The sequence below is a fragment of the Melozone crissalis genome, unplaced genomic scaffold, assembly GCF_028551555.1.
Source record: "Melozone crissalis strain CALT ecotype California unplaced genomic scaffold, PUWL_Pcris_2 ptg000006l_1, whole genome shotgun sequence".
Lineage (NCBI taxonomy): Eukaryota > Metazoa > Chordata > Aves > Passeriformes > Passerellidae > Melozone > Melozone crissalis.
Genome location: NW_026535784.1, coordinates 41892119 through 42031802, shown reverse-complemented (window position 1 = coordinate 42031802; position 139684 = coordinate 41892119). Strand labels below are relative to the sequence as shown.

Sequence of the window (139684 nt, the reverse complement as noted above, 5' to 3'; positions counted from 1 at the left end):
GCATAATTTCAAAACTCTGTGAAATATTCCTCACAGAGCTTTTTCTGAAGCGTGCAAACCACAGAACATCTCCTTCTCTGCAGGAAACTAATTCTGTTTTCAGACACAAACATGCACAAATATGCAAGCTGCCATTTGGCTATTCATTTCATGGCATGGGGGGGGACATTTTTCTCCACTCACACTCATAAGCTAAAATGAAATCATGTTTCTTGATCCTGATTCCTGATTCACTCCTGATTCTCCATAAATCAGAAAGCCCCACATTTTCAGTGATGCTGATTTGCAAACCCATCATTTTGAGGAAGGTCAGTCAGAAAGTTTTGTTCTAAAACAGATGTGTGGCTTGACTTTTGGGGCTCATCTGTAATATTTCAAAGCATCCACAGACTGAGTGAAGGATTTACAGCTCACACTGTCTCAAGGTGAGCCAAAGGCTAGTGGGAAGAGGAGATGAGTATTGCAGTGTGTACTGCAGGCAAGGCTGTGCTGTGGTGCTTCCATCACTGGAAGTATTGAAGAATGTATTGGGAAGATCCAATATGATAGCAGAATAAATATTTTTATAAAGGTAGTTGTTCTTACCCTGGAGCAGAAAGAATCAGGCAAGCTACTGGATTTCTTTTCAACCCTGTTCTGCTCTGATTTTTATTGCAACCCTCAATGAGTTTTCCTCAATTATTTTTCCAAGCAAAGTATTTGCTAAGAAATATAAAACTCACAATTACCAAGTGATATGGTCAGTAGTAAAGCTGTAAGAGTTCACTTTCTAAACAGGAACAGATGGGTTTTATTCCAGAGGATTATGTATGACCAAGACAGTGTACTTAACTTGCAGGAAAAGTCCTCAAGCAGGTACTAGGCAAAATGGTATAAAAAGCATAATCAATCTTTCTGTCATATACAGCAAATTATAGAAAAACTGTAACTCTCTAAAAATCAACTTGCATTTTTCCAGTGATCATCTTTGGCCAGTCATGGTGGCAGAATTTACATGGATTCTCAATAGCAAGGACTGGGGCTTAGTGGTCAAAAATGAGGCCATAAGCTTCACTTATTCACTGAGGCCCTGCTTGCCTTTGCATAAATAACCAATTTTTATTTTACGGGGCTTTAATTTTCCATGTGTAGGAATCTAACTTAACTATCAAACAAGACATGTCAGAGCCACAAATAGAGCTTTTGCTTTGCTATAGAGGGTCAATTCTAGGTGCTGCATGAATGTAATTCTAAAACATTTTGAGGTTTTATATAATTACTTTTTCCAAGATCGTATCACTGCTCCTACTTTTCATCAGTGTGAGCATATTTTATAGCGATTTTTGGAACATCCTATGACTGGGAAGGTGGAGAGTGACGACAGGGGAATATTTTGGTAACAGACATAAAAATACTACACCAGATGAGTGGTCCAGGCACAAATAAAAACGGGAAACGTCCCCTGCACGGCAAATCCAATGCAACAAGCCCACGGCTGTGTTTGCACAGGAGGTGCAGTAAGTGGGTGCTGCCCAGGCCGCTGCTGTTTCCCGCGGCAGGAGCGCCTCTGCTCGGTGTGAAAGCCCCCTCTGCTGGGCCAGCCCGACATGGGAGCACTGCAACACTGAACGCTGAACCTGCTGACCGTCCCACCTCCTCCCCAGAAATGGGCAAGTCAGCAAAGCAGCTCTCCATCAGCTGTCCCTCCTGCAGGGAGCCTGTCCAGGTTTAGAGCAAATTAGGGGAAGAATCCCCCAAAGGAGCTCCGGTGGGAAAAGCAGATCCAATCGGTCCCTCCCCCCAACTGGTCCGGGAGGGAAAAATTACCTCCCTGGAGAAAGGTGGGAAAAAACTGTTTATTAAACAATAAAACCAAAACAATATCAAACAATGAGACCCCTTGCCACTCTAAAAGAGATGACAAACTGAGAAAACCCCGGGTTGAAGCTCAGCTCACTCAGTCTCTGATCAGTCCCTCCGGTGCTGGAATTGTCGCAGGCCAGGCCCAGCCCGGTGGGCCACAGCTACAGCTGCCGGTGCTCCCCTGGGTGTTCAGTCCAGAGCAGTTTCAAGAAGTCCAAAGAAAAGGGGAAAAAAAAACAGTCCAGGGAACTTCTTTGCCTCAGCTAGCTAAAACTAACTAAAAAGCAAAAGAAGAGCTCTGTCCTGCTGTCTGCCCATCCACAAACAACACAGTCAGGAGCAGGAATGTGGAGGAGGAGTGCAGTGTCTGAAAACAAACTGCTGCTTCTTCTCTCCACCCCTTCACTCTCTGGAACACTCTTAAAGGTGCAAAACTTGTTATTCAACATAAACAGAATGAGACGATTGGGGATAAAAGCATCATATAGTCAACCGAGGACAGAGCCCTTTCCCTGACAGAGGATCCTCTTAATACTGAGGAACATCTAAACTGGAAGAGATGTCAGAAGGTTGAAGAGTGAAACAAAACCAAAGTGTCCCAGTGAGGTGAGCAGGCTACTCTGATACCTTGAAGTCACTCAGCATCAGAGAAGTCCTGGAGCAAAAGTAAAGATTGTTATTTTCCTGAACATGGTGTTAAAGAGTTATTTACTCTGGACAGAGAGAGCAACAAAGAAATGAATGTGTCGTACTCTGCTCTAATTTAGGTGACTGTTGTCTGTGTCCCCTTCACTCAAAAGGCACTGGAGACAAAGGAACTCCACAGCTACCTTTGATATATTCTCATTACTATCTGATTCTTTAGACAAGCACCATCACTATGAGCTGTCCATTTTCAGCTGGACCTTGACTCCAACAAAAGCTTCCCAACTGCCCCTTCTCCTTACTATTGCCACACCCAATATCTGAGCTGCGCCCAGAGACGACCCTGTCCAGGGTCAATAATGCATTAGGACATCAGTCAATATGGCTTTTGTCAGTGAGCTACTGCCTACAGCAGGCGTGCCTTTTAACATGCAGGAGGGTGGAGAGCTGTGGGTGATTGCTGGACAAAAGGCAGAGGACCAAAAGAGGCCTGAACTAACTTCACAGGTGTTGCAGAAGCAGGGAAAAAAAATCAAGGAGGAAGACACAACTTGGAGGGGAAGATATGAGGGACGTGGCATGGATACTGAAAAAAAAACCAGAAAGAAAAATCTTAAGTGATATGAAAGCCATCAAAAGGCATGGCATGCCATCAAGTGCAGGGACATGCACCAAAGCTTGCCCAAATTAATCCCCACTGAAGGCCAAAACAGAAAAGAAGGACTTAGGAACACTCTGGAATGGAGATACCACCAAGGGAAATAAAATTGAAGGAAAAAAATTAAAAATTTGGGAAATTTATTGACTACAAGAAAATGGACAGGGATTACATCAGGTATGGTGCAAAGGACCAAAAGAGGCCAAAACTAAGCTCACAGATGTTGCAAAAGCAGGGGAAAAATCAAGGAGGAAAACACAACTTGGACAATGCTGTTACCTCCTGACTTCATAATAAACCAAGTTATGCTGTTGTGTCAGTGTGAATTTTCCTGCCAGGCACTTCTGCTTAAGCAGTTAACAATGGCTCAGATCTGTGGGTTCAGCATCTAGCCTGGCTATAACAAAGTAATTTACACAACCCATGTGGGGTTCCTTCTGGCATCTGGCGACAGGGGTTTCAGGTTTCAGAACTAACAAAATGGATTATCTTTACCACGTGGTGTTTTATAACACATGCTGAAAATGACATTTAACACAAGCTTGTAAGTGAGAGGCAGTGATGCAGCCACTCACTCTGCCTTGATGAAGAGTAAACATGACAGCAACTCAAATAAACACGGGGACTATCATTAGTTTGCAATGAATCTCTCTCACACATGGCTTGCTGGAGCTGTGTGACAGCATCTCACAAAGACAAAAGTTAAACATCCCCAGTGAGCAGAGGGAGGACTGGAGGGGAAAGGTCCACAAACCACTGAGAGGTGAGAGTAAAAAGCAGCTGAAACACATGACTGAGGAGAAAGGAGCCCTGTAATTTTGTGAGGACTCAAGTGAAAAGCATGTGAGCCAAGATACTCAAGGAAAGGCTCACAATTAAATTTTTGCAAATGGAGTAATTAGTAGAGCAAAAAATGTAACCAACATTTTCAGTGCAGATAAAAATGGCAGGGAGGCATTAAGAGGTGGTACAAGAGAGACATAAGTGTGGAAGAGGTGGCATAGTTTCATGAAAGAGTATCACAGGGTTGGACAAGGAGCAGTCCATAAAGCTGTCCAAACTATTCGCTGTGAATCAGCACACCTGGAAAGCAATGAAAATAAATAATGCTCATTTCTTTTGGAAAATACATTTTAAATCAGTATATTAATCTGAGCCCCCAAATTACTTATTTTCGGGAATGTGTGTTCCATATGGGCAAACTGTGAGGTGATACCTTTCTGCCTCAAGCATGCTTCTGTCACAGCACATCCTCTTCCTCATTCCACCACCTGTAAAATGAGAATAGCATCACTATCCTGCTCTATCAGACCTTCTCAGAGATAAATACTCTGGTATTAAAAGGTACAGTGGTGTCCTGAGGAGATGAGCACAGAGCAGTCTCAGCCTTCTGCTCCAAACATGAATATCCTACCCCTCTGAGCCAAAATAAGGGGCAGTGTTTGCTGCTTTGCTGTTGTAGTTACAGTCTGTTCCTGATGGCCAATCTTAGAACTCATGTGGAAATCAAACAGATCAGTAAAACCCACTTCAAAGTTTACTTTTAAAGTTCACCAAATTTTTGACAAAAAAATCCCCACAAATCTTGGTCAGCAGGGTTAGCTAACACAATATTTCCAAAGTTTCCTCTTTCCATCTCTTGAAACAGGAGACAACAGAAATATCTGGCAGAAGAGGGTGTGACCAAAGCTTTCACAATGCATCTCCTTGACATCCAGAGGTTTTGCTAAGTTCTGAAACAGTGCAGTTAACTTTACCCTTTTGTCTTCTCCTTCTCTCTATGCACTCCACAAATTTCGCTCTTTCAAGCCCTCCAAGCAATTTCTTGCTTGGACCAAGGTCGTGTCAATGGGATCTCATCCCTAGTCATCATCTCAATGCAGCCATGTGGAAATGGCTCTTTTTCATTTCTGAGCTTCCACTTACTTGAAGATTAAGCCTCACAGTTACAGCTCTGTAACAGAGCTGTAATTTTTGATCAGTTTAAATTTTCTCTTTCACCCACAACTGGAGCTGGAATAACTGATTCTCAACAAATAATGCATCCCATGACATAAGACTCTCTTTCCATCTCCAGAATATCTGACAACAATTGTAATTTTCTCAAATGTATTTTGTTTTCTACAACTGCCAAAAGAATTATTTTGTTCTGTAAAACTCTAGTTGCAAACACCCTTCTGCAAACATCTGTGCAACTGTTTAATTTACCAATTACTTCAATAAGTAAATTCGTAATTATCTACTAAGTCAGAGTGCAAAGAAATACTTAATGTTCCAGGCTGAGGTTTGCTCAGCTGTTATTGGCCATGCTTGGGACTGCTTCCAGCCCTTGGCTGAGAGAGCAAAAATAACTGTGTAGCTTATATGTATTTCTGTTTCACTGGACACTTTTGAATTTAGAGTTTGAATGCAGCTCCTCTCAGATATTCCAGATAAAGTTTTGTACCAGAGAACAGACAAAACCAGACATAAAGTAGCTGCCAAAATTCACTCAAATGTTAATTCATAGCAAAAATATTTTTGCAATACTGACTTTCAAGCACACTCCTATACACCCTCGGTGAGCAACAAGGAGTCCCACAGATAGTGCTAAGTTCAAAAGCTTTCTGATTAACTTACAGTGTTTATAGCCCCCTCCTTCAGAGAGAATAGGAAAGCTTGTTAACAGGTTCATAAATGCAGGTGTAAAGATTAACCCAGTCATCCAGGCCTGTATGTCATTACTGAATGTATATGTCTTTGGAAGATGGTGAATAACAACATTAGTGTTTGCTGTTATGTGCTGAATGCAAATTGGAGTCATCTTTTCCCTTTATATTACAGGATATATAATAAATTCAGAAAAGCTATTAGCATTCTTCTACAGTGTGCTTCAAAAGAGCTTTTATTCTTCTGGGTCAGGTTGGACAGCTCCTGGATTCCTGATTATACTGAGTGGTGAGCAAAACTAACTCATGAGGAAACCAGCTCTCTGTGTTAGCTTGCTGCAGAACTTGCCTTCACACTTATCTGAAGTGGCAGCCCCTCTGGGTATGCACTCCTTACTGCCCTTCATTTAAATGCTGCAGCTTCTTTTTTTAAATGCACTTATTTTGAACAGAAGACTAAACAACTCTTATATCCTAATTTAATCCATGTAAAACCTCACATCTAAAAGGGTTGGACAATAAAATGAAGGAAGATGTTAACACTGAGTACAAATGCCCATAACCAGACTCCAGCACACAATTATCTTACAAATAAAAACTACATGACAAGCCTCCAATGGAGTTTAGAGCCTTTTTCCTGATTTTTCTGCAAGATATTCTGAAAACCAGAGACACTGAACCCCTTGGCAATGTAAAGCTTGTTTTATCAGAGTTGCAGTAAACTTCTGGTTATTCATGGGCAGATTACCCAGGTTGCAGCTCAGTAGGCTCCTGCTTAGCCAAAAAAGTTCTTTGGCGACCACACAGAGCCCAGCACAAATCTTCAATTTTTCCTGCAGGAAAAAGAACCTCTTTCTAAATCAAACTCTCCAAACCCCCTTTTTCTTTTCCAAGTTACACATTTCTGTACAGAAATTAAATTCCTTCTTTATCTCTTTACCTTCATGCCTGCCATATTAAAACAATGGTTCTCGTTTCTGTTCCTTAAATGCATATTTTGTGAACCTTCTTTGATTTATAGTCTGGGGAGAATATAAAGCAAAGCAATGTAAATATTTTCTTTCCCAAAAAGGAAAAAATGGCACAAATCCCCTAACATATTCAATGCCATTGCTATGCATTTTCTCTAATATATAGCCATTATTGACAAATTCTCTCAACGTATCCCCAGAAAGGTTTGATATGAGCTTTAGAAGAAACACCAAACAGATTTTTAAGTACATACAAATTAATTCACATCTTTGTTTAGTGGCGCTGTCAGGCAGCAATACAGGTTGGGCTTCTAATAACATCTTATTTTACAGCTCCAAAGGAAATGTAAGCTCCTTGGGTTGGCAACTTGCACTTGTGCATTTTGACACGATCATTGCCAATACCAGGAGCTGGGAAAGTGAAAAGTGAAAATGAAAATAAAGAACAAAACAATGTGCAGCCAGTGGGGAGCCCACCTGAGATGCCCCAGCTTTTATGATGCTCCATCCATCTGCTGCCTTGGCACAAAGTTTCTCATGCTCAAGCTCTCTACTAGGAGCTAGAAAATAAATAGACATCACCTCAATAAAAAATTATTTTCCCTCTGATTTTCCACATGGAAAACCACCTGCTGGAAGAGAGCCTGTACCATTCCCTTGCCCAACAATTCCCACAGGCTGTGATCCTGCCCCAGGCAGCTCCCTCGTATGCTTCCAAAAGTTGAAGAGAGTCAGAGACCAGGTGGGCTCCACTTGGTCTCAGGGAGCTGCTGCTGAACTCTGACTCTGCTCATGCTGTGGCACATGTGCCCCTGGCATGGTCCAGGATCATGTTGTCCTGGTGATTCATGCAGGGACCTAGTGGAGGCTGGCACAGGTCCTTTCTCTTCTGCGCATGGAGGTTTCCATCGCTTAGAAACCAGGCGTAGCAATGGGTGCAGGTGTCATTGAGTGATGGTGACACATTTGGCCAAGGCAAACAGGTGACCTAGGACCTGGGAATTGATCCCAGTTTAGACACGAATCCTGGTATCTTGCGTTATTTTTTTCCACCGTGTCAATTTGTGGAAGCTCCCGCACAACCAGAAAATACTGAAAGCAATGAAAAGTGCACCCAGAAGTCTGCAGAAGCAGCCAGACCTTTGAAAGTGTTTGGCATTTTAGCTTTAGGTGGAGGACACTGAGGACAAGGAGAGAAGGACAGAGGAGGACTGACGCTGGCACCATCCACGAGGGTGCTACTGAACCCACGTGTCAGAATCCACCCAGCTTTAGTAAATGCAGCTTTAGTAAATGCAGCCACAGACAAGAGCAGGTTGCACAGGTGGATGTAAGTGCCTTTCTGCACTCACAAAAATTACTCACTCTCCAAATGCCTCAGGTTTCCTGTTCAGAAATACAAATAATGTTTCTCTCCAGTCAGGATTCATTAAGATCAGTGAAACACTTAAGGGTTTGGATGGAAGATTTTTCTCAATAAATATGGCCAATGATATTACACACTGAGCTATTATTCCTCTAAAAAACACATCTAAAATACATTTAGTGTTGTAGAAAGTTGTCTGGGTGATCTGTATACTTTCAGGAACTTCAGAACGGCTCAGAGAGCAAAGGCTATGAGATGGCTCTGCTCCATGTAAGTAATGTAAGTCCTGCCCTTTAATTTTGGTCTTACTTTTGTTGGGAAATTTTATAATTTTTCCGTGACAGCACTGGACAACCCAAGATTTTACTTTCTGGATTTTAAAAATAACAGTCCCATTTGCCAGAAGCCCCTTTATTATTGCATAGTATAGAAAACAGCAACCAGTAAATTTAAAAGGGTTCTTTGACACCTCATAATAATAATTAGCTTTCTGCATCTCTTCTTATATTCAAAGCAACTGGCACAAGTTACCCAATTAATCCCAGCTCCTTGGGGGGATTCTCTTGCCCCACTGCCCTGGCCATCTCCATGCCTGCCTGCATGGCTCAGCAGCCCTGCCAGGAGGAGGATGGATGGTGCAGCCCTGGATGTGCTGCCCAGCTGCCTCCAGCCCCCCTGGCCACCCATGATGCTCCATCGACCACCTTTCCTAGCAGGCTTCTCCAAGCATGGCCACTTGCCAGGAGCTGTCCCTCTCTGGGCTGCAAAGCAGCTCTGCAGCAAAATTCAACAGCAGTCTGCAGAACCCAAAGAAATGGCAAATCCTTGTCCAAGCATCAAGTTCAGCAAATAGGGCAGGATGGGGTCATGGTGCCCTAACCCCAGATTACAGGTGAGGATGCCCCTGACAGCCAGCACTGAAGGTGCCTCCATGTGCTCAAAGCACTGGAGGAACTCTTGGATCCCTCCAAGCAGCACAGGACCCCACTGTGGGATGGACCTGCAGCAAGGCATGATTCAAAATTGGGACCCTCTGAGACCACCCACAGTCTACCCAAAGCTTTTGCCACTCTCACCTACCACTAAACACAAAGTTTCATTTCCCAATGCAAAATCCTGTGATAAAGAGATTAAGCCAAACAAAGCTCAAGTGTCCTTCCTGTCCTCTGTGGAGAGGGTACAAGTTTCTCCCTTCTTTCATCAAACAGACACCTTTGGACAGCTAAGGGGGTTAATGCACATGGCTGAACCACAGGACTGTCCACGTGGGGAAAGTGAAAGCAAAAGCCTTTAGCATAAACCTTAGCAAAGGAGGTTTTTTTCCTGCCAGTGAAAACTTTGAATGCATCCTAGTCTTTCCTCAGTCCCCCATTTCACTGCCAAATTAGCATCAGTTTGAAGCACTGCACAAAATACTGGTAAAAGTCACTGATCTCTGGTTGTATCTCTGCATTAAATACACACAAAGAGCTACAGAACTTTTTTAATACAAATTATTTCAATAACTGAATTGATAGCCCATTAAGGCCTAAATTATCTTTGATATTAACAGGATCATGGCTTCATGATATGATGATATGTGTTAATCTGTGATAAAGGTGCATGTTTTAATGAAAGAGATCAGCTAAAGTAGTAACAGCTTATCTCTGCTCTCTAAAGATTCCTTAAATATGGGTCCCCAGATCCTATTTTATGTGTTCTCACATAAAGAGCACTGTGCTATTTCACCTCCCTCTGCTTTAATCTTCTGACAGTCAGTGTAGTGTAGTACTGTGAGATTTTGGGGTGAAGGGGTTGTCAATGTTTGGGCTTTTAAATTAAATCTAAATAAACTTTTAATGTATTGCAATCTAGGAATGTCTAAAAAGTTATTTAAATATTCTTGTTCATAAACAACTCAAGCTGCACTAAATTCAGACCCTCACATTACATCCTGGAATATTCCAGGGAGAGTTTCAGTTCTGGCTCTGTGACCTGTCCTGCAGAGCAGATCCCAAACTCAGAGGTAGAGGTTCTGTGTGCCCCAGTACACCAGTGGGTAGCAGCACCCCAAAAACCCTGCAGACACTATTTCAGAGGTGAGCCAAATCCTAATTCAGGTTTGATGACATGGTGCCTCAATCACAGAAAGATTAAACTGCATCCCTTGGTCCAGCTCCAGAAGAAATGACCTTAGGTGCATTACACCAACTGCTCTTGAACAGACAGACTGAAGGTAAATGTGCACACATTATCTCTGGTCTCTAGTTGAAATATTTTAACCTGGTCTCTAGTTGAAATATTTTAACTAGTTTTTGCTCTTTTACTTACTAAAAATTTCTTTCTAAGTTAGTGCTTATGCAAACAGTTTTACATTCCCTGCTCTTTTATTTTTTCTCCAAACCAGCAGGAAAGAACTTGATTTGAAACACAATATTTCATTTTCTCTTGCTTATGGCAGACTTACATTGTTTTAGTCTCCTTCCAAGTCACTCTTCAAATTTCCATTTCTTGAGAGTGAATTTTCTGAAGGTACAAATATGTCTGTTTAGAGAAACAAAATCATAGAATCATAGAATGCACTGAGTTGGAATCAGTTGCCTTTCTCTCTCTTTTTCCCATTCTTTCTTCTCAACAGGCCAGCCCAAACCCCTCAGTTTAAGGCTCTGAACCTGCCTGCAGCACCAGCGAGGAGGCTGCTGGCAGCCCCCAGAGCTGAGCACCCACCTCTGCAAGGCTGAGCCCTCTGCAGCTCCTGGCCCTGGAGCGATGGATGGGGGCTGAGAACAGCACAGCCCCGTCACTCTCCTGGGGCTGAACCCTCTTTCAGCAGGATGCTCAGCACTGCTGTGCCCTGCCCCTTGGAGAGCTGTTGCTGCCAACTGAGCCAGGCTTGGTTTGTAACAGGGCCTCACGTGTAACCCTAGAAAGTGCTTGTCAGCCCTCTCCTCGCTCACAGCATTTCGTGCCTCACACCTTCCTTCAGGATGTTTCTTACTCCTTGTCACTGTGGGCGGTGCAGCTGCGTCACTTCAAGAGGCTGTTCGCCAGACACCACGGGACACACCAGAGGAAAATCATGAAAATTGATTTTTGTAGCTCAAGAGCAGGTCTGTCCAACTAAAGTCTGATGGTAAGAGAGGACAAGGACATGCAAATGTACGTGCAGTGTGACAGGGGGTTCATCTGTGGCTTTACTCCTGTACTCCTTTTAGCTGCCACGGATCTTTGCAAAACAGAAAGGAGATGGATCAGGCCTGAGGGTACCATCCTGGTGTAACAGGTCCAACTCTGGTTAACAGGAATTACCCCCTTACAGCAGGTCTACACCAGCACAAGGATATTCAACCTGCTTCTGGCTGTATTTCATATGATCTATAGATACACATTATATGCAGTTAATCGTGCTTACAAGAGCCTCATATTCATTACTCAGTGATATACAAAATACATTTCTTTATCTATTAAATCTTCCCTATTTGGAATTATTCCCCAGGATACAATAGATAGTGAGTCAGCAGGCAAAGATTTAATTATCAGTTTTTACTGTAAGATGATGATGTTTATTGATATCCCTATCAGACAGACACTGAAATGAAGCAGATGCTAATCTGAGGTTAAGCTCCAGGAGGCGCCTAGCAGTCTGACCAAAGGGACTGATGTTCATCAGATAATAAAAGAGGAGACCTCCCTCCTCCCTCCTGAAGCCTGCAGAGAGCTCACAGATGTACAGTCTCCTTCTGCAAATTCCAACCTCCTCTAACAAGCAGCTTGCCCCTTACTGCAAAGTTTTCAGCCAGATCTAGCAGGCAGTTTAACCCACTATCTTATTTCGCTTGCACAAGAACTCTGTGGTTGGATTTGGTTTATTTTTCCCCAGTATATTCTAAAGAGTGATGCCAGAGAAGTTGAAAACAGAAGTGAAGTGACAAAGCTGCTGTGACATCACAGTTGGAGCAGAGTCTGTCACGGATGCCCATCACACCAATGTCTGCCTTAAGTAAATCCATAGCAAGGTAAAACACAACTCCCAAGTTCAAATGGTACAATGTAATGGAAAAGTGGGGAAGGGCAGACTGTGGGGAAGGACAGGCTGACAAACAGCAGCTTTCCATGGGTCTCAGAATGCCATCATTTTCTAGTGTTGAGTGCAATAATGTGACAGCCTACAAACTAATGAAAAATATGCTGGCAGCTGACACTCCCCAAAATACATTAATTTTAATATTGGAACTTGCAAAATGACTGGTGAGCTGGTGCAAATGATCATTTTGTAGGTATTTCATTGGTACACTTCTTTCCTAGCAAGAACATATCTGTCAGTTTCAGTGAGAGATAACAAACCCCACATGATCTTTTTTCTACGCAGACATTCGTGCTGCATCCTGCAGCAACCCCATCATTTTTGTTCTTACCATTTGTGGATCAGCAAGGGAATTACTAGGCCATTCCCTGTTGCATTCAGATCCTTCTGTTCTGCTTTCAGCCCAGAAAAGGCATGGCCCAGCGTCATGCCCTGCCTGCCACAGCAGTTGGGTGATCTCCCTCTGGTCCTGGCTTTGGCTGACACGGACAAGTCCCTGGGCACAGGACTGCAGGGCATGGGCATGGCATGGGCAGGCTGTGCACCAGAGCTGATTATCTTGAGAGCTACAAACAAGAGACTCAGAGATAAAACACCTCATTGACCAGCATCAAAGAGCAGGTAAGTGGTGAACCTGGAACCAGAACAGAGAGTTGCTAGTTCACACTGATTCAGGCAGTCCCATCAGGTCATTTTTGCACTGTTAAGGTCAAAGTCAGAAAGAGTTTGACAGAATGTGAAGATACTCTCCTTGAGATCCTGCTCTTAACACCACCCCAGCTTGATACCTGGATGCAGGACCCTCAAAAGGTTGACAGTGGAATATGTTTAAGTTAATGTAAAAGGGTTGCTTTAAATTACTAGGAAGAGAGACTTAATATCCTAGAGACTAGCAGAGTTTGTGACATGGGGAAGCAATGATAATTTTTTTTCAATTAAAAAGATAAAAAAAAAGGAGAGAGGCCAACCTCTGGAATTTCAACATATGAGAAAAGATCATTTGCAAAAGAGTCACACTTAATCTTTGTGCCTAGCTGAAAGGAATTTGTGGTTTCATTTCAGGCCCTTTTGGACTGTTTTTCATGTCAAAATTACATGTTTGCTGTACTTCGTCGTTCTTCCAAGACTTACTAAAACAAAGGAAACATTTGAATGAGATTTGAGACAACTTCTTTCTCACCTGTCAGGAAGGTAATCCCCAGCCTTCAGATAAATGTGGGCATGTGGTTTCCAGTATTCTCACTCCATATGTCTTCACAAACACCAAATAGATCTAGAGTAAAAGGACAGGTTTTTCCCTCCACAGATCAAAAGGTTAAAGTGATGGACCTCGCCCAGGATGATCCAGACTTTCCTCCAAATAATGCCTTCATTTTCACTCCCTATAGAAATACAGAGTCCCTGGCACAGAAATTAGGGGAAAGATTGAAGGCACCAACCCATCCCAGCACTACTGACCTCAGCCATATCAGCAATTCCTGGAACAAAAGCATTATGCCCAATTTAGGAATTGGTCCGTACAGGTGAACCACTGCAACATTTTGACCACTGGAACTCTGAAATGAGGTAGACACTAAATTGTTGTTGCTTTGTCCTGACTCTCATCCCTAAAGAAAAATGGTGCTTAATGTTTTGTGTCAGCTCTCTTCGTCCAGCATTTTGGAGTAAGCACTATACACTAAACACTATAGCTCTAACATCTCCTGCTCACATGAAAGCTTGTGGGTTTGAAATCTGCCTTCATGTGCTCATGTTCCCACTGGAATTGGGGAAATATCCATGAAAGCAGAGGGACGGACTCCAGGAAAAAAGCAAAAAGAAAAGGTGGGCATAGAAAGCCATGCTTGCACCACACCACACCTCCATCCCCACTTAAAGGGAAGCTTAGTCTTCACTCCTGCAATTTTTGCTTGTAGAGCTGTTACCGTCACAAATCACATCTCTTGGCACTCTGACCACTGTTTATACAGTAGGTCCAGCCCTTGCCTTGCCCCAGAGGCCAAAATTTCCTGTGCTATAAAATATAACACAGGGTTAAAACTTAAAGCGACAAGCTCAGGCAGCCTGGATGCAACCAAAGCCTCCTTGTTTCCAGTGTTAGCTCTTGGGCCTGGCACTGGCGGGGACAGGCCAGGCAGGGAAAGCAGCAGCTGGATTGACAGCTGCCCAGCTGGCTCCACATTCACTGGCTGGGAGAGCATCCCTCAATACCTCTGCTTTTATTGCGACATGTCTGCACAGGTTGCCAGAACAAAAAAATAGTGGGAGAAAAATAAAGGGGAGGAAAAACTGCTTTACATGGGATTTTTTCATTGGAGAAAGATGTGGATGTGCAACTAGTTCTTTACAAGAAGGCAAACACTGAGCTGGACAAGACTTAATTTGAAACCTCATTAAAACAACACTGAACATGCAATATAGGAAAGGCTGTATGACACTCTGTGGTGTTTCTTTCTGACATGAATGGACAGAAGTTATACATAATGCAAATCCTTAAATGCTGACAGACATTTGCAAGAATGTTTACATTTATTTTTCATAGGCCAAAGAAATCAATCTCTAAGGATATCCCCCCATGAGAGAGTGCATTTGGCCCTGAAATACTGTCATGGGAGAGTGTATTTCTGTCCTCCATCTGACACATTTTACAGAGGGTATCAGCCTAGGGATTTGCACCTCAGCTGTGTCATGAGCAAAGAACTGCAATTGTTTCAATATGCTATGCTGGGACATTTAAACATTGATATTGTGCGGCACTACTTTACAATTCCCATTAGACTTGGTGTAAAGCACACATTTATGAAACAAAATATTTCTGTACTCACCCATAAAACTCTATGTTATAACAGTATTGAGCATCTGGTTTGAATCAGAAGTCAGGAAATTCACTGTTCTAGCTGGAGCTCCATCCTTTCTGAAACTCATTGTGTTCAACTTCTGCAATTCAGATGTGAACAGGTTCTTTAAAAGTCTCATTGCCCCTACTGAAAGATAAGCACTGCAGGCATAAGGGTTTGGAATTAAATGACATTATCAGGGACATTTCTGCTTTCTGGGTCTTTCTGAAGGAGCAGCTTGAACAGTGCTAGTAAAGCAGAACAAAAATACCACACAGAACATCATTGCTAACAGTCTACACGTGTTAATGTTGTGAAGCAGGAACATTGAAGTCAACTTTCAAATCGAAACTCTGTCTGAAAATGGTTTATTACTTTTAAAGATTCTGCTTAAATTAATTTAATGCTTCCTTTCTCTGAAATCTCATTAGGGAGTTTGCCAATAAAATACAATCAGGATTGAGAATCAAAATAATATTTTCTTTGTGCAAATGTATTCTAAATCATTTTGTTCATGAGTGAATCAAAAATCCATAGATGGAAAGGAAATAAATGAGTCCAATGCCCATAAATGAAGTGGTGGAAATAATGTTGGACAAAGAGTTTTGGCTGCACCATTTAATAGTTTTCAACTGATCAGCTTTTCTAGTGAATAAATGAATTTTCATTTATTTGTTTAAGTGTTGTGCAATATATCTGGTATTCTCTCATTCATTTCAGTCCTTGTTCTTGAGGTTTTCTCTTCTTCTACAGCTAAGTCATGCTGTCAGCTACAAGTTTGGTCAAAAATTGGGCCCCAAACCCTTCCCAAGAAAATAAATGGAGCATCTAAGTACAGTTGAACTTTCAAAGGTTCCTTTCAGCTGTAATGCTACACATTCACATAACTCTTCTCTGAAGCTTAACCAAACTCTTGTCATCTGCAAAGTTCTGCGAGAAAAAACTTTTCAGAAAAGCCTGAAGGGGCCAAAAAACCCCTACAAGACCCCCCTGAATATCTCAGATGCTGCAGGACTGGAGCTGTGACTGGGAATTTTGCAGAGAATTAGCCAGCCTCTCAATTTTTTTATTATAGATATTTATCAGGAGGGAGATGCTACCTCAAGCTCGCTATCACTTCTCAGTCCAGCAGCCAAGAACACAAATCGTACACTCACAATTATATTTACTTCTTGGAGTTTTAAAGAAATATGTATCATGCTGCTCAGAGCACTGGTAGTTGGATGCTGCTTTCACCTAACATCTGAAACTGAATCAGTTCACTGCTGTGTCGCTTTCACCTGATAGGACAGAAAATAGTAATTACACATTCAAACTAACTCACGGTGTGGTAAGGTAAAGATGGGAACACACAAACAAACAGAAGAGCCTCAAAACATTGTACTAGAAATGGTAGTTTCACACATGGAGATAACAGGAAAGACCTGTAAAGAAAAGTTTACGTTAAATTGTGCCACATGAGATATGATCTAGGTTTGCCTCAGGAAAGGCTGTTCTGATTAACCACTGCCTTTAACTACTGTTTCTTCATCCCCTCTGTCTCTTCGAGAGCATTTACAGAATAAAAAAACTCCTATTAATTTTTATGATGAGGAGATTCAAAACCTGCCAGCCATTGTCATTTGTTTCCAGTCCTTGTGGGCATTTGTTTGGCTTTCATGTTTTTGGAGAAGCAGACTGTGGACTCCTGTTATCTGTGCACAGCATGCAGGATAAATGCAAATACTTAGCGGTGTACCAAATATGACCCTTTGATTTTGCAGATGGGAAGCAGAGGAATACTGTCCAAGTTATTAAGCCATCTGAATGTAAGGCTGAATGACCTGTAACAGAACAATAGGTGGTGAAAAAAAAGTAACAAAAACCAAACCAGAAGAAAAAATACACATTAAACTGGAAAAAGGTGAAATGTGAAATCTATCCCTTTTCTATAAACACATGTGGAATGAATAACACCTAGTCTTTTTTATTCTTGGCTTCCCCCCGCTGCCTCCTTTACATTCCAAGAGAAGATCTGCCAACTTTTGGCCATATCCCTTTCTCTGCTGTTGTTTGCCAGTATTAGTGCACTCTAGCCCACATTCTTTTCTAAGACTTCGAACAGGAGCCATTTGTTAGGCCCAACTGTTTGAAGGACCCAGCCTCCCTTCCCTCCTGTGCCTGGAGCAGGCTGGGTGGTTGCAGGCAGGCACATCCCCCTTTCCCAGGGCTGGCAAGCCTGGGTTTGCCTGGGACCTCGCCTGAAAGGGCTCCTGGACCAGACTCCACAGAGTGTGCCCTGTGTCACGGGAGATCAGAAAACCTCTCCCCATCACATCCAAGTGCTCCTAATGCTCCCTTTGTCCCACAGGACACACTGAGGCAAGCATACCTGTGCTCTGCTTATTGAAGCTGCTCGTGCAGGTCTCCAGGAGCTCTGCTCTGTAAAGCATTTAGAAAATCTTAGACCTGGGTCTGCTTAGCATTACATATGTAAACAGAGGGTGAATTCACCTCTGCACTACGGTTTAGCACAGTTTTAGGATTTGAGTTGGACTCTAAGACTCTAAACAAAGGGCCGAGTTTTTACCAAGAGAGATTAATTAACAAAATTTAAAAACAAAATATTGAGTAGTTAGGGTGTACAGTACTCTCTCTTTGCACATAATAATGTGAGAAGGGGGTAAGATTCAAATCTCATGTAAAATTGTGCCAACACAACATTTCCAAAGCTGCATCCACTTCGAACAGGTTTTAGTGTGTCCCTGGAGAAGAAAGAAATATAAATCTCAATCAGCTTGATTCCAAGCACACTGATTTGAATGTTAGCTTTGTTTATAAGAGTAGCCCTTCTGTTGGAATTTCTTTAAAGGATAAAAAACCCAAAACAACTATCATACCAAGAGCTATTACAATATTGGCAACAATTCTTGAGTCCTGATTTCTCTCCCTCCTTCCCCCCATCCCTCCCCTCTCTTTCTTCCTCTCTTTCTCTCCCTCTCCTCTCATGATTTTTTTCCTTCCAGTGGAGAGGAAGCTTGCAAGGACCTGCTGAGTTGTTTGCCTGCTGTCAGCCCTTGAGCAGAGGAGTGAGGAACAGATCCAAGAGCTCCTGAGTGCCCACAGCCACTCTAAGGTAGCAGCATCCTCAGCCACACAGCCCTGGATTTGCATTTTGCGGGAACATTATATGGGATGCAGAAGAAGAGTAGTGAACCACTGGCTGGACGAAGTCTTTAGGTTTGATTTATTTTTACATTCAGCCACAATGCAAGATCCAAATCCAGATCCAGCTGCCTCAGCATTTGGCATTGTTCAGCTCTGGGGTCAAGGCTGCCTCTCCATTATGAAAGTGGGCTCAGAGTGTGTTTTGATGTACTTCCTACAAATCCTACAGATTATTAGGTATGAGAAAAGAGAAAAGAACTATTATGATTACAACATACAATAAGCAGTAGGGGGTGTTTTGTTATAGATCTCTGTCTGCTGAAGGTGGTGTTTAGCACATTTCTGCGTTTAGTCCAACAAAACTCTCTTAGAGGTAAAAAACCATTGTATAGTGATTAAAGACATTGACAACTCCCAAAAAAATGGACAGTTAATACTGTGTTTAGGCTCTCATTTAACAGATTTTGCAGAGAAGAGTGTTACTTAAAACTAACTGCTGTTGACCATTGGAGAAATGAGGAAAGATACTATAATCATATGCAATCCCAGTTTTGGTCTGTTCCCTTGACCTGGATTAACCTTTTTCCTTTTATCTGTATTTTAATTCCAAACACCTCACTTAAATGCAACTGTATCCAGGTCTCAGCTAAAAGCTTTAATGAGCAACACTAAGGTCAGCGGAAATGTTTGAACTTTATTATTATTTCATACAAATGCTGTAGGGATCCCTGAATCTCCCACAGTTATTAGTTATTTTGGTCTCCAGTGAAATGTTCAGCATCTGGCTGCATTAGTTTATTGATTTTTCTTTTTAAATGGTTGTCTTTCAAGAGCCATTTAAAATACATGTTTCTTCTTCTTAACATACTTACAGGCACACACAGTGAACAAAGGCTGCACGGAACTGGGTCCAACTTTCCTTTGTAAAGAAGAAATAAACATCAAAACGGTCTTTATAAACTTAGTGTAAATATTTCTATTTCTTTCTTTAGTGAAGAAATTATAAATTTAGACATAGCACACTTCCACTGCTTTTACTACATTATGGTTAGCTGCTGTTAATAGACTCATGAAATATCAACTGTGCATTCTTTAAATTTATTACATCACAATCAAATGTATTATTTTGTGCAATCAATATTAACAAAGATCATGTACATTTAAGTGTGCACACTGTTTTGTAGACTGAATGTAACACATATATCTGGTTGTCTTTAGTCAATAGAGATCCCAGAGCAGCTAATTGCTTTATAAATTATTAAGTATTCTTTTCATTTTCTGCATCCTATTAATACCTAGGGAACTTACTACTGGACCAGGACTCCAGCTGTTCTATTTCCAGTATCTGCTCACATAAAAGTGAGTAATTCCCTTACATGGTGTCTTTTGACTTTCTTTTATAACCAATCCAAACTGGTTTGGATAAAGACCACATGGGTGAGGTCAATATTGCAATGTGGATTGAAAACTGGCTGTCAGACAGGATCCCAAAACCCACAATGAGCACACAGTGGGGCTCAGGCTGGTGGGGACAGACTAGGGATTACAAGGACAAGACTATCTGTGAACTGAAGCTCCAGCAATGTGTGCGGTACAAAACTGGGCACTTGGAAAGGTAACAGTGTATGCAGCAGTGAGTGGGAGCAAAAACAGTTCTAGGACTCAGATGTTCTTAAAACTACTCTTGGAGATGATATCCCAACTTCTTACCTGGAAAACAGACAGCTGCCAGACTACAGGTCTTGATCTATGAAGTCTAGAGATTCCTTTCAGGCTTTGGGCTAGCTTCAGCTTGCACCTAAAATAATGGGAGAGCCACAACCATCCTCTCCAAAGAGAAAGTGGGCAAGGAGAAGATATTTTGGTTGTACCACCTACAAGTGTTAACCTTGAGGAGGAAGAGGTGACAGTGCCCACAGACCCACTACAAAAGGATCCACTACTTCTGCATCTTTATACATGATTATTGCAGCAGTTGCCTCAAAAGCCAAGTTCCAAAGTCCTGGAGTTGCAGGGTATAAAGGATGCCTAGGTCTGGTTAGAAGGGACTAAGGCTTTCCATGGGTCTGAACCCAGTCCACCTCGGTACTGAGGAGTGTCTGAAAGTTAATCCCATGATGAATGGTCTTCACAAAGTTAGCTGGTTCTGGTCCACATCAAAACTGGCATTAAACAGCAGTCTCAATAAAAGATCAGAGAAACATAAGCCAAATTAGGCTATCATCCCTGCAGATTGTGTTTGGGGTGCATTCCTGGCCTCTGGGGGAGGCTTCTAATGCCACTAACTTCTTTCCTTTTCACATGCACAGAGATAAAGATGGTCAGTTATCAGAGAGTGAAGCAATAACACCAAGTGTGTCCTGAAGACTAATGGAACGCTGTAGGCATCACCCTGAAGTAACATGAGATAAAATTACTCTCAATATGACAAAAACACGATATGTATTGAGAAGGAATAGGCTTCCCCTAATTAATCCCATTCTGAATAACTTTTCACTTTTTCCATAGTTTTTTTTTTTTTTTTGATGGGGGGTGGTGGGGAGTGGTGTGGGGAGGTTTTCATTCTGGAAGAGATCAGTAGGATGAAAAAATTTTGCCTGAACAGATAAACCTGTGCAAAGCTGCAAGGAACTGAAAAGGGGATGTAAAAGTAGATGTGTCATGCAGTTCTATGACTAGAAACCATTGCGTCCTCTGTGTCCCTTATGAATGAGCATGAATCATTCCTCACTTGCTTACAGTGAAAATATAGCTTTAGAGGATTGAAATGCTAATTTCAACAAAGTCAAAATCTACTGAACTAAACAGAGTCACTTTACTCTTTAAAGTGACCCATGGTTTTCTCACTTTGGACTTGTCAAGCTTTTCACCCAATGTGTTTATGAATTCCTCTTTTACAGCTTAATATAACACAGGGTAATTTCATTTTAAAAAGTCAGAGTACACCAGTAGGATTTAAGATCAATACTAAATTTGTTACTTACAGAGAAATTCTAATGATTTTTAAAAGCATTTTTGATGAAGGCAGTTTAATCAAAAAAACTGAGCAACCTCCAGGATTCAACTATTTTACTTCAACCAACAAGCATGTAAAGCCTGAACAGAACATCTTGGCAACCAATTCAAAAACATATTCTGAAGCCATGGATAATATTTCCAGATGAACAAGTAGCAGCATTCCTAAGAGTCATTTAGACAAAATGTGAACAAAAAGGATTACATGGATTTTATTGGTTTATGGGAAGATATAAATAAAAGATAAATGAAAACTTACCATATTCAAGGTGGGATCAAGGTGTGATCTGCAGCAGATAATCCTCATTAGCATAGATTCTCTGGCTGGAGAACAAGAAACCACAATACCTGCACGTGCTGCACCAGCACATTATAGGCTGTGGCTGTATGAAACCAGAGGAGCCTTCAGCTTACCTGATGGCAGTCAGCTGAAACCAGAATTTTGTACACTCATCTCTTAAAACAAGAGGGACACCAAGGATTTTTGTCTGGTATTTTTTTAAATTTTATTTTATAAATCAATAACTTTATAAACATACAAATAAACCAAATATATTATATTTGTATTGAAATATCCTTTCAAGTTTTTACACTAAAGATTATTTTGAGTTTAGAGCTGAGTTTAGGAAATGTTTAAAACTCCAAACACTCTAATTACAAAAACATATCAGCTTGGTTTCCCTATCTTATTCTGTAAAGAATACTATCAAATTTAAAGTTAGATCATTAGGAGGAAAGCAAAGTAAACAAAAAAAACCCAAGATAGAATAGCAAACTAATTTTTAACAAGTCTGAAACAATTTTATTCAGGCAAGATTCAAAGTTACAAATCTTTATTTCTTTTGACTGGGGAAACTTCCAATGAAATGTTGACTGTCACTCGACACAACACGTTCATTTTAAGCACACAAACATACTTCACCAGAGAAACTCAACGTGCAGGGACCAAAGTCTTTTTACTGGGAAGCTCTCATGGGAACAAAATGCTTTTTTGGACTGGGGACTTTAGACCTGGACTCTCCTCACATTAAAATACAAAAGATCAGTAACTGAAAGACCAGGGAATCCAAACTAGATGCTTTGAACAATGTTAGTGAAATTAAACAATACCAAACTTAAAATCAAATCTATCAAATCCTAATGATTCTATACAGTTGTTGCCTGCTCCTGAACACGGTTTAGTATGCCAACACCTCTCAACTGTTTCTCTTTCTGTGGAAGTACCCTTGATACCATTCACACAAGAGAATGAGTCTTCACTGCTAGTAGTTCCAACTAAGCTTTGGAAATGAGTATTTTACAAGCTTGTTCTGAATCCAGAGTTGATGTGGTTAGAAAACAGATTCAACAGTTCAAAATCCCTTTAGAAGTTAAATAAGTGACAACCCTGTACAAAACCAGGACTCAGTGTCATTACTGTTTCAATAACATAAAACAAAACTGACTTGACAAAGTTACTTACTCCAGTGTGTAACTATTTTGGATAAGAGGTAAGAGCCTTTCATTACTCTTTCCCTTATTGGCCTAAAGAGCTGGTAAAAAAAAAAAAAAATTACAACATTCCCTGCCTTTCTGTCAGGATTCAAAAAGAACCCAGAAAAGCAGAATAGTAAACACAGAAATTAGTAATATTTGCCACTATTATCCATCTTATGAATTACAAGGAGCATTAGTGGTGGACATCATAGCAGAGTTTAAAGGTTACAACAGCAGGCTTCAAAAATGGAGGACAGAGAGATCCCCCACAAATAATAAAATCAGTATTAGTAATTCAGCTGATGTTCAGGCATCTTCCAAAACGTTCTGAAAACAGCCTTAGGAAGTCAAGACAAATTGGTGAAAATCACTTGATATCACAGAATGCTCTGAGTTGGAAGGGACCCACAGGGATCATTGAGTCCAACGCTGAAGTGAAAGGCCCATACAGGGGTTGAACCCCAACCTTGGTGCTACCAGCACCAGGCCCTCACCTACTGACCTCATCCCTGTGTACTACAGAGCTTTGCAAGAGAGTAAATAACCTGATAGGTGTTAGAAATCCAGTTACAAGAAAAAATGGTTCAGTTTTCCAATTGTTCCCTCAGATTCCACAGGCAGCACAAATCAGTTGAGTGGAAGTCAGTCCAAACTGAGGTGGCTTTTTTGTGTTTTTGTCCCACTCCTCCTGGTCTTTTGGAACAGCAATTGGCTGGACTTCTGTCCTCACACTGAGTCCCATATAACGGACCAGGTTTTGGTGCCAGGCACACCTTGTAAGACAAGAACAGCTCCAGCACATGCCTCTCTGCAGGGCTGAAGGCAGACACAAACCCACTTCCTCGGCCCAGAAATAATCCTGTTATGCCCTGAAGGACCAGTGTAGGCTGGGGAAAAAAATGGAGGAATCACCTTTCCCCCTCAAATGCTGCCCATGCTTAATAATATGTGCATGCAAACCATCCTCCAGTACACAAAACCTGAGAAATTCAAGATCCTATTTGGTGTTTGCTATACACAAGAACATCTCAGGTGGAATCCAAGAAGTTGCACTGGTCTTTCAGCAGCACTGGGGAGAGGCATATAGAGTCCATAAAAATCTTTTAATAGTAAGATCATTTTGAACTAATTTTTCTGCTTTCTCCTCCATTCCTGTTTCTCTGCAGCTTTCCTTGGGTTCCATTTTCTCAGCAGTTTCTAAACTGTGTGTGTAAAGATCACTACTTGCAACAAGCTCCCTTAGAGAATACTTATCACTGATAAATCACCCACTTGACTCTCTTCCTCCCAGTGACCTTTCAGCAGGCAGGTAATGAAGTTAGCAGCAGTGAGACTTATAGAGTACTCACTGCCAACACGTTCCTCACAGTAATTCCTCCAAGCAGAGATGACAGGGAAGGAGTGGCAAAAACTCTGTTTTGTTCTGAATAATGGTGGGTTTTTTATAAAGAAGGTTTTAAGGAAAAAAAGAGCGTTGCTTCAGTGTTTGTGAGTTCCCATCCTTTGCTGACTTCCTTCTTTTCCCATTCAAACACAGACTGCTTCTAGTCTGGCTGCATCAGCAGGCTGGCTGGGGCAAGGTTGCAAGGCTCCCTTTCTGGCAGGGGACTGGGATGGATGCTCCAGGGGGCCTGGGGAGAGCTCTTCACTGCTGCCGTGGAGTGGCGTGATTTCTCACCAATGGGACCCTCTTCTCCGTGGTCTTGTTCTCTCTCCTCTTCTGCCAAAGTCTCTGCTGGTTTGTCATGTGTTACAGGCTTCTCTTCCTCTGGAGAAAACAGATATGTGTTACTGAAAGCCATGTGAAAAGATTCACAGCTGCTAAGCTGAAAGAAATGTAGTGGCAACTTTGAGAGAAGAAAGCTGTGAAAGAATGCACAGAATCAGGTTCGATACCTGACAGAAGAACAAAAAAAACAGGCAAAGTCAAGAACTTGCATCACATTTTAAGAAATTACTTGTCTTAGGCTAGATTGATGGTTTTCTCTTATAAAATATAACAGAGAAAGGCATGCCAAGACTACCTGCCTGGCAAAATTAAAATCTCTGCTTTAAAGTCAAAAGATCTTAAAATTATTTACTGGCACGCAATAAGAACTTCCTTTAACATGTTAAAAAAATTACCAGATTATTTACTGATCTTGTTGTCTAAGAAAATGGAATCACTTCTGCTAAAATTTTTATGAAAAAATCAGACACCTGTCATAGGAAATTTCTGTTCCATACCTGCATCTGATAAAGCTGTAAATGAAAACAGAATCTCCTAATGGGAAACATCAGTGCTCCTTTGCTGGACAGTAAGGTTCTACACATGTTCCCAATATTAGAGCATCTAAGTAAATGTGAGGCACATTTTCTACTGATGAATAAAGTGACTACTCAGTGTATGTCTAAGGACGGGATTGGCAATTCTGAAAATCTTGCAAGATGCCTGGATGTTTGTATCCTCAAACATTTGTATTTGCATATTTCTAAGTGGCTGAGGCAAACAGGCATCTCTAGTAACTTCTGCAATTAGGAAGTATATATGGTAAATAAAACAAATGTCTTAGGGTATTAGTCTTTCTCCAACAGTTTTCACCATCTGAGCTGTTGCAACACTGAGCAATTAAAAGATCCAGTTGCCACCTAGAAGGCAGTAGTTCTGAAAATTCAGAGTGGTTCAGCTGGTAATTTGAGGGTCATGGAAGCCCATTCTGTGCTTCTGTGCCACCTGCTGCCTTTGGACCAGTGATGAGAGGTGCATTTCCTCCATTCATCTCATCTTTGTTTAAGCACCAAACACTGCCCAAGCAGTCAAACACCTTGTTTAACACAAAAAGCAGAGCTGCAGTTGCTGCCACAGGGTGAAACTTGGATTCCTCACACCTTCCCACTTTTCCTGCCTGAACGAATAAGGGCTGTCAAAGTGTGCTGCTCCATGGACATCCATTCCCCAACAGTGTGATGGGCATAACTTCACCTGCAAGGCTCTGAAGGTCTATATTAATGCAAACATCTGATATCCCTCTATCACAAGAATTCTCTGGCTTGTTCTGGGTGAAAGCACTGTTGTAGTGTAGTTTCTCATGATTAATCTGCAAAATGTAGGACTGAATGGTCTGTTCACATCAATACAAACATAGGCTCTGCCAGAAATAAAATCTGGATTTCTCTGTCTCCTCTACCAGTCACTGCTACTGCTGGTACAAGTGAGGAGAGAGCTAATAAGGAAGGACATCCTACTCACCACATTCTGAAGGACAGGCAGGATGAGGATCTGCTGTCTCACACTCAATTAGATCAACTGCTTTAGTCTCCAGAGAACTGTTACCCTCCTTAAAAACCGCAAACTGCAAATACATACAATATGCACAAAATATGCAGAGCCCAAATTAATGAAAAACAAATTGGTTTTCTGAAACCCAAGAGGCAAACTAAAAGGGCCACACACACCAACGACAGAACAGGGAAAAAGGTCATCCTGGCTTCTGGGATGACCCCTCCCCCTGCAGGTAATTAAACATTTGAGTTGATGACAGCCCCAGTCTTTCTTTGGAAAGCACACAGTCTCAGTCTAGCTAAGAACTGCTATCTTGCTTGCAAATCAACATTTCCAATGGCAAGGACAAAAGTTTATGAAAATCAACCCTCTCCATAGTACTGAGGGCCATTTTTAAAGTATTAAAGATATCTGCAGGAATCTAGACCTCAGGAAACTCTGTCAAACCCAGGGAAGGAAGCAAGCCTCTCTTCCTGGCTCGCAGCATCTCCTGCAGGATGTGGTTCCATCATGCCACAGTGACAGTGGAAGTCAGAAGATGAGACCCTCTGGGGGAACATGCTGAAAGGACCAGGGGTAAAACAGAAGAAAATGGGATAGAGAAAAGCTATGTGAAGGACTATGATGAAATTGTACAGAGGGAAAGATGAAAAACCCTTAAAGGGGGGAGGTTTAAAGAGCAGAGGCAGGGAAGAAAACATCTGTAAATAAGATGTTCCAACCAAAGAACTGACAGATTCAGGGGTCCAGGTGGATAACTGGTGGATTTATGTGGATAGAATACACATGTAGCAGGTGCACCTATTTAGGCATCAGTTAATTTCTGTGAAATCTGTACATCTGCTAACCCACATGTGACCAACCCCTGGCAGAGATACACACAGTTCTGCAAAATATTTTTCACTGTGCAAAGCAAAACAGTGTGTGGATGAAAAGTCTCAGAATAGCATCAAAATCCAGGCACATGCAGAAGTTTACCAAGGCTTACATATCAGCGGGACTAACCCAGCCTGGCTTATGGAACTCTAACATGAATGTAAAAAAATTATGCAGGCATACCCTCAGCTAATTGCACCCTCACCTGGCAGAAAAGATGTAAAGGGAAAAATGAATGATGCTTGGTCAATTTGTAGGTATAGTTTCAGTACCATGATACCTAACTTTTGATGTGTGTGATAGCACAAAATCTCGTTATCCTCTGCATCAAGCCAGACAGGCAAAAGCAAGCAAGTCTTTGCATTCTCTCTCAGCAGCCTCACAAATGAGCAGTGGCAGTGAGGACCACCAAAGGAGTGAAATTCATGAGCTCCTTACAGTTACTGCATACACAAGACACAGTCCCAATATGAAGTCCTTTGTTAACATCATTGACATTGTGTAGCTCAATAGTACCCAAAAACCCTAAAAGTTGAGCAGCTATAGTTTTCTGTCCCTGATGTAGTGTAACCTTTTTTTTTTTACATAAAGCTCTGCAATAACCTCCTTGAAGTGAATAGCACAAATGGACAACTTCCTGCAGCTCTAGATGTTCTAACCTGAGTGCATGCATGCATGAAGCCCTGCTGAACTTAACAATCAATGGCTACATCAGCACAGAGAAAATCACATGCATGAAACCACAGCAATCATTACAGAGTGAGCACCAGCAATTAGCCAAGGTTCACTGATTTCCTCTTCCAGTGTGCAACAAGCCATTGCAATAAATTACTTTATTAATGTATTCCATGTCTCCTGGTGCATAGTGAAATGTAACACGAATGTATAACAGATGTAAGAGCTTGATTTGTTTTTGTTGATTCAGTCCATTGCTTAGCTGTTTAGTTGCTTTATATTCAAGCAAAAATGTCACTGGTGACCAGCATTAACTGCAGGGTTAGCAGAAGGTGGGGACAGAGCTGATGGGCTGCAGGCCTCAAGGAGCACTGCTCCCTGGCAGTGAACTGTTCTCAGTCCCAACAAATGTTTCTGCTTTTCTCAACTTCAGGTATTTTAAAAACTGTGGATTTTATTTCTACTGTGAACAAATTATGGCATTGCCATGACTCAGCTCATTTGCTGTCCAATACCTGAAGGAAATGTGCTGATAATAAAATGTGCATAAGAGCATGCAGGTGACCAGCTAAGGAACAATATGCCACAACCAGGGACAAGTGGACCCAGTACTACCAACATATGTTTGACAGAGTGCTTCAGTGGCTACCCACGCACAAGTCCTGCCAGACACTCTCACTAAATCACTTGCAAGGCCATTCTAAGAGTCCCAGACTGAGCACAGAAGCAGCCACAGAGGCCAATTATGTAACTTGACAACTTCAAGTTCAAACTTCGATCACCCAGCAGTGTAATGTTATTCTAACGCCAGTCAGAACCAGATCCTTAAACCAGATTTTATAGGGCTAAAAACAGCTTCAAAAATGACAGCAACCACAGGCCTGTACAACCAGACCATGTCGGCATTCTTACCTACACCAGTGCAAAACTGGAACTTTATATATCCTACTAAGCTGCCTGATAAAATCCTGGTTGTTTTTCTTTACAAGGCAGCAGCTTCTAATACAAGACATTTAATTTCATCAAGCTTCAAAATAGAGTTCAACATCTCATGTAGCACACACAATACTTGGCTTCCAAGAAGGCTTTTTTACAGAGGGCATACTTTCCTGTGAAAATAACTGTGTGATATGCCATGTCATCACATTGCCATTTCCTTAATTTAGAACACAGTTCCCCAACTGTTGTGTTCAAAGCTAACAATAACACTGGCTAATGGTTGCAATACATCCAGGCAGCTGTGAACTTTGAGGGATAACAATGAGGTAAGATGAACTGGGGTTCACAGCAAAGCGCTTGATGACTCTGGCAGTTATTTAATGTATTTAAGATGTGAATTATTTGATGGATAATCTCAAGTGGATCCCTAACACTCTTTGATCCTTCCTGATTCCCTCTCCACTCCACATTAATATGGTTACCAGAGAGTTGTTGCCAGTAGGTGTTACGCTCTCGTTGTCAGCGCGGCTGCTGGCAGCTCTTATCGCTTCTGCACAGAGATTCTTCTCATACAAATTCTGACTTCTGCAACAGAACAAAAGCTGAAGCCAATTATTTTGCTTAGAGAGGAACAGATGCTTTTTTCACACATTATTCTATCAGTATTCACAGAAGTACATATATTTGTTTTCTCTCACTGTTTTGTGTATTGCTATCCCTTACCGCACAGTGGTTAAAACAAACAGCTTGTCAGAAAAAGAAGTCAGTAAGAAGTGCACAAATCCTTGTTCCCATGTGCAATCTGTAAAGGGTCATTCATTGGAATGAACAATGGGCCTCATAATTTTAACTGGAACCTTCCATTTTCTTACATTATTCTATTTATAATACATTTGTCTTACAAAGATTTGTTTCAGCCAATGCAATGAAAAGTGTTTGTGGGTGAAGCTCAGAAATAAAAAGCTGACTGTATTTTTGTCCACTGTTGGTAGCTGCAATTATGAAAGTCACTTTTGTATTCATCTGCATCATTTATGCAAAGCAACAGTTTCAGAAGTTACTATGAAATAAACAAAGTGAAAGTCTCAAAAATTTGGAAATAAGCTCTTCCATGAAATAATTCTTGACCCACAGAATTGGCTTTAGGGGAAAAAGCTATGAGTACAATCTGGAGCTAGAAAAGGTATGAATAATCAGCCCTAAGAGGCTACTTACATAAATTCAAAGACTGTTATTTTTGCAGTTAAACAGTAATCACTTACACGGCAGTATTAAAAGCCCATTTAGGCCCAAAGGAAAAAAAAATTTTACTTCTCTTGAGATCCAAATCAGTATATCTTTATTCACTTAATAAACACATTTTTGCCCTTCTAAGCATCAGCTAAAAGAATTAATGGTCTAGTCTTCAAATTCTGGAAGTCTGAGTTTATAACATCTTTTCACTTGATCTATTTTAACTAAAATTTAGTAGATATTTACCAACAAAAATAGCAATTTTCCTTTTACTTAGGAAATTTCCTTTTATTTCTACATAACTTTTATATACTAACTGAGAAAGTTCACATGGCATAATTATCATATATTGCTCCCTTCACGAAAATATGATGTTAATAAATTTTGCTTTATGCAGCCTTGGCCAACTGAGGTGGAGGAATTGTAGGTGTTGAATCTATGATTCAGGTTTGGCTCTGGGTTTTTTTTGTTGTTGGTTTTTTTTTGTTTTGTTTTGGGGTTTTTTTGGTTTTTTGGTTTTTTGGGGGTTTTTTTGTGGAAAAGAGTTGTTTCTTTTCTTTCCAAGAAAGATAAGAAACTTGGCACGCTATACAGTCAGACTGCATAAACCTAACATTAAGAATCACCCAGTGCTCTTCATCAGACAACAGTGATTGAATAAACCAACGCAACTCCGCAGCACACTCAGTCTTCAGTTCCCACATTTTCAAACTGGCAGGTGTAGACCTCCAGCTTCATTTCCTTCAATTAAAAGGAGATTGGCATCTCCTTTTCGCAGGGGAAGGAACAGGACTATCAAAGACTTAATCGGTACATTTTGAAATACAGTAGATTGTCTGAAAAAGTGGTATAGCAATTTCAACCCAAATACTGATTCCCAGATTCCACTTAAATAGGGATTTTAGATCAGCAGTTTAATTTTGATCTGGTTATACAAGTAATTGCTGCAGTTCAAACTCAGTCAAGTGTGTAATTGAAAACCTGTTGTTGTGGTAAATAGTTATATTGATCAAAAGCATTTGGCAAGAAAGAAACATAAATCTGGGAGAAATTACAGAAGAGTGAAGTAGGGAAGAAATTTAATACTTTCATACATTTAAACAAATCATATTCTGTCCATTTTTCATAAGATAATATATGAAATATATAAGAAATATAAGAATGTCATAATTTTTCTGTTCTTTTTTTATCCACTGATTGAAATCTGAACCCCAGGTTATGAGAAAAAAACAGGCTGCACTTAGCTTTAATTCTGGACCCCTAATGGGAATTAATAGAAAATACCAAATTTTGCTGCTTTCCTGCTCTTGTGGACTAAATATGCTAAGAACCATTACATAAGAATGAAAAACACTAGCTTGCATAGTTAACTTCTTTTGTAGCTTAACTTTTTATGTCTAGGAGGATCTAATTTTAAAATTGACCTAAACCACAAACAAAAATCCTGCATTTAAATCAGCCTCTGAGAACAGCTGTCTGCCAAGGTCATGGCCAAAAGACTCTAGCTTAAATGCTTAATACTTTCCAGTCTAAGGGACACCGATGACATTTAATTTCACATCAGACTGGGTTCTTAAATAGTGACCGTTGGAATTCTTTTTGCCACAGGAAGAATCCCAAATCTGTGCAATTCATTACAGCCATGGAAAATGCCAGGGAGTACTTTTACAGCAGATGTGCTTAGACTCACTCCCCTGATTTTACTCTCTCTGCTGCCAGGAAAACTGTTTCCATGTTCACTGCTGGAAGCATCACTCTGTAAGTTTGATGCCTCCAGCAGTGAACATGGAAACAGTTCGCTGTTTGCTACTAACCTTAGGAAGGTTAGTAGGCAAAGAAATTTTCGGGTGGAATTCTACGCTCCATGGGAAACAAAGGCCAGCTCATTGAATAGCTGGCAGAGAAGAGCCAGCCCATACCATGAGAGTTCCAGACATCTAGAGCTGTGAAGGGAAAGGCAGGAAGAAGTAAATGGCGTGTTCCTGAGCTCCAGCAAGGTCTGTTCCCCTTCCCTCCAGACACGTTTGCTCACTAACACCAACACGAGTTCTGCTTGCAAGGGACACACCAGAACTCTCTGCATTATTCCCAGAGCCAGAAAAAGAAAAGAGCAGGAGCTCCCACCAGGCGAGGAGCAGGTCCGGTTCTGAGCCCCAGCTCTCTGAGGGCAGCCTCAGGAGGAGCAGGCCGGTGTTGGCAGCCGTACCTGCGGCGGAGGGCGGCCAGGGCAGCCAGCAGCAGCAGCAGCAGCAGCAGCGCCAGCCCGGCGGCCGCGCCCGCGGTGATGGCGATGCTCCGCACCTTGGCCCGCCCGGCGCGATGCTGCTCCCACCACTCCAGGTCGCTGAACTGGCAGCGCTCGCCCACGTAGCCCGTCACACAGCTGCCAAGGCAAGAGGGACACGGGGGACACGCTGAGCGGCGGCAGGGCTCGGCCCTGTGCCGCTACCTCCCATCGATGCACCGCTGGTCACCACTACAGAAACATCTGGCTCACTTTAGCATGGGGAAGACAAAACCATTTTAAAGGTATGAGGTTGAAACCTGTAGAATCCAGTATTAAAAGTATTTTAATTTTTCTCTTTTTCCTCTTTTTTTTTTTTTTTTTTTTTTTTGTACTGTTATTTTTTTCTGGCATTGAATTGCCTATAGAATTGTACAGAGAGGTTGTTATTACCAGATTCCTATGGGTTAAAAAGTAGGGGGAAAAGTTTCTTAAATCCTGTAAATCCTGCTGTGTGATTAGTGTTTCCCTAGGATTTTCCATTAAACTTCTTTCAGCAGCAAGCTTCCCTTTAAAGTAGGCAGTCAAGGACCAACTTGTATTTTCAGAGTGACTTGATTAAGAGAATCAAATTTTAATCTCAATCTTTACTGTAAAATTAAAGATGAATGAAAGTATTTAAAAAAACCATGCATAAGAAATATCTTCATTTAGATATATCTTCAAAACTTACTTTGAATATAAGCTTCTTCCGTAGTTTTTGTTTATTTGACTGGTTTTACCATTGTAAAACCCAACACAGAAATATCCTATCTATGCATGAAACCCTCAAATCAAAACTACTAGAAAGTGAGAAATACATCCAAAAAATAATCTCAGCCTAGTTTTACTACACAAGGCAAGACATAAATAATAAATGGAAAAAATGAAAAGTCTATTCAGCTCATAACAATCTCTCAGCAATGTAGACTCAACTCATCACAATTCTAATTGGTCTAATTTTACTCAAGTCCAAGAGCTAGTCAGATGAGAAAAAGAAGCGGGATTTGACCTGCAGCAGCTTTTACCTAATGTCATGAAAACATTATATCAGCATTCATTATTAAGTCAGGCACAAGCACTCTCATTCTGCTAAAATTTAGAATGTGTGTGCACTGGAAGGCAGAAAAAATGCTAATTTTTTAATGTTAAATTACAATGAATTGCAAACATGCTGGCAGATCTACTTTCTAGTGTATGATCAAATGATCATTTATTAATTAAAATACAAATCACATTTGGTATGTGGTTTTTGCTGGATAACATTTTTCCATTCCTTCCCTTCTGCAGTTGATAAATCAGAGCCCACATGAATGAATGCTGCCATCTAGTGAGGATTCAGCGGGGACAGGATCCAGCAACACCCACCCACAAATCCCAACATCATGGCCAAGCAAGGTTGCTCTTAAGTTTTTTACTGCTTCCACTTCCAAAACTGAAAAATATGTACATTTCAATTCTCATTATGCACTAACACGTAACAAATAAAAGAAAAATAAATGTGATCTAATTTGAAAGTTTTGCAGGTTTAGACTCTTCTAAAGAAGAAACTTCTGAGGTGAAAATAGATAGTTTACTATACCTCTAAAAGTTACACTAAAAATTCAAACCCAGAGATTGGTACTTCAAAAAGTACCAGAGATGACCATGAGTCTGTCTCCCATAATGTCTTTGCCCAAGAGCTTTGCTGAGCTCAAGAGATCCACAGCACTAAGCATTGACTTCATTCCCATAAATGCACATGAGACACATTCCTTTCATATTCTTACAGGTACAGAGGTCTGTGGGCAGGGGAGACCACTCATACTTCAAAATAGGAACGCCTGAGGCACAGAGAGAGATTTTCCTACCCTGGAACAGTATCTGCCCCCTGTACAGGTCCTCACTTACCACCTGTGACCCCAGGGGAGGAGGCAGGCATTGGATTTGTCCCATTGCAAAGATTTTATGCTTGATTTTGAAAAAAGATTCTGAGTACAGCTTCAAATATAATCAGGTTACACACTTAAATATTTTGAAGAAATTATTAACTAGGTTGTCACATTGACTAAGCCAAGGCTGACTTCTGAGGAGATGAGATTCTCCTTGCTTTTATGAGAACCTGCATTTGGGGAACCCAGAATTAGGCATCACAAAAATATTGACAGGGTTAAAAATATTGACAGGGGAAGTAGGTTTCAAATTTGAGGTCTCATTGTAACTCTTCCTGTTTTTAGAGGGCAATTATATCCTACCCATTTCTGCCTTTCTGTAATGGAAGATGCTGACAGCAGAAGATTGCTCCCTGGCCCCAGTCAGAGGAGGCAAGACAGAGGTGTCCTCTTCCATCCCAGTGAATGCTACACAGGAACAGCAAGGCCAACAGGGAGGTGAAGTCAGCAGGATGTACAGGAGAGAGAGAAGGCACCTCTTTCAAGTCATCTAACAAGTTACCACCCATTTCCAAAGTAAAGAATCAAGTGCTCAGGGAACAAATCCAGTCCTACCATGAATTGCAATGGAGTGGCCATGCACTGAAAATTACACTGATCACTTACAGGAAAGAGGAGATTCAAATGCTAATGAGTGACATGAGGGATGAGCAGATCATTCATGGACAAACTCTTTTCAATGCCTGCAGTAAACGGAGGGTAGCATTCCAAGGGTGCCATTGTTCAGCAGAGAAAATACAAATTTCTGTACTTACTTGCAGGCATAGTCTTGTAGGTCAGAAACATAATTGCACACTCCACCATGGAGGCAGTATGACTCGTAGGAAGGAGGACATCCTACAACATCACCTTGCACAGCCTTTGTAGTGTACTCACTGCTGGCAGCAGCTGGGGGAACAGTAGATTCTGAAACAGAGAGTTTCAAAGGGACATCTCAAACTTTTGGCCTCATTGGTAACATAATCTTAAGAAAGAGTTCCAGAACTTCAAGGTACTAAACTAGGCAAAAATATCCAGTTTCTATTTATTACTTGTTTTTTCCTACCTTCTTATGCTGTTATCAAACTTAGGCAAGCATAAATATAGATAAAATTACTAAATATGATATATTGATATGGAAATATTATTTATAAATATATATTATATATTATTAAGTATTATTATTTATACATTATATATAACTTATTATTTATAGATATATAGATATTAATATACCATGTTATTAGTATGATACAATAATATCTTAATATATTAATATAGTATATAAATATATAAATATTTTAGATTTACAGTGAAAGACCTATAGTGATTGACTGAGTTCTGTGTGTTTACTTGTATGAGCCCGGCCCTGAAGAAAAACTGCCCCAACTATCTAGGTGCTTACTCTGAAATGATTTTTGCAACTTATGAAGTTTTGACATATGGTAAATCTCTACTACGTATAAATCACCACAGTGAGAGGCAGAGGTGAAGGGTGACTGTATTTCATGCACTTGGATCTCAGATTCAGAAGCTTTCACAAGAAACTTGAGATTCTTATGCAGATTATTTCTACTCTGCCGCCATTCAGTTAATTGCACCTATGTGTAATGGCAGATCACACTTTTTACTGTTTCAGGCTAGCTCAGGTGCAGATAAGAGCATCACTGGGGGAGCAGGGAGCCCTGTGTCTCTGCCAAAGCATTCTGCAGCCTGCTCTGAATCACACTTGCTGCCACCTACACACCTATCCCAACCAGCTGGTTTTAAAGGTAGCACAAATATCTCTGCACAGCATGACCACAGTGCAGACATGCCCTTACAGAATAGGAGTGCTTTCATGCCTGCTTTGGTGCTACAACAAACCTGTAGGTCAGAACAAAACAGCTACATGGCAAAGAATTTCTGGCAGCAAGGATTGGCAGAGACACACCTGATCATTCTCATACAATTATGGGGTCAGTTCTATGACTCACACCAGCTTTATTGCAACATGACCTTCAATGACATTTGGGCTTTAAAATTTCATTTGCAGGAGAACTGCCATGGCAAAGAGCCTAAATGGAAAGGGATGAGTGATTATAGTGAACCCCAGGTGTGTATGCATTCAGCAAACAAAATTTCATCTTGCTAAAAGAGCTTATTAGGCAAAGAGCTAAAACAGTATGTTAACATCTATAAAGACATGGGATCAGACTGACACATGAGGGACCTAGGAAACATTACTTCCAAGTCACACATCATTTAAAATCATCATTTCCTGAGTGACATCTGAAACTACTGAAAGATTAAGTGACTGAAATGGGAGTGGAAATCCTGATAGGTGCTCTATTTAAGAAAGCTGTAATTTCCTTGTTTTTCTGAAGAAACAGCTCTGTGACAATGTCCCTCCATCATCAGAAAGTCACTCAATCTGGAGCAAAATTCACCCTGACCAAGTGGGCTGACACAGAGTAAAAGAATGAGTCAGTCTCAATTTCAGAGAATGCTGCTACCTCATTGAGGCACCAAAATGAAGGTCAGATAGTCACTAGTCCTAAACTTTTAGCAATTCCCTTCAGTAAATTGATAATCAGATTTTCTAAGGAATTTCAGAGCCCTTTTGAGGAATTAGTGACTGGAACTGAAAGACAAGCTTATACTGAAGAATCAAATGGCACTTAAATCATGTGCATTTCCTCTGCTAGCCTTCTGCAAAGTAACAGAAGGCACAGGGAGTTTGAAAAATGGCACAGACTGAAATTACCTTCAAAAAATATTCCAAGGAGCATTTACTTCTGCTGTAGATTGTAAATGACATTTGATAGATTTGTTGGTACATTTAGACAGTAAAAAATTTACATTGAACCTTGATGTAGATATTTCCTTACTAAACTTGGATCTGCTCTCCTTCACCACAGCCTCCCAAAGGCAGCGCTAAATGGATCCACAGTCTGGTCAGGATGTTACTATACAGGGGTGCCTTAGTTTCCAGGTATAACAATTTATCCAAGGACACAGCCTAATTAAGGGCCACTTTGTTGTATTTGCTCACTGCGTTTACTCACTGCCGTCGCCAGTTCCAGAAGCATGATCAGCACACGAGCAAGTGAAGTTTCCTTCTGTATTTGTGCAGGTCATGTTCTCTCCACACGTGTGGGACCCCGTCTTGCACTCATCAATATCTGTCACCCAAACAGTCTGCAGTTAGAAGAATGAAATGCCTCAGAGCATCAGCTAACAGGGGCAGCAGTAGCAGGACTGCTCTCACCAGGCAGTGGGAAAAATGCCAGAGACCTCTCCCTGTGCAAACATGCCTTCATGGAAAGCCTAATGGAAAAGCAACCAGCTTATTTTCTATAGCAAGAGCATGCTGTGCTGCTGCAGAAACTCTCCACAGGGAAAAGGAGGGAAAGGCTTCCCCATGAAATGTAACAAATACAGCAGAGTTGAAGAGGAGACTTATTGTTACCAGATGCATTCTCCTGACATTGCTAGTCCTAGCTTGCAGCCTGGATCTATATGTTGGCACTCTTGCAGAAGGGTTTGGGAGTGGGGAGCTGCCCCCCCCCTGTACCACCCACCTAGTTCAGCCTAACAAGAGTTTAGGCAGAAAAAAAGTCTAGAAATCTACAGGTTTGTTCAGTTTGTGTAAACACTTCAATAAGTGAGGTTCTGAGTGACTGTGAAGAGACTCCCTGACTACAAGAGTTTCCAGGCTCAGAGACCATGTTAGGTTTATACACATCTCTGACCCCCATTCTGCTGCACCCTCTCCTCCTGCCCCCACACCTTCTTTTCAAGACCCATGGCAGCAGCTCCTGCATCTTGCTAAGTGATGAAGCATCCCCCTCAAAGGTGAAACCTTTGGTTCACTCAGCAGAGTTTGGGATCTTCTGATTCATTTTATGATCTGTCAGCAGAATAAATGTGCCAGGTCTACTTCGGGGAGTCACAGATCTGCTACCCCAATTTTTGTGAAATGATTGCTTAAACTGCTTGGAATTTTTCTACAGTAAAATTAACACGATCTAACTCAAAACAGTACAGAAAATTCAGAGCACTTAAAAAAAAAGGAGGGGAGGAGGGGAACACAACTGCTGCAGCATATTTCATGAAATGTGATTTCACCAACACCATATGAATTCATTGTGTGTTATCACTGAACATACCATCACATTCCTGGACACTGTGCATGCTTGCAGGCACTTACAACTGAGGCACAAAATCACTTACCAGTTTCTGGCTTTCATAGTACATTTCAAGTCATCAAACACAAAATTAGTTTCAGTTACGTTTACATCTTAGTAATACTACATCTTTTATCAGCTGAGAATCTATTTTCTGGACTTAAAGACTTCAGAAAAATAATAGACTGTTTTTCAGTGACAGTGGAAGGTACTACATCCTGAAAAAACTATTCCACAGTGCAGTGGTAAGTAAGACAGTAAAGCCCAGGGCTGCTTGAGGATTTGCCTTCTAGGTTGTGCTGGGTCAGCAAGAGGACCTTGTAACTTCTGTGTGCACTTCCATCTGCACTTCCAAACACCCTCAAAGACATGAGCTCTGCCTCTGACCCCTGCAGGCAAAAGGCCTTCTTGATTCTTCTCTGATACTTTCCACATTCTACCCATTATAATGATACTGTTTTTAATTTTTCAGTCATCCTAATCAGTGTTGAAGAACCAAGACCAGTAAAGATTATGTAAGAATTGGTTAAAACTTCTTGGGCTTTGAATTAAGCTATAAAGGAAAAAAGTAAAAGAAAAGGACAAAAGAGAAGGCAAGACTCTCATAAAGCTCTGAACAAACTGTGTGCTAGCCAAATACTGGAGAGAAAAAGCTTCCTGTTCATATTTACCACTAAAATGGATTAAGAATTTAAGAGACGTAGGGAATGAACTAAAGACCTGGCATTAGAGCTGGATGGGAAAATCAGTGGGTCTGATTATTAACAAGACTCTAAATGTACTCAAGTTGTCAGTGTCACACCTTGAACCTCATGCCTATTAAACAGACCTGGAATTATTTGATGAGTATTATGACACACTCAATACCTGCTTTCGTTTATATTCATGGCAACGATTTCCAATAAAGCTCTACTGCTTCACCTCCACTTCCCTCCTCCTCTCTCTCCTTCTATAGCCACCAAAAAGAGTGCAAACACTGAGAGGAGATATTCACCGACAACTACAAGCTTTGCATATTGATCAGTTGCTGATGTAACCGCGCTTCAAACAGGGAGGAAGCACCACAGAGGCAGAAATGCCTGAGCCCTCCAGCCAGGGCAGAGCCCTCAGACGTGCCCCTACCATGGCAATGGACTCCATCTCCAGTGAAGCCTCCCAGGCACTGGCAGACGTAGCCCCCGTCCGTGTTGATGCAGCGGGACACGCTCCGGTTGCAGCGGTCCGTGCGTGCCGCGCACTCGTCCACGTCTGTGGGACACAGCAAGGGACAGGACACTGGGTCAGGAACCAGCGCATCAGTCAGCACACTGAGACATCTGCACCATGGAGCTCCCCCACACTCTGCCCTCACTTGGCATTTGGGCACGTGAAGCAAATGGGAGGAGAAGGACTTTGTGGTCTTTTTTGGTATGAAGTTTGATGGGGATCCTCAAAATCAAAGGGAGTCAACAAAATGATATCACAAATATAATTTGCTTAAAGAAAACCTGTTCAGAGGAAATTATCCAATTCAAAAACAGCTTTATGTTATACAATCATATAATCTATTAAGTTGGAAAAGACCTCTAAGAGCATTTAGCAACTTTGTTTTAGAAAAGAATGCATGGGCTTGAGAAAAGAAAAAGTACTACAGTGGAAAAAATGTATGCTCATTTCAGCTTACAATATTTTCCCTTTCCATAGAAACACAGATTCTTCTGAGTCTTCACACTTAACCACCAAATGGGGTTTTTTTTCTGTTTCTAACACCTTCCTCTCTTGACCTCTGTGAGAGCAGAACAGTTATTTCATTTATGTTGCAAATAAGTCCAGAAACTTAAAGGCCACCCTGAGAAATGTTTCGCATGGCTATTAGAGTATTTTTCTAGTGCTAGAAAGAAACTACTTTTCTATACAAATATTACATCAGGAATACTAATTTTGAAGAGATTTCTTATGTCTAAATTATACATTAACTATCATGTCTATGGACTGAGCTATTATAATTAGTGAATTTTTACAAATAAATACATTATACTTTCTATTCTCTGTGTTATTGCTTGTTAATATTAATAGGATTAATACTCATGGCTTGAGGGGAAAAAGGCATGAGATAATTAGCCATTTCATCTCACATGCTTTCTGCTCATCATCCCTTTCATACTATTGACATTTCTCTGATGCCTCACACAGCAGAGTTGCCAGTATGAAAGGAGACAGATTTTCTTCCTCCCCCCTCAGTCTACAATTTTTCAAAAGTTATAATAATTTTTTTATTACCATAGCATGATTTCCCCTTCCTGGTAAATCCTTTCAAACACTGGCACATAGCACCATCTTCCAACAAAACACACTCTGCATTGGCATAACATTCTAGGGCAGTGCAGTCATCTTCATCTACAGCATAAGCAAAACAAAAGAAAAACCACTAGATGTCCTTGGAAATATCAAAGGAGGTAGTGTATATCTATATTACAGAAAACAAACTGAGAAAATCACAACATACTAAGCTAAGTTTGAAACTTAGCTCTCCAGGATTAATAATGGTAAGCCAATACAATTTCTGCAGCTGTTCTCTTTGTCTAGATGGAGTTGACATGTCACTTAGTATCAGGATTTCTGAATATTTTATTCAAAACCTATCGCAAAAGTTAATGATCTAGTGTCATCAAAGATATGTAGAATTCAATGGGCTTATTTTAACTTTTTTTAAAGGAATGCAATATACTTAAAAACCTAAGGGAGAGACTTTCTCAAGTGTTCCAAATTAGAAATGTTTGTTCTCTAGACCAGGATAATATTATCAATTTTTGTTGACATAGCCAAGGAATAGAGACACAAACAAAAAAAGCAGTCCTACCTGGAATAATTGCACAGACCCAAGGCCTTAGAAGCTTAAGAGCATGAATACCATCAACAATGAACCTTTCCTTCTTTAAGATCTATTACTTCTTTCTGCTCAATAAACCTGTTCAGAGCCTCAGAGTAAGCATAAGGAAGATAACCATCAGACTATACCTGATACCATGATTTCAGCAGTAAAAAAAAATATTTTCTGCTTTTTCCCATTGTCTGCATCCTTAAAAATCCCAGTGCTCCGTGTGCTCTGGAGCACAGTCTCTGGTGGTGGCATTGGCATTATCTCCTTGTGCACAGAGACACTTCCTGAAAAAGACAAGAAAAAAGTGACATGGACTATTTCAATCTACTGAAATAGCCATCTGATTTTCAAACACTTATGTATTTTCCAATAATCATGGTGGTTTCCTTTTAAAATAAGCATCAGTATCCTCTCAGACTGACATGTTTCTGACGTCAAATTATTCCTAAAAGCATTCACTGGTGAATCTTCTCAAATACAAAAGAGAAGAAATGTGACTCATTGCTCACAATAATTGTCAGCATTGCACACACTTTTTTCACTGCTAAAATGCTAAGGGAAGAATTACAGTGGCCAGACAACATCTGTTGCCTTGTTGTCCCAAAGACAACATTCCAGCATTTTCATTCTTCAGAAAAACCATCATTCCTTATGTTAGAGCAAGGTGAATTTTTCCAGTGCTACCTATCAGGATCCTCAAGGGTTTGAGGGGGGGCTTTTTGGGAACTGGAGGACTGTACCTGCTGTTGAGTTGGAAGAATCCAGAGCACGACAGGATTTTCCACCTTGAGTTTTCACAAATCCTGGATAGCACTTGCAGTAGACAATTCCAAAACTGTTTTCACAGATCTGATCACAGCCTCCATTCTCATAAAGGCAAGGATTTGCCCCTAATGAAGAAAAACAGGAAAATCTTCTTCAATAAACATCTGTGTTTAGCTATGCTAAACTATGTTTAGAGTTGAAGCAGCTGGAAAAAGAATAAGGACTGACAAAAACTAGGATTTAATTTAATTTAATTTTTTTTATACACAACAAATGCATATAGTAAAGCGTAGATATTATCACCTAGCCCCTGTCAGGAAAAGAGATTCATGTACTCTGTATCTAATGCATGTACCACATTTTTAAATTTTATTTCCTTTATTGTTTCTCCTTTGGTATTTAGAGTCCTAATATTTCAATGGCATAAGGAACCTGTGATTACCTTCTCTCAATCCTGACCTATTGAATTACTCGTTTCCCCTTACAGGGAGATTGTTCCCAACAGAAAATTAAATTATTTGATCAAAAACTAATAAATCTCACAAAATCTTTTCCTGTGTCATTTGTTGTTATTGGGGAGGGGGGGGGGGGGTGCTAATAAACTAGGATAAATAGGAATTTGAAGACTGTGGTGGCCTCATGGCAATTGATCAGCATCTATTCTTGGGCATGACCGTAAATCTGTCAGCATTCCTGGGACACATGCCCAGATGATGCTTTCAATAAATGCCAGCCTGACTATGCAAGGCTTTTTAAAGAGCCTGTTTCTGAGAAGACAATCCTCTACCCAGGGACATCTATTCTGCTGGTATCAGTGAACAAGAGGAGGCTGGAAGGGAATGACTGCTCGATTTTTGCAGTGTACCTGGTTTAGCCAGAGGATGAGCTACAACCACTGATGAGGGTCTCAGCATGCTGCCTCGCAGACGTACCCTGTTTTGGCCGGTCTTCTTGTCCACCCTCACCAGGGATGGCCTAGCCCAGTCAGAAAACCACAGGTGATCCTCAAACACTCCTACCGCAAAAGGGTGCCCTGGAAAGACATTAGGTTTGTTATTTCCACATCTGTAGAACATACACAAGAAACCCTACAAAGGAAAGAATTATCTGCATATAGATCAACTTCTAACACAGGGACTTAGCCATAGCCTGTGCTCCCTTTGATATCCCATGGGGAGGGATAAGTGTTCATGAGCAGTCACTGTCATGTTTTCTGAAAAATCCCTTTGCCAGGATCCTGCACAAGCATCCTGTCCCAGGGCAGCCTGGGAGCTGCAGGCACTGCAGCCACTGACTCCAAAGCCAGTGTGTGGCCTCTGCAAGTGCCAAAAGAACACACAAGAGCAATGCACAGGGGCATACAGCCGGCTAACATAAGCCACAGGAGGCAATAGGTCATCCAGGTAACTTCCTCTCTTTTCACTGATGGCAACTGGATCCTAGATATCAGCTTCAGCCAGGCACCTAACAATTATAGGACTAACTGTAGCTGCAAGAAACTCCACCCCAAGTTCAGAGCACAGGAACTTTTCCCTGGTAGCACAATATTATCTGCACTAGGAAAACTCAGATCCCTAGTGTGACTTCCAGAGATAAGCTCAGCAATTCAGAATCCAAAGAGTAATTTCATATAAATAATGGCAGACATAAAGATCTTTACAAAATGATTCTGACACTTTTTAATCTCTCATGATAGAAAATTGTCATTAGTTCACATGGCACTATGCAATTTTTTCTATACACTCAGAAATCTCCTGCTTTCAAGATGGCCTTTGGGCAAGCTTTTTGCAATGGAAGGTAAGAACAACACATGCTATTCCTCCATGGATGTACACCTGGCTTCAGAGTGGATGCGTCCTGGCTGAAGCAGGTTTGCTGTGTTGTGGTCCTGAGAGCCTCAGTGGCGCTGCACTCTACCGCTGCAGTCTGAGCCCCTCTGAAAGGTATGTTTTTTAAGGACATGATTTTTACGGTCTGTGCTTTTACATTCTTGATGTAGACCTCAACTATGTGGTGTTTCATTTCAGTAATGAAAATGGGATCCCAACACGTACTAGCTTGAAAAAAAATCAAAGGCAAGCAAACAAGAAAACAACACAACAGATAACCAATACAGATAACCATTAGAACCTTGGGAAAGGAGTATGTGTTGGTATATCTTAAATTCACCTCACAAATAAACTGAAAAAAACAGTCCTTTACAAAAAAATTTCTAAGACACTGTGTAAATGTTCTTTAGTGTTATTTGAAGAGTGTATTATGGGCACCTAACTACCTCCACTGACCCATGCTTAATCACTGATCTTGGTTCTTACCTTTTCTTCCCATTAAATTTGAGCAACTAGACCAAGACCTAGATACTGTCCCCAAACACCCAAACATTTCCTCACAGTTTTAGGATCTGTAGTTTGCACTATTCACAAACAGTACCCTGCTTTGTCCAGCACTTTATTAACCTCTTATTTTGTGAATACGATAAGGATTAAAATCAGAAGAGTAGTGTCAGTCAAGGGAGACAGCAGGAACAGTGCAAATGCCACCCACTGCATAAACAAAAGGGATGCTTGTGTTCTTTGTTGCCTCAGGCAGGTTGTTATGGGATGTTGTACTTACAGCTGAAAATGGGGTTCGGTGGAAGAGCAGAAATAATTTACCTGTTTTGCATGCAGCTCTACTGAATGAGCTCTCAGTACAGGGGCACTAGAGGGAGCTGCTGCAATAAAAATTCATGTTACAGCCGAACACCCATGAAGAGGTGCCACCTTCCTGAACTCCAGTGTACAGCTGTTCAACAACAAAATCTGAATTCCAGTCTTCACTAGCAGCATTAGCAAATGATCAGGACATGCTTCTCTAAATTCATACCCCTACAGGCCTTCATCTCTTTTCACTTCCTTCCATACAGATGTTCATGTCCTTTTCTCTCACCTCCAAACAGCTGTATCACTGCTCCTTTCACATAATCCATGTTTCTATAGTGCTCCCAGCTCTCCTTCTCTTTTGCTCCCTGTAAGACTATGTCTTACTCCTTGTGGAGAAACAAAATGAAACTTGGCTCAGATTTCAGGGTCCTCCTTTGCAGATCCGCCCCGTTCCTGGACGAGGCAGTAGCCATGGGAGCAAAGGGAAGAGAGAAGAAGGCTGGAAATTACTAGGAAATTACTTCCTGAGCCTTTTGATGTCTCATAAACTGGAGAACACTTATTCCTCCAGGACCTCACTTTGGTCACCTCCAAAAGACTGGGAGGGTATCTGGCTTCAGTGATGAACACAAGCCTTCCCAGAGCACAGACTAGAACAGAGGCTGCTTGACAGACTAACCATAGGGTTACCCACAGCAGTCATGGCACTGAGCTGAGTCCTCACTCTGCCCATGTGTTGTATGCACACCTACAAAATGGTGCCCAGAGAGATCCCATGATCAAAAGAAATAGTCCTCTCCAGAAACTAATTTGCCATGGACAAGATTCTTAAACACATGGTTTACCTTAGACGTGGTACAACATCAGTTCCGTGTTGCTAACACCTCTCTTCTTTTGCTTCAGAACAGCACAGTTATGTGTCAAACAGTAGAACTCTTAGCCATAAAAACTACCAGCACATTGTAAAATCATTTTTCATTTGGTATCTATTGTGTGTTTGGAATCCTTCCAGTGCTCAATGCAGCAGATACAGGTTTGCTGCTCAAGGACCTTTACAACCCAGAGTAATTCCCTTTCTTCTTGTGTCAATATAACTCAGTGATGCAATAAACACAGCAAAACCTGAATTAAACTAAGCAGCCATGCATGGGAAAAGCAAAGCACATTTTTAATTTTTTTATTCTTTTCATTTTTCTGTGAAGGCAGGAAGAGGGCGTCACACAAACTTCTCTGCGCAATGCAAAGTGACTCGTTAGTAAAAGCAGAGAGAGTTAGAAAGAAATTCTTTTGCTAAAATGAATAAAAGTCAGCTGGGTAACAGAATGAAAAGCTCAAGTGCTGTCATTACCCTCAACATAGCATGGGATATATAGCACAGCAGCTGGCCAGTAGTTTTCATGCATATATGCAGACACACATACACGCGCAGACAAGCAGCAGTAGGTAATTATCAACCCCAAAGCCTCACCTACATCATTCTGTGCAAGAATTCGACGACCAGAACCATCCAGGTTTGCGCTCTCAAGCACGGCCTGTTTAGCATCACACCAGTAGACCTTGTCAGCCAAGTAGTCCAGAGCTATTCCACTGGGCCACAGCAGGCCGGTGCTGGCTACGACCCGGCGATCGGAGCCTTCTAACGAAGAGCTGCCAATCCGCGGGCTGACCCCCATGTCAGTCCAGTATAATCTCCTTCAGAAAACAAAATGAATACAGGGAGTCAGTAAGTAAATGTTTGTCCTCCTCTCCATGGAGTTCTCTCAAAGCAGAAAGGTCAGATCAGAGCAATGCAGCCCTGACTCACAGGAGAAAAAGTGCACGCGTCAAGCAAACACATTGGCTGCTGATCTTTCCATGCTTGCCATGAGACTCCAGGTGATTGCACTGAGACTTATGCAGAATCCTCACTCTGTTCACTGGCATGAAACCTTTGGAAAGCAACTCCTGACTACGTTAACTGCCACAGCACTTCATATCTGCTTTTTGATTTTCCATGTGACAGCTGATGGCGTTTTAGCAAATCCAGACAACAGAAAATTATGCATTAGCCAGACCCTAGTCTAAAGAGGGGTACAACAATAAACAAATGAAACTAAAATTACCAATTACCCATGAAAAACAAGCAAAAGTAGGCAGGTTGTTTAAAAAAGATACACCAATATCAGGTCCAGAATCTTCTTCCTTTAATAAAATCATGATTCTCAGGGTCTCCCTCTGGAGTCCTGTGTGTTACTCACTGGATGTTTAGCAGTTTTCAATGAACAAACAATGCTAGAAGGCAACTCAAAAATGGGGATAGCTATAATTGCAAATAATATCTGAAGTTTGGGCTCATCCATTCCCACTTGCCAGTTGCCTCTGTCAGGTTTACTGAAATAACCCAGAGATTCACGTAGCTTTAGTTACACAAGCAGTTTTGCTCTAACTAATGCAAGGACCAGTATTGTCAAGAATTCTAATTGTGTTTCATATCCCTGTTTAATACTATGGACATTGCCTAATACTATGAACAATGTCTGTTCATCCTTTCACAATGAACTTTCTAAAAAGTTAGGTTTTAATGATGTTTCCTCCTCACTTTCCCATTGCATGCTTTGCCTCTACCATAATTCTAGTAAACAATCTGACAGAAGGTACCTTTCTTCAAAGTTTTCCTGCAAAATGTTGCTATAGCATTCAACCTCTACTGAAAGGTTCTTTCAGGTCTTTTATGGGCAGAGGCAAGCTAGGAAAACACCCTCCCCAAACCTGCTTCTTTCTGATTCTTCAGTACTTAGTTATAGCAGGATGTGAGCATCAAAACAAAATTTAAAGGACCAGATTTAAAATATTCCTACTACAAGCATAGTGACTAAAAATCTGTGGGACTTTGCCATTGATTGAAACAGCCAGAATTTCATCAAGAGTGTGAACACATGGGATCATTTCAACACCAGTTAAGAAAATAGTAGGTGCATTTAAAACAACAAATCTCCAGAATAGTAAATTAGGTTTAGTTTCCTCTGAAACTGAGACATGGACCCAAAAAAAGGCATTTTTGTAAGCACTGCTGGTTAAAAGTTTTTACCTTCTTCACACTACTAGATATGGAGCCATCAAAGTTTGTAGTGAGGCACCTACAGCTGTCAGTGACCTCAGATGCTCATGCTTATCTTTAGCTTAAACTGCATGTAGTATCATTAATGCTCCAACTTTCTTCTAAAATCTATGTGAGAAATGAACATGTCCCAGCTCATGAAACAAACTTGCAATAAAGCATTACAGTTCACACAGCTCTGTGAGGCAATGACTAATCCAGCACAAGACTAATGCATATTTTGACTGCCAAAAGGGCAAAGCTTGCACACTCATTTTTAAAAATCATCCACAAGCATTACATGATTTACTGTGTTTATCACTCCTTACTTAGCAAATGGGTGAATGGCAATCCCTCGGGGCTGGGAGAGATCCTCCCAGATGATCATTTTTCTTTGCATTCCATTCAGATTGCTCCTCTCAATGCACACCTTCCTGCAACACAGAGAGCACTGTTAGGTCCTCCCTGCCATCTTTTTAATTGCCTTCTTGGGCTGAATGCACTAAGATTTCGCATTGCTTTATTTAAGCTGTAATAAATAATTTCACAGTGACAGGAAGTAATCCTGCTGATGTGGGATGTCTAGTTGTTTTATCAACAAGTAATTCATGTTACAGCTTCATTATCTGGTCCAGGGCATAATGATAAAATACCTGCTGGTCTGCAGAAGACTTGAAGTTCTCCTTCTTTGGGTGAATAATGAATTGCAAGTATGATCACTAATAGATAAATGCTGGCTTTAAAAGGAGTCAGGAGGAAAACCAGCTCCTAACTGAATACCATTACCAAATGTATAAAGAATTTTTTAAAATAGTACTTTTACATAGCATTTTTCATCCAGAGAGCAGTGGTCATTTTACATATTACATCTATTTTGCAGGAAATGATGAGGCTAAGGTTCTTAAGATTACTCATAAAATCTGAGGCCAAGTCAAGTATAGAATCTACACTGCCAATCTTTCAATCCACCTTTTTTCCAGAAAACTGATTTTATTGCTGCGATATTCATCTTGCCAAACAAATATCAGTCTCTACCTGCAAGCAAGCCTACAGCCTTCCTTGCCTCTTTGAACCTTCAGAGAAAGGCCCCACAGAGATGGAAGGAGAAATATATTTCTGCAAATGTGGAATTCAAACAGGTAAATGCAGTGGGTGAGAAGGAAGTTCCAGGTTCAAATTCTCATATTCCCCCTGAATATGTCCTGTCTTATGGAGAGAAGCACCATAATCTCCCATTTCACAAGAAACACTGGCAATACTGGCAATAGAAACAATATTTCTACAGCAGCTCAATCATATGACAATATTGTACCTAAAAGCAAGGAAGTGGACTAGAAGAATATATAAAATTAAGAATGAGGGTGATCTAAACACCCAAAATTACTTTTTATTGACTAACGAATTATGGATCATGTTGAAAGCTCATGACCACTCTTCAAGGTGTCTTCATTATCTGTTGTGATCTGAAACTGCCTTTTGATCAAAGGTCAGGTTTTTTTCCCTCTGCATTTAAGGTTAGTTATCAGCTGAAAGGTGATCACATTGTCTGGCAGCAGTCATTTCTCTTTTATCAGAGATAATTGACAAAGACTCTCTAATAACATGATTTTAGCTGCCAACAACACTGACTTCTGCCCAAGATGTACTCAATACCATAATAATATTTTTTATCTTTTATTCTTTTTTATAATATGTATGTATATACAAAGATATACCTACACACACCCACTCACACACAGCGTCTGTATATAAAAACAGTGTAAGGAAATATATTCATGTGCACATATGTATGCATGCTTTAGATTCCTTGCAACTGAGTCCAAATCCTTGCTTCTTGGAAAGACAAAGATAAAAACACAATACAGACTGCAAGTGAACTTCCAGCATTTTAGTTTTACAGAACCTTCCAACTGTATGTACTTGGGACTAAAACTACCCAATCAGAATGTGAAGCACTACTGAACTAGAGGGATATCTCAGCTATTTCTGCATCATCAGTCACTTATTCCAAATATTTAATGGCATGCTTCAGCATAAATGCCCTGTGGAGCATGTACCCTCTGTCTGTCCAGTACAATTTACGGTTAATCCAGTCCACAGCAAGGCCTTCGGGGGTATCCATAGCTCCGTGAATAACCTTTTCCCGATCTGAGCCATCCAGATTAGCTCGTTCTATCCATTTCAAGGCAGTGTGGGCAAAGTAAATCTGTGAATAAATAAGAGACAAGGTGTCATTAGTTCTCATCTCACTTTCCACTCTACCTTCTCTGTCTCGTAACTCCATTTCTAAAACACCTTTTTCATCTGGAAAATTCCCTAAACTGCTTATTCACAAAAGGCTGCACAGCTAACCTGTGATCCCTGATCAAATAAAAAGACACTTATCCTTCAACCAGGATGACTTCTACAGGCAGCTTGTGCTTAGCTGTAAATCCTGGTTGCCCTATATACAGCCCTCTGAATATCCTGTAGTTTTGTTTCAGCCAGCAGCTACTTCACATGAAGCACAGCTGAGGGACTGGCAGAAAGAAGCATGTTGTCATTTCACTGGCTGCTCTTGTTGAAAAGTGACAAGTGTGGAGAAGATGGCAGCACCCTATGTATATCAAGGAGCTGGGAAGGGGAAAAGGAGGTATAAATTTTACTTGTATTTTTTTCCACTCTTTCCTGTAGCTATCTTAATTTTTTACTAGGTGTCTATTCTGTAAGGCTCCAACATTTCCAGAAGAGGTTTCTTAGTTTGAGGTCAAAAGTAAAGTTCTTTGCTGGCAGAGAAACCCGGTTTGCATTTTCCAAGGATGTGTAAATTTTATCTTGTATCCAAAAACCAGAAGAGGCAAACATTGCATGGCACAACCATATCAAAAGTAGTGCTGAGGCTTTCTTTGGAAATGGTAACAGCAAAACAAATAACTTTGCTTTGATGCTGGCCATGAGGTCAAACAAAACAGGAGGGAGCCTCTAGCCTTAGCCCAGCTAATTCCACACCCTGGGAGCACAAAGGGGTGCTGCCTTGCCCCTCAGCTGACACAGCCAGGCTCCTGCAGCCCCTGCATGTTCCCCCACCTCTGCTCTGCCACCCAGCACCGCAGGAGGGGATCCCAGGTGCACACCAGAGTCCCTGGCACTGCTGATCCGCGCTTGGCACAGCACAGGGCAACTGCTGCCTCTCCAGCAGGGCCCTATTTCGGGAGCACGTGGAGATGTTCCAGGAGCACCTGGAGTGCTCCACCTGTAAATGCAGATCTGGTAACATTCACATTTGTTTAGCTGTGTCCATCTGGGCCTTGAGGTGCTTCCAACAACTTAACTGAGCTCCTCATCAGCTTTCACTGTACCATCCAGTATTTCTCTGCAACACTTTTACAGTGGAAATAAGGCTCTCCATGGGAATATATAACTGTCTGCCACAGCAGGTATAGCAAAGCACAGCTGAACTCCTATTCTTCCCAGCTCTGCAGGCAAGGAGTTATTAGGATGACATAGGATGATTAGGAGACATTAGGATGTGGCCACACAGACAAACAGGTCTTTATACAGAGAAGATTCCTCTTTCCAACAGCGCTGTCTAGTATGTGAGGAGTGTGTTTTGGAAGAGCAATAGACTCTGTGAGCATTCAGTATTTTTGCTCAGTAATATCAGGACGTGGGAAATAATTCTTATTAAGATTACTCCAACATTTACTAGGAATCATACAGATTTAGCTGGATAGAATAAAAGATATTTTTGCTTGTACCACTACACAGTGAAGAAAGTCGACAGTATATTTCCAGAAAACAGCACTGCAGTCTTAATGGAGAAAACTCACACAAAAGTTCTTTAAAATTGAAATCATGCCTGAAGTGAATTTAGACATTGAAATTCTCTGTGAAATATCATTTTCAATGTACAAAAAGGAAATAAATAAAGGATGAAATTCTTCAACTAATGTTTGGCAGCCTGTACCTGTTGTGCCCCTGGACAGGCAACAGAACAAGGAGCAGCATAATGCGTAATCCAGATCACTGACAGAGGAAAGGTTAAGGCACATGAAAGCTCAATCCTTTTGTCCTTGCAACACTCCAGAATCCTCTCATTTTTAATGCCTTACCTTATTTTCCACCGGGTCAAAGTCCAGTGCTAAGACTACTCCCATCTGCCAGTCAAGTAAACTTGTGTAATCTGTTCCATCAAAACTGATCTGGCGGATATCTTGGCCATTTGCAAATAACAAAAATGGCTTAGGACCTGCCGATTAAAATTTGCCAGTATGTTAATTGCACTAAGTTCAAACTGATCTCTAACTTGCATTACTTCTAAGTAGTGTGTATATAAGTCACTGTAAAAGACAAAATGCGGAGCAGAAGCAAAAAGAAATTACAGCAATTTTCCTACACTCGACTTGCCTAAGAAATTAAAAATAAATGTGAATATAATTTTACAGACTATAGCATATTTTGACTGCCAAAAGGGCAAAGCTCATTTTTAAAATCATCCACAAGCATTATATTATTTACTGTCAGCATCAGTCTCAACATTTCTGACAAAAGGAGTCACTAGTCCTGCTGCATTTCACACTGAGTGCCTTAGCCTCGAGGCAATCATCTACATTTCACAGCATTAGCATAAATGCCAGAATAACTTGAATTTGTATATGGAGAAGTCTTTTGTAGTAAAAGCAAGAAAGATACTTCCCTCCAAAAAAAACCCCAAACCTAGCTTTCCCCTGATTTCAGGCACAAATCAAAAACTTCTTTTTCCTGCTCTCTCTTTGGTAATTGCTTATACCTTGCTGATCACCAGAATCTGCCCTGTTCTCAGAAAGAGCAGAAAGGTCTGGAATCCAAAATTGCACATCAAACACCTCAGCTTCCTGGGGCCAGAGGGGGAGAAATATCCTAATATGGAAAGTCCTTTGCAGACTGTTCCCTATCCTATTCACCAAATGGAGAGACTTCAGCCCCAGCTCTGTAACACTGGGCAGCAACCATGCCCATATTTATGTGAAGGCACAAACCCCTGTGTACTGCAGGACAGGCCTCCACAGTAAGGGAGCCCAGAGTGAAATGGTGAAGATGCATCACAGATTGAACTTTCTGTGAAGGAGACAGAAGCATGTACTCGTGGTTGTTCTGGTTTATTTCCAAAATAGGTTGCCTTTCCTAACAACTAATACTTCCCAAATTTCACAAAGTAACCTAAAAACAGCGCAAAAAGGGATCCCAGTTGATCCACCCTAAAGAACTCAAAAAAGGATTTACTTTTATTGGCAGAAATATGCAGGCATACCAAGACACCAACCTATAGCAGTGCAGTGCTTTCTGTCTCGCTGAAGCTTATATCCAGGAAAACAAGAACACTCCCAGGAGGATGGGCTTAAGGAAGAGCATATCTGACTGCAGCCACCATTATCTGGAGATGTACAACCTTAAACAGAGCATTTGTAAAATTTTACTGTGCCGTTCTAAAAGAAAAATAAAATACAACAAAATCAGAGGTATAAGAGAATGGTTCACTCTGCTCAGGATTTCTACAGTGCAAATCATCTCAGTGACTGGTAGATTTACCAAAAGGCCTCCTGCTGAAAGCAGAAGCCTAGAGAAGTGAAAACAAATTAGTAGTAACTCGATGTTGCGTTGTAACACAAAGTGGGAGGGTGGGATATGTAAAGAGAGAGGGTCTTTCATGTATTTCAGAGAACTCTTCTCCCATGCAAATATCATCCCATCTACAACAAAGTAATAAATTTGATCAGACTTTGGACTCCATGCAAAGAAACAGCAAATTCATGCAATCATCCCCCCAGAAGTTAATTAGGCTAGGATGACAAATAGATACTTTCTAAGAAAACAAACCAAGATTTCACGTGAAAAGAAACCATTCTTTTGAGGTTTATTTTTTGTTATAGTCTCAATACCAACATGAACTAGCAAAACAGAAATAATGACTGAATCTACGTATAAAGTATAGTCCACAATATGAAAGAGATTAAAAGGGAAAGAGGATTTTTCACAGCATAAGGCTGTCAGTAATGGAGCTATCTTGACCCCTACGACTGAAAAGATGCAGTTGAGAAGCTACATTCCCCTGAATTTGGAAAATTGCTGAAGTGGGGAATTACAGATAGAGTGTGGCAGCTTCAAGTATTCTGACTGCAAAAATTCCATTTGTGGGTAAATTAGAGTGACTCTGGACATGGGGTGCATGACATCAATAAAATTACCACCTGAGCCTTAATTTTGTATGTATATGTCCTCTCAAGTATAAATTTAGATGTCTCCCACAACAAAAACCTGAGACATGTCTTGATCTGTGCTGACAACAAAAGAACTTGGCCAGCAAATATTGGATGTTGCTGCTACTAAAAATCTATTAAAAAAGGAAGATGAATACTGCTCATGTCAGCACTCAAATCACCTCACATTCTATTATCTTGTGCAATCATTTACAGCTGCTCAAAATGAGCGCAAAACACCTTCATTCAATTCTGGCTCTTGGTGCCAAGAATGAACAGAGCCTGGCAGTGACTTCAGCTAAGAAAAATGTTCCTTACCTGTGCATGTTTTGCCATCCACTTTGAGCACAGATCCTTCTGGACAATAGCAAACAGGGCCTTTAGATGTTTGAAGGCAGCCATGACTACAGCCAGTGTCATTACTTGTACAGGTAATTAGCTCTACAGTAATTTAAGGAGAAAAAAAAAACCCTAAATGATGATAAAAATTTTTACTAAGCCCCCAGGGAGAGATGTTAACATCTTAAATAGCAAAAGAAGAAGAAGAAAAAAAAAAAAAAAGTAGGGAAATTAAATATATAAATAAATATAATTGTGATGTTTAGAGTACAACACTTCTGAAATCTTTATGTGGTTTGTTATGCTGTGTTTCTGTTTTACTTTTCCAAATTTTTTCCACACCTCCTCCTAATTACAGCCAAGGAGAAAGCCAAAATTGCTGAGTCCTGAAGCCATTATACTTATCAGGCTTTAATTTTTCAAAATACTCGAAGATTTGTTAGCAAAATAGAAGTTAATTTTGAAAAATTTCTTTCTTGTACTTCATCAAAAATAGATCAGGTTCTAAAAACTACAAGGAATGTATACTGAAAGAATAAATATAAAAGACCAAGAGAATGAGGAAGAACCACTTTCCTACTACTCCAAGTATAAAAGAACTAAGATCAATCAAAACAGGAGATGGACCTTCCAGAAACAAAACTATGTTCCTTAGTGTCAATTTTAGAAGTTATAAGGGCAAAATCATCTGAGGACTTGGCAAGAGCTTTCCTTTACTTGCTATTAGAAATATTGCAGTGCTAACATTTTTTTTTTAAAATTTCTTTAATGCAGTTTCACAAGATGTGCTCCTTCCACCTTCTGCACTGCAGTAGCCATCTCTTTGTCCCAGTTCTAGTGCCATATGACTGGAACCAATGCAAGATTTCCACAGCTGCTTCTATGAATCAGCAGCGCCCTTTGGCCTAAATGGTGCATAGCTCTTGCAAATATTGCTTCTGCAGGACACCTGCATGCTGGACTGGAGTGTGCCAACCACTCCAGCACAGAGAATGGGGTCCAGAAAATTCCTTCTGAATTTTCTGGCTTCATCTAAAGCCACCAGAGCTTGTGGCTTTAGATGAAGAGCTTCACAAAGGGCTTGGAGAACAAAGTATCAAAATCTCTGGCCAGCATTTGGACTTCTCATCTTGTGTGTGTCTCTCAAGCTGCATAGTTGGTGAACATCTGCCTTGTGCTGCAGGTCACACAGTCCATCCTGCATCCCCAGTCTGTGCTAGAAAAACATTATTTTCTATCTAATTTGAGCCACCCAAAATGCAGGCATACAGTTCAAGCTGGTCATCCAAAGCAGGACTGAGTTTTGCAGTGTCTCGATGTTGTTTTGGATGCAAAGTGATATCCCATCTCCCAGTAACCTCTGGCTGCAGCCCTGCCATAGTTCTGCTGCAGTTGGCTGCCCTCTGCACTGTCACACACACCCTGGACCCCCACTCTGGGTCACTGAATCCTGCTCCTGGATTCCTCTTGGTAAAAAGGAAGAAGTGGCTCTAACAGAATCACAGAATATCCTGAGCTGGAAGGGATCCATGGAGATCGTTGAGTCCAACTCCTGGCCCTGCCCAGGAGTCTTGGAGTCTAAAATAGACTGACTGCTAGAGCCTTTTAGATTCTGTGGCTATATTTACTCTCCAGTAGTGATATTTAATATACCCTAGATCTTTATCCTGCCATGATCCACACAGAACTTGTTAGTGTGCACTGGCACTCTTGCTTAGGCCTTATACCAATGTTTTATTTCAAATAAACAAATTAGAAGGACCTTTTTCTATGCATAAGCTTCACTTCAAAAGTGACTGACAATATTCCAAGACCTCAAAACTTGGAAGCTTTTCACATTTTATGTTCTAGACTTACTTCAGAAAGGCTTAATTCATTTGCAGGCTGAGCATACACATTTAATTCCACTAATGTCATACATATTGGCAAGGCTGTCAGCCCTGATCTGAAACGAAAATACATGATGCTGTGAGCTGCTCTTTCAGAGACTGGGCAAATCCTTAGAGAGTGAGCCAAATTCAGAGACCACATTTAAAAATACATAAGTGCTGTGTCACCAGGCCTAATCTGAGAAGAGGTCTCTGTGGAGACCTGAGTTGTTTCTTTTTTCCTCCTCTGAAGAAGTGCACATAATTTCTCACGTGTAACTTCTGCTTCCTTGAATAGGACACCTGAAATCAGTTCACTCACTTTAAGCTGATCCTGCTTACATAACATGGGATTGGAAGCAGCAATGCAATACACAAAACTTTCAGCAGTTCCAGCGTGAAATGAGGACTCTCTCCAACAGGAGACTCCAAGTGTTTGTGTATTTCAGCTCCTTACCATGGCACGTTTTCCTGTCAGGCAGCAGAACAAAGCCTCTCGGGCAGGTGCAGTAATAGGAGCCAGGGATGTTCACACAGCCTAAAGTGCAGCCGTGATTCCAGAAGCCACATTCATTAATGTCTGCAAAAAAAAAAAGAGAGAACTTGTTGTGTCAGAATAACCTCATCAGCCAATGTTAGGGAATAGATTAATGAAATAAAGTAATAGTCTGAAAAAGTACATCCTTTTTTTTCATTCATTTCACAAAAGTGTGTTTTTTCTAATGAACCATAAGAAAACAAGTTTGCAGACCTCATTCAATACAGTGTTAAAAATCTTCTAGCAAAATATACTCATGCTCTGATGCCTTTTCATACAGATTCCAGTGCCATTTAAATCCTGTGCACATCCAAAACATGTACAATAGACACTGTCTTAAAGCAAAAGTTCTTTTTAAAAATTTGGGTTCAACATGACTTAAGTAAAAGCCTCAGAAAACACAAGTGTATTAAAAGTTGAAATTCAGAAATCAAACCTGAGAATTTCCTGAGAACTGGGAGGCTGATGCTCAGGCAATTTTGTAAATCCTGTGAGCTGGGAATTCTGGTGCCATTATGTCTTAAAAAATCTGGTCGTGTTGTGAAAGAGAGGCTTTAAAAAGTATTTTGTTATCTATTATTAATAGAAATTTTAGATTTTTAATAAAACAATCCAGATTAAAATATTTAGAAGCATGTTAAATATTTATGTCTTTTTTGAAATTATACTTCAGACAGATTTCTTGTTGCTGGATTATTCCATGTTTCACCTTCAGTGGTACATCCAGTTTCATCCTTCTTTTAAAATTAAATTAGCATACATAAGAATTCCTACTTGTCTGAAGCTCCTTTACCCACTCAGACTAGGACCAAAATTTCTCACAAGAATAACATCTGTGGCACTTTCACAGGTCTTGTTTTAAACTCTTTCAGGCTTGGAAGGACACAAAACTTAAATGGCACACTGAAATTTTTAAAAGCTCATAGTAATTTTTCAAACTCAAGATACTAAGTAAAAGAACAGAAGAATTTTTTCATGTGATAGAATAAAGTGGATGAGAAATTCATGTATTACCTTCACAAAACTGTTTATTTCGACTTAAAATAAAGCCACTAGAACATTTACACCGATGAGTCCTCAAGTCTGGCCTGCAGATTCTTCTTCTGCACTTTTCTCTGTTCCAATCACAGATTCCTTTTTCTGAAAGAACAATTACAGCGTAGTTGTAGTAGACTGGAGTTCTTATTGTATTAACCCTCCAGTAGAAAGAGGATGAGAGATGTATTTTCTTGTCAACATCTGCTTGCTCAGCCAAGCTGAGGAACTTCTTATTAATGCAAAATAACTTCATTTTTTTCCATTGGTAAAATCAGGCAAAAAACAGTCACTGTAAAAATGAAAGTACTTGGAGTACTATGAGTAGGTGTGCCCAAATGATAATTTTGAGCTCTATGTCAGCACAAGCGGATTTAGAGAGAGCATGAACTAAGGGATGGTTTGGTTTGGGTCCATACCTAGAGTGACTATGAAAGGGAAAATTCCAGTTTCCTATGCCCCCAGTCCTGCACAGTATTATATATTACTTTGTAAAACACTCAGGAATAAGAACAACAGAGAGGAAGCATGCATGCAAAAACGAGAGAAAAGAGAGATTTTTTAAGACCCAGCATACAAAGACTGTTGTTGTTGTTGTTGTTATTGGGGTATCATTACCACATTACTACTCATATTATTTAACGAAAAAGATAATGGCAGATTTTAATGACCGTGTGTTTCATTTGGGCAAAAGGTCCATTTGGCCCATTTTAGAGAATCTTTGTATTGGTGTGGCTCTATGAGAAATACAAGCATTATAAATGTTGAGTTCAAATTTCAAACTCAGAACCTTTCTTCAAAGGAAGAAGAAAAAATACGCCCAACAAGTCCCCAGGAGCCTTCCCGTTTCTCCTCCTTCCCAGGGAAAGCTTCTCCAGTTTCCTTTCTCATGAGAAGGATGTGCAGAGCCTCATGTCTCTGCTCAGCCATCTTTCAGGGCTGGTGCTTTTACAGGTATGCAGCACTCATTATTTTATTTTTGTCTCCAAAATGGTTATTTTTGTTTGAACTGATGCTGCTGAATGTGGGTGCTCAGCCACACAAAATGCTGTCTTTGCCCTGGGCTGTGTGTATAAGACATCACGGGCTCGTACAGGCAAAGAAATGAGTATGTCACCAACTTTCTTCTGCTGTTTCCCATTCACAGACTAAACTCCAAAAGATGAAAAAATGCATAATATTTAAGCTCCAAGTTTATTTTTCTGCCAGCCACAACAGAGAAAACATTGGCCCCTTGGTGGAAAGATAGATCACATCTATAAAATAATATATAATTTCCCAGACAGTTTGGCTACAGGCACAGACACCTCGCACATATTTGGTTAACTGGTTAAGTCTCCTCTAGCAAAGGTCATACCATTAAATCCAAAATTATGAATGGATGACTAGGTAGATATTATCTACATTATTTAGCATGTTATTTTTCAAGAGGCTAGAATTTTGTGTGGTTTTAGGTGGGCCTCTTGTTTTGTAGAATTAATTTTAAATTGGACACAATCTTTTTCTACTGCAATGGAATTGGGAACATAAAGTAATAGAAAGTCTAATCTTCAAATAAAGAACTCATTAGAAAAAATAAAAGTGTAAGTGCATGCAACCACAAAGAAACAGAATCAACAACTGCATCATATGCTTATCATTGTTTCTGATTTTTCTCCCCATGGTTGTACCATTATTGATCTAAGTGGCCTAAAAAGACCTAAGACACCTTGGAGATACAGAATAAATAATAGAAGCTATAGTTTTGCCATTTGGACAATCTCTGGAAGATAATAATTCTTAACTACTATTAGAACTCTATGTAGCCATATCGATACAGAAAAATCCCAATCACATTTCAAAGCGTAAAGAGAGTGGGGACTAAATTATGAATCACAAAGTCTATAATATAATATTTTCTGGAAGAACACCATTACAAACCACTCTTACTAACTTATTTTTGTTTTGCAGGGTTTTTTCCCCTCCCATCACCTGTTTTGCATGCAAATACATATACTCAGATATTAGCCTGATGCCTGTATTTCCTGTATTTCTGTAAAGAAATAAAACAAAATTTCTCAAAAAAAAAATTACAAGAGTACTGAATATCATTAATCTGTTAGGAAAGATTCTTTCAAAGAATTCCAGAGGCAATATTTGAGTTTTTAAGGTATTTCAGATATTTTATGAGCCGTTATTAAAAGTGACACACCAAAGTTGTTCTGTGGGGTACAGCAAACCCATAGATGAATTAATGCTCTTCCCTCTACTAATTGGCCCTGACCAATCCAAGGAAGTAGTTTGAAAGAGAAAGGGAAGAGGGAACCTGAGGAATTTAAGTAGCAAAGTAAATAATTCAAATGACAGTAAAAAAATCAAATCATATCAGTTGCACACTTCTCCTAAATTCCCTTTTCATCTGAAGGAACTCACTAGGTATCTGCTTTAAAGAAGGCTTGATAATTCACAGCTGACACTACATTGCAATGTACATTTTCTTAGCTTGTACAGAGCATCCAATTAGTCTAGGTATGCTTTTATCTCCAGGTTTCTCTGTTGTAAGATCAGCTATAAATCTCATTTGAACTCCAGGCTCATTAGTCCTCCTTTCATCCCTGTTCTTGCATTGGATAAGCCAAGCAATGCACATACAAAGTCCAAAAGGTTCATCTTAAGCTTCTTTCTTTCTACTCCACCACTTCCCAGACACTTTACAAGAAGTTATTTGGAATTTTTTTTAAAAAGCCTACTGCTGACAACAGTATCGTACAAAAATTTACTAAACATGTAAACAGCCTATCGTACAAAAATTCACTAAACATGTGGGAAATATACATCCATTTGAGAACATTGGTAGGTCATATATTAATAAAAGCAGAGAAAGGCCTTTTCCGTGGAAAGAGAAATGCTAGAAAGCAGAATGCTCTGGTGGAAGAAGTGGAATAAATCTTCTGAGAGAGGAATAAAGGCTAAGCGCCCACAGTCACTGAAATTAAGCTGCACATTCTTGCCCTAGTTCCTCTATGTGAGAGCACCAAACGTGTCAGCAGAAAAAAGTGTTTCCATTTGCCAGGACAACCATTTTTCCCAAAGTAAGGACAGAACAAGTATTGTCTCTGAATAGAGACTCCCTGTGCTTACAAGGGTAAGCTTGATTTCCAGGAACACAATCTTCTGCATCTCAACACGTCTTGGCACTGCAAACAAAGTGTGTGAGGGGGAAAGTTCCTTTGAAGGTTTTGATTTTGCCACTCAGACCAATCTTCAGAGGGCACAGCTGTTGGCTGGCATGAAGAAAGACAAAGCCTATTTTATAGTAGCTATTTGGGAATAGTTCGAAAAGATACATTTATAGTTTGATTTTTGATCATATGAACTAAAACAAACACTATATTCTCCCCATGTCTCTATATTTCTGGGAATCCATGGCTGTCTTCCCTTGGGAGCTGTGCAACCATAGCTTGGCACACAAATGCCTCCACACTCTATGCCCCATTGCTCTTACCCAAGCAAAACTGGTGACAAAAGCTATTCCATTAAAGCAAGAATGCTCTGCTCCCCAGAGACTATGGGACAAGACATTATTTCCCTGGACATCCCTCACTTCTTACTGCCTCAGCAGGAATCCCCAAGGAAGGTGAACTATTGATAGCCAATTACCTTCATTTTTGGATTCACAGTGAAAGGCAGAGAGATGACCAACTCACACTGTGGACTGCAATTGGTATCAATTAAAGAGGCAGGAGTCTCTTATCCTATAGTTGTTATAGCAGCTTCAAGACTGTCTAAGATCTGCTGACTTTTAATTGAATCATTTCACTGTGATGAGTGAGCAAAGCTGAGACATCCACTTGTAGAACAAACTGTGTGCTTAAAATCCTTCGCTGCCATGATAGTCAGACTTGTTTACATGTGCTTTAGACTAAAACTTCCAGAATGAAGCAGAAATTTGGTGAGGATAATGCAGAAAGAGGGTTAAAAATCTGTATGCTTTGTGCATTTAGCAGGAAAGCATAAAAATGTCTGGGTGTAAAGAAAGGCAAGAGAATGGGAAAGTCACATTTATCTGCATGTGTATATACATTAATGAAAGAAGCAGTTCATGCTTGGCATGCTTCTACCCTGATACTCAGCTGGAGCTGCACACACCAAGTGGAACTGTGGACCACTGAAGTGAAAAAAAAACTTTTTCCTTCATTTCACTGAGGCCTGGAATTTTGCCAAAGACAATTCTTACTGCAGAGAATCAGAGTGTATGACATTATTATTCTCACGCATAGCAGCATTACATTTACTTACCCAAATCCTGAGAATCAATCCTTGCACCTGGCTGCTTAAATGGATGTACTATTTTTATCTCCACTGGTGGGAAAAATGATGGTTTCAGGCTAATTGTGACCACAACATTTCCAGTATATTTGTTGGCTCTCCATATCATGCCAGACTTCAAGTCTGAGTAGTACAGGTGCTCAGCAAAGAGAGACATACCAAGCAATTGATGTCTACAAGAGAAGAGAGCAAAGTGGCACATTTCATGATCCCTACATATTTACCCACTCAAACATTTTCTGAGTGCCTAGTTTAGTCAGGTTCACTGAAAATTACCTTTTTAAAAATATTGTATATATATACACACACACACTATAGTATCTTCTATATATGTGAATCAGAGAATCAGAAGAGGTGCAGAGACATTACCAAAATAATTCAGCACTCAATCCTGCTTATTTGCAAGAAATAGACACAAAATGGATAATCTGCATTTCTCACAGGTTTAATGATCTATTGGTCAGGACTGACTTAACTGAGAGATATCCTGGGTGTGACCCTGCTTCTGGTGAATCCAGCAACCATAATGGAAACTTGGTCTGTTCAAGGAAGTAGGTCAGATAAGTTCCACTGTTTCCCAATATCCAGTGCCTGCTCTGACAATTCTGACTGTCTGAGGAAATCAGGGTGGAGATGGCATGGTAGGAGTAGGGCACTCCTAAAGCCCATCTTCTGCTGCTTCTCCTATCTCAGGAATGTAGTTTCCATTCACTGACCACAGTTACAGCAGCTAGCAGAAATCACAAAAGCATCAAGTTTTAAATAAGAGAGAAACCAGAAAAAATACTGAAAAAGATATTTTTGTCTTCTGCTTTCCAGGAAAACATATTCCAGGTGGAAAAGAGAATCCAGATCATCCAGGCTAAATTAATACCCCAGTGAAAACAACCAACAAAAGGGAGAAAGGGGGGAAAAGTAAGGAAAAATCCAAACTGATTGCTGGCATTGGAGGGAGAAGCCAACTTTGTGTTCCTCATGTGAAAATGGTGGACCACATATTTAAATAAGCAGACCAGCAGAACTTAATTTTTCTCTACTGTCGGAAATCTCTTTTCCGCACATGGAGACCCAAGCATACTGAAAGACTCTGTGGTGACGGCCTTTTCCTGATCCCCTCGCTGGCCCCGTGGCCACCACAGGCACCTGCACCCCTGCACAGCACGAAGACCAGAAGGACGTGGGTCTAAGAGCCCCCTCACTGTGCTCAGCACTGGCACTGGGGCAGGACAATGCTCTTGCACAGCATGGTTTTCTCCACATCTGCTGGTGCTTCTCGGAGAGCCTGAGCTCAGGGCCAAGCCTCCCCAGGCTGCAGCTAAGGAGGACAACAGGCTTAGATGAGGATGGAGTTCAGTCTCCTGAGCACAGCTCAGACACCTGAGCTCACCCACTGTGACCTTGGATAAATCATTTAATCTCTCCTTTCGGCTCCTCTCTCTGCAGAAAAAGGCCACTAATAAACACTCAGAGAGGATTTCAAAGGATTAATTAGTTATCATTTGTTGAAAGCTTGGAAGTTGGAGAGTGCTGAGTGGCAATTATTATTCTCATAACAGCGACATTTTTTTCATTTTCCTATCATTAATGTTACATTTACAGTCACAGGCCATTTGCATTACACTTTATACTCCTCATGTTGTGGACTGACCCAATAAAAGGGAGGATGAGGGAGAGAGCTTAATTGCATCCCTGAAATGAATGTTTTATTTCTGACAAGCTGAGGAAAACTCACCGGACAGAATTTCTGAGGAAACGAACAGCTCCACCGTCATAGTCACATGATCTAATGTGGGAAATCTCTTTTCCGTGGTCATGTTGGATCCAGTAGAGCCTTGTGTCAACCAAATCTAGTGAGATGGCCTTTATTTTTTCTGTAGTTTTCAAGATATTTATCATATCACTTCCACTGAGGGACGCTCGGTATATGCTGGAAACTGTACCATCTGAAGACAAAAATAACAGCCTGCAGGCAAGAGAAGCATGTTCAAAAAACACAACAAAACAAAACACCCCACAACAAACAAACCCTACATTTTCAAAATCACATCGCAGCTACACACTCTTTATAAAGTTATTTAGTTGCTCCTGTATACAGAATTTCTCTGTATGGTACTAGAGCTACGAGTACTGCTGGAGGTAGTAGAAACTAGTATTACTAGAGGTAGTAGCAATTTCCCTCAAGTAGGTCAAGCAGGAATCAGCCCAGCTTAACCACAAGGCACTTTTGTCTGTCTCTCTACTTTGTTCAGACATGCAGTCAAGGAACCTGGAATTACTTCTCAAATCTATGGGGAGCTCCTGTAAATTTGAGGAAAGGCAGATCTGATGTCCTAGCCCTAAATCCCACTGAGATGCCAAGATTCCAAAGAGTATTAGCAATTCTACTATCATCAGAAAATTGGTTTATGTACAAATGTGTTAGGAATGGACACAAGAGTCTTAATATTAAAATAGTTACACACACCTTGAGCAGCTTTAATGCAAATTAAAAGTGATAACAAATAAATGCTCTTGCTAAACAAAATAGAAACATTTCAAATTCTTCTCAAGTTTGCTTTTCTTTTTTTTTTTGCAATGTTAATGCGAGAGGTTTTTGTGTAAGGGGAAATTAGCACGGAGACACCACTGCGATGATTCACACTGGTAACCCTTGAGGAGGCAGACCTCTCATGTGAGCATGGCTCTCCATGCAAATTACTTGAAGCTGAAAGGAGCATCTCTATGAAGGCCAAAGTGCTAGTGATGCTAAGCAGCAGCAGTGAATTCAGAATATTTGGAGACACTGATAAAGAAACAAGGGAAACAGCAGCAAACTGTCAGTTTTGACTTTTTTTTTTTTCCAGAAAATATACTAATTTTTGTTCTAAGTGTGCTGAGTCTGGAACACAAGTGACTCCCAGCATTTGCAGGCATCATTCCCTTTGCTTCCCAATACTGCTTTCCTACCCAGAAATTTTGCTGAAAGAGGGTAGATTGAGATTGGATATAAGGAAGAAATTCTTTACTGTGAGGGTGGTGAGGCACAGGAATAGGTTGCCCAGAGAAGTTGAAGATGCCTCACCCCTGGATCTGTTCAAGGCAGGTCAGATGGGACTTTGTGCAACCTGGTCCAGTAGAAGGTGTCCCTTTGTCTGGTGAGTGGATTGGAACTAGATGACCTTTAATGTCTCTTCTAACACATTTCTATGATTCCATGAAACCACAACCATAGTACTTTACATATCTGGGGTCCATTGCAATGAAATTACTGATCCCTATAAAATTACCTTTGCTCAGCATCAATGGTGATCCTTGTGGGACGACCAGCAGCTCTCAGAAGAACTCGGCGTTTCTTCCCATTCATGTCGGTTGCTTCTATGGTTCCTTTCTGCCTGTTGGCCCAGAGAATGTCTTGATTTATCCAGTCAATAGCAAATCCTGAAATGCCTTTGTCTATGTAACATAGTCTCTGTAAACAAGAAAAAATGAGTTGACAAGTGGAATCCTAATGACTACTCTAAACTTGGCTTTTGTTACAGGGAATAGAAGACTCAGCTGAAACTTTCCCATTCATTCCTTTGCCTGCTTTATTTTCTTTCAGACCTATAGCTGTTTCTCTTTCTTTTTCTTTCATCACTTTCATTTGGTTTTTGTGCTTACACATAGCTCCTCTGAACTGAGTGACTCCTTGCAAAAGGAGAAACTGTTCTGCACAGGAAATATTCTGGATTAATATTTAGCTGCATTTTTTGCATTTGGCACACCATGCAGCACCCAGGCCTGTGCTGTTACAGACGGAAGTCTCCTAACTACTGGACCCTGATCCCTTAAAATCAGTGAAAATACATGAGTGAAAACTCCACAGAGGTAAATGATACTGGCAGTCTCTCTCAAAGAAAACAAAACTCTCACAGCAATTAAGTTCAGCCAGAACAGCCTGTCTGCCCTTCCTAATCAGCCAGATGCAATGAACTACACAGATTTTTTTCTGAACAAAGAATAAAGTGCTAATGGCATTTATGCAACCATAGAAACCAATAAAAGGTTTGAGAAGAAATGAGTAGGAATCCAAGCACATTCTTCTCATAGCATTTGTGTCAGCTTGTGTTGCAATAATCTTGAAGACAATGTTGTAATGCCAGAGAATAATCTATAACTGATAGAAACATAAAGTCTACACAGCCTTAATTTGTTTGAATTTCCTCTCCTGCATTTTTAACTAAATCCTCTCCTGCATTCACGTGATCCACAGAAAATACTGTATGTCCTGAATGTGAATGCCAGTAAAACAGCCTGGCTCAGGGTCAGAACCATTACAAGAGCAAAAGTAAAGTGCTAATTGATGAACAGTAAAGGCAGAACTTTACCCAAGGAGCAGGTGGTTTCTACAGAGGGCTTTACACATTAACCATGAGAATTCCAAAGATCTGATTACTTTACCTCTCGTTTTGTGCCATTTAGATTAATTCTTTGAAGTAGTCGCCTTTCAGAGTCTACCCAATACACTTTCTCTTCTATATAATGAAAATCCAGAAGTGTTGATGGACCTGTATCAGAAACCAATATTTCGTGATTTGTCCCTTCAGTGTCAATTCTAAAGATGGCATTTCCATGGCTAAAAAGCAGGAATGGTGCTGGGTCTGGTGTGGAGAAAACAAAATGAGACCAATTAATTGATAATCATTGCATTTTTGTTGCATTAAATTCTCATCAGTTGCATACTAAGTAAAGAGAAAGTTCAAGATTTAGATGTCTCATTTCTTAATAGCAACTTTCTAGGTGTATCGCAGAAAACCAGTTATATATAAATGGAATGGTCCTTTCACATTTGATGCTGAAAATTACGGCAAAAAGCTGAGTTAGGAAACTGAAATGGCAATGAAATTACCACTTATCCCAAACAACCACAGCCCAGTCAGAAGTCAGAACAACAACTGCATGCTTGTCAGCTGAGTTTGAAAGAAGTTTGCCATGGATGTGCCTCCAAGTTGAAGATCACTTCAAACTATTGTGCTATAGCAAGAATTGATCACAGAGAGGTAGCCTGGAACCTTCCTTAAACTATCCAAAAAGGGAAATTGAAGATCCCAAGACAGGAAAAAGCAAGAAACTGGAGACTGGGGAGGTTTCTTGTGCTGCAGAAGGCTGAAGGAAAGCAAAAGACCTGTACTTAAAACTCTGACAGCTCAAAAGCAACAACTTCTTCCAGACAAAAATCTCTTATTTTCAATGAGCAAATGGTAAGAGTATAACAGTACTCTTATATAACATATGTTAAAATGAAAGGTGCTCCAATTATGCCCCATACTCCAGAAAACCAATTAAGGCTGAAAAGTGATGAGCAGCTGGGATGATCCCAATAGCCTTGATGCAACCTTAAAACAAGGTGATAAGTATGGAAGTACAATTAGTATGATAAAATAATTGGGATTGATCCAGTTTTATTAAGTCCTCTTGGTTATTTTTAGGGTATCACTGTAGAGCATGATTAAGATAGCACAAGGAACCTTAACTACAATTAAAATTGTTCAAGGAACAAGGGTTTTCATTTAGGCTGTCTGTCAAGTGCATATAGGAAAGCAGTTCTTATGTAACCAACGCATTTTAACTTTCATTTTGAAAACAAACATGGGTGTATTGTTTGCTTTTTGGTTTGTTTATATATAACTACTTATTTGTGGGCATTGAGTCTATTCTTTAATTTAATTTTAAACAAAAAAAAAACATACAGAATAGAAATCCCATTGTGTTAGTAAGGTTGGAATTTTAGAACGTGGTTTTCTGAAACAACAGATCCTGGAATACAAGTAGTTCTCAAACCAACTGACTTTGAAATGTAATTTTTTATATAGATCCAATACGATGACAGCTTTCAAGCCCGTGTAATTAATTGCTGAATTATTCTACAATAAAGAAGCAACTTTCCATTAATTGGGAATAGATGCCATCAAAGATGCACTACCACCAGTTTCCTTACACATATACCTTTGAAAATTAAACTGGTTTTATTGACAAGGATCACTTCTTTTTTTAACTAAATATCTTTAGTATTAGAATGAAAAGCGACGCTTTAATCTCAACAAAAAGCTCTTCTACAAAATTAAGACAGATGCTTCACCTTCACAGTTGCAAGGTTGTTTAATTCTCCTTTCAAAGCAGAGGAATGAGACAAATTTTGATTTCTCCAAGTGAAGAAAGTTCTGATGAGCACCCAAAATGTAATTTTGTCTCGTTCACAGGGAAGATGGTCAGTACACTGTTTATATGTTAGCAGAATATTTTGTATCTCAAATTTTAAAGCTACCACCTAATTATAACAGCTGCTTACAGGATTTTAATTACTCCCTTTTCCTGCTGCTACTTGAACTGAGCAACCCCATATTTGAACAATGAACTTGCTTCATGTGAGTGTTAAATGAACACTGAAGAGTGGCCAGGCTGATTTATCTAAGGGATTTGACAGCTACTGCCTGCAGTCTTGCCAATCAGTAGACCAAGAATATTTATACACTTTGGTTTTCTCCTTTCCACTCTCTGAATTCCCTACCAGGTACCTGTGAATGAGGGCTCTAAATGGAACAAGAGCTGAACAAAGCCAACTTTTGCTACAGAGGCACCAGTCAGATTTAGGACTCAATTTTATCAGGGGTTTAATTACCAGGTAAACCACATCTGCACCAAAGATCTTCCTGCCTTTATAACATGAGGGTATTTCACCTGGTGTATCCCCCACAGAAGGGTTTATACCTGACTTAAGGGATCCTTATCCATCACAGGAGCTCTGTCAACTTCCTGCAGTTACTATGCATGTTAGAAAAACATTCCTGCATTACTATGAATGTAAGTAATAACAGGTTAAAAAGTTTAAGTATTCCAATATGAAGGAAAGATTGTTCTTTGAAGGATACCTGTGCACAAATATCACTGGGAAAAAACACGTTGGTTTTCACTTCAGTTCAGGAGTGCAGAGTTTGCAGAGGAACTACGGATGGTTAGGCAGGACCACAAAAAATCCAGTTTGGGTCTTTGTGAGTTAAATGTTGCTGATAACTCTGATGATTCTAGGGCCTCTATTCTAAAATAATTGTGTTGATGACAGTTTGGGAGCTCTACAGAATAATTTTGGTTATGTTCATGGTCCCAAAATCTACACACATAGGGACTCAAGTACAGGTCCCACTTCTCAGGTCAGAAACGTGCCTTGTCAAATCCCATCTCTGCATCAGCAAGATAAATACTAGCCAAAAAATAGAAAAGTTTAGTTCCTGGATCAGAAGGGAGCTATGGTGTATCCCAGGCAGGCACCAAAGCCAAGCATTCAGGAAGTCAAAGTGGAGAGGTAAGACATGAACTTCAGAGCACTCCCACCTCACACTCTAGATGCAATATAGGATTTAGCTAACCAATAAAAATCCAACTCTTTTTTTTTCCCCTGGGTAGCATCAGTTGAGGACAAAATGAGGCTTAATCAAAGGCTGTAAATGTGAATATTTTCCTCTTACAAGAGCTAAAAACTTTTAAAATTAAATGCATCTCCGGCATTTAAAAATCAATTTATACACTCATGTCAGAGGAAGGGAGAGAAATAACTCACAGTGGCACTTGTGTTTTAATGCATGAAAGCCAATGGATGAAAGCAAAAATAAGGGCATCCTGCTTCTGATCTTAGAGCACTGTCCCTAGAATCTAAACATACTGGGAAGACACCAAGGCCAACAGACCGAAAGCAGCCAAGGTAGCAGAATATTGTGTACTGCCATGTCTTCTTGGAAGTAAGGATGGGATAAGAGAGTTTACAGTTTTAAACTGGCAGAGAGGGCAAATAGGAAGTAATAAGTTTAGTGGTTTGTTTTCATACGTTCATTCATCTTTCTGCCACTATAGTTTACATTCTTCACCATCATTCTTATGTGGTATCCATTTTTTGCCTTGCCTCTTACCCACACAGTAGCAGGATTTTTGTCAGCAAACCAGAGAACCCCAGCCACTGACAATTAGGGACCAGCAGGCCTGGCTCGTTTTGAAAAGGAATGCTAACTGAATCTCCAAAGCCCTTTTTCAGTTATCAAAAAAGAAAATGTCCTTACCATTCACATAGCAAGACTGCTTGTCAATACCCAAGGAGTAGCCAGGCAAACAGGAGCAGATGTATGACCCTGGAATATTGATACAGGTTTGGCCACAGGTTCCCAAACCACCTTCAAGGCACTCATCAATATCTGAAATAGGTATTTGAAAAAGATCAGGAAAATTCACCTAGCAAAAGCAGCAAAGAACAAGAATAAACTTTGATAAACTTATCTAACAATAAATTGTCACAAAATGTAAAACTTAAATGATGGTGGCTATGTTTTCCTTCATGCGTTGGTTTCAGAATTATAGGGGGTTGGGGGGAGTAATTTATCATTGTCACAGTGGTTTTGCAGCGTGTTGGCTTTTTATTTTGGGTTTTTTGATTGCCAAGGAAAATTACCCTTTTTCCTAGTGTCTGGGCACTGGTCTCTAATTGCTCAAACACAGGGAACAGACTTGTCTTGATTTGTGTTGTTATTTGCTATGCAAATGCAGCTTGCAGCTGCTTGCTTCTGTCTTTATCCCTTTTTCAACAGTAATCATTTTGCCAACAAATTAACAGACTTTGCAAAACAGCAAAGCAGAAAACAGATTATCACAGCACTGAGGTCATCACTGAGCTCATTTTTGTTTGAATCAAATCTCAAACAGACATACAAAGCACTTAGAGTCCCACTGTATTCTGACAGAAACAAGCCCAAATCAAGGCACTGAGCAAATTCATTAGGCTTTTAACTGGTAGGTTAGGCTAGAAGGCTTAGGAATTGAAAGACATTTGAAGTATTTATGGTGTTTTTTCAGGGCTTGAGGAAGTGACTATTAATTAAGCCCTAAACAAAGGAATCTGTTTAGAAAAAAAAGTCTACAACTGAGGACTGTAGTTTATACTAAGGGGGAAAGAAATTTGCAGTACCATGGACAATTTCCCATGAAATTGAGAAAAATTTTTGTTCCTGCTGAAAACAAACACATCTGATATTAACTTCCCAAGGTACTTGACATCTGACAGTACCATATACTGGTATATTTCCTGTATATTTTCCTTCTTCAATTACTGTGTGATGGTTGCTCTAAGGAGTAGCTTTTTTCTTGCCCATTTGACTCAGCACATGCAGGAATGAAGGAATCAACACATTTTGTTTTAAAGAGATACATTTGAATAAGTCACTAAAGGATTTGGATTCACAACAAACTAGGTCTGTGGGTGTTATGTGAGAATTCCCTTAATTTGAAGAACAACGTCTTGACTACAAGGAACAGCAATTTAACCAACTCACAAAAGACTTTGAAAGAAACTTTCCCAGCAACTCAGGGAGACCCAAGCAAGCAGATCTCTGATATCCTGTGGTTCTGCAAAACACACTTCTAAACTGCTTTAAGAAACTATGCTTAGAAAGAAGTGTTCCAAGGGGCTTCATCTGTGCCCAAGTACCAAAGGTGTTCAAACAGAATGTCAATGCTTTTCAGCCGCCTAATGTGTCTGTACCAACTAGGGAAGGCTTCCATATTGTTTACAGAGTTTTCTCACAAGTTCATGCTCCAAATCGAAGCTGAAGTAATTTGACAATGTATGAAATGTAATCAGAGCACATGCAACTGATTCTTGTTAGATTACAAAGATAAAGCAGAAGCGTTTTCAGCAATGTAATTCCATAAAGTACTCTAATTCCAGCCCACAATTTTCTCCAAACAATCAGCTTTCAGGAGCATATTTTCCCACATGTACTAGGATTGTACATTCCATTCTCCACGGCATTAAAAGAGAAACCCTTCCAAATCCCCTCTAGGAAGGTTTGATGGGCTTAGAAGTGTGTTAATGTGCTACAGACACCATGGGCTCCAGGTCACCACTAAAACTAGATACCCCTGGCAAATACTGCCTGGATGCCAGTGACACCAAAGGGCGCTTTGGTGGCCCAAGGGGAAGGGCTGTGATGAGCTCAGCTCCTTGTCCAGTTGCTGTCAGAGTTAGACATGAACACTGTTCGCCACTCCCTCCCTCATGCACTGGTTATCAAATCAAGAAACTGGCTGACTAAGCTGGACACTTGACATGATCCAGCCACCAGCACCACAGCACGTGTGAGAATGTGTTGATAATGTAGTTTATGTCTGTCAATATGCTTTTATGACAGTAATAGCTTGCTAAATGAGCCTGAACTTATTCCTCTGTGGAAATCACAAGTATGGGTGGAAAAGGCAACCGTGTAGATATAGGATTGCTAAAGAGGGAGGTTTTTTGATTAAGCAGTGTGAAGCACAGATGAGCTATTATTCAATCACAATAAGGAGTACATAAAACTGAGAGTTAAAATAAATAGGCCTGGCCTATAGATTAGACTTGAAAGACTGCTTTCTCTGAGAAGAATTTGTGTTCATAATGGACAGAAAGCTGACAAGAAAATGCAAATCACAACACAAATAAACACAGGAGAAATTAATGACTGTGAGGACAAAAAATGCTTTTCTATATGGCAGTAGTCAGACTATATTGGCATGCTGTTTGTATTTCTCAGATAAAGGTTGTTAAAGGATCTTGAAAAATTAGAAAGTGTATACAACAAGGATAGAAAGCCTGATTTGAAGGTAAAGAAAAGTGCCTTTCTATGAGAAATTCAAGAGCTCAGAATGCTTAAATTATCAGAAAGAAGCTTTGAAGAAGGATTAAGCACCACAAATTAATACTTTCACAAAGAAAATGTAGCAGATTTTCTAAAAGACACTATAATCTTTTTCAGGAACAATTTAACAAGCAGTGATAGCTGAGAACTAAAGCCAGGGAATTTAAATTCGGACATTAAATTCACATTTTAACAGGAAGGGTGAATCACTAAGGGAACTAGTTACCAAGGAAAACCCTGAAGGCAGTGAATATTCTAAAGTCAAGGTCATACTGGGAAGACATGCTTTGCCAAACACAGGTTACTGAGAAACAGACCAAGGTAAAAGGACGATGACCCTTTATTTCCATGGGGGATTCTCCAGGTTTATATGAGTGTATGAAACTGACTGTCCAAGAATGAGAACACTGATTGGTCAGGATGCAGGAATTTACACTCTTTTCTCAGTAAAAGCACTTTAAGAGAAGATTTAAGGGTTATCAGCCTGTCCATTTTCATCGCCACCAAAATTCACACAGTAAAAGCAAATCCCACACATACTGAAAAGCAAGCCGTGGCTCCAGCTGAAGACTGGCTCTTGAGGAAGGAGAATTTCCCAATAACAGAGCAGGGCCCCAGGGCCACAGGCAGCTCAGCCACTGGACAGTGCCCTTCCAGTGGTGAGCAGGAAGAGCCAAGAGACACTGTCATTGTGAAACAGGCCTCAGCACTGTCAGTGTTTGGCTTCTATGGCTTTAACAACAGAAGAGGATCCTATGCTTAACACCCTCTCTTCATTGCTTAAAGTACCAAAAAAAAAAAATCCAGGCAAAAAATCCAAATTGAACCAACCAATCAAGCAATCAAACCACCAACCCCAAAGTAAAATAAACAAAAAAAATCTGGTTTTTAAGGTTTAGGAGAACTCAATCAGAAAACCATCCATCAGGTGTAACTAGCAGTGCCTTCATCTGCACTTTTAGTGCCAAAGGAAAGCATGGAGTTGCATCCTGTTGAAGCTGTTTTACGTGTCCTGGCAACCACATCCCCCAGTGGGAACTTTACCCTGTGAAAGAAATCGGCTTAGTGAACACAAAAGCTGTCTGCAGTGCCCTGACAGCCAGCCCTGAAAGGAAGAATGAGGTTCTGCTTAGTTCTCAAAGACTTCTTTATGCAAAAAATGCCTTGAGAATCAGCAAAAACGATGAATCATGTCATCACGATGTTGGCAGCTCTCAAAGACTTTGCATACAAATATACTACTTCATTGAGAGTCCGGAGAAAGGCTCTGCTTGCAGAAGGTTGAAGCATTAGTATGCCTGGCAGGGACACAGAGAAACCACAGTGAGCCAGAACTTGAATTTCATTATGGCCCCAAATTCATACATTATATACATAAAGTATACGTGCAGATACATACACTCAAATAACCTCATGCAAATCTAGCTCCTGGTGAGTTGGACTCGTGATTAATTCAATCAGCTGTGTCCAACCACCACCATAGTCTTTTCAACAAGGCTGAACATGAAATTTCATCTGGGTGACAAAGAAAGAAACCCATCACTTTTTTCTATTGTGTTTAAAGGATCCAGCTCAAAGAACAGAAGATAGCTAGAAATGGAAGAAGACGCTCCAGCTATCAGCAGCTCAAAATGAAACAGATGATGCACAGTTCAGTATATTTTATCTCCAATTTTAAATGAGGCCTAAAACACAATCTGATCACTCACAAATTTTGAGAGGGCAGAGGTTGTGAAATGCTCATGTACTGTGGTCAGAAATACAATATGAACACAATGAGGGCGTTACAACTCCTGGTGTATTCCAGGCCAGAGATGATAATGTCACAGATATGACACCAAGTGAGAACATATGATTTATCAAGTATAAAATGAAATCAAATTTAGAATTTAAATACAATTTAGAAAAGAGTTTCAGACACCTTGTAGAGAAAGGACAAAAAGATCCCCAGGAACAACAGCATCTCTTTTTTATCCTTTCTGGACTCTAATCTCAAGTGTTTGCTCACTAGAATGGAAAAAAAATTCTACCCTTGAAATCAATTTTATATGAAATAAAGTCTATGTGTAAATTAGTAGCTACAAAACAAACCTCTACTTCCTGGATCATGCAACTTCCAACATATCATTGCTGGCTTGCCTTTCAAAGATGGAGGCCATGAAGCATCATCAAATACTGTCATCCAGCTCCCTTTAAAATCAGATTTCAAATTAGATACTAAAAAGTAGTCAGGTTTATTTTAGAACAGAATACAAAATTAGTAACTACTATTTTACAATGAGTTTTTTAATATTAGTTAATGGCTCAGGAGTCTTCCCCTTAGACCTCTTTAGTATTAGGCATCATGTGATGAGTGATGCCATTTTTGTCTTTTCTTGTAACATATTTGCCTCCTTCCTATTTTGATCCAAGTTTTCACAGCTGAGGATAGTATTTCTCCACATTCAGCTGGATCCAACTGAATGTGAATCTCCTCATGAATTGGTCTGTGGTTCAGACCCATGTTTGAGAATTACTGGCTACTATTTTAAAAATATTTACAAGCTCCTTTTTCCACATCAGTATAATAAGAAGTAAGCTATCTGGAAGACAGCTACTGAAAACAAGGAAAAACCACACCTCCACTGCAGCTCTTCTGAAATACAGAGGGAAGCACAGGCAGCTTATCGGGTTTATCCCTGTCATGACAGGGGTAGGGAGCAGTTGCCCATTTCATTGGCTCCTACTGCTCCTTATGAGATGCTTGCAAAGAAAGAAAGGAGAGTTAAAAATGTTTTGGCATTTCATATTTCTCAGAATACACACAAGAAATTTTAACAGCATGTCTTCAGAAGTATTGAGTAAAGTGAAGACAGGATTTAGATAATTAAGGGGAATTCAAAGATATAAAACAAAAACTAATAACTTTATGTTCCTCATCTCAGTGGTAGGAGAGAGGTGAACAGGAAGAAAGAAAAGAGTAAAGCTTGACACACAGAAGGAAGCATGTGACCAAAAGAGGCGACCTACATAGCTGGAGTTGTCACCTTCTAATTGCAGGCTGTAGCTCTGTAGGAATGAGCAGCATGTTAGCCCTGTAGAATTGACAAGGGCTCAGCAGTTAATGTCAGAATTTGGTAGAAATGTGCTGAGTTTAAGAACCTAGGATCAGTCAAAACTTCAATAATATGGGTCTTGTTTTCCTTCTTCCAAGATTTTTTTACAATACTGTTTGGTATCTTAAAAATTATTATCTTTCTTCATTTTTTCAAACTTACACAGTATTTAAAGTCAGCCCTGAAACCAAAGTACACTTCCAGTCTTGCAGTATCCAGAAGATAATATATTTACCTAGGGTAGCCCAAGACTAACAGACATTAATATCTACTCTAAAATTGATAATGCAAGAGGCTGCTCTAGGGCCTTCTTCAGACAAACAAGGAAAACTTTTTCAGTCTTGAGTAGGGAAAGCATCTATGCACCATGAGAGAATAAAAAATACTGTTGTTAACGTGGTGTTTCAGGAGGGCACAAGGCAACTGATTCCAGCAGGCGTAGGCCCATCCTCTGGTACACCCTGTTGTGCTTACATTGTCAAATATGTTACAAATCAAAGCCCTCCTGAGACCAGCTATGCACGTGGCTTTTTCTTCGCAGCAATAATAGCTCCTCTGTAGGCCAGACTATTTTTTTTCAGAGGTAGAAGGTTCTATGATTCTACTGGAGTCTACAAACATGAGTTATTAAAGGTGACTGATCCACAATCCTCACAGCATCTTAAAATAAGCTACTAATTCAAGATGGCATGTAAAAAATTGCAGAAGTGCTTCCAATTCTACCATAACTTATCAATATATTGATGCATTCATTCATCAGACTAGTTTAGCTCTGACCTTGTGATCTCTTCTCCCAAACTTTCTTTCCTATAAGCTTTGCTGTTTTGGGACTAACAGTGCCTCAGAAAAGTCCCTTCTCTCTTGCCATAACAAGTCAGGATTCAAATAATCCCTCTTAAAATAACTGTATAAAATTTTGTGAGACATTTAGGGTTAGATTTCATTATATTTCCACAGGATGAGGAAATCTTTGATCTTTGAATATCTACAGAAATAAAAGGAACTAATTAAGGAGTGAGCTTAGCAATGTAAGAAGATGACCCAGACCTTTTTCTTCAGCCTCAGTGTGGAAACCAGATCTAGAAAAGCCTACACACATTCCTGCAAGTATCACTCGTAGCAGCTCACTAACAAAGAGCAGACACCTTCTCAATTCAGGGGAACCCTTATGGCTGGCAGGTTGCCACCACAGCCTCAGAGGATGAAGAACATTTTGCAATCGGTGTATCTATTACAGCTTGCCAAGAATGGTGGCCAAGCCACAATTCAGCTTGCTGTCATTGTTCACAGTGCAGTGGTATGAATCACATCTCCCACTCACCACTTTTATCCCCAGTATTACCTTCAAAGCCTGCCTCCAGCTTCCTGCCGCTTGCTTCCACTGCACCCTCTGTCTCACATCATTACTGAACTAGAATATCACGCGTCCGGTCTTCTGCTCACAGCACCAGTCGTGTGTCCAGGACACAGAGGAAAGAGAAAGGGAAATCCCTAACACCAAAGCATCCTGCAATCTTACATTTCATGTCAAAATTTCACCTTTCCTTAATCCCCTGTAAACCAGTGGCCTGTAATTGGAAAATTACCATAATGCTTCTCATTTTTCACTTACTCTGTGTCACGTGGAATTGCTCAGAGTATGTCACAGTAACATCAACTCTTCTGCCGATATTTCTTGAAGAGTTTGCTGAGCTACCAGCCAATCTGTTTCAGTGCATTATCTAGAGTTCTTCATTCACACAGCAGCTAATTTTCAAAAGAAGAGACTTTATGCAGAACTGGTTATGTCTTCATTAATGGAAGAGCAATATGCATCAATGTGCAAAATACGTCCACTGGGAAAAAAAAGCCTTTGCAGCCTTTTGCATATTAATATTTAGAGTGGGGTTTTTAACTCATTGAACGGTAGCCAAGCAATTCCCTTCATCTCAGTAGGATTCTCCCATTATACACAAGCTCTTAATTGGGAAACCCAGTAATGCAGAAGCCATATCTAATGGACATCCTAAAGAGCTCTTGGAAGCTAAGTACATGCTAGCAAATGGCATGGATCTATAGGAAAGGCTGTGTAAACAGCGACAGCTGCTAAGGATACGGCATACCCACTGCATGTACCTCAGCCTGAACTTACAGAGACTCAGGCCTAGGCTGGTCCCATGGACCAAATGGCCACCAACAGCAAAAACAGGGAAGATGATCCCTACAGGGACATCCTCTGGTTTAAGTTTCCCTAAAGTGAGTTCAGGCTGTGCACTTTGAGAGTGCTTTTCAACATGAAGCAAACATAGTAGGAGGTAGCAATATGGAGATTAATTTCAGAGGTGTGCTTTTCCTTTGAACTGAAGCATCAGGGTAGGAGCACTCTTGGTGTGTTTGGCTCTCACATAAACCTTCAGTCAGGTTTACAATTTGTACACAAATAATGCCCAGCTCCTCCCCCCTCAATTTGACAGCATTTAACATGCAGGCTTCTATTTTGTGCTTATGAGATGAAATTTCTTGGCAGAAAGCACAGAGGAAGCACCTGTTACTGCATCACTAGAATCATGACAAGAACTGAGTCAGAGCCTCTGAAGCCCGAGGAATCTAAGGCAAAAGCATTAACTCCAAGTATCAGGAGCTGCTTGAATCCTTTCAGAGCATTTCCTCATCTCCTAACTGCAAAGTTCACAACTTCACTGGCTCTGGATTTCTTGAAAAAATCTGACCTCGTGGTAGCAATGGAGGGAGAAGGGTTCTGTCTTCCTTTGTCTTACACTTTGTAAAGAATTTGAACCTGCATTTTACATGCTCCAAGTCACTGGAGATGATTACAGGAATGTTGGTGTTGCACATTTCTAGCAGACCTCCCTAGCACAGTATTAAACAACCTGCTATTCATGTATTGTATGAGATGCATTATTAGCATGAGCACACACACCTAGATGTAATAATGAGCATAGAAAAAATAGCTTTTAAAGTTATCTAGCCCACATCTAAATGCATACTAATATGTAATAATTGAAACACTCTTCATATATGCATACAGAAATAAAAAATACACCTATACTCAAACTTTTCACATACTGAAGCATGAATACATGCATGCTCATGTACTGAAACTATGGAGACACTAAAGCTATGGTAGAGAACAGGTCATATCTCTTAATGATCATATGAAAACCTATTCTTCTTTCTGATAGTTAAACAGTGCTGATTTCTGAAAAAAAAAAAAGAGTTCTGTACATTTGAAATGCAACAGATATTGAGAAGCTGATTTATCAGTTCTGCCAGTACAACACACAAGCAATCTGTAAAAAAACTTTTCAAAAATTTTAAAGCCAAATTAAGAGAATATAAATGCAGTTTTCTTAATGTGGGAATGTTCAGCAACTTACCTACACAAGCAGAGTTTTCAGGCTTTAGTCTGTATCCATTAGGACAGTTCCAGTGCTGCAGAGCTGAGAGGCTGACAAAACCAATTTTAAAAACCACTGGCAAAAAAGCAACAAGGAAGAGAAACATAATCTTGAGGGGTTTTTAGAGCTGTCACTAGAGAAAAATTAGTTTGTATTCAGTCATATCCAGGACAAGATGAGCATGTGTAATCCAAAAAGTTTTCTGCAATCTGTCACTTTAGACTCAGACATCTTATCACAATTTCGAGTTTTATCTTTGCCTCGCTTTTCTTGTCACTTTAGACCTTACTGTGTCTGACTACAACCTTGAAGAAATTCCTGGGAGATTTCTTCCCCACACACATCAGGGCTTTTTTCTCTCGCTCTTTCGTTTCTTTTTTTTTTTTTTCTCTTTTGGAAGCCAAGTATGAAATGCCTGACACTCTTGCCACAAATTTAACACAGCTCAAAAGCCATGCTCGCAAGGATCACTTCAAATTTCCTTGCAACAAAGCTGCTGTTTAAATCTTTAAAGCAGAGAATTCAGAAAGTTCTTCAGCACAGCTCTCAGTGGAGTGCAGGGAGCGAAATCTCCAGGTACCGTCCTTCTCCGACTCGCAGTTGTTTTTTACATCCAGACTTGGATGGACTCCTCTTTTCTTTTTAAAGCTCTGCTTGCCCCACCTCTTCTCTTTTTAGTACCACTTGAGTGAACCCTGTGTTTGCACATAGTAATGTGGTCAGTTCCTTACTACAGGGAACTGAGCCAGCATGCAGATATCCAGCCACCCATAATAAATACAGTCTCTTTAGAAAAGCAATGCCTCCTGCTCGAGAAGTACCTGCAGCTTGCCAGCTAACTTTTTTCCATAGAGATTGCAGGCAAATTATTCAATTCCTGTTCATTCTCAATTAGTTGCATTCCTCTTAATATCATCATGTGTTTTACCACCAGAAATTAATTTTGTCATGAAAACATTTAATGCAAAAATCAGGGGGGAAAAATCCCTCTGGTTTCTCTGATATATTTTTACTGGAAATCCAAATCAGATTAAGGACAAGTTCAGATCCAGGGTATGTGTTTGTAATTTTGAGTTGAAACTATCTCTCTCAGGTCTGAATTTGGCCCTTATGCCTTTCCAGAAGAATACCTGTTGTCAGAGCAAGGGGTAATGTGTTCTGAGCCTGCATCAGCCACATATGTTGCAGACGTTTATATGTGCACTGCTGCTGCACAAGGCTGCTGTCAGGGTGCAATGCTCTTTTACACCTGTTCCACTGAGGTATAGAAACTAGACAATTTCCAGATGCTCATAATTCTTCAGTATTGAAAAAAAACTCCTTTTTCCCAGCCCATCAGCCTAGACCAGCAAAGCTGTAAACCACAAGCATAAGTTTGTGCTTCTAAGATTTACTGAATTTTGAAGGTAGTGAGATTTAAGCATGTGCCAGGCTTTGTTGAGCTAACTACTGTGAGACAATCTGGTTCTGTCACTTTTTTCTTTCCTTTGATTTGATAAAATTTTATTTCTGGAGTGCTGTGCTGGAATGAATACTAACACAACAGCTGGATACAGCAGCAGCATCAGAAGGTACCTACAACTGTACGAGTTCTGCCTCTTGGAATTCTCCTTCTCCTATCCTCTGCCCAAATTTGTCCGAATCAGTAAGAGTCCAGACTTGTGCTGTCAGAAAACAGGATTAAAACTTGATGATGAATTGGGCCACTCTCCATTAAAAGTAATGTTTCTTGATGTTTCTGTCTGTTTGCAGGCACATTCTGGTCTCTCAGTCTTCACTGCTACAGCCACTGCAATTAAATCCAGACTGACAAATGGCAGCCACATTTCCATACACTCTGTTCAGAACCCAGTCTTTAACCCACATGCTATGCTATAAAATACAATAACAGCAATGTAAATTATGCAGGGCCAGACTCATGCCAAAGAGCATTTGCTTCTCCAAACAGTGCCTAGGAATACAAAAGGGCAAACAATGTGAAAGCACAGTATAAAGCCATCCCATCTAGGATTACAGGATCCTGCTCAGGAACTGTGGAATGTTCCACATGAACCTCTTTTACTAATTCTGCAGTCATCAGTTCCTCCTCACACAATTTTCTTCGCTGTTCAAGCTGGGAGCAAGCCACCCTGACAGCTTAGAAGGAATGTGTCACTTCTTTGTGAGCAGCCACCAGCAGAATGTTTGCCAGACCGTGAGGGTGGCCCTCCCAGCACATCCTGACCTCTTCCAGGGCAGACTCACACAAACTTATTGAAGGAGACAGAGTGAATAAGCTCTCCCTTTCCTTTTAAAACCCAGAAACAATTTCTGTCTCACATTCTTTTCGTCTCTCATTTACACACATTGTATTTTCTGAGCATCTCCCTCAATCTTCCCACACTGCTCCATTTCCACATTTGCCTTTACACAAAACACAGCACATCCCAGAATTTTTTTTTTCCTTCTAAATTAAATATAAATATAGAACTGTCTGGTGTGCCAATACCCCAACAACCTTTTTTGAAGGAAGAGAACCCTTCACTTTAGCCAGGTAGAGACCAGTTAATAAAATTGTTAATATTACCATCCTAGAAGTATAGGAATGGCTTAAAAACAGGAAGAAAAAAAAATCTTAAGAGTTGAATTAATATTTTTTTACCCTTAAACCCCAAATTTAACTTGGGTCAGAATTAGTTGCCAAACCCACAGCATGATATGATGTGATCTAGGCCAAAGAAGGTAACTATCCATTTGGAAGTGGACAGAACCAATCACTTCCCCTACAACAAACCAGAAAGTGCTCAGTAAAGTATTAAATGCATCAGGCTGTGCCACATCTACACTTTTAAAACATAGGGTTTTTCACCAAGTGGTTCAGCTCACTGCTCACAATAATTCCTTCACACCTGAAGTCATTAAGCATTTCAGAAGTTGTTCAAATGAGTTTCTAAAAAGCAAATTATTGTGCTCACCTTCAGGTATTAAGTACAGCAATCTACATTAGTCTGGCACTCACATGATAAATTAGACCAAATTAGCTCTACAGTCTAATTTGCAGGGCTCCCTGCAGAATCAGTCCCAATGATCTTAAAATCATCCCAGTTTATCAAATGTGAAGAATTTAGTTGAATTTGACCTGCTGACTGAAGACATTTATGAACTAACAGCAAATAAAAATGTTCTCCCTTTCTCTTGGAGTTCTCACTATCTTTGTTGGCTTTGGAAGGCTTTTTTTACCAAAGTTGGGAAAGACAATCTAGCAATTCAAGTACTGGGGGGCTTCTTGGCAAACAGCTGCTGTAGTTCAAGGACAGTATATTCTGACTTTATCCACTAAACTGTGGAGGAAACAGCCCTCCCTCAGCTTCCCATTATCTACATTGTATTAATAAACATATTGTTTAAGTCATATATTGGCTTTTATTCTTGCTCACTACACATTACATTAGCTTGTCAGCAGTTGGACTTCTGTTTCTGTCAGCCTCTGGAAGGCTAATTCTGGCCTTAGGCATATTCTAACGTGGTTAAAGTTATATTTTTTAGTCAAAATAACCTAAATTACCACCAACACAGGTAAATTATTAAATGTGAATGCAGTGATGTAGCACAGGTAATGTGTAGCAGTGTAGCAGCTATCTCTAGTACAAATAGCAGAGAGCAGTGAGGAACATTCAGACCTCACAAAACACATTCCAGAACCTCTCCAACAGCCCCAGAAAATCTGCCAGCCCCTGGGTCAAGATGCTCATGGATGTGTCACTCTGTCACAAAAGGTAGGGCCACCAGAGAAGCAGCTGATTGACACAAGCAACTTTTGTGATGCTACTGGGGATTTCTCATAGTCCTCCGAAAAAACCACCCAACAATTGCCCAAGCCTGCCTTACACCTCCCTGCTGCAGCCTGGCCTCAGGGTCAGTGTGGGGCTGGCTGACTGATCTCTGTATTTCCTCTGACATGACAGTGCTGGATTCAGTGCTGTTAGTGCCATTCCAGCAGGTTCAGCCTGCATCATCCATAATTCTGACAAAAGGGACATTATGCCATGTCCCTTATTATGCCTGTCAGAGCAGAGAGAGGCCCAGCATGAGAGACTGGCATATTGCAGTGCTCTCTAAAAGCAAGAATGCCTGAAATCTCCTCCTGAGGTATGATGGCCATTCTGGCTTTATCCTCAAGCATGTCACTCATCACTTCACAGTTTGGAGATTATAGTTGGCTGGCAGGATGTTTTAATTTAATTTACTAATAAAATTAATTAAATAGTGGGGCTTTAAATAATAAAAGCTTTTTGAAAACCAAGTGTTATTGTAAGTAATCTCTCTCCAGTTGTCTGCACAGCAGCAATTATGACAAACATCCGCTGGATTTTTTTGTGAGTTTGAGTACCATAATTTTTCTGCTATGGTTACATTTTTTTCCTACTACAAACTGATTCTAAGCAAAAGAAAAAGTTTAAATAATCTGTGTTTAAAACTTTTAAAACATAACTTTTAAAACATACTGTTAACTATAGCCAATATTATCTTTTTAAAGCATTTTTACATTTAACATTTTAACAGGCACCTTTCATCAGCTGCTATACAGTAAATGCTTATTTCATCAGCTAGACCACACTGGAATCCACAGAAGGATCCAGAAAGACAGTTAAATATGCTTTCTTTCCTATCCTGACAGCCACAACAAGAGTGAAACATTCTGGGGAAGGCATATAGCACATTACTGACTTATGACATTTATCAATGTTAGATGACTACTTCAGGCCTCTATGTGAACAGACATGGAGGAGTAGTTAAAATAGCATGTTGAAACAGTCAACATGGTGGAAACAAAACTGAAGATAAAGCAAGTCATTTTTTACCATGAATAAGATCTTTGCAGCTTGCTATGTGAGAACATCTAACAAAGGATGTTAGTAACAGGTATGGCATTAGCTCAACATCAGAGTTTAAAAATGTATCCTCTCTGTGTCTTTTGCTGCCTCCATCCCAAGGATAGCTCTGTTTCCCTCACAGCAAAATGATTTCTAGTACACATACTAGAAGAGCTGCTCTAACAGATCTCTCAGAACAAAGGCACTGGCTGAAATCTAATTTCACTAATTTTTAGAGTTCCTGAGCACTCACCATTTACACTGATACCAGTAAGAGATTAGGAATTTATCTGTTAGTCCATATGCTCTTATTTCAAGTCCATCCATCACAGATAGTGTTACTTTTACTTTTTTTATCTCATAAGTTCTGGCCTGGGGAGGTGAACAATTAAATTTAGTTTTTTAGTCAACTTTTTCTACCTCATTACAGACATTTTCAGATGGTTTATTCTTCTTATGACCATAGAGAATAAAGAGCAAGGAACATTTTGTAGTTTTGTCTCATGGTTGCCTTGCTGGCTATGTGGAACAGCATCACTGCACTTACCAATCCAGTTCACTTTGTCCAAGTAACTCCATTTCACCTGGTGCATCTGTAGCACCAGTTTGGCACATCTACACAAACCCACATCTGCATAAACTTACATCTGTCTAGCACGCCTCAAAGGCAGAACCAAACAGGATGGACAATAAATAGGAATAGAAGCATAAACAGGCATTGTTATAGTCAGCTTTCCACAGCAAAATGCAATTGTCTTGGATTCAAGACAATTCCAGTCTTGAATTGGAATTCAGGAGAGAATTGAGACCTTGCCAGGGCCCAGCACTGAGCTCCTGCAAGCAGGTTGCAGGATGCTCCCAGGTGTTGCCATGCTCAAACACTCTGAGGGAGGCAATGACATCCTGAGCATGTTGCAAGCCACATCCTCTTTGTGGAAGGTCACTGTTTTCCTACAAATGCCCATGCAGCTGGGGTCAGAAGGATTCTCTGGTGAACTGGTGGGCAACCAAGAGCAGGTACAGTAAAATACACTTCTGGCTGCTGGAATGTTCAGTTTTCCTACAATTCACAGAACAGGTTCAAGAGCTCTTTGGAAGTAACTTTTTCCTGATTAGTAGATCTTTGAGCATTGAGCATTTCCTGAAATATTTGCTCAGAGCCTGCTGAAAGTAAACTTGCACTTGGAAGTACAAGTTTTTGATGTAATGGCATTTCTTGTGTGAGACAATTTTATGGTGCAATATAAAAGAAAAGCAAAATAATAAATAGGGTCAGACCCTACCCAGAGGGGCCAGAGTGGATTTCTTATACCAAATTGGGAAGCATTTGGCACGGAGTGATCAGCAAGGGCTCTGCCATGCAGGAGGCAGCTTGACCTGACAGCACCTCAGGGAGCTGCAGGCAGGGCAGTGCCAGAGCCTATCACAGACCCAAATGCCTCTGTGAGCGTGATATCCCAGGGCTTGGCATCCAAATCCTGCAGCTACCAAACACACCCTGCTTGAGGCCACAGCTGCCAGCTCTCCATCTAAACAGGGACAGGGAGAGAAGAGCAATGGGGAAAAAGGCTGGGGCATTAAGCACAAGCAATAACCCACATTATATTTAGCTTTTAGATAATGGTTCTGTACTTCAAAGCTTTGAACAGATTCTATGTTGCTGGTTGGAGTGTGAATATGGAAGCTCCAGGTCAGACTCTTCTGACAGTGGTGATTTTAGAAAGGGGAGAAATCATTCCTTGCAGTTGTCATTTTCCCTCTGGAGCCCTGTAAAACACTACTACACTACAGGAATCCCCTGGGACTGCCTGCAGGAGTCAGGAATTGTATTATTTCTACAGTAGTTTTGAAGACATTGAAATTACTTAACAAAGTCTTGGTCTCAGGGACTGACCAGGCAAATACTAAGAACTGTGCTGAGCATTAGGGATGGGAGAAAATCACTTTGCAATAGAGCAGCATAAAATGATTGTGTAAGCAACAAACATACAGCAAGCAAAGTGCTCACTAACATTCATATACATTCTCACAGAATGTCTGCTTGGCTGCACACAACGAGCAATGTCTGTCTAGCTGAAGGGTGAATGAGCAGATTCCTGGAACTACAGCCACCTCCTTTACAATTGCCAGTGTGTGCTGGCTGGCAAAGCCTTTACCTTACACCAGGCTAGGAAAAGCAGCAGTGAAATCAATCACAGTCAGGCTTCGCAAAATAAATGCCCATGGATGCATGCAGGTGTGGAAATGTGCTGTAACTATATGCAGAGCATATTAAAAGGTTCCTTCATTTCACCTACATCCCTGCCACAGGCTTCCTGAGTGATCCTGGCATACTGTGCAAATGGTCCAATACTTCCTTTTACATGAAGAAAGGTTATTTAATTTAATTTAACAGCTATTATAAAGTACACTGAGACTCTTGCATGTAAGGTTGTACTCAAAATTGCAAAGCAGTTGTTCATTTATTCCTGCTACATCACATAGAGAGAACAAACTAGGCCATAAAATACAAGGTGAAAGAGAAAATTAATTTGGATTTGTACATGAGTTGTGTCAGAAATACAGTGGTGTTAGAAAGCACTGAAAATTTTAAATATCACTTGCTATTCTCAGAATGCAATATATGTTTATTTCTATATGGAAAAGCACAGTAAAAATGCACTTCCTTCAAAGGAGGTATGTTAATGTTTGCAGTGCTTTTATACCAAAAATCATTGCAGTGTATTATAGAAACTTATCTGTTTCAAAGTGCAAGCTAGACGTATTATAACAAAATTCCTGCTAGTGCTATTTTGCCATAAGAGCATTTTTGAGGGCCACTGCCTCATACACCGTATAAAAAAATGCTCCACACTCTCAAGTCACTTCACAAGCTACCAAACTAAAATTGCTATAATAATTAACACAGTATTTAACCAAAGATCACCATCTATAAGATGCAACCCAGCTATTACAGCATCTTTATCAAAAAATAGAGTATTTCAAGGCCATTCTGTATGATATTACAAGTGGGCATTAGGAAAAGACTCTAAAAAGGAGCCTCGGTTCCTGTACCTCTTGGGCAGTGCTTTGCAAATTAGCCATAGGTGCCCAGTTTTCCAAAATGAAACAAGACCCCAGTAAGGGGAGAGGGGCACAGGAAATCTATTCTGGGAGTCTGCACTCCCAGTGGTGAAGAGACTACTCCATTTGTGTGTTTGCATTTGGCTGCCTTATTTAGAGCTAGGCTGGCAGGCAAGGCAGGACATGTCAGAAGAAACCCAACCACACCAAAATATCTGGGGCAAACACTAAAATTCTGTTGCAATCTATGTATTGAGAGAGAGGGGCTTATAGAAGTGTCCACCTTATGTGTGTTGGCACAGAAATCAGACACTCATCCCTGCTTACATTCCCAGTGCTCACAGCCACTCACAGCTGCAAAATGTACTAAGGGCATTGGCTCTCCTCAAATGTTGCTGGATCACAAGCTTACCTTCACATTCCAGGATGAAATACCCAGAGTTACAGCTCTTCACTTTCAGACATGAAGAAGAAGCTGATCCTGAGCTCACTGATACCAAATTCCCACTGATTACATAAAAAACACTGGACCGGTCCTACCTTATGGAAATGACAGGTTCTTGACTTGACCATGAGCACAGTTTAAAGAAGTACATTTCTATTTTATCCCTTAGAAATCAAAAGTGTTTAAGTCCTTTAGTAAGAGAATATCACTATCATATGCTCTCCAAGGCCCACTCAAGTATTATTTTTTTTAAAACAGGCATGGTTTAAATTAGGCCTGACATTAAGAAACAAGAAAAAAATTGGAAAATATTTCTAATATATTAGAAAATAGTGGCAAGCATTGCAGCAAAAAAAGAGGACAGTCTGATTAAGGCCTCGGGATATGGTTTGCATGTCATGCCCTTTCACACCTCTCCCAAACAACAAGGTGCTACTGCAGGACAGTATGATATGGACATTTATTTTTCCAATCCAAAGTCTACAGGAGGTTCCACCAGCAAACACTCACAAGCAATTGGCATCAATATTCCTTTTCCTCTACTGCCAAAAGCAGGCACCTCTTCACTTATATCAACAAAGAAATAACACTTTCAAAAATTATCAGTTATTAAAGATTATTCAAGGCATGGTGTTCTGTGGATCAAGCATGCAGCTACTACTAATGCTTTTATAATAAGATGAAGAACAATCTATTAAGTGCAGAAGCCTTCAAGAGAGGGAAGTCTCATAAGAAGTTATTGCTCAGTGGTTTGCCTGTACTGATATCTGGCTATTGGAACTCTTGCTACTGCTGCACCCAAATGAATAAATGACAACATTTATCTTTCACATCCCTCTGGTTTTATCAGGACTCATCAGATTAAACATATTGTGGAGACTAAGGTACAGAGAGGAAAATACTGCCATATCTTAGCTTCATGTGTTTAACATAGGCAGATTTACCATGCAAACTTACCTCTGAAATTGCCAGGATTTCTCCTCACTAACCAACTGAACTTTTCATAGAAGTAACATAGTACCTATTCAGTAGCTGAATAAGTAAAGTCTTCTTGATGCAGCAAAGTTCTTGGCAGTCAGTGCTCAGGCAATGTTGTTAGGGCTTGAAATAATGCTCTGGAGATTGGAGTGCTGGACTCAAAGCAGTTTTCTGTGCTGGATTGCAGACTTACTGAGAAGCAGCATTTCCACAACTAGAATTCAGCCTACACTAAAGAAGGACTTGGTGTGCTGCATTGTAAGTGGCAGTCACTTTTCCTTTCATAAGCATCATTACTTACACAGTGGATGTCCTAAATTCTGTGAGTAGCAATTTAATGGAAGCTGGAAACACTGTTTCTCATAAACTGCTGAACTTTCCGGATGGTGGAACTGCTGTGAAACACCTGCACATAAACAAAAAAGCACTCTTGCAGAAATGTGCTGGGCAGAGCAGAGGTTGCTGAGTAAGGCCAAGTCAAAAAATCGTAGAGAATTTTCATTTGTTTGCAGTGATTATTTATCCATACCAGGTTTGTACAGTGACCATTCAGTTGCACCTCCATGAGCCCATTACCCTGCTCAAAATCTCAGTCCTCAATAAACAATTAGTCAGCCTCAGAGGCTTTTTTGGTAGAGTATTTTTTGGGATAGGTTTAAAATACATTAATAAGGGGCATTTTATCTATTCCTTTTTTATCAATACTGCAAGAGGCTTTCCCTCTACCTGACACATTGCTGAAGTTACCAAGATGTGGAAGCATATTCTGAACCTCTCACACATCCCAAGCTCTCACCAGACACTCCTGCTATTTATGCCTGCTTATTCTTGGTGTCTGAGCACTGCCAGAAACAACGTGGGACAGTATTCATCTCACTGTAACTGGAGCACCGCCCCCCTAAATCCTGCACCACTGGCATTTGCTGAAATGGCTGTGGGCTCAGAAACATTGTCAAATGTCAGTTCCCAGGATGTTGTCAATAAATCATTTAGAGCATCTTTTCAGAACCTATTCCTATGTTTTCTCCCCAGCCCACACAAGGCTGGCATCATACAGCTCACAAAGAACATGGTCTTTTGTGGAACTTACTCCAAACATTCATCAGAGGAAGAAATCTCATCATTTCAGCTATATTTTTAGGTGGTGACATTTGATTTCAACTTCCTCCAGGCCTGTCCCCCTGCCCTTTTGATGAATCACAAGCTATTTGTACTGTAATGGGCTTCCTATCGTTAAAGTTTTGTTAATTCATTCTGCCCAGAACTATAACTGGGAAGGATCAGAAAGATGTGCAAGGTGTGTTTTGAATGTAACATATCTAATGAAAGTACATCACCTACGTAGCTTATTTCTCTCTTCAGTTTCAGTATTCTACACAGTGAGACTGACAATCATTCAGGCAGCAGCACTGTCCAAGTTCACTTCAACTACCTTTCTAGCTGCCAGCTGTTGTCAAACACTGGCCTAGCTTTTCCCACTCAACATGTGGCCCATCTAACTTTTACAGTTCAGTTAGATTCCATCGATGACAAAGATGTCAATCTTGCAGCTCCTTTCCTATGCAGACTCTTCTTCTGTCCTTCAGCCTAGGTTTTCCCTATCCACAGGTCTTGTTGCAAAGCAGGTACCTCAGCTTCGGAATTGATATCAAATATATTGGAAAAAAATCACATACAACAATAGAGTCTTTTATCCCCCAGGTCAGATTTCTCTAAATCCTGCTGAAGATCTTTCCTTTATCCATTATTGGAACTGGTGAATTGTTACTATTCTTTCTCCCCTCAGGTCTTGCCCAAAAGTCAAACAATTGGAGGATGAGGTCCTTCCACTCAGGGAACTGCATACTGTTCAGCAGAGTGTTTTTATTCTTTACTTAATCTTACTTGTGTGTTTTCTGTAGGAATCTCCCTTGCTTCTCATGTATTCTCCTCCACCTCAGCCTTTTTGTTAGTTTAGAATCTGTGTTTGATCAGGTGCCAATTTAGTGCTCAACTTCAAGGCAGACTTGCACATAGATAGTTACAATAAAAATTCTTGTTTCCTGTTCCAGTCACAAATCTATAATTTATGTGTTCTGCTTATACTGAGCATCTTTCTAAATGTTCATCCACCAGTTCTGGGTTTTTCCAGGATTTTATTTAAAAAGAGCAGCTGTTTAACATTATTCCTTTTTTGGCACAACCTTCTGGCTGATCACCCCTTAAAAGAATTTTCAGGACCATTCTTGTAGTTTCTTTATGCAGGTCAATGAGCTTTAGGAATCACAATTTTTTCTCTCACATAATTTGATTCAGATTTCATTTCTAAATCTCTGAATCTTCAGTAGTGAGAAACCAAAAATTTAATCACCTTGTGACCAGCCAAACTCTTGTCTCTGCCAGTCCACATTCAGGCATTCTCTAGTGTTAAATCCTTATCAAAGGCATAAGAAAATGTCACTTTTCTATCAATGAACAAGGACTTTATTACTTACCTCTCCTCATGAATTCCTGTTACAGTTTGAAAGAAATATTTCATATAGCTACTGGATACAATGCCTATTCAATCATTTTTCCTGACCAGAACAAAGACCATTCTTTTTCTGCCTTGTGAAAAATGCTTCTTTCCTTGTTTTTGCTGCTGATTACTCTATCCAAAGGGAATGTCTGCTCCTCTGTCAAAGAGTAAAGAATGCTCAAGCAAGGAACAAATAAACAGCACTTTTGTGTCTGAAAATATGCCTCCACCATTCTAGAGAGTTCCTTCCCTCATGTTGAGAAGTAATTTAGCACAATCTTCTACTGAAAAATGCTATGCTCATATTTTAGGCTGAACCCAGAATGACTGACACAGAACTCCAGGAAATGAGTGCTCTGGAGATATTGATCCAGACACAACAGTACAATTGCAAGGTGCTGTGCCTAAGTTCATGTGCAAGTTAAATCACAGAGGGAGAAAGGGGACAAGATACGAGTACAGTAAGCAACCAGCTACAGAGAATGGCAAATTAAATTTAGGATAACATTACTTTCTCTAATCATCAGCTATGAAACATGATGCTCAGAACAAACAGGAGTGTCACAATTCCTGTTTTCACATTCATGCTTCAGCAGGAGGAAATCCCTCCACCATGTCAATTCTGTGCCAGAGAACAAGAAACACCAAGCATATTCTTTTTTGGAGAATCAGTGAGAAACCAGGACAGGTCACGCAAGACCTGAGAGCATGCTCTGGAAAAACACCCACAGATAATGTCATTCATGTGCAATCTGAAACAAGCAATGCACTGCAGGATTAGCTTAACATTGAAGAAGGTTCTGTGCAAAGAGAAAAATAACATTAAAAGTCAGTAACGCTATTCTGAATTTAGTTTGTCATGCTATGTAGCCGTCTCACACTCCTTGAGTGTGGAAGACTTGGTTAATGAGAACAAAGGGACCAGAAAACTCGTGACCTCTCATTTTCCACCAAACATTGCCCAAAATCCAATTAAGAAGGTGCGTATAAAGTTACACTAGAATTCCGCTCTTAGGCCCGTATTTGTTACTGGATTTTATTCAATAATACACCCCTAGGAAGACTGTAGGAGTGTGCATCTTTCTCATAACCTCACTCACTCACTTTACTGTATGCTTATATTGCCTTCTTTCTCTCTCTATCACTTAACTTCCACATGATCTTAAACACAAGGGACTGGGCTATAAAACAAAAAAATATAATTGATCCAAGCTATTTTTGGACTCTCAAGCAATTGGCCAAATATTAGCAGGAAAAAATTCAAGATACATGACTCAGTAGTCCATCCAATCAGTCCATGGCATTATATTTCATCGTCATTAATTAGGTCAGGTTCTTACAAAAACCAATGCTTATGAGTATTGGATTTAATTTCCTTCTTCTTCAACAAAGGTGTGACTGTTTTAGAGACTGGAAAATACTACAAAGTAGACTATACATAGTGTTTTGTTCCTCTTTTCCAAAACAATACTAAACTCGAAAGAATAAATGAGAGTCAAGCAAGAACCTGATCTAGAGATTTGTTAATGAATTTATTTTGAAGTATTAGAGAAGTTCGTTTGAGAGTGCTGGAGGTTGTCTTCAACTGTATGTCTAAAGGAATAAAAATGCTAAAAAAAAGATAAAAAAAACAAAGTATTCATTTAGTTGACCAAACAAGCAATGTATTGAATTTAAACTAGAGTTGCACCAAATATACTAGTAATTGTCATTTTGGATTGTTCTTACTTTCCATCGAGTCCAGTAGCATTCTCAAGTGCCAGTAGCCTATACCAGAGGCCTTAGAAGAAATTGCTTGAACTTTTCAATGACCATAACAAAAATAAAAATCTTTAAAAAACCCCACAAACCCCACCAAAATACCCCAAAAACCAAGAAACCAAAACTCCTTTGCCTCCTCCTTAAAAAAGGAGATATTTCAGTAAAATATTTGATAGCTCATCACGCTTTAGAATAAAGTATTTTCTTGTCAGAGCCTCTTCTGTAAAATGTAGACATTCATGCAGTGTCACTAAACTGGAACTCCATTATTATGAGAGGTTAGTTGTAGTTGTTTGCACAGTCAGCTCCTTTCATACTCTTAAGTCTATCAAGGGTCTTTCAGAAATACCAGACCTCAAGTTAGAACAAATATACTTAACATATATACCTGGCAGGTGCTATTGATCTTGCTGCAGCAATTTTACATTCTTTTTTAAAACACTAGGTTAGGATGTTATTTCATAAAAAATAGAAAATTGAGAAAAGTGCAGTTACTTCTATATTGGAAAATATTATATCCTTTTTTTCATGGCTGCTTTCTGCCTTTTTGATTGAGATTATTCCCATCTTGAACACCTATGAAAAATCCAGCTTTGTTAAAATAAAAAAAAAATCTTCATACAGGCTGTTTCAGACTGATATTTCAGCTTGATTTTCTTCTGTTTAGCAAGGGAATCTTTCAGATATATAAAAATGACACATTATTTGTGCCTCCATTCTGAAGAGAACTCTGATCTCTTGAAATTCAGAGTAAAAAAAATCAGTTATTTGTAAATAAAAAAGAATGCATCTGTTCTATGGAGAACTTCTCATTTTCAACAAAGGGACATGACAATGCTGACCTGGAGCTTCTGTGGCTTCCTATAACACCTAGAACAATGCAATGAATTCTGTGAGAGAAGGCACCCAGGTCAGCAGGCTTCCAATCTACACACAGTTAGATATTTTTCTAAAAGTTCATTTTGAAATTTCATCTGTTGTCATGAAGATTCTAGTTTGTGTTTATCTCCCAGCCACAAATCAAACAAACTGATTGTTTTTAAAACAAGGTCATAGATCAAGATGGATGATTGTAGTATATTTATATTTTGGTTTCAGAGTCTCTCCAGAACTGTTGCTGATGCATGCCCCTCTTTTTTGCAATAGACTCATAAGCTACCTTCAGTTTAAAGGCAGTGCTCTCCAAAAACTTCTCACAACTTTCACTGGGGCACAGGCAGACTTCAAGGCCAGCTTCAAGTGCATTCTTCAAATTCCCCCAGTGCCATTGTCCCACACTCCAGTTTTATAGCTGCCCCCACCTTGTCAAAATTGGGCATGTGTAGAGCTCCAGTCATTGAATAATCCAGTAGTATCTTCATGCATCATTTTACAGCTGCCTGTCTGCAGATGCCCCAGCACCCCTGCCACGCAAATGCAGAATTGCAAGTAAAGGACATTGTGGCACAGAGTCACAGAATTCTCTAGGACATCATCCTTCCATGGTTTCTCAGCCTTCTTTCTCTATTTTCTCTGAAAATTCATTTCTTTTCAGACTTCCTTTTGTCCCCACAGCTACACTCATCACATGTTGTCTAAAGCTATAGACAAAGATGAAAGGGTCAGGCATACACACTGCCTTGTACAAAAACAATTTTTTATTTTCACATGAAAACAACTTCTGGTTTACTTATTTCTTTGAAAAGGTATTGAGTTTGAAATGTCCTTTCTTAGCCCCCTAGACATAGCCCAAATGTGAATGCTTTTGCTATTACAGACATTCTCATGTTACACATTAAAGAGTTTTCTCTCTTAATTGCCTCCCTGAGAAAAGTATGAGACTCTGATGATGGTGCAAGGAATATAAAGCCCATTGTGAACAATGGCAAGGACTAAAATAGATGCACAGATGCCTTAAGTTTGGCTTAGTAAGTGCACATTGAAGCCAAGATTATGGTTTAATACCATAAAGTACTAAAAAGTATTATGATAAGTACTATGCTCACTAAAACACTAAGTGAAAATGAGGTTTACTCAGAATTCAGCTCCCATTACTCAGTTATTTCATTAGTCATCCAGATTTGACACACCCATTGTAGGCAATGTATAAAAAGATGTCTAACCTTTTTGGGGAAAGCAGGATGAATTCAGAAAACAAAGTGCAAAATATATGAAAGGCGACACATAAACACAGGCTAAAATCTCTCAGAATTTTCCTACACAGATTATAGTCCTCACTGTTCACACCAATGCTTGATCCAGTGCTGCATTTCAGAAGACATTATACAAATGATTATGGGTTACAAAATGTATCTCACAATGGTTCCATCATTAACAACTGACACAAAAAATTACATCTGTTAGCAAAGTATTTCTTCAGCATTTTAATTAAACCAATTCTAGGTGATAGTGCAAATATCCTTACTGTGTGATTTGTCCTATGTGTCAAATTCCTGCCAAAATTCCCCAGCACATTTGGTGTTTTGACATGGTTACAGAAGTATGTCTGGATTATGTAACTCTTTTATCACAAGAACTGTGGAAAAAATAAGGTATAACAGGTTTTCTTGAAAGAACATGCTCTTGATAGTAAATTTCACCTTTGATACACTGATAGCCCATGTGGCCAGAGATTAGTTTCTAACTTTAGGACATGCTAATTCCACAACCCAAAGGTTTAACATTCCCAAGTGAGCTCTCTCCAATGAACTGTGCACAACCTCAATTTGATACCTGCAAGTCACGTGATATCAATTGTGAACTTCAGAATCAGATTTAGAGCTTTGAAACCTGAAATCAAATACTCTCCAGGAAAAAAAGAAAAGTCAAAACAATTGTTCTCATTAACAAAATACCTCTAACAACTACCAACTACACCGTCTATCAGGAAAATAGAAGGCAAATATAGTAACACTTCAGGTCCTGCACAAACCTGGTTTGTCATTAACGTGTCAGACGAACCTTGGTTTTGACACACAGAGAATCTCTTTTCCCTAAAAAATCCTAAATTAAAAAAAAACAAACCTGCCAAAGTTAAATAGCTTAGAAAGATAAAACCATTTTCATTGCAATCAAAATTATTCATGTAAAAAGAAAAAAGACTGATTTTTAATCACATATGCTTGTAACATAGAAAGGAACACCAAGGTTAATTCTAAGCAGGCAAGCTAATTTTGCACTTTTGAACATCCCACCTGCTTCCTTATTACAGCTCCTATAGTCTCAAATACTCATTCTACTAATCCTGATCACTGGACACCATGGTGTAGGTGCTATAGAGATTTTTCAGTGTGTTCATTTCCTGCCATGATTTTGTGTCAGAGGCTTTTTGACACCTCTCACCAAGCTATGCCTTACAAGACAAGCTCATCAGCATTCCAGCAGGCAAAACTTCATCCTACATTAGTGACAACGACAAATGCTACTGTTTTGAAGCTGACAAACTGAGCTTTGGTTTGTAGCTTTGAGTAATATTTCTCCCTCTGGAAAATGTCAATTCCCAGTTTCCTAGCAAAACAAACAGTTCCTCTAGGCATAGAAAAGTCCAAGAAAACAACACAGCTGTAATTTTCAGGAAAAACCAGGGCTCACAATTCATACATACTTCTAAATATAATATCTGAACTTAGAACAACCAAAGTTCTTTTATTTATTTTAGGCATTAAAAAAAGCAGCCTCAGAATAGACTATTCATTATTATCATTAACAGGCAATCCTGAATTCACTGTTACTATTAATTTCTGATTTTTAAACATGGTGAAGCACATTCACAATTAATTTTCACTATGCTCATTAAACTTCACATCCAACATGTCCCAAGGACAAAAACTCCTCTTACTTTATATCAAAAGGTATTACATCACTGCAGTGTAGTACATAATACTGTGCAATATCTGTGTCATATATTTACATATAAGAGTGTGTGTTTTATTACACAGTACCACTGAATTTTCTGTACAGAGGTTTCTGAAATTGAGGTATATAGACAGACACATCCAAGTAAATTCTAAGGCTGAGATTTTGCAATAAGATCATCTGATGTAAGTTAACTTAATTAGTTACTTCAGGACACTAAAGAAGCTTCTTTGCCCTTCTGCAAGAGAGCAACATCTGCAAAATGACAATAAGATGTGTATTGTACCCCTCAAGAGTCCATAAACTGTGACTTCTGTCTTGACTGGACTAGGAATACTTCAACCCAAGATACAAGAAAAGTTGTAGATTCAAATAAAGTTTTGATCACAATAGAAGTAGTTAAAACTGTTTTCCTATTATGTTGAAGTACATCAACTTTGAGAAGATTGTGATTCATGTTTGATACATGCCACTAGCACATCATATGGTAAAATGAGAGAAAACAGAAATGTTTTAATAAAATTAAAAAATATCTTTAACCATAGAGCCATTTCACGCTGTATTTTTCTTTGGAAGAACATCACTCCTTCACATTGAAAATCACAAACATAAAAAATAAGAAAATAAACAGGCAACATTTTTCTTCTATTCCCCCTCCTACCCACCACCACCCAGTAAGACTCTATTACATCAGATAATGTATTCTGACCACCACCTAGCATCAACCTGCTTCCAGACACAGCATCGCCATTTTGAATTAATTTTACCTATTATTTATTTCATCTCCACCCTCATCCATGTTCAGCACAGATACTCAGACCTGGAGCCCTCGCTTTTGAAGGTCATTTGAGAATCCATGCTTGACCTAGAGCAAAGGAGAAGTCTTTCTGACTCATCCGTGTACCTCCGTGCCCAGAGCTGGTCTCCTGCACCCAGTGTTCGAGGCTTCAGCGACAGTGTTTCAAATTGCACATAAGTCTCTTTTGCAAGTTCAGCTTCCTTTGCAGATTTCGGTTTCAAATGAAGTTTCAAAACTTTGTAGAGTAAGAAAAATATCAAAGGTAAAACAACCACACATGCTGCACTGCTGCCCACTATCAGAATGGAAAACTCAGAGCTGCTTTCATCATTTAACCCATCAGTGGAGAAAACAACACACTGCTCCTTTGTAGGTGGCACGCCTTTGGGTGAGACACACGCCATATATTGAGTACTAGGCTGCAAACCATCGATTGTGACTTTGTTTTTGTTAGAATCTGTGCTGAGAGGCAACATGTCTTTCTCACCATACTTGGAGTATAACACAGTCACAGCAGAATTGCCTGTGGCATTGACAGTTTTCCAAGTTAAGGTCACTCTTTCATCAGATTCACTGATCACCCTTAGGTTCTTCACAGTAACATTTTGCTCAGCCATACCTGCTGCACTCAATAAAGTATCCTCACCTTTCTTGCTTAACTCTCCAATCTGCTTTCTGTTTCCATTTGTCACTGCCTTTGAAACTTTCTTTCCATCTAGCAAGAGCCTGGATTGCTTTCTGTCAGTAAGTGTCATGCTGGTTGATCTTTCAGTGCTCACCAGAGCTGTGGTGGTCGATGTGATGGGAAGAGCTGTGGTTGGCCTCTCGGGTTCCTGCTTGGATTCCTCCTGAGTTGTATTCTGCATCTCAGCCTCCAGCTTCCTCCCAAACTTCTGTGGTGACACAGTTGTAGTAACTACACCAACCACTGTGACAGTCACAGCAGCTTCTGACATTCCTGCCAAGTTCTTGGCTTTACATCTGTATTCTCCTGCGTCCTTGTATGAAATTCCTGTCAAGCTCATTATGGACCACCTGACACCCTCTCCAGGAGTTTCTTGAATTACTATGGGAAAATGCAAAGAGTAAAACATTATGAATGGGAAGTAAAGAGGAAGTAAACATTATTAGAATACATCTTACCTTTCTGCCAGAAGGAATTACATGTATGAAAATGTTAAAAATGAAACGCAAGCAGTCCAAAAAACACAACAACAACAAAAAAACAAAACCTAAACCAAATTTCCAAAATAAACTATGGAATTCCCAGCCGTGCTCTATTATTAAATAGAAGTGCTCAGCTTGGGTCAAATGGAAATAAATGTCTAGAGTAATTAGAATATAGTTTGCAATTCCACTAAGAAAAAAAACCACATAAAGCAAAATCAAATGCCTTAAAGCTGCTATTGACTCTTAAATACAAGACCCACTGACTTCCTGTGACACTTATCATGCTACCCATTTAAAATTCTATTGGAAATTTCCTTTGTCCTAAGATATTTCAGTTCTCTTACCTTCATCAGACCTATGATAACTGCTGACTACTTGGCATTAGCAAGCAGCATTTTTTACATTTAAGTTACTGCTTAAGTATCTGTCATAGCAGCTAGAATGACGTCAGACAATGATGCCTTGCATCATTTGCACACAGAAAACATGAATTTGGAAAATTTTATGTTTATAATGCTGAGTTTTAAGTTGCTCAGATATGGCCTTACTGGCCTTTTTAACATGAATATTTTTAAACAGAGGTTCCAGCAAAAAACTCTAGCTTCTGAGTTAGGGTCCAACTAACCCAAACTCCATTTCCCTTTATCCTTCCCCCATTTCATCCATTTCTCCCTTCCACACACATTGTTCTTGTAACAGACCACATCCACAACCAAAACAGTCTGCTGGATATGGTAAGACCCAGAACTAGACAGAGAATCTCGTAACAGCTGTTGCACAGATACAATTGCCAGCTTGACACAACACATGGTCCATTGTTACTCATTACAATGATCTCAAAGCACAAGTAGCCCAACAATTTTTGGTTCTCCCATTTCCTATAAACGAGCAGTTATACCTGTGTAGTTGACTGGAATATTGTCTGACCTACTCCAAGTGAGCTGTGGTGTTGGGTACCCCGTGGCGTCACAGCGTAGAAGGACGTTGCTGCCCAGTGGGGAGGTGATTTTTGTTGCTGAGGTCATCACCGATGGTTTAAGACACTGCTCTAACTCAGCTCTCTGGAACAAGATTCCTGCCAGGCTCTCAGGTCCACTACATGAAACCAATGGATCAAGAAGTACAACAGAGGTGTCCACAATTTTGGAAAATTCAATTAGCTTTGAAATGCGACAGTCACAAAACCATGGGTTGTCCTGAAAACCTGAGGCAAGAAGGGAAAGGGGGAAAGAAAAAAAAAAGTTGTCAGTCAATACATGGATATTGTGATTACAGTATGACACATGGCTATCACCAAATACAATCAAGGACAACCCTGGACCTATTATGAGCTAATCCTTTCTCTTTCAACTTGTGTTTTTTTTTCAGCTGATTGGTGGGGGAATTCTCAGAGGTTAGGGAGAACAGTATGAATGTTTATTAAGCTAAACAACTTCACAGAAGTCTACAGGAGCTTAGTGATGTGCTGGCATTACCTGTGCTTAACTTTGCTATTTACCTACCACATTTAAGACCACTTTGAAAAGATGTCTTAAGACTGATGATACATTTTCACCTGCCTGTGCCTCCTAGAAAGACAGTTTCTCTTTGCTTCGTGTCACTCTCCTCTCATCTTAGTTCTTCTTTAGGCTCTTACAGCTTGACCTTCCCTGACCCTTTTTTCAATGCTTGAGGAGAATACAATGATTTAAGGGTTTAGAGCTTACACCAACACCTCTGCCCCTTGAGAAAAAGGGATAAAGGCTAAGGAGAAAAAGTTTTATGCCAACAAAATTTTTATCTGGCTCTGAACCACCAGTATTGTTAGAAGTTGGCTTCACTACAGCCTCTGAAATATATTCAAGAAAAGTAACAGAGGAGTAGAAAATAGGAAGGACCACAAAACACCATAATGACTACAATATTTTTATGATGGCACACAAGAACCCTATCTCTCTTCTGTCAGAGCCAATAACATTTGCTTCTTGCTTCCAGTATATTAATTAGAAGCTTTTCCCTCTTTGTGAATTTATGATGTTGGAAGAGAATAACCATTTCTGAGGACTATCAGTCTAAATCCTCAGCTGCCCCACTATGTTGACTTTCATAGAGTAACAGTGACTTCACCAGGTAAAATACGACACAGCATATCACTCAGGAGTTCAATTATTTTCCTATTGGACTCATACTTTTGAATATGCTGTTCTCATTTTCTCCAAGTACTACTAAAAAACAAAATTTATGGTCTGAAATAAGGGATGCAAGGACTCCTCACTACTGAATTTACTGATCAGTACAATAAACAAGTCATATAAGTCAAACCAGTGTTGAAAGAAAAAAGAGCCCTGAACACCTCCAAATGTTTTTCAGAGTGTAATTTTAAGAATCATCAAACCAGCTATTGGAAAAATGATGGCTTGTTCTGGAAAAACCTGCAGATGAAAGAATACATGAATATTTAACTACTTCTTCCTTTTATGACCAGACCAAGATTAGGTTATTTTAAGCACAATGGTAGTGATTGGTTAAAACTATGGTAAACCCCTATTAATCTCTGCTCTTTAAAACAACACTTGACCTGAAGAGATTCCATGACTATGACATCACAATCCAATTTCACCTCTTCCAGACAGAGGAGATTTTACATCTATTCACTACTTATTGTTTGTGGGGAATAGAGAAGGAGAAGTCAAAGGAAAGTGAGGAAAGCAGCAACTGCTTTTCCTCAAAAAAATCTCCAAAACATAAAAATTTTGCCTGTGAACTTCACACACATATTCATAAGGAGAAAATATACTATCCAAGTGTTTTCTATATCTGGGTACATCAACTGCTTCTACTCACGGAAATTCTGCTCAATCAGGCACAGATATGTAACTATTTGTGCTCATCTTTTCAATTAGGGAGGCTCTGTAGTCAGAGACAATACTCTGGTAATTTTCTTTTTCTTCTCACTTTCTTGCAATTTTCCTCACTATGTTAAGAAATTTACTGCAGGAAAGGAAGGGATTTATTACTGTTTTTAACCTACTTGAAGCACTCAAAGCCTTTGAAATAGAACCAAAGAATGGTTACATTAGAAAAGACCTTTAAGACCATTAAGTCCAACTGCTAACCCAGCACTGCCAAGTCCAGCACTAAACCATGACCCTGAGGGCCACATTTACATGTCTTTTAAACACCTCCAGGAATGGTGACTCCACCACTTTCCTGAGCTCCCTTTCAGTGAAGGAACTTTTCCTAATATATATACCTACACAGCTTGCATATCTCCCAGTGTCCCAAAGAAAAGCCCAAGTCATTATAATAGGTATCAGAAATTGACAAAGTGAAAGGAATGATGAAGCAACAATGAACAGTCCTTAGATTGGATGGCTGTGAAGCCCAGCCTGGACACAGGTTTGACCATCTGATTATAGGGCAGAAGAGTTATGTCAGTCAGCCACTTCATCTTCCCCATCCATCATGCTTCCTGGCATGATGAAACTGCCTAAAGAAGCAGGATTTATACAAACAAATATAATAGATACAGCCACATTAGTTCCTTCCTTGCCCCCACAACACAGCCCCTCAGTTTGTCTTGCCAATACCTGACAGTATTCACATTATTTCTAGCCATTGTAAATCATCAAGTTAAGTGAATTCTAAATATGAAAAGATGAAAGCACTATTGAGTTGGAAGCAAGATAAAACACTGAATTTCATTATAGTTCAGTTAGTGTCAAAGAGAACAGAAATGTGAATGTAAACCTAGTTTCCAAGCTACAAGGGGCATTTTGAACTTCATTCAATAGTTTGTGCTGACAAGATGTTAGAAGTGAAAGCAAACACATGAATGAATAAAGAAAATGTTAAAAGGATGGGGGGGCAGAATTAGAAAATGGAAAATATTAGGGAGCTTTAATGAAAGAAATCATTTCTTAAGAAGCAAAAATTAAAATAATGATAAATCTCGGATGGTACACATATCTGAGGAAAGAGATCATCTTTATAAACCCTGGATTCTTTTGTAGAAATATCAAGACAGCTTGTTGATATGAGAAAGAAATACTAGCCAAGGTAAAACAAACATTGATAAATATTTATGCACAGTGATATACCAATGCAGTGCTATTTTAATATAAATTATTAATTATAAATTGCTCTAAAACCCTTTATTCTAGATTTAGCATATTTTATATTTACTCTCACACATTCATATGTATGCTTGCACGTACAATGGCAAACTTATGTATACGTGTGCCTGTGCATGCACATTTTTGTAGTCTCCTCAGTAAGCAGGGTTTCCCTGGGCTGTGTCAATATGGACTTTAGCTGTGAGCAAAATTTCCTTTGTTAATCAGTAACCAGACTCAGACCATAACTTGTGTAACACACTGATTTTTAGTTGCTGCAAAATAGCAAGATGTAAACTATTCAAGTTTTGGGGTGATAGAAATAGTCACCACAGCCTGAGCCAGCCTACCCCAGGCTCTTTCCAATTGAACCTACACATTTTGATCCATAGTTCTAAACAGTGAATTCCATATCCAACACTGCGTCACAGCATTTTCCCCACACGGCAATTGCTAAGGGAGTAGTTTCAGGAAAAGCAATATCTACCCAGTGGCTCAGTTTAACAGGAGGGAGCCTGATGGACCTGCAGTATTCCAAATTTTTGGCACCTCTGCACGCAACAGAGGCAAGATCTCACATAACTGCTACTCTGTCAAATACTGGACTCTTCTGTTCCTCTGAATGACTCACTAGAATCCACCATATAGAAAAAGCTACTGCCATCATTCCTGCCAGAAATGTAAATCTCTGTACAGCAGCCAGCGCTGAAATTTAGTTGTGATTTGGATCAAAGTATCAGGCTGTGGCTCCAGAGGTAACAATGAGGGCCAGAGGAATTCACACACTGGTCCCCCAGTCATTTGCACTGTTTAATTTTCAGTTCACTCCACAGCTCTGTTCTGAGCTGTTCCAAAGGGCACTTTCCAAGACCAAGCCAAACATGGGTCCAGGGACAGTTGGCACTCTAGGGGTTGCTCACTGAAAGGCTTGTGGATGAGACAACACCAAGGATGGCTTTCTCTATCCTGTTGTTTCCCCCAAAGCAAGTTCAGCAGGTTTTGTACCTCCAAACTATTCTGCATGTCTGTCAGCCCTTCAGGCATACAACATATCCCTGCTATTTCATATTCCAAAAGCTGAAATCATCCAAAAGATGAATGATTTCCAATGCAATTCTCACATAACTTCAGGCAGGTTAGACTTAATAAAAAACACCCTCATTCCCAGAATTACATTTGAGAGTCACTGTAGCATCCTGTAGAGCCTGCAGAGAACCAAGGGCTAAATCTTACAAAGTGTGGAACAGACAGCCAGCTTTAAAGAGAGCTGCACCTAAACTGTGTGGGTAAGAGCCAGAGGGAGTCACTTGGCCAAAGGGCCAAGAATCATTCCCCAAGCTTCTTTCATTTAGCATAGTGCACACACAGAGGAACATCATACAGCGGGAAGCAGTTAAAAACCCCAAATCTCTTAGTACATAGATGATGATCTGGAATAAGGAGATGTCAACATTCCAGTCCTCTAGCAAAAGTAGCCTTTGGCTCCTCCAAGAGTCCTGGAAGTAAACATGGGGAACCTGAACTTTCTCATTCAAGCAACTGTCTTGATGCTCAGTCAAGACACTGAAGATAAAATTGCCTCCTGGTATTAAAAAAATTTAAAAATACATTTGCACAAACATATGAGTTTAGGGCCTTGCTCTTTTTGATCTTGTTAATTACATGCACATGACAATCTTGTTTTGCCAGAACCAGGAGCGAAGACAGCTCAAGTCATAATTGATTGTACTAATTAGAATCCAACTGTTGTGTTCCTGACTAGACAAAACCAGCATTTATTTACTCTGGTAAACAGGATTCAGCTTCCAGCAGAGTTTTGGCTGCAGTGATCATTCCATGCAGGTACACAGGTCAGGGTGAATGCTCCCCCAGAGAGTGGCTGGAGCACATAGAACACTCTTGAGCATCAAAGCATGCAATTGTGGGCATCTCATTTTAAGAGAAACATTTTTTCAACCTAAAGGTGTCCAAAGGGAACGAGTAACTATGGTAGAAAATGTAAAGAAAATGAAAATACCACACACAGGGAAAAAAAAAAAAGCCAAACTAAACAAATGAAAAAAACCAACAAAACCAAACCAAATTAAAAAAAAACCCAACTCAAACAAAAACCAACCAAACAAACAAGCAAAAAACCCACAAAAACTTCCACATTATATTAGAAGCTGGTGAAAGAAATGGTGTGGTTAGTTAGGATGGCAAGCAGGGAAGGAAAACCTATGAAAGCTTACAATAAGAGATGATTAGTTTTTCTGTATGTCCATGCCCTGTAGGACAAGAGGTAATCAGCTTAGTTTGCAGTAAGGGAGATTGAGGTTAGATATTCGGAGAAACTTTCTCACTACCCTGACAGACAGATAAGCACTGGAGGAGGTGCCCATGGGAGGCTCTGGGGCGGTCTGGCCACAGCTTTAAGAACAGCACTGACTTTAGAAGAATGGCTCACCTCCTCTGGACCTGTATCCCTGTAGGCTTGGTCCTTCCTGACCACATATCTCTGTGATCCCTATCTGGCTCAGGGGAGGAGGAGGATATCTGTGGGATGCACTTCTTTCTCCAGCAAGCCCAGTGGAGAAAGGAGGGCCATCAGAAAGGAAGCACTAATACCAAATGGAGTCTAAATAAATTTGTCAAAATAACCCATGACATAAAGAGCACTGCACTTTCTAATCTCCAGAGAAAGGGGATCTTTTCTTATTCACTATGAAGTTTCTTACATAGCAAGCACTGTCTGTCTGCTTGCTACATAAGAAACTTTATGGTGAATAAGAAAACATCCCCATAGGAAAACTATCATGTCCATGAAAAAAAAAGAATTCAGCTAATTGATTCACAGCTTACCCAAGGTAAATTTACTCAATGTAACACAAGGAAAGTACCACCTGGCATTTTGTATTCACAGGTGCAAATCTATAATGGCTGCACAGAGCCTTCCTTAGTACCTAACAGGAAAAAAACAACCAGGAGAAGAAAGGTTCTGTCTAAACCCAGTGTGTGTAACTCTCTAGAGGCCTGTATTAAAACCCAGCTGTAGTTCATAATAGAAAAAGGTCCAAAGGTCACATCCAAAGCCTTCAAAGAACTCAATGCTGGCACCAGAGGGTTTGCCAGGACTACAGGAGGCTGGAAAAGTGCCTGCACCAAGGAAGCCTGCAGATGATTCCCAGAGTTAAAGGGAGAGAAGAGTGTGTGAGGGTTTAAGATTTTTTTGGTGGATTTTTGTGTTATTTTATTTTCTCAGTTCCTTTAGTTTTGCCTGAAGTGGTGAGGGCTACATAGGATAAGGAAACCAATTGATCTCTGGGACTCCCACATGAGATTATGAAGATTAGATCTAGCACAATCAGCTCCCACTTTACAGCCTCCTGTAGTCTTCAGTGTGGGGACAGGGAAAGGAGTACTGAGATGGACTTACTTTTACAGCTTTTAGTCTTTTATTTTTTTAAAGTCTGAATAAACGAAAACCCTTTATCATGCAAATCTACAGTTACCATATTTATGAAGCCATGCAGCCTACTTGCATCATTTAATTACTTATATAAAATACTATCTGAATGACAGTTTCAAGCTGCAGCTCTTGCTGTGAAACAAAGCAGCTAAACAAATGGGAGTTTAGATCAAGAATTGGAAATATTGGGCAGTACAAGGCAGGACAGATCTTTACAAGTGCTTATAGAATTACTGCAGTAGATACAGCCAGATGGTTTTCCTCCCTTCCACCTGCTGCACTACAAACACATCAAAATATGCACTTCTGCGTAAACAGTGATAGAGAAGAACAGTATTGATAGAACTGTTCCAGCTTGAGACTCAAAAAGAGAAAGGGGTTACCCTGGCAAGACCTGGAAGTGGAGATAAAGTGTCAGATAAAGCACATTGCCACAAACAGAACTGATGCAACTGCATGCTAGAGAAGGGGATCAAATTATGAAAAAAAAATCAGTCTGACCAAATTATTCTTAAATATTTACCTTAGATACTAAAAAATAAAGTACCATGAATAAAAAGGGATCAGACTCCTATTTTCTCTCATATTCAATATGTAAATTGCAAAATATTTCAGGATAAATCAGTCAGCTTTAGAGTAATGCAAGGTCAGCAGAGGTCCCAGGGAGACCAGAGCTGCCCTCCTCTAAGCCACCAACACTATCTGCAGCATTGGGTCACAGGACAGGCTTTATAAGAGCATCAGCTCTAGCTGCTTGCTTGGCTTGGGAGTCTCTGGAAAAAAGCAGTTGCAGATGGACATGCTTACAGTTGAAAACACAAAGAAAGATGAGGGAAATGTCATCAGAAACACAATGTAAGTCCTCTATTTATATAGCTAGTGACTGGCCCGTATTCCTGCAATCTGGATTCTCACAGCTTTTACTTCAGTTTTATAGCTTTGAGGTAACAACACACATGGAGGTCACCATCTTCATATTATGGTTTTTTGTTACCAGTAGAAAATAAATAAATGATCACAGAGCAAACCACAAGAGTGACCTGGGTAAAATCCCCTTTCCTGAATCCTAGGCTGGTCCCCTAACTGTTCTCCCTTGGAAGTTAACGTTCAGGTATATTGTGGTAAGGAATGAGATGGGCTGTTCAACATACCCAAGATTACTCTCTGTGTCACCAGAATGTCTGTGTTCTTGGACACAATAGCTCCTGAGAAGGGGGGCCAAATGTCCATGAGGTCTGATGGCAAGGTGGTCAGCTTGTTGCTGGATAGGTCCAGGTAGGTGAGGTTTCTCAGGAAGCGGCCAGCATCAGCGGGAATGCTGGTCAGCTTGTTGTTGTGGAGATCAAGAGTCCGTAAATTGGGCATCTCAGCCAGGGATTCCCAAGGGAAAGTTGAGAGCAGATTACCATCCAGCCTGAGCTCATGCAGCTGTTTCAAGTTATAGAAGCTGCTGATATCAATGTTGGCTACACAGTTGTAAGTGACCCACAGGTACTTGAGATCTACCAGGTAGTAAAAGGCTTCAGTCGGAATCCTTCGTATGACAGTTTTCTCTATACGAAGCTTTACAGTATCCACAGGAACATTCACTGGGATCTCATACATGTCAGGGTCATTACAGAGTACAGACCTAGCAACAGGGAAGGAAAAATAAAGAAAAAAAAAAAAGAGGGAGAGAGACATATTTGCATTTATTTAGCAGAAATTTGAATTTCAGATTTAATGCAAATGCTGTAGCTTTCTGCAACACTACAACAGAACAAAGAATACAGAAATCAATAACAGTCCTCTGCATTTAAAAGTTGAAGAAACTCCACAAACATGGAGTCTCTAAAGACAAAAAGAATACAAACCAGAACTGATCCTTTCACATGAAACCTAGATTTGCTTTATTCTAAAGTATATAAGCACCACCCTCTATCCACCCCTCACTCTACTGACAACTGAAAGACAGAAGCCATTGTACAAGGAATAATACATGCACATGTCTCAAGTGGGAAATGCGTGCTCCTAATTAAAAATATTAAAATTCAAAATTCAGATTACTAATCTCTAATTTTTCTGTATGATGAGGAGGCAAAGTATTTTCCATACTTACCTTTTGGAATCAACTGAAAATTTTAAATATACCAAAGAAAATACAGTAAAGAAGAGCTTTCTTGCCCTCTTGTTGATGTCTATGTACAAATTACTTGCTTTATAGAAATGAAAAGAACTTTCTGCTCACAATGATTTCAGTGAAATGGGATTTCTCAGTATTTTCAGTTATTTGATTTCAGGAAACAATTTCTTTGGGGTATATTGTTTGCACATACTAGCTTGAAAGATCCTCTGCTTTCAATAAGTCTATCCTTAATTTATTCCCCCTTTTCTCTAGATTATTTCTCTATTTTACTTTTTCCTCATGCAGCTTTATTCCAGATAGTCTGTGACAATAAATAGTAATGACAAAGAGCATCTCCTAAAATTGACACGACAATACCAGGTCACCACATTTCAAATTAATCTTCTTACTATCAAAATTTACATAATTTACTGCAGATTAAAAAAAAAGAAAAAGAAACTACTGTATTTATTTAACCAGAATGCTTACACTAGTTAACTAGTTTGTAGAAATAGAAAGGACATTGCAATAGTAGGAATATCATGGAGAAGAAAGAAATTGCCTCCTGCAGAAAATGAAGGTTTAGAGTAGCTATTTGCTAAGTACAAAGCCATAATCACCATCTGCTCCTGTTCAGGAATGCTGCTAGCCATTGAGTGCTAATGTAAAAAAAGCTTCCTTGCAACTATGCTAGAAATAACTTGCAATGTCTGAGAATGTTATCTCCAATTTCTTCAACACTTTTTCTTATAAATGGCCCTATATTACAAATAATAAAATATATACCTTGTTCCAGTGCCATCACTTCTGCCATGGTAAACGCAAGTGCATTGTGAAGGACAAAAGCCATGAACTTCTTCAAAAAAACTCATTAGGAGGTAGAAGCAAATAAACAGATACATGGCTTCCTCCCAGAAGAACTGACATGAAGAAATGTGAAAGCTTTACTCCTAGGCATTCATGTGCAGTGTGCTACAAATGTGAATGTAGCCATCCATTTAGTAACAGCAGATTACAACAGATTAGCCCAGATCTGTGGTTGCTTAACCTTCAAATGTATCCTGAATGCCATCAGTTAAAGCAGCTCACTCTTTACTCTGTCAGAGCACACTGCTTCAAATCACATCCAGCCATGTTCCAAGGTTGTTTTAATGTGCAGATTGTAAAGTTAGTGTGTAATAAAATATCTCTTTTCCTTCTAAGAGGCAGTGCATACATTATACTGTCTATAAAGTGTTCCAAAGTTCCTGAAGGAAATCTAGTACACCATGAGGATATTGCATGGCATTTTCTTTAATACTGAAAATGGCAAATTCATAGGAAGACTAGATTTCAGAGCTTTTAAAAAATCCCGTAAAAACAGGGTTTTGACAAAAATACATATATCCTTTAAGTTTTACACTGCAAAGCCAAACTGCATATGCACACACACATAATAGTTGAAGCTAAACCTATACAGTCATCTTTTTCACCCTGAACGAATCCATTGCTCATACTGACAAAGGTATTTCTTGAAAATCAAACATCAGACCTACATAAACATAAGACTGATTTGGAAGTCATGAAATATTACCATAAATATTTACTCAGTTTTATGCACCACCCAAGTGAGAAGCTTTAGGGTACATTTTGACACATTTTCAGGATTTGCTGTGCAGTCACAAGCACTAGAAAGAAACATGCTACTTACCAAACAAAAGCTGTCTTTACTACAAATTAATTTGGTTCTACCAGTCAAATTTTTAAAAATACTTTAAATATGCTGAAATTCCTTCAAAACCCTAAAACCAAAAACAAATATTTACACTATGGGATCAGTGTAGATATTTTGACACCCTAACATATTCACAGAAACAGAACTTGGCAAAGCATATCAACATGGACAATTGGTATGGACATATACCAAGTCATATAGCCATAGGGAGTATTCAGAATATTTGAAATCTGAAAAACTTTCAAGGGAACCTGGTGGAAAGTACCTCATGAAAGGAATTAATACATAAGAAAAATCTGGGGCTATTGAACCTAAGAACTTCGCAGTTCTGTCTTTCCTGGCCCCTCTGTCACCTTGTCTAGCTCTGTAAGAGTCACAGTGGCCACTTTGCTACCCTTTTTTGTTTGGGACAGATATATTGGACCAATAAACCTCACTCTCAAAAGCTAAAGTCTTGGCAGGTTTTGTCTCCTTTCCTTCTCTAAAAAGATTACTGTGACTAACACAAACCAGCTAGCTAGGAAAGATTATTATTCAAAAAGAAATTGTCCAAAAGATGAATTAACTTGAACCCAGATTTCACTCCTTTCCATGTAACTTATGCAGGCAAATGACTGGAGTTCTGCGATGTCAGTGCACTTTGAGATACACTCATGGGCAAAGCATTGTTTATGGTTATCTCTTGCCTTGTCTGACAGCGCACCATTGCCAGGATCGCCCTCCGAAACCTGCCAAGGGCAAAAAAAGGGGAAACAGAAAGATCAGAGATTAGCTGGAGAACCAAAGAGGAGGGAAAATTTTGGTAAGATGGTCTTAACTGTTGCAATAGTTCTCAATTTTAGTAGAATGGACTTAATAAAAAAACATGTATTTGGAATTCAAAAGGACCTGGGTCTTTTACACTTCCAGGTACAGGAGTGTAAAGCTAATTTCATTTCTTAAATAAGGATCACAGCAGCTTTTGTTTATCCCAGGAGAGCGTACAGCCATAACAAAGATGAACTCACAGAATGGGAAAAAACAGATGTTTTTCCATTGACTCAGCAGGTATGTGCACCTAGGCAGAGTTCACAGGCTCTGCTTGAAGGTTGGTGGCAGAGATGGGAAGAACGCCTCTTTGCAAAACACAGTCCTCAGTCAGAGGCACTGGCTTGATTAGAGCATTTGTTATGCTTGCTCAAATCAGAATAGGCTTAACCTATTTACTTTAATGAAAAGGGTCAATCCATCGTAATCCATTGGAATATGATACATCCCAAATCAAACACGAAAATCTACACCAGCTACATGTCACTAAGACCACACACTTTGGCCACAGTCAATAAAACCAGTTTACTAGTGATGCAACCTAAATTCTGTACTGAATCCCCTTGAGAAAACACAAGTGGGACTTTCAAAAGCTGTGTTAGTATGTTCTCAAAAATATGTATCAATTCAGGATGTTGTGATGATGATGATAACAATTTAGTTTAGGCTTTCCTGTCCAAAAGGTTATCTTCAGTAAATTAACAGCGCCGTACCCTTTGCTCTTCACTAATCAGCTTGCCATGTTTTACAGGTGATCCTTCTATACTCAGATGATATGCTAAAATCATGAAATAGACATATTTCAGAAAACTTACTTTTTGTTTGCAATGACATAAATGCAGGGGTTATAGAATGTGGAAGATTTTGCAAAGAGAGGAGCTATGATGGCCATTGCAGGAGAAATTTTCTTTGGGTCTCCAAAGGAAGCCCACAAACACACAATAGAATATGGAGACCATGCCACCAAGAACATTATAATCATCACAACAGACATCTGTAAAACGAGAGGAACAGATACATAACCAATATTATCTCAAGATGAAGACCTCACAGCAAAACCTCATAACAAAAGCACACACCTAGGTGAAAACAGAGCTATCCTGAATTAAATAACATATAAACAAGCATGCCTGACACATTCTGGCATTTTACACTGAAATCTTGTTTTGGGGACTTAATAGCACACCTCGCTGCATGTTGCATTTCATTACATACAATATTCCTTCAAAATCAGCACTACTCATTATGTTGAATCTGCCCATCAGCAGTTTAAATTACCAGAGAGGACTTCACACATGAATTATGACCTCCATAACAAGTCACTGTGGGATGCTATTCCAAACAATAAATATGAGCAAAGACGAAAATTTAAGCCAAATATTTAATTTGGCTGTTAATAAAAGTGTTTCATAAGGCTTAATTATGGTACCATTAAATAATAGAAAGCAAATGTTCTAGGACATATAGTCGAGGAGCCCCGAAGTCTCTGCTTGGTTTAATGAGGCATTATAGACATGTTCAAGAATGATTCAGAGGGGGTATCTGAGCTGTCATGTCTTCTCTGCCTGCCTGCAGAGAGAACAACCTGGGCAGCTTGGGGCTCATGCCCCAGGACATGCCATGCCACAGCCAGACCTGGACAGTGACAAGCTGGGGGTAACAGAGGGTAGGAGAGGTCATCAGCTGAGGCAGACTTTTCTGGATTTTGTCAGGGACATGAATCAGCAGTGGAAACTGGAATGGAAACCTCAAATGAATCAAGAGGACAAAACAAACCACTAGAAAACCAATCAAATCTGCAGGGCTGCATACACACCCCAGGGCTGCTCACCTACATCACTAGTTAGTCTTTCAGAGATGAACAAAATGAGAAACAAGAAATAAACAGCTACTTTGTATGAGCTGCTCCAGAGGACAATCAATACACAAGCAGTGACTCTCACAGAAGATCCCTATTTAAATGCAAACACAATACCAAAATGTAAGAAAGAACCCTTTCATTTAAAAGTTTGGTGCATACAAAACTTAGAGGAGGCCAATTTTCAAAAAGTACATACTAGTCCAGTTCTAAAGAAGGATATTGCTTAACTCCAAAGTATTTTTTCTCTTTTTTTTATTATAACTTAGTGTCTTCAACTGCAAAATAGGAAAAATGCATTTTCTTCACAAACATGAGTCTAAATTTTTAACTGAATCCTCAGTTTCAAGTATTCTGAAAGTTCTTCACAAAAGTAAAACACTCAAATTACTCTTTCTAGGTAAAAATACTATTCCTCAGAACTTAGCAATGAGAAGGTTTTCCAAGGAATGCTGTTTGCACTGATAAGTAATTCAAAAACATAGGTACATACTCTTCTGTCCAATTCTCTCTCACGTTTTCATCATGCCCAACCATAAATCACATCTTTACACAAAATCAAAGGAGCTGGTGAACTTCAAGATTTCTCAAGGACTTTTATACATTAAAAGAATGTCAACCTTCCAGGCAGGATATATCATTTCATGCCATAACTCACATTTGCTACTGCTTACATAAGAGATAAGCTCAACAGACTGAAAAGAACAAGGGACTGGAATTACACAGCTTGGGAGCTGGAAATGCATTCTCATTCCTAGGCCACAAGTTCAAGTGAGAGTTGACCAGTCCATTTCAGACCAGACACATCTGTGAAGCAAGCAGGAAGCCTAAGGACTCTGCAGACACAGAATAAAAGTTCTCCTAGGGCACCTTGGAGGTATACTTATAGGTAATGACAGAGGAGAGAGGCAAGGAAAATTCACAATGTTCCCAGCCTTCAAAGCAGCTATTCATCTGGAGAGGGTATTAGACCAAAAATAAAGAATTTAGTGTGCTAAGTCAAGCTAAGAGTCTTCACCAAGGCTTAGTATCAGCTACTACTTAGTATAAAAGAAAAGGGGGAATGTAGGAAACTGAAATACTTAAAAGACTGCATCATCCCTTTGCACAGGACTTTAACAGAAAGAATATGCTTAAAACAAAACATGCACTCATTTACCTTTGTCACATCTACTTGGTCAGACCAATCTATGTTAATGCTCTCCAGGCAGTTACTGCTGGCATATTGTTTCATTGTCCGGGAAACATTGTAATAACAGTAAAACATGACTGTTAAGGGCACAACAAAATTAACAGCAATTACACTCATTGTGTAGGAAATAAAGGACCTGATAAGACAGAAAAACAAAATAAAGTAACTTACAAATAGCCATCCAGGAAAAGTTACCAATGAATTTGGTATTTTGATTTGATTTTGACATTTTGTAACAAGCTCTAAATAAAAAGGAAAATATTCTTTAGCTATTTATAATTAGAAAGTACAAGTATTGAAGTTTTGAAGCATAACTCCTATGGGGTGTTTTGCTAGACTTGCACTATGTTATTTTTATTGTTTTTAATTTTTGCTAAAAATTTTACTTCATACTTCAGAGAGAAGTTATGCTCCTACAGCGATGAATTAAACAATTTTAGACTCCAGCGAGCCAGCAAAGTCAAAAGAAAGCGTGAGGGGGAATCTTACGCATCATTTTTCCTCCAATTTACTGTGCACGTTGCTCCAGTGGGATCGGGAGCGTAGCTGGCCCAGCCTGCAGTAGGCATGGAAGACCAGAAGACTGCATTTATCCAGGCAGCAAGGATGAGAGTGGCATAGCTACGGGTGGTCATTCTTCTTCCTGCAGCCAAGCACAGACACAATTCTCATCTGCTGCTTCTTCCCAGTGTCAAACTAGAGTGACAAGTGGCTTCCAGCAAGCACGTAAAGAGTTAATAAAGACCCTTTCCAGTCCCAAACACTGTAGAATACCTGTTTCATTCTGCTGCCTCACATCTCAGTCCTTGCAGCCTTTAAAGCCACTTGAACACCATCACCCATTCCAACTCAGCATACAGGCAATACCTGATCCCAACCCCATGCCAAAAGCTTATTATGCAACACTGCATTCAAGTACATCCTTGGAAGATTGCAGGGGAGGAATTAACTGTTACAACACAGCTGCAACAGAGGAGAGAAAAACACCCAGGGGATGTTAACAGAGGCACACACCTGCTTGACAGAGGTCAAAACCCGACACAGCCAGAGGCTTTTTGTGTGTTTCACTGTATGGGTGTGGCCCTCTGAAGACCGAATATGGCCATAAAACCACAATTTATAAACAGAGTAACAGCCTAATGATTAATTTTTTACTTTAATGAGCAGTATGCCAACTAGGTAACTTACTCAACCAGGTACTGTAGGTTCAAGTTCTGCCCAGCGCTGTAACTATGGAGTCATTCATGAGAAAACAATGCAATCAAATCAGAATTTTATTCCTCCCAAGAGTGACTGAGTTTTGACCCTAAGTCAGTACCTATATCAGGCCTGCAGATGGTCAGGTAACGATCAACCGCAACAACAGTCAGCAAACCAATACTCGCCATCCCAAAAAAGATATTTAAGGCAGCATAGATCTGAAATTAAAACAAACAAGCAAGAAAACAATTTCTGAGAAACCTTTCAAAGATGCAAGCATAAAGCTGTGTACTGAATCAACACAATTCAGCCAGAGTTCTCTTCCATAAGCAAGGTCTTAAAGGTCTTATTTCAATGCAGAAAATTTGAAATTTGAAGGTGGCTCATTAGAAAGTAAACATTTCAAAAGCATCTGCTTGTGTGCACATTAGAAATCCTAAAGTCTCAAAATCAAAGAAACACTGTCCTTCAATAATTAAATTTTGAGATTCAAAGTTTGGAGGGGTTTATTTCATGCTATCAATATATGTTAAGGAAACCTGAGGAGCATTTGGTCCATCAGAAAGAGTTACAGCTTTAGCAAACATGAGGTTCTGAATTATCACTCTTTCATCTGTTGTGATGATTTCACAGATGTGGCCCACTGATTTACTCCCTCAGGCTCCATTTTTAAGTGTGTCAGATCTTTTGCACAGAACAACACATGCTGCAACCCCAACATGCTCCAAATGCATCTGCCTGGTCATTCCATGGGAAGCCTGACCAGGAAGGATGACTGGGAGGGCTGTGTTACCACTGGCACTCCAGTAATACAGAGCTCTGAGCCAGAGCACATGCCACCAGCAGTTATAACAGATGGCATTCAGCCATCTCAGATCACAGGAATCATTTGGTTTAGGTTGACATGAGCTGTGCTTCAAGTGGTCTTAACTCTCAAATCAGTGAGATCTCTCATCAACCTGAACACACCACAAGACAATCCAGACCCAAAGATGTTAAAAGTGAGGCTTCCTGCCAAACAATGACTGAATTTTGACTGTGAAGGTAGTGTCTACTGAGGCAAGTGATGTCAGATTGTGATAAGCATCTGTTAGATAAATGTCCAAAATGTTTGCCTTATGACACATTTTCAGTATATGCCTTCATATTACTATTCATATTCACAGGCACTTAGAGCCCAACAATCTATCAATTATGTAAATTAAAATCACAATACACAGTAAGCAAAGGCCACCATCTCTCTGTTATGGAAGTATGTTTTTCAGTCAGTCTACTCTTAAAAATAGGCAGCTCTTAAAAGTAGGCTAAATCTTTAACGGAGACCAAAAACCTCAGAGGCCTTCACTTTGGATATCCTATTAGTCCCATCCAAAAAGGACATGAATTTGCCAAGCAGAACTCACCAAGATCTGTCAACCTCACCATCAAAACAGTAGCCACTATCAAAGTTTTTTAGCTCTCAGCAAAATCATCAAATGTACCTGTGCTACTACAACCATCTTCATTTCAGGAATTGATTTTGTAACCCTACTTAAAGCTATTTTAAAATGCCTAGTTGATAGATATAAGGTTACACTTAAATGTTTTCAGATTGTAAATATAAGCTTAAAGGGAAATTCACACAAAGTACCATCTCCAGAAATTGCTGACATCAGAGAACATCAGCTTCAGGTCCAGAGTCACATTCTGCATCTCCACCTTATCCCTTAAAAGAACACGAGGCAGAGCCATTACTTATTTCTCAGTTTGCTTTTAAGTGCTGAAACTTTCTCTCTAACTGAATTGCAATACCTGGCATCCAGTATATCCAAATTTCCAGCTTCCATGCAGGTCTGAGGCCGCAGACATGGGGTAACCAATGCCACTAACACCAATATCAGTAAAAGCCAAGTTGATAATAATTGCATTGGTTGCTGTCCGAAGCTCTTTGTATTTAACAAAGATGCCTAACACAACCATGTTACTGAGAATGCTTATCACTCCTGTAAAAACAGAAAAAGAAAAACTTTACAAAAGGTACACACCAGCCAGCAATACACATGCAGAAGAAAATGCAGCCTATTGTAATATGGAAGTCCCAAAAGCGATTTATTTTTAGTCAAGTACAAGTTTGCAAAGAGGATAGACACCTGAAAAAGAGAAAAAAGCTTTTCCAGTTAGGCAACCTTTACATGGATTCAGCCAACGAGACTTTTGATGCAATGACAAGCAGAGCAGAAATTCAAATGCATCTAGGATTACACTTCAAACACTCTGGCCACCAAGTACAGTGCTGACCTCCACGGTAAAGAAGAATCCAGGTTGGTGACTGGTAAAAAAGAAAAAGGATTATAAAAACAATTTATGCACCTGATCTAGAAGAAGGCCCCTGCCAACCCCTGAGATTCAGTAATTTTAAAATCAAATGAGGCAAAATCATAATTACCCCTTAGCTATCTCTCTTTTAACACCACCGAGGATGTCTGTTCTCAGGTGCAGGTCTCCTGTTGGCCCCACAGATGCCATCATCTATCATATTCATATACTCACACATTTCAGGAATGACACTGATCCTATGTGCTCCTAAAATTTAAATAAACAAGGAGCTGAGGATCTGATCTGAAATGAATACCACATAAAAAATCCACATGCAGTGCTAGTTCTGTCGGCTCTCCTGTTGACAGATAGCATGTCATCTCTTAGGAGAGAGGGAGCAAAGGAGAATCACAAGTTTAATAATGCAGGCTTCTTATGAGGCAAGTTTTAACAGATATTACAGCTACCGATAATGAAATCAGACATACAACAGGACTGTAAACTCGTATCCTCAGGGTGAAGAAAAGATCCTTCTAGACACACCTAAATTTAATAATTCAGAGTCCAGCCTTAAAAGTAAGGGGGGGAGAGGGGAGGCAGTGAAAAACAGGGAAGAAAAAAGTGGAACCTGTATTAATTAAAAATGTTATTATCACTAAAGTAAACTAATAATAGAGCAAAAAAAGAATTTTGTTTGGAAGAACAAAATATAAGACGAAAGACAGATTTCATCTTGAACAAAGTGAGAAAAAACATGTAGATACAAGAAATTATCTCTGTTTCTGAGGAACAGGTCAAGCAAATGAATGAAGTTTCTCCAGGTGGCAGTTAAGCAGTGCCCATTAAAAGAGCATTGAAGCTGGTCAAAGTGCTGGAGCACAAATCTTATGAGGAACAGCTGAGGGAGCTGGGGTTGTTCAGCCTGGAGAAAAGGAGGATCAAGGTGACCTTATTGTTCTCTACAACCACCTGAAAGGAAGTGAAGCCAGGTGGTGGTCAGTCTCTTCTCCCAGGACACAAGTGACAGGATGAGAAGAAATGGCCTCAAGTTGCACCAGGGAAGAGTACTTTTGGATACGAGGAAAAATTTCTTCACTGAAAGGATTATCAAGCACTGGAACAGGCTGCCCATGAAAGTGGTTGAGCTGCCATCCCTTGGAATGTGTAGGTATGGTGCTTAGAGACAGTTTAGGGTGGGACATGTCAATGTTGGGTAGTAGCATCAAAGTAAAAAAAAACCAGGTACATGTATAACATGGAATTTACCTTTCCAGCTAGCATTTTTAAATTATACCAGTGCATTCACCACTACAAGCAGAAAGACATCCATGAGGCAGCAGAGCTTGCTGTATCCCTGCTGTCATAACAAAATCGAATACACTGACCAGTGTAATGCTTAACAATTACTTCCTTCCCAGAAAACAAGAGAGAAACACTTAAATCTTTTAAAGAGCAGCATAATGATGAACACTGCACCCAGACTTCTTTTTAATTTTAACATTTCTGCTTATTAACAAGGCTTAAATCTTCCAGATGTGAAATTTGCAGCAGTAAGGCTGGTGCAAAGCAATCAATCATACTTTCAAATATTTTATGGACTTCATTGTCAAAAACATTTCTCATTAAGAAAGTAAAGATTTAATTTCTCATTAAGAAAGTAAAGATTTATTAGACTCCCCAACTATAATTAGAAATAAAAAATTGAAAAAAACCCTAAAACTGCAAAGTAATCCAACTTTTTTTTCCCCATGACATTTAATTTCCATGCAAGATTAAGAAAGAAGAGCTGGCTTGATTCTGCTAATTCCATTGATACCCTATGATCACCAATGATAGCTTTGATCCCGAACTGTTTGACCAGCTGGTCAAAACTATCTGAAAATATCACCTTGTTACATACTACATAATCAATTTTAATAAAAATATAAGACGTATATCTTCGCTTCCAATACTTGGCAATTATTTATCTCTACAGCTTCTTAAGAAGCCTACTGCTCTGTGTAGCTGTTCTATTAATTTCTCCAAAGACCTTAAATAAATTATTGCCTTTGCATCCAAAAATACCCACTTTTCCAGCACAGCAATTTGATACTCATCACTTCAGACATATATGCTAAATAAACTGCAACCATCAGCAATACTATTTCATATAAATGTAAAATACGTTAATATTTTAAAATATTTAAAAATCTAACTACAACTTGGAAAAATTTGTGGTACAGTCAATGAATAAAGAGTAAACTGATTTGATTTTCCATAATAAAGGTATAGAAGGCCTGTTTTTAAACACAGTAGGTTTCTGGTTTGGTTAGCTGGATATTTCATAATTATGGCACTTAATGCTTCAGAAAAGCACTACTGAAGAGGCTGTGGTTATATAATGAATAAGTTTTTAAGGGGAGAATAAGAATAGTTTTATAATCATTCAAGTTTAGCCAAAGACCACTGCAGTCACAGGGATAAAACACGATGTAAAGCTTCACAGCGTGCTTTTCTAACATGTGTCATTGGTGAAAAATACAGCTGCAACTGGAATCTGCTCTTCTCTGATTAATGACCAGCTCCCTCCCTCTAAGTCACATTCCAACCCTTCCCCTTACATCCCCCTAACAGACACCCGCTCACATGCTCAGACTACACATATATTGCTACAAACATGTGGCCCAGGAGAAACCTCAAGATAGCTTAGAGCACATCACAGAAAAATGCAAGATGTGACAGCTATGCCCTATTTTTATCTATTTTGCAAGCTGGCAGAAACTTATTCTCACTCTCTTCTATAATTACATATCAACAAAATGTATTTTTTGAGACACAACGCTGCCTTCAAATATAGAGCAGAAAACTTAGATTCTGCACACTTCAAATGTTTCTGCACATTTCAGTCAGGCAGCTGACTGCTAACTTGTCAGTAAACACGGAGAAAAGCCATCAGACAGCTGTCTAACACAAAAAGAAATACCATCCCTATTACTGTACAAAATGAGCATTCAGATCTACAAGTTCTATTTTAATAAGTTATGCAACAATTTGCCAATGCCCATACCTGCTGTTATTAAGTAAGCTGCAACTATGTTGTGCTCAGTCTGTGTGAAGGCTGAATGAGCTTCATTGTCACTTTCTGAGGAATTGGATGAGTCATTCCAATGCATTGTCGTCTATCCTCTGAAATAATTCATCAAGAAGACGAAACACTACAAAACTCTGTCAGGCAAATTCTTCCATTATTCAACAGACTCACTGAACAATTAAAAGAAGGGGGGTAGGGAGGAGTTCCCCCCACCACTGACAGCTTCCAAGTATGATTTAATTGGACTAAAGTGGAAAGAAGTTTACGCTCCCAATCTATGCAAGAGATTGTTAATTAAAACAAAGAGCAGCACAGAACTGAGTAAATTTTGAACAGTGTGCTTAAACTTCATTCTTACTGCTAATGAGATTAACTGTCACATGCCCCCAAACTTTTTCCCCTCAAACCTCTTTTGCAATGCTTTGGAAACCTCAACAAAAGTTGACTCAGTTCAATCAATCATCAGCCTGGCTTGGAACTAATTCCCATCCTCATGCAAAGCACATAAACCTGCAGTACAGCATGAAGAGACAAATGTCAGTTTCCTTAAAAACAGAATACATTTAGTCTAAAGCCCATCCCTTCAAATCTTTAAAGACTTACTTCTTCAAGGTTCTTTGTTTGATTTAAACTCTGACAAAGACACAAGAAAAATACATTCCAGTATTTTCCTAAGTGAAGCATGACTTCCAGAAAACTCAGCTGCTACATCTCTAAAATAGACTGGTCTATAGAAAACAGTTGTTGAATATGCCTCCCTCTCCTAAACACAATACATGTGAGCTTACTTTGGGCAAATTTTTCAAAGCATCTAACTCGACATTCTTCAAAGATCTGAGCAGCAAAAGCTCATGTTTTCTTCCCTCCAATAATGAGGTACCAGCACACCAAAGCAAAGACTCTTTTAAAAACCCTGCATAATTAATAGCTGTCATAAGTCCTTGCCCAAAGGACTTACACAGAGCATCAGAAAGCCACTGTTCCTCCTCAGTCTTACAGTTTTTGCCTTCAGTCAGTATTCATACTGGGTGTAAAAGTGACAAAGATGAGCACCAGTGGCTTTTCAGTTGTATGTGGTAGGTGAAGCAGGTCCCAGGCTAGGGCTGTGCCTTCTGAGCAGCAATAAGGGTGCAGTGACAAAGAATACAGTCATGGCATGGAAAGTATACCTGAAGAGCTCTCACTTCTCTAACCTGTGAAATACTCCGAGTGTTCCCTCCCACTCCTCACTTCTCCAAAACAAACATCCTGCATCTTTTTTTTAACATAAAGGTAAGAAAATTTTTACATAACCTTGTGCAGTCACAGCATTTAGTCACCATTACTACACATGATCTCGCATCACAATCCTGTGAGCAATCGTTCCCTTTAATGCCCCACATCTACACTCACAGCTCTCAGGGTGTTTGTCTTATTACAGTATTTTTCCTGTCAGAGGAGGATTAGGCAGGAACAGGGTGGAAGGGCTCTGAAAGGAAAGATGATCCATTTGGCAATGAAGCCTCTTTCATCATGCAACACTGTTGTGCCCTGAAAAATCTGGCAAGGCAATCATTTGATATCTTTGCTTTCCTCCTCTGACACTTTGGCAAGATTCTCAAAAGCACCTCAGATCTTGCAGCTTCCACAGAAGTCAGAGCTTGCAATGTTGAATGTCTCAAAAAAGCAAACCATTACTATTTTTACTCAGATAGGATTCCAGATGTACAGTAGCAATTAACAAAAGAAATTTTATACTTGTTGATTTAAATAGAGCTTTCTAATATATGCAGTCCCTCCTATCTTCCATTTGTTTCTGTCTCTTCTCAAATTGACTAATTTTACTGCAACTAGAATTGACAGAGAAAAGTCAAAACTAAAGGCAGACATCATCAAAAGTATTCTTCTTCTGCAACACCATAGTTCATAAAATAAAGTCAAAAAGATAAAACAGGAAATTAAATATTGAAGTAGAAAAATAATCCACAGCTTCTAAGCCAGATAAAATACGTCTTACCACATTGCTTATTATTTCTGGTATAAGAAGATAAAATCCAAAACCTCAGGCTGTTTTTATCCTTCAATAACATAGCCTTACAGGTGTCAGAGGGGCACCTTATAAAGTGATGCTTTTCCTTCCCACCTGTCCCAGATCAGTAGCAAAATGTAACTTCTATTAAAATCCATTCTTCAGTTTGCAGGTCTCTCTCTATATATGTGGGGCAACGCAATGAGAGGTTTAGCAAGCTGCTTTCAGTTATGTGTAAAATATATATCAATGCATGAACGATTGAGTAGAGAAACGTATCTTTTGCATTAAAAGTAAATAAATTGGAAACCAAAACCAACCCCAAACCTCTTCCTGTTTCCAGCAACCCTGCTATAAGTCCATCCCAAACCCAAACCCTCCCATGTTTACTATGCCCTCCACCACTGGAGGGCCCTCTAAGGCAAAACGTCCCTTTAACCTTTTCCAAAACTGATGCAAAACCCCAAGGAAAACAAATGAATACTTCTTTCTCCTCATTCTCAAAGACGTTTACTGGACTTAAACTGTTGGTTAGAAAAGTTTCACTCCATAGAGATTTTCAGCTGACAGCCCTGAAAGATGCATGACCCTGAAAGATGCATAAAGATTTTTACTTGCCATACATCACATAATAGCTATGCTTTTTTTTTTAAACAATGCTCTTCCTTGCCAAGACAATGCTTTACACAACTGCAAATTACTTTGCACCAGTCTATGTGCAACAGTCCACCATTTCTTCAGGCAAACATCCACATGTACAAGTCAGTGCCAGAGAAAATCCTTCCCATTCTACAACTCCCAGTGGTGCAGACTTACATTAAAATATCCCAATTATTTTCTGCACTTCATCAAATTTCTGTAAATAATATAGCAAATCTCTGAACTACATGGAGCCATCCTATCCCAGCATCTGCAACTCCACAAGGAATGCAAGGCCACTAAAGCCATTCTCATTAGGTAGCAATTTAAGCCTTATAATACACCACTATGTATTACCCTCTGTTTAAGGAGGATTTGGATCCCAAAAAGAAAAAAAAAAGACTCCAAAATTTTGCTGTGGCATGGACAAAAGGCTCTAGGTCTTCTAAATACTTATAGGCAATCTGATCCTGGTGATGCACCTGGCTCAGTTTCAAAATCAGCTCAAAGTCAGAGCCTACACCTGGGTCAAACACTGCCATGGGAGTGGAGGAGGACACAGGTGACATCACTACTGCTGTGCACTGAGCTGCTCTGAAGCCCACCTGAGCTTCAAAGGAATTTCCAGGACAGCAACCCATCTTGTGCTGCTGGAGCAGGTGGCAGATGAGAAGCTATTTACACGGTTCAGCTATGTGCTCCAAGGGCTGCCAGAAAGGGGAAAATAAATACAGGGAACACCAAACTGTCATCCAGAGCCTACAGTCACACCTTACCCCCACTCCCCTCACTTCAGATTGCACTCTGACTTTTCTTCCCCAGACACTGCAACTACTTGAAATTCACCATTTCTGCCAACACACCTATTTCTGTCACAGTACCTGTGAGCCCCTCTCCTATTCTCTGCAGCAGCAGCAGCAGCAGAGTATCTGTATTATGCAAATAAATAAATCCAGAACATTCCACTTACTAAGATCAGGAACACTGGGACAGACTCACAGATAGAATCTGAATTAGAAGTTCAAGACTGAGAGAAAGGTGTCATTAAATTAGAGAACTTCTTAGTTCATTACAGCGTTACACTGCAGACAAGACATCTTCATTTTTTTGAGACTGAATTTTAATCTGTTACTGTTAGCACCTTACTTGTATTAGGAGGGCAGGGTCACACCATGGCACAGAGAAGACAACACAGAACAAGGACTTAATGTGCCTTGCAAATCCCCCCTTCCCCAGAATGGAGAATGAAAAAAAGGCATCATCATATGGCAAACACATCCAGACAGATTCCTCGTATGTTCTTCCATCCTAAGAACATCCTACAACCTCCATGGAGATCTAAGATTTCTCTGGAGATTTGCATAAAATCCAAACAGCATTGTTTGTATGCATAGGCCATGCCATAATGCTCCCTTCCCTATATCCAAGAGGCCAATCTTTCCTCCAGAGCTGCAATGGATATTGCTGTTTAGCCCCTCTGCACAGAGGTCAGAGCCTTTGCTTCGCCCTTGCAGTGCCTGAGGCTGACTCACTGCTCCATCTGCTGAGAGACTCAGCACACTCGCCTGCTCCTGGGCTGCCAGGCCACACTGCTGCAGCCCAACACTGCCTGTCACATCCTGCACTCCACAGGCATGGCAGGAGCCTTCTGACATCCTGGATAAAAGCATGTCCCTAAAGAACAGCAAAGAGCAGCAGGGATTTGGGTGTAAGAGTGAGGACTGTGTTATGTTAGTCTTTCAAAGTCAGAACAGTAAGGAAAGAGTATCCGAGCCAGCTGCCACTACTGAAGCATCAGTGAGGAAACCCAGCACAGCAGAGGAACCAGCTGCAAACAGAAGTACTGACACTGCAGGTGCACTTGGTTTGCATCGTTCAGCTGCAATGTGGAATGCCCAAAATGCAATTACTTGCAAAGAATTTAGATAAAAGGCAATTTTACAAAGCCTCAAGTCAAAGCCCTGAGGCACTTAGGCCTAGCACTGCACAGCAACAGAAGCCTAATGATTCCCAGTTCTGGATTTAACTGACCTGGCTAAAGCTAGGCTTGTAGCAATACCAGGGAAAAAAAACCCATGGAATCCCTCATTTCCTGAATTTCCTGGGATTAAAATTAGAGCCAGGTTCTTCTCATAAAAGCAGACCTAGCAGAAATTCAATATTCTGTGTTTCATTATTTTAAGCTGAAAAACATTTTTATCTATTATCCTTTGCAGCATCTATTCACATTTAAATTAATTCTTTACTATTTGTTTTTCCACTCTTTCAAGTTTTGTTTGACATTTATTAGAACAAATGGTCACATTTGCTAAAACATGCAGTAACTGTCCAATCCTGGTACTGGAAAATTACCTGCTGCCTTTCTTAAGCAGGAAGCTAACATAATTAAACTGCCTGTTACTGCATTTATCAACTAAAAAGCATAAGAGTGCAATCAATTCTGAGAGGAACTTTTTTCACACTGAACAAGATGTTCAAAATACTTGCACATACATTATTTACAAACCTCTTTTGAAAACTGCTTGGTAGGAGAGTCTGTGAACAGACTCCTGGCTCCAGCTGAAAGAAATCCAGGAAGTTCTATTTTCACCTATTTTACTTCCAAAGTTGCAGAGCAGAGGCACCCTTGTCTCCTCCATCCTTAGGAAGACACAGTCCCTATCTTTCCAACAACCCTCATCATCCATCTATTTAAAGAGACCAGGCCCATGCAGACTTTGTCACGCCTTTCTAAGCAATACATAACTGAAAGCATTGTGTGCAGAGGAGCCCTATGATGAGCTATTTAACCTCAGCTCTACACAAACCCAGAGGTGCAGTACCAGGACATCAAAACCTCAATGGAAATAGGCTAATGGGGAGATGCAGGGCCAATAAAAAACCCTTAGCATTTTAATATCAGTGTAATTAGATACCATTAGATGACTGAAGTATAGTATTAATCTTGTCTTGTTCATTAGACAGCACCTTCTAAGAGGACCGCATCTTAATGCCTTTGGTTTTCATTAATATTTATACAGAAAAATTCACAAAATATACTCTGCTGTCTTCTCTCTTATACATTATGCATTTAAAAAACTATCAACACAAAAGTTTGAAATTTAATTTATAAAAAAAGGTTCACAAAGGTTGTTTAAATGGCATGTCCAGAAGATTCAATATAAAAGGAGGATGAGAACCAAGGATCAGTCATGCACAGGTTCACACTGAAGTATGTGCATGCAGTGAACCTGCAGGGTCTTCTGAAAACCCATTTCAACTGATTGTTTACTCCCAACTCCAACATGGAGTTAAGCACTGACTGCACTGCTTGTCAGAAACAAACAGTTTGAGAATAACATCAAATCGTGACTCAGTTACAAAAGTTTACACATATTCTGAGCACTCTTCATCTCTTCACCTGGGACTACACTCTCCTCATGCGTCCATCAACAGTCATGAAGTGTAAAAATAATTGTCATTTGTAGCTTCAAGTTCCTTATAAAAAGATTTTCAAGGTCCTTTACAAAAATTTTGCATGGTTCTTTGCTGCTGCAGATGACATGATAAGACAATGAGGAGATACTCCTGGCTCCATTTTTAATGTCCTCTTCCTATTTTAAGAGAAAAGAAAAATACATCAAACAATTCTTATCTCAGATGTGTTTCAAGCAAATTCATTCAATAACATTGAATGAATTGATAGAATAAAATGCAAAAAACTAACGTGGTTTTACACAGGCATCAACAAATGCAGAGTACTGTGCTTCAGTTTAAACTACCAGGATGCACAGAAATATCTCGCATAGAACCATAAACATCTATAAGACATTAAAAAAAATATAAGACTAAAAACTATAAGACATTAAAAATCACAACATTCTGTTAATATTTACAAGCTTTAAATTACTTTAATAGTTACAAGCTTTTTAATATTTACAAGCTTTTTTTTTAGGAGCTATTTTTATTATGGAAAGGTAAAAACCCCACACTCACCCCGAAAGCCTCCTCCACCACCTCTTCCTCCTCTGAATCCTCCTCCTCCTCCTCCACCTCTGCCTCCTCTGAATCCTCCTCCTCTTCCTCCACCTCTGCCTCCTCCAAATCCTCCTAAACAAAAGAAAAACATTACCCTTTGAGGAGCATGTAAATTCTTGGTTATGCACAACAATTTATTTCATAGACAGCTTATGAAATGTAACTAACAACAAAAAAAAACCAGAAAGTGTCAATTGCTGGACAGTTACTAGGTCAATTACTTGTAGCCTGCTTCTTCTTGGGAACATCTGGAGCGTTTTAGGTATTGCTAAATATCTGATATACCATGTCCAAAATACTAAAGAGACTGCAAAAAACTACATACACTAACCAGTAATTCATTACAACCATTAGTAATTATTATCTATTAATTGCAACTCAACATTAAACCAAACAAACGAAACCACTTCGAAACACTTGTGCCTTGCTGTAAAGGGGCAGGGTATGGAAAAGAGACAAGAAACTGTGATGTAAGAAAAAATAAACTTCAGCTTTGTTTGAAGAGTACATCACAGGTGATGTTCAAAAAGCTTTCTGTCTTTGTTATAAATCAGCATTTCCTCCTCCCTATGCTTTGGAGCTGTTATTTAGCCAGTCTCACCACCTGAAAGGTATCACTGCCTTTTCTATACAGTCAAGCAGAAACATTTTTATTTGCAATACAGCTGTTGATACTCAAGTACTCACCAGCAGCTTTACAAAACAAAACACAAATACTCCACAGAACAAATGACCAAAGCAACCTATGGCATCTCAAATAACTCCAACATCCTGCAGCTCTCATTCTTGTGATCTTACCTCTACCACCGCCTCTTCCTCCCCCACGTCCACCACCACGTCCTCCTCTACCACCTCCTCTGGGAGCACCTTTTTCTCCAGGGGGCCTTGGCAAAAACCTCTGAAGAGGCAGCAGCTTTGCTGGATCAATGTAAAACTGCAGGAAGAGAATTCCATTAGGCTTTCAAAGTACCAAGACTAAAAAGAACATTAATATCTCCCTTTACAAATATCCACAATTTGATCTTACCCCATTATGTCAAACTGTCCTCTGCAAAAAGCCAAGGAGAGAAAGCACAGATGAAGTAAATCCCAGAATTAAGAAGCTACTAAAATATTGGTGATATTTGTGTGATTTTGTTGCATCTTTTCTCATGGGGCAGGAAAAAGGAGTAATGTGGCAAACACAGAACTGGAAAGGATGAGGAATTTAATTCCCTTGTTTACACAGGACAATCTGCTTTTAAAGTTATTAAATCTTAATAAAGCTTTTACTATCTGCTGACAAATTAGACTTAGCTAACTGATGGCATTCAGTAAAATTCTCTTATTGAGATTGACTTACCTTTTGCATTTTTTTAAACGAAGAGGCTTTCATGTTCTCAGACAGTTTCACTGAAAAATACTGTTGGTTTCCTTAAGGAGCATTGCAGTAATAAAACGTGCAAAACTGTGATTTTGATCAGTCCACGGAAGGAACATTGAGACATTTTCTAAATTAGTATTTTATAAATTCAGATAAATTTCATCACAATTGCAATTAAAGGTGATTCAAACCTGCACATTTTACTTCACATTTAATGTGGGAGAGGAAAATTCACATAGCTAGTGACTGGTGCTCAACCAGCCAACACAGGCTGAGTCTTAACTGGGTTACTCCCTCAGCTATCCTGCTTTTGTCATGGATTCTGTCCATCTGGCAGTGACAACAAAATGTACCCAGTGTCTCTGTGTCAGGCTGGCTGTGCCACAGATGTCCTGGCACATCCCACTTTTATGGGCAGGAAAAGTAATAACTGTGACAATGAGCCACAGGACATCTCAGTATAAACTCACTTTATAATTAAATAATGTGCTGGAGCATGAGCAAGGTCCGCTAACACACCAAAAAACCTAAAAGTCCTTGATCCACCTATGTTACGGCTTAGTAACCTATAGCAGAAAATCTGGTCAATTAGCCAGAAAAAGCAACAAGCTGAACCACCATGGATCCAAAACATATCATCAGTACTGCTAAAGAGTGAAAATCTGATTGACTTCATGTACTCTGTCATATCAAAAAAGCTCTAAGACAGGTACTTAAATGAAGCACCTACAGTTGCAGCAAGACTCACATATAACTGGTAGCCAAACTCTGAACTATTTTAAAATCCTAGAGAAATCCCATTTCATACCAAATCAATTTTAAAAAAAAAACAAATATTGTAAGTCACACATTTTTTGGAAGGATACAAAGTCTCTCAGCTGTCCAAATATTTCATCCACTTTGCCAATCTGCTCCTTATTATCCAGGTACACTGGGGCATTGAAATAAGGCACCTTGTTTTCCTCTGTTTTACATTTACAAACTATGTCATCTTCACAGGGATGCATGAACTCTCCCAGCACTGAAATAAAGAACAAACAAGCTAAAGGGCTGGAGCAGACAATCTAAGCAAAATAATAAATGAAGCTTCTCCATGTAACTTACAAACTACCCTTTCTGGAGGGCCCTGGTCATATCCTCCTCTGTTGAAGCCTCCTCTTCCACCTCCCCGTCCAAAGCCACCTCCTCGCCCGCCGCGGTTGAAGCCTCCTCGGTCACCGCCACCTCCTCCTCGGTTGAAGCCACCTCCTCTTCCTCCTCCACCTCCTCTTCCACGAAAAGACATTCTCTACTGCTTCCTGCTTTGTGACCAAAAAAATCAGTTAAGATATAAAAGATATATATAGATATATAAATACATTTGCTTTGCTGTACAAATTGCAGTGTCCTGTCAGCCTGGTTTGTTAATTTAATGGTTCATCCTTTTCAATCCTCACTAAAAACATGTTGGCCTATGAAAAATCAAGTTTGCACCTAGGATGTCATCAACTGCAACATCCAACTGCAAAAAGTGACTAGCAGTGACCAGCTTGTCATCTTTCACTCATCTGTATAAAGATGCCACATCTGATGGCAGTCCCCAGCCCCACAAGTGGCACAAAGTGAGAATATCATAGAATGGTTTGGGTTGGAAGGGATCCTAAAGGTCAACTTCTGCCAACCCCTATGCTGTGTGCAGGGACACGTTCCACAGGCTGCTCGGGGCTCCATCCAGCCTGGCCTTGGGATGGGGCATCCACAGGTCCCTGGGCAGCCTGTTCCAGTGTCTCACCCCTCTCACAGTAAAGAACTTCTTCCTCATATCCTATCTCGACCCACCCTCTTTCAGTTTAAAACTGTCTTCTCTTATTCTACCACTATGTGCCCTTGTGAAAAGTCTCTCTCGAGCTCTGCTGTAGCCTCCTTCAGGCACTAAAATCTTCCCAGAGCCTTCTACTCTCCAGGCTGAACAATCCCCACTCTCAGCCTGACTGCAGAGGAGAGGTGCTCCAGCCCTGTGACCACTTTCATGGCCTCCTCTGGGTTTGCTCCAAAAACGCCACGTCCCTCCTGTGCTGGGCACCCCAGAGCTGATGCAGCCCTGCAGGTGGGGTCTCACCAGAGCAGAGCAGAGCAGAGGGGCAGAATCCCCTCCCTGCCCTGCTGCCCACGCTGCTCTGGATGCAGCCCAGGACAGGTTTGGCTCCCTGGGCTGTGAGTGCCCATGGCTGGGTCATGTCCATCCTGTCACCCACCAGCACCCCAAGCCCTTCTCAGCAGGGCTGCTCTGATCTGCTCCTCCCCCAGCCCGTGTTGGTATCAGGGGTTCTCCCGACCCTTCCTCTCGGCCCCGTTAAACCTCGGGAGGTTCCCTCGGGAGGCTCCCTCAGAAGGTTCCCTCGGGAGGCCGCACTGCTCGGGCTCGGCCGCACTGGGCGCGCACCCGCAGCGCCTCACAGGGCCCTGGGACACGGCCAGCAGCCAGTGCGGGGGGACCCCGGGGCCATTCCCTGAGGGATGAGGGACGGACAGACGGACACGGCAGCGCCAGACGTACCTGCACGTGCGCGCCGGGCCCGCCCGGAAACACCCGCGCTGCCGCAAACGGGGCTGCCTGCCGTAAGTGAAAGGGCGCCCGCCGGCCGACAGTGTCGCAAAGGGCTGTCCATTGCCGGCGATGGCGGCTCGCCGGGAGCGAGCGGGGATGGGCGGGACTGCCACGGGGGGCTCGGCGTGGATACACACCCCGGGTGTAACAGCGGCGATCCTAACAACGCTGTGACCCGGCACTCAGCAACGCCTACAGCCGGGGGAGCCGGGCAGGGATCGATCGGACTCCTCTGCGCTAAGTGCAATCCCAACAAGCGCTTCCTTTTAATCTTTTACTTCAAGGGCTTTGCTTTTGTTATCTCGCCATCCACTTCCGATAAAATCAGTTAAGGCAGGCTCTTTTGGAGAGATCAGATTTATCGGTTAATAGTTGAGGATCCTGTACTTTATTTCTAAATACACTTGAAAATATTTTTCTAATGGTTAAAAATTAAACCCAAATCTAACAGCTGACATTCAAAAGAATCCCAGCCAGAGGAATTTGTCTAGGAAGAGAAATAAAATTTCATCATGCGAATGCTCCCAATTTGCTTGGTTTTCTTGTGTCTCTTTTGTCTTTGTGGATCAGAGGTAAGATATGTTTTATTGTGCTAGCAGTAATTTTTTAAAACGTTTAAAACGTTTAATAAACAGTTTATTGTTATAAAAGCAAAGCCAATTGATTTTTTTTAAAGTTCCTTTCATAGTATTTGTGCTTCATATATTTGTTTTAGCCCAGCCTGAATGTTTGAAGCCAGTTATTTCTCTTTAATGCTTTGATTCTACCTGGGGCTTATGCAAACAGGTTTGTGGAAAAGATTTTAATCAGGATCCTATACTAAACCAAATTTGCAAGCATGGCTGGCCACAGAAAGGTGCTGCAATTCCCCACCTCCCGTTTTTGAGAAATGGGGTTGCAATCTTGTGATATGGCAGCAAATTCTGCAGATTTTCTCCAGGCAGAAGTGTCCAGGAGAGCCAATCTGGGCTGGGCATTCAGCACAATCCAAGCCTTTCAGAGAAGTTCTGAGATAAAAATCAGCACCTGCTGTTCCCCCGGAGGAGGAACACCTAGCACAACATGGGACTTGTGCCAAGGCGGATCTGGCTCACAGTTTGGATCCTACTGACCCAAGAACAGCAGGAAGAATTTAATAAGATTATACAGCCGTGAAAAGGAGAGGTATTGGATTGAATTCTGCCCCAGCTACATCCTCCCTGACTCTACTGTGGGCAGGATTTCTTCATGAGAACTTTAAACTTCAGCTCTATTGATCCAGTTGATACAGCCAAAGCTGATAAATCACATTTGAGGACTAATGTTTTTCTCCCATTTTTACACTGAGGCCATCCATATATATTTTCCATGTTCAAAGATTCATCCTACCCACAGATCTCAGTAAGCAAAAGCACTCAGCCAGCACTGAAGTCAGCAGAGCTGCACAAACCCAGGTGCCACTCACCCAGAGGCCATGGGAGGGAGGGTCACAGTCTGTACCTGCAGTGCAGTGATGGCCAGCAGCCACCCTGCAAACGCTCTGCTGTGGGAAAACGCTGATGGGGATGAGCACTTAATTTTCAAATTGCTTTTGGATACTTGTTAAGGTACTTGAGGTACTTGTTACTTGAGCAGTCATGTGGACTCTGCAAAAAAAATCATTAATTATAGATTCATTTGCTAGTAAGTAATTCATAAATATTTACACATGATATTGAAATCCAAAGTCAACCAGGCCAATAAAACAAATCTTAGGAGAAAAAAAAACAAGTTGCTATTTTTCTCTTTCTCTGGTGCTTAAATTCCTTTATGTTTTAATCTGCATACCATCCCATTGCTGGGATGTGTTATAAACCAGTGCCTTTAGAAATGTTTATAGTCTGCTGTGCACTTCACCTGATGTTTGAAAAGTAAAGGGTATAAAGTTTGTGGGAGATCAGTAAGACTGAAGATCACACCAGGTAAATAATCGAAAAAGAAAAAAGGAGTTCAGAAAAAGTGAGAGAGACGAGGTGGCCAAAGACAAGGGAATAAACTCTATAAATGGTATTTAGGAAGTTCTGATTAGATAGGAAAAGGCTTATAAATGGACACTTTGCTGAGGTCAGTGAAGGGATCTGCAAAACTCTTGGTACAGTCCCTAATCTTCCTTTCATTCAAAATATTTTTGTAGCAGCATTTATTATTTTTTCAGCACCCTCTAATGCTGAAGAAAACCATTTTCCACAGGTTAAACCTGCCCAGCCAGCTGAGCAAGACAACTACCTCATAGAAGAATGCTTGGAAAACAAATACACCCACAAGTCCTGTAAGAAAGTTTTTTGTCAGCCATGGGAACGATGTGTGGAGGGAAAGTGCCTGTGCAAGCTCCCGTACCAGTGCCCAAAGAACGGCTCTGCAGTTTGCTCTAGCCGTGGGAAGAACTTCCGTACCTACTGTCAGCTGAAGAGCTATGAGTGCCAGCAGCCCAAAGCAAAGTTTCTGCACAGGGGAACGTGCAAGCCTGAAGGTATTCACCCCTCCTTTTCCAAAATCTATCCATCAGGGGTGGCTGAGGAGATGCTTACACTATCTACAGAAAGTCTGTTCGTTTTCTTGCACTAGTGACAGCGTGAAACAGAAAATGAAAAGTCACTGAAAATGGGAGGTATCTGCTGATTTTTATAAAAAATAAAGTGATTGACAGGCCCAGGTCACCCTGCTGCTGGTTTTGCTACACAGACTGCTGCAGGCATTTTGCAACACAGGTAATAGAAGTAGGATGTGGCCCTCTCACTCCAAGTATTACTGGTTGGTTATCAAAAATCCCCTAAAGAAGGTCATTCTTAAAATGCAGCCTGTTCTTGGTAGATCTTCAAGTACTCTTATGGACCCATTACCCTCGTTTGTCCTTAAACTGTCATAGTCTGAGAAATTAGCAGGCTCAAAGACACAAAGTCAACCCTCAGAACTAATTCAGGAATACCTGAAACCTCTGATTCCCAATCTTCTGTTCTTTCCATATAACTTTGGCTATAAATACAAAATTAGTCCTGATTTGTTTTTGTGCTGTCTTTCCACTAGATACATCTATATAATATGATTTTGTTTGGAGATTTTTTTCATTTCTCTCTTTTTTATTTTTTAAGAAACATTTTCAGTCTCTCTGAGTCATGGAGATTCAAGTTTGCTTCGAGTAAAACCCGTGAATCACAAGGAGGACAGTTTTGTGTGTGCTAGTGAATGGACTATGAATGAAGCAAACGTGGCTTGCAGGCACCTTGGCTTTGAATTGTAAGTTTGGGCAATTTATCTCTGGATAACTGCAGGGGATATGAAAAAGTAGTGATGTTTACAGAAGTGTCAGTCACAGCCAACAGTTAAGACAGAAAACTCATGAACTCATGGCTACAATATTCTGATAAAACTTCCTAAACTGACACCTGAGAGTGAAAGCCAAAACACAGATTTCTGTGTTCTGTTACAGGCTACAGCTATACAAGCCATAACTGCTTTGCTTTAAAATAAAGATAAAGACCAATGTGGAGGGGTTCTCTCAGGCCTGTGTTAGGGAAAATATATGGATGGACCACTCCCAAGTAGCTGTGAGCAATGATCAGAGAAAGGTTTCTCAGGACAGATGACAAGAGGGTACAGCTCTGTTTTGCCACTCGAATTAGCCAGACTAACAAGGAGCAGAACATGGGGTTTTTCCTTCACCCCTGCTGCCACTGCTTGCTCTGGCTCCAGGGATGGCTGAAGTCACACACAGTTTGTTCTTTTTCCTATGACCACAATGATAACCCAAGTTGTGTATTCAGCTCCTTATAGAGTTACCTCTGTATCCTGTACATAATCATTTACACCTGTAATGTAACATAACTTAGGTAGCGTTGCCTTCCTAACCTTACCAGAAAAAAAAAACCATAAAAAAAGTCCCCAGAAAACTAAAGCTGCTATTGCAGTGCCTCTCTAGGTGAGAAGCAAGTGTTTCCTAGTCCTGATCAGTGTATGTTCAGATAGCAGAGAGGGGTTTGCCCTGGACAGAGCATTCAGCTACAGAGTCTCATTGAAAGCCTGCCTAGTTACTTATTTATTTGAGCCATATTTCTTTAAGGTAGGGGATCGTACACTGTTAGGAGAATACTGCTCAGGTAAAACCAAGAAAGATAAAATTTATCAATCCCAGCCTTGCAGTGGCCTGAGCTTGCTCAACATTCAGTGGTTTGGATGGGACTAAGGATAGCTGACCCCATGCAGGATGGTTCCCAAGTTATGGCTCACCCATGTCCACACAGAGACAGAGGTCTGAGCTTACAGGTTCTGCTACACAAGGAGACTTTTCTATCCATCTTGATACACAGTGACTTTCATAGACCTACATGTGCATTTGGGGACAGCAGCCTGCAAAAATTAGCACTTCTTCCAAAGTAAACATCTCCTGTTTACCCCTAGACAACTCCAGTTGCTAGTCTGCTCTTTTTCTTAGCCATGACCAAAATTCTTTGACACTGAGGAAAATCGTGTAACTTCTAAATAATAAAAGCAGTGGACAATCCATTGTGAAATTATATAATTTGTTGTTGTTATTATTATTATCTTCACAGAGGTGCTGAATATTACCAAGTCACTTCCAGCATCACAGAATCTGCCTTAAATTCATTAAACTGTCTGCAGATAAATTGCAGGGGCCTAGAGACAAGTCTTGCTGAATGTCACATAGAGATGAAATCAAGAGATAGTAATGAGGGACTGGTTAGCCTGCAGTGCCATGAAAATCTCAGAGGTTAGTAGATCTTTTCAGTTTAATATCTATTTGGTGTTTTTACATTTTAAGTATATTTTAAACAATGAGGACCCAGTTTGCTGAACTCTCAGCCACAGAAAACCCACACTGAAACCTTTTGATCACTTTAAATCATCATTTTGTAGACTTTATGACAATTGAGGCAATCTGGAGTCAAGACAGTCTTGAATTTTCAAGTTTGAAAAATCACTGCTGTCCCCAAAGTATTTTTACAGATATAAAGGAAATTTATTTCATCCATTGTTCTGTTTGTTCCACCATCCCTTCCAAGGGTATCAAGGTATATTGTATCCCATGAATCTTACCTCTCCTGGCTTAACTGGTGAGGAGACAGGTGACAATGTGGTGCTCACTGTTTGAGGGACATCAATTAGCACACCACTAGCACTGCAGCCAGACAAACATGACTACAGTGGGAAACTGCTGGTGTCTCCTGGGTTTCAGGACTCCTCAGTTTCTCACTGTAAAGGGGGAATCAAAGCCTTGTTTAGAATTCTAACAGCTTTTCATTCCCTGTAGGGACCTTTCTTTGGCACTGGTGAGCATAGCCTGATATGCTGCTGACTGGAGGAAGTGCTATGAATCATCTCATTTTTTTCTTAAAAAAGCAGTTATTCACAGACTCTTGATGAGTTCTTTCTAGAGGAGGAACCTCCATCATCCTATTCCCTTGAATCATTTATAGTGGCTTTGAATTGATCATTTCTGGTTTAGTCCTCACCAGTCCTTTCATTAGAAGAAATTAAATTCCCTTTTGCCAGACTACTGGCAAATTTGGAGGAAGAAAATGAGGGGTCACACTGAAACCCTGGTGAAAAGCAACCAAAGCAATAAAACATTCTTCCTATTTACCTGGGCCCAGCATACCTACTGCTGATGGGCCAAACTGCTGACAGAACAGAATCCAACATGCAGGCAGAGCATTTCCCTGGGCAGTTATGAACCTACAGTCAATTCCACACTAACTTCATTTTCATCTTGCTGCACAGTTTGTTCAGATGGGGAGTTTCACTGTGTCAACGAGAAGTGCATTTCTCTGAATAAAACATGTGATGGGATCAATGACTGTGGAGACCTGAGTGATGAACTGTGCTGTAGAGGTAACAATTTCCTGTCAGGTGTTTCAAAATAATTTCAGCAGAAATCCACCCACAAAGAATTTTTACAGTGATGTAACAGCTAAATTCTCTTTTCCATTAAGTCACTACATTAAACAAATCTGACCATAATTTACACATAGGCAAGTGCAAAAAAGCAGGCATGAAATACCATTTTGAAGCAGACAAGTGATCTCTTGAGAATCTGAATTTCTTCAGAGAATGAGAAAATACAATGAGATCATTTAGGAGGCTGTTAAACATTGATAAAAAAATTAGTCCTCATAGCATGAAAATGTACTTTTACTTGGAAAAAAACAATAGTAATTAAACAAAGACACTGGTTTTCCAATGAACTATCTTTAAACCAAAGTAAGATCTCCCTTAAGTGTATTACTAATGCAAGATCATCCGTGGAATATCTGTGATGATTTCCTGGCACACTGCTTGTTCATGAGCAGTCACTCCTTTAGCATCTGCAATTCCAGCTGTAAAAATTCTTATTAGAAACGAGGAATGGATCTAGCATGACTTGAATGCAGGAGAATACTTTCAAAATTTGTGTTTCAGGTGCCAAATGCTAATGTGGGTTACAAATCCCATCATTATCCCTCCATAACCTTGATTTTGTAGTGCTGCAATCGTAAGTAATTTTAATGAGATAATTGTGGAAACACAGTCACAGTAATTTTAGAACAAAAATAATAAATAGCTGTGATTTCATACATTTAGTGGACATGTATTTGGACTCCACATGACAAAAATAGTGCTGTTTCAGCTGAATGGGCTGAAAACAATGCTTCCTGAAATCAACATAAGTATTTCAACTGAGTCCAGTGGTCTTTGGATCATCTTGGGATATCTGGATACTTTTAGAGAACTACCTTATTTTCAGTTAAATACAAATATCTTCAATAGAAGATTGACATAAGATTTTAAATTAGCTCAAAAGGCCTTGCCATGAATTCATGCACTGCTTTGCTTCTGATAACATTCAAAGGGATCACAAAATTTAAAAGGAAGGGAGTTCTCAAGTTCATAATACTTTTTCATATAAACAAGAATTTTAGAAGAGGTAAGTTATTTCATCCAGTGTTTTCCTGTCAGGACTCTTGATTCCTAACCCTGAATTTAGGCATTTAGCTCATTCAACCAAAAATCAGCTTGATCTCTGATTTGGGGGGTGGGATTTGGCACAAGCATCATCAGTTCCTCATTTGAGGTGATCAGTGATGCTGGCAAAATTGGAGATCTTTTGGCTGAGGCTGAGTGTGGACGTGTTATGGATGAAACTGGTATGGTGTGACACCAAGTCTAGCAGTGCTGCAGTGGTAACAGAGATCCACATTTGTCAAATCTTACAGTTTCAAGATTTTAAAGTGAGGAAAGCCAAGTATTCATTTTGTTTAGATGCATAGAGCCTGCTTTTGTAATCTCTTTATGAACAGGCAGGTCCCCTTTTTACAATCTAAACATTTGGTTTAGATTGTAAAAAGCTCTCTGACAGTGTGAGGTTGCTGAACCAAATCATGCTGTGATTTGTATTTGTAATTCCCCTGTGTTACAGAGTGCAGAGAAAACAGTTTCCACTGCCGGTCAAACATCTGTATTCCAAATAAGAGTGTCTGCAACAAAGAAATTGACTGCCTCACAGGAGAGGATGAAGCTGGAGCCATCTGTGCAGGTCTTCTGAAAGATGTTTTTGTTTCTTTTATTCAGCTCAATTTTAACTAGAGGCTACACAATGAATATATACTATTTTATTTATTATGCAAGAACCAGTCTTCCCAATATTATGTTTCACATAGTAGGAAGAAAAGGTTATAGAATTTTCTTTCTTTCTTTCTTGAAAGGCCTGACAAGAAAACTAAAGGAAGGAAGAAACAGATGATGTTTTGGGAAGCTTAAGGCAGATTATGTCTTTTCTTTATGTGGCCAGCTATCAAACTGGTATCCCCTAAGAAAGTGTAAGAAACAGGAATACTTTCCTCACAAATGAGGAATTCAACAAGTTTGTTAATATAATAATTCTTCTGTGCTTTTCCCCTCTCTGTTGAAAATATTATGTTTTGTTTGAAAATTAGAATTTTTTTCTTGCTCTTAAGAGAGACAAAGTCTAAGGCCAAAAAAGTAAAAACTACTGGTAAATGGTAATTAGTACAGGTAAACTGAACTCTAAATATAAACATTACTGTCAGTGACATGAGAACAGACACAATGCTCAGCCCCCATAAAGAGACTGAATTCAATGGGCACTTTGTTTGAATAAAAGCTGACAAACCAGATTCAGCAAGCATTTAATTTACCTCTCAGGTTGAATATCCTCCCTTACCCTATTAAAGGACGCACAGAGTACCCATCAGCATCATCTAAATTCGGGGGAAAGGACCAAATAAAAACCTGTTACTTAATGCTCCTTTGAGTTTTAGAAAGTTTCAAAAGGTCAGAGGGCCAGGAGAAGAAATTTTGGTTGTTTCTGGTGGAGGAGAATGGGACATCTCCCCAGAGACCACAAACAAAAAAAGGGCAGTTTCTCAGGGTTTCCTGGCAGAAGGGGTCCCTAGGCTTGGAGAGTGAGTAGATGTTGTGTAGTTATGAACGAGTATCTGCTGGCTGCTGGCCATTTGTAGGCTGAGGCAGCCAAACAGTGCCTGGCAGGAAAAGGAAAAGGAAAAGGAAAAGGAAAAGGAAAAGGAAAAGGAAAAGGAAAAGGAAAAGGAAAAGGAAAAGGAAAGAGCAGGCACCAGGCTGGAGAGTATTGCTCTCCATGAGAACAGCATGCCCTTATGCATTTAAAATGTATTCCATCATCATGGCACAACACATATATTCAAGTAAATGTTTGCCGATAACTTAAATATTTTGTTAATACTACAGGCAAAGAAGAAGGTGCTGAAAATAACAGTATGGATAAAGGTAAGTGTAATTAGCCCTCCAAAATCACCAGCAGATTCTCTTATTAGTGACTTTCTAGGTACCAGCCAGCTGCTCAGATCTAGAACACTCAGATATTCTGACTTTGTAATTTACTAATATACACTCTGGGACTTACTGTTTGTCTCACTTTTCACTGGCTTCAGGAATGCCATAATAATTCATCCTAGCTGAGGACCTACATCTGCATGTTTTGGCAACTGGTAAACTCTCAGCTGAGGTAAACTCTCTGCAAACCTAGGGGAACATCCTTAAAATTATTTGCCTGAATGCAAGCAGCATTGA

At 40.0% G+C, this 139684-nt stretch overlaps 5 protein-coding genes across 5 annotated transcripts in view; 1 reads left to right on the top strand and 4 right to left on the bottom strand.

Annotated features, from left to right (window-relative positions):
• Nucleotides 1–21968: 21968 nt before the first annotated feature.
• Nucleotides 21969–79407, bottom strand: EGF (epidermal growth factor). Its single transcript, XM_054292574.1, has 25 exons — nt 78787–79407; nt 69708–69839; nt 66061–66260; nt 64908–65089; nt 63374–63604; nt 61612–61814; nt 57313–57438; nt 56218–56340; nt 53872–53994; nt 52620–52745; nt 51430–51566; nt 49396–49544; nt 47668–47772; nt 45731–45954; nt 42486–42653; nt 41596–41745; nt 40993–41139; nt 40255–40371; nt 39118–39243; nt 36874–36990; nt 34603–34753; nt 31860–32036; nt 28903–29005; nt 25898–26000; nt 21969–24436 (listed from the first exon to the last, which is right to left on the bottom strand). The coding sequence occupies exons 1-25, from the start codon at nt 78911–78913 to the stop codon at nt 24213–24215; spliced, it is 3771 nt and encodes a 1256-aa protein (XP_054148549.1). The 5' UTR covers nt 78914–79407; the 3' UTR covers nt 21969–24212.
• A 17632-nt stretch (nt 79408–97039) lies between these two features.
• On the bottom strand, nt 97040–108755 carry LRIT3 (leucine rich repeat, Ig-like and transmembrane domains 3). The gene is made up of 4 exons (XM_054295993.1): nt 108640–108755; nt 106901–107379; nt 99106–99411; nt 97040–98103 (listed from the first exon to the last, which is right to left on the bottom strand). The coding sequence occupies exons 1-4, from the start codon at nt 108753–108755 to the stop codon at nt 97040–97042; spliced, it is 1965 nt and encodes a 654-aa protein (XP_054151968.1).
• A 1410-nt stretch (nt 108756–110165) lies between these two features.
• Nucleotides 110166–120995, bottom strand: RRH (retinal pigment epithelium-derived rhodopsin homolog). Its single transcript, XM_054295633.1, has 7 exons — nt 119966–120995; nt 116416–116606; nt 114743–114842; nt 113914–114067; nt 113392–113560; nt 111190–111368; nt 110166–110295 (listed from the first exon to the last, which is right to left on the bottom strand). Exons 1-7 carry the CDS (start codon nt 120069–120071, stop codon nt 110166–110168), a joined length of 1029 nt encoding a protein of 342 aa, XP_054151608.1. The 5' UTR covers nt 120072–120995.
• Nucleotides 120996–124742: 3747 nt separating this feature from the next.
• On the bottom strand, nt 124743–130630 carry GAR1 (GAR1 ribonucleoprotein). The gene is made up of 7 exons (XM_054294662.1): nt 130553–130630; nt 129121–129314; nt 128883–129037; nt 127996–128055; nt 127452–127587; nt 126612–126725; nt 124743–126229 (listed from the first exon to the last, which is right to left on the bottom strand). Exons 2-7 carry the CDS (start codon nt 129299–129301, stop codon nt 126216–126218), a joined length of 660 nt encoding a protein of 219 aa, XP_054150637.1. The 5' UTR covers nt 129302–129314; nt 130553–130630; the 3' UTR covers nt 124743–126215.
• The window catches only part of CFI (complement factor I), a 14365-nt gene continuing 5193 nt past the window's right edge, over nt 130513–139684 (top strand). Inside the window, exons 1-7 of the mRNA XM_054294652.1 lie at nt 130513–130614; nt 132812–133091; nt 133711–133855; nt 135169–135347; nt 136358–136468; nt 138033–138149; nt 139343–139381. Of these exons, the coding sequence (XP_054150627.1) occupies nt 130513–130614; nt 132812–133091; nt 133711–133855; nt 135169–135347; nt 136358–136468; nt 138033–138149; nt 139343–139381 (973 nt within the window). The remainder of the gene's footprint in view (nt 130615–132811; nt 133092–133710; nt 133856–135168; nt 135348–136357; nt 136469–138032; nt 138150–139342; nt 139382–139684) is intronic.

Coding starts and splice junctions, on each gene's coding strand:
- EGF (XM_054292574.1), bottom strand. CDS start 78,913: ATGTTTCTCTTCCTTGTTGCTTTTTTGCCAGTGGTTTTTAAAATTGGT. Junction 47,773..49,395: donor TTGTACTGGACAGACAGAGG/GTACATGCTCCA, acceptor TCTGTGTTGCAG/GAAGGTGTGCATTGAGAGGA. Junction 45,955..47,667: donor GCCATTCACCCATTTGCTAA/GTAAGGAGTGAT, acceptor TGTTTTCTGAAG/GAGATTATACTGGACTGACA.
- LRIT3 (XM_054295993.1), bottom strand. CDS start 108,755: ATGTATCTGTTTATTTGCTTCTACCTCCTAATGAGTTTTTTTGAAGAA. Junction 99,412..106,900: donor GACACAGAGAGTAATCTTGG/GTATGTTGAACA, acceptor TTCTTGCCTCAG/GTTTTCAGGACAACCCATGG. Junction 98,104..99,105: donor TATTCCAGTCAACTACACAG/GTATAACTGCTC, acceptor ATTTTCCCATAG/TAATTCAAGAAACTCCTGGA.
- RRH (XM_054295633.1), bottom strand. CDS start 120,071: ATGCATTGGAATGACTCATCCAATTCCTCAGAAAGTGACAATGAAGCT. Junction 116,607..119,965: donor AGCTTACTTAATAACAGCAG/GTATGGGCATTG, acceptor CTGTTTTTACAG/GAGTGATAAGCATTCTCAGT. Junction 113,561..113,913: donor AATTGGAGGAAAAATGATGC/GTAAGATTCCCC, acceptor CTGTCTTATCAG/GTCCTTTATTTCCTACACAA.
- GAR1 (XM_054294662.1), bottom strand. CDS start 129,301: ATGTCTTTTCGTGGAAGAGGAGGTGGAGGAGGAAGAGGAGGTGGCTTC. Junction 129,038..129,120: donor CCCTCCAGAAAGGGTAGTTT/GTAAGTTACATG, acceptor TCTTTATTTCAG/TGCTGGGAGAGTTCATGCAT. Junction 128,056..128,882: donor TTGGACAGCTGAGAGACTTT/GTATCCTTCCAA, acceptor GGAAACCAACAG/TATTTTTCAGTGAAACTGTC.